At 39.9% G+C, this 121,896-nt stretch overlaps 2 protein-coding genes across 3 annotated transcripts; one reads left to right on the forward strand and one right to left on the reverse strand.

Annotated features, from left to right (window-relative positions):
• The first annotated feature begins 49,205 nt into the window (after nucleotides 1–49,205).
• MRPS18A (mitochondrial ribosomal protein S18A) lies at nucleotides 49,206–84,317 on the forward strand. Of its 2 annotated transcripts, XM_089529663.1 has the most exons (6): nucleotides 49,206–49,334; nucleotides 53,223–53,254; nucleotides 59,811–59,915; nucleotides 70,608–70,731; nucleotides 72,231–72,303; nucleotides 83,938–84,317. In XM_089529663.1, the coding sequence occupies exons 1-6, from the start codon at nucleotides 49,232–49,234 to the stop codon at nucleotides 84,080–84,082; spliced, it is 582 nt and encodes a 193-aa protein (XP_089385789.1). In that variant the 5' UTR covers nucleotides 49,206–49,231; the 3' UTR covers nucleotides 84,083–84,317. The 2 variants fall into 2 exon arrangements, with proteins under 2 accessions (XP_089385789.1, XP_089385790.1); XM_089529664.1 differs by lacking the exon at nucleotides 59,811–59,915.
• Nucleotides 84,318–85,481: 1,164 nt separating this feature from the next.
• RSPH9 (radial spoke head component 9) lies at nucleotides 85,482–114,753 on the reverse strand. The gene is made up of 5 exons (XM_089529665.1): nucleotides 114,436–114,753; nucleotides 113,260–113,419; nucleotides 109,435–109,564; nucleotides 107,803–107,949; nucleotides 85,482–86,538 (listed from the first exon to the last, which is right to left on the reverse strand). Exons 1-5 carry the CDS (start codon nucleotides 114,660–114,662, stop codon nucleotides 86,378–86,380), a joined length of 825 nt encoding a protein of 274 aa, XP_089385791.1. The 5' UTR covers nucleotides 114,663–114,753; the 3' UTR covers nucleotides 85,482–86,377.
• Nucleotides 114,754–121,896: the final 7,143 nt, after the last annotated feature.

Consider the following 121,896-nt stretch of genomic DNA (forward strand, 5'->3'; position numbering starts at 1 on the left):
TGGAATTCATTCAAATTCTAACAAAAATCAGCCACCAAATAGGGAAAGCAAAACAATGAGCCACAGACTACAAATCTTTAAAATATATTCCAGTCCCCAAGAAAAGAGAAGCCAGGGATTGTAATAATATTGGACTATTGCAATGCTCAAGAGTTTACAAGTCATTTACCATATTTCGATTGAGAAATGCCAGATGTCCAAATTGGGTTCCAACAAGGAAGAGGCACTAATGATCATATTGTAAACATATATTGGATAATGGAACACACCAAAACATTTCAGAAAAAGATCACCCTATGTTTTATAAATTATAGCTGTATACATGCTAAAAAAAATATATGGTTCACTGTAAAAGAAATGGGTTTGCCATGACATCTGATTGTTCTAATTCATAACTTTTATTTTGCATAAAAGGCCACTGTCAATATACTATACGGAGAATCAGGATAGTTTCCCATTGGTAAGTGTGTCAGATAAGGCTGCATTTTATCTCTGTATCTCTTTAATTTAAATGCAGAACACATCATATGGAAAGCAGGATTAAACTCAGGGAAAGCAGGCATGAAAGCTGAGGGACTGAATATTTTAAAAAATGAGATATGTAGCTGACAACATATTACTTGCAGAAAATAACAAACACTTGGAATGATTACTGATGAAAGAAAAAAGTGGAAAAGCAGGATTATAGTTGAATATTAAGAAGACACAAATAATGACTACAGTTGATTTACATAACTTTATAGTGGCTAACAAAAACCCACTTTAAAGTGAGTAATGAAATAGTTAAAGATTTCCTATACCATGGCTCAGTTATTAATTAAAATGGATACTGCAGTCAGCAAATCAGAAGACTAAAACTTGGACAGGGAGCCATGAAAGAACTAGATAAAATCCTCAAGTGTAAAGGCATATCATTAAATACTAAAGTCAGAATCATCCAAGCCATAGTTTTTTTGATTTCTATGTATGGCTGTGAATGCTGGACCAAAAGAAAATCAACTTGTTTGAAATGTGCTGCTGGGGAAAAGTTTTATGGATACCTTGGATGGCTAAAAATACAGTGTGCCCATGTTTTACACGGGTGCAGCATACGTGGCTTTCTGCATGCGCTGAAAGCCACGCTGGAAAAGCTTCTTGCACGCCCTGGAAGAAGTAATGGGGGGCATACCTGTGGCGTGCGCACGCCACCGCACCATCACACGCCACAGGCGCAAGCCCCATTATTTCTAATGGGGCTCTAGCACACGTGGAATTCCCCTTACATGGAGGGATCCGGAATGGATCCCCGTATAAGGGGAGGGCGCACTGTACAAACAAATTGGTCTTAGAGCAAAGGGAGCTCTCATTAGAAGTGAAGATGACTAAACTAAGGCTGTCCAACTTTGAACATATCATGAGACAACATGACTCACTGGAAAAGAAGATAATACTTAATATAGTAGAAGGCAGTAGGACAAAAGGAAGACTGCACTACAGGTGGATTGGTTCAATGAAGAAAGCCATGGCTTTGAGTCTGTGAGACATGAGCAGGGCAACTGATGGCCAAGGATCCTGGAGGCCTCATTCATGGCGTTGCCCTGTCAAAGTTGATTTGATGACAAATAATAACAAATGCTCTGCTCGTGTATTTGTAAATGACTGTTATTACAAAGATGCCATACATCTCCAGATATATGTCATTCAAAAGGAATTAAACCTTGTGTTGCTACTGCTAGACATCTGGCACTTGGGGAGATGGTAGAACAGAACACTACACTCCAGCTTCTTTTCAGAATTATTAATGAGCAGTTGCTGTCTCAACATTAAGACTTTTCATCTGAGGCATAGAATCATAGAGATGGAAGAGACCCCAAGGGCCATCCAGTCTAACTCCCTGCCATGCAGGAAGACAGAATCAAAGCACCCCCAACAGATGGCCATCCAGCCTCTGTTTAAAAGCTGCAGAAGGACCCAAGCATCCAAGCATTTCCCAGCAAGGGCTCCAGGAGTCCACACAAGAATACCATACTGCCTTTCTGCTTCTGTGCTGCTGGACCTTCCACCTGTACTGTTCAGTTACCTAGCAACATTTCAGACTCCAGTGACGTGTGTGTATCTCCCCATGGGATCAGTCCCAGGCAGCCTGCTCAGTGGGAGCCTTGAGTGTGCAACTCCTGGAGGTATCTCCCTTTGCCAAATGGTGCTTCGATGCCCTCCAGGAGTTGCAGACACAATGGGTAGACTGACCTAGAAGATGGACAGTCCCTTCAGGTGCCTCTGTCCACCAGCCATTGGTGGCAAGGAGGCCTTCCTGGTCTACCTCTGCTGGACCATTGGGGTGACACCAACCCTAGTGCTCCCTGTTCATATCATGACCACTGAGATTCTAAACACACATAAACACAAACACACATACATACACCATGTCCAGAGCAGTGTTTCAAGAGCTTCTTGCTCTTTATGGAATGGAACTAGAGGCAATCAATCTGTGAATCTAGGACTGCATCAGAATGGAGAAATGAGCTGTACACCATCTCTGTGGCATGATCCAAGGCCAGTCTGTGGGTCAAGGCAATCCTTTAATACAGAGCTAAAATGTGTTTATTTTCGACAGGATGGCTCAGCCAACATGTTTTCTCGTGTCTGAGGAACAGAAGTGCAACAAATCATTCAAAGTAAATACATCACTGTTGATTCATTTAGCGTAACTGATGCTGAACACAGAACTAGTGTTTCCTTGGTGCACCATCAACTTTAGAAACTGAAGGATTTGATTTTCAGACCAAAGATTTTATATTACATTCTTTAATGAGGAGTAAAAGCAGAGCCCTGAGCAGCATGAGTGATATGCTCTCCCAGCAACATATGTTACTGAGCACAAAGAAAAGCCTTTTCATTTTGTGTTTGGGCTTTATTCCAACTGTAATGAGTTGCAATACACAAGCCTGGAGGAGACGATTTCACAGATTATACTTGGCAGATCTATGCCTGATAGGAGGTCAAAACACAACACAGTCATCCCCAGTACATCTTGGAAAGATTGTGACCATTTGCCCTTGCAGCAAGTGCCCTTTAGACTCCAAGTCAGTGACTGAGCTTGACATCATCTCTCTACATCTACAATTGGCAGATAGGATTTGGGTGAGTCCTGGAGCAGCTGTGGTCTTATGCAGTGTTTATCTGCTGGACTCGCTCTCTGTTTCCTTATGTCATGTGAGAAAACTACATATTTACACCAGTCTATTCAGTAAGGTCAACTCTATGGACATTAAGTGGCCTGTGGTAAGCAATTACATTTTGTGGTAAAGGAACATGCTTCTTCCAAGACATTAGGGTAACTTGTTAAAAATTCCTCGCCACTCGCCATGAAATAAATATGGTGATCTGACTTATTAAACATTGGATTCATTTCATTTTAGGAACCTCCCAGTTGTCAGCTTTCTCCAGCAAACACGTGGCTTTTCTGGGTTGCCAGCATATTGACATGGTGTCATGCCTGTTATATACAAGCCAGGCTTAATAGTAAATTGCAACAGCTTCCAAGTAGTTTGGTTCTAAGCCAAACATACTAACAGAATTTACATGTAGGAACAGCAACTGTCAAATGACAACCAGCAGCTATAATATTCGTAGTCAGTCTTGATGGTAGTTACTTCTACTACAACCTGTTTCATTCCCACTTTTACTGCACCCATTAGTGGTGAATCTTCACACTGTCTGTTTTAATTTAATGGAACACTGGGTACTGTGAGACTTCCTTGCATTTCCATTGCCACTGTTGCAGAATGTTGCCACTGAACATAGGGTAAGGTGGTTGTGCAAATGATTCATTATGCATGTAACTGATAAATGGCCGACCTGTGAAAATCAAGTTTTTAAAATGTTCCAAGTATTCATCTTGTGTCATAAATCAGATATCTGTTTGATCATAAAACAGAGCAAGTGAACCTGTATGCTACAATAATATATAACACAAAATTAGGAAATATAATGGTATTATTATATCCAACATTTACTCTGAGAGTGATATGAAAGGGGCATAATAATAATAATAATAATAATAATAATAATAATAGGAGCAATTATTGGATACTTTGTTGTTGCTTCTGTTGTTGTTTTTAAATGCCATCAATTTTACTTCATCTTATGGTGACCCTCTGAATAAAATACTTCCAAGTCACCCTATCAAAAACAGACCTTCTCAGACTACTCCAGGAAAAATCCATAAACTATAGATGGGATAAAATCGAAGGCATTAGCGTAATATACAAACAGAGAAGATATATGTTAAATTCAATAGATAAGGCCAAAGACTTTTATGAAAGAATAAAGACAGAAGAAAAGGAAAACAGCAAACAAAAAGTTAACGATAATGCAGGGACACCATTGGTTTAAAGGAATAATAAGTTAACACTTTAGATAAAAATAGTAAATTACTACCATGACAATAAAGATCGTTTCATGGAACATAAAAGGATTAAATTTAAAAGAAAAAAGGAAACAAGTATTTCAATGTTTAACAAAAGAAAATTTTGATATTGTTTGCTTGCAAGAAACCAAGATAAGAGAAAGGGACTATAATCTCTGAAATGATACGAGAATAGGGAAGGTTTATTGTTCAAACTGTATGAAAGCAAAAAGGGGTGTGGTAACCTATATAAATAAGAAATTTCAATCGAAATTAATCTATAAAGATTCAGAAGGCCGAATCTTAATTACAGAGGTCATAATAGAAGGGGAAAGAATATTAATAGTTAATATTTATGCACCTCTGGAAAAGAAAGATACTTTTTTCAATACTTTGAATAAAGAATTGTGTGAAATAAATAAAAACAACATTATTATAGCTGGTGACTTTAATGGGGTTATCAAACCAATTAGAGATAGAAAATCAACAAAAAAAAATTGGGATAAATCAGAGGAAAATTCCAAGATGTGCTAAAGAATTAATGGAAGAACAGGACCTGATCGATGTATGGCCCAAGCTATATGGGGAAAAGAAGGGTTTTACTTTTTTTTCAACCTGTCGCCAGTCGTACTCAAGAATTGATATGTTTTGGGTCTCAAGAGGTTTGGTTACGAGAACAAAAAAAATGGAGATTGCTCCTAGAACTTTATCCGATCATAATGCCATAGAATTATATTTACAAGGTCAGTTCAGAAAAGATTATGAATGGAAACTAAATGAGACTTTATTGACAGATGAAATCTTTGTTAAAAGAATGAGAAAAGAGTTGATGTTATTCTTTGAAGAAAATGATACAGGTGAGATGCCAATGAAAACTATATGGGAGGCTAGCAAGGCTACTATGAGAGGCCTTCTGATTCAGAGAGCTTGTGAAATTAAAAAAGAAAAACAAAAGAGAGAAAAATTAATATTAGAGGAAATTAAAAAGTATGAGGATAAATTAATATCCAACCCTTCAAATAAGAGCTTATCAAGAAAAATTAAATTTTTACAACATCAGTTAAAAGCAGAGATTGCAGAAGAAATAGCTTTTGAATTGAGGAAAATGAAACAAAGACAATTTGAACACGCTAATAAAATAGGCAGATGGTTAGCAATGAAAATAAAGAGAGACAAAAAAACAGAACAATAGATGAAATTAGATATAAAGAATAACTGGTCCACAATCAAGAGTCAATCCAAAAAGCATTTTATGAATACTATCAAGAACTATACATGGAGGAAGAGAGCTCACAGGACTTAATATTAGAAATGAACAAATACTTAGATGGAAAGAAAATAGAAACAATAACAAAAGATCAAAGGAATAAGCTTAATGCAATTATAAGCAAAGAAGAGATTACGGATGCTATTAAAAGACTTAAAGAAGGAAAGTCACCTGGACCAGATGGCTATACGGCTAGGTATTATAAAATATTCTTAGAAGAACTACTAGATCCTTTATATAAATTATTAAACTCCATTGTCGATCATGGGTTACCACCATCATGGGAGAACGCGACAATCGTATTACTGCCAAAGGAAGGCAAAGATAAAACGTCTGTGAAAAACTATAGACCAATATCTCTCCTAAACACAGACTATAAAATATATACGATGATTTTAGCGGAGAGGTTTAAAAAGATTCTTGATGATATCATTAAGAAAGATCAGAATGGTTTTCTCCCAGGAAGACAGATAAAAACGAACATTAGAATTCTGATTAACATTCTGGAACACTATAATCATAACAGACAAAAAAAAACTTGCATTGCTTTTCGTCGACGCCGAAAAGGCGTTCGACAATATAAAATGGATCTTTATGTGCGAAATATTAAAAAGAATGAAGGTTGGAAATTTTTTATCAATAATATTAAACAAATATATAAGCAGCAATCTGCCCAAATAAAAATAAATGGGAGTAAATCCACTACTTTTAAGATAAAGGTACTAGACAGGGGTGTCCCCTGTCACCCCTTCTTTTTATAAATACGATAGAGGTATTGATGAACTCTATAAGGGATAATGATAAGATCAAAGGTAGTGGAATAAAGGGAAAGGAAAGAAAAGTATTGGCATTCGCAGATGACTTAGTAGCAATTTTGGAAGACCCGCTTAAAGGTTTAAACCACCTGATGTGCGAATTTAAAGAATTTGGAAAATATGCTGGGTTTAAGATAAATAAGGAAAAGACTCAACTGGTAATAAAAAACATTGGGGAAAAAGAAGGGGAAAAACTAAGTCAAAAATCAGGATGTGCAATTACAAAGAAAGTCAAGTATTTGGGGATCTGGATGACAAACAACAATAATAATTTGCTTGAAAATAACTATGAAGAGAAATAGAAAGAAATTCAGAAGGAGCTAGTGAAAGGGAACACCATGCATCTGTCAATTCTCGGGAGAATTGCACTTGTAAAAATGTCTATCCTCCCAAATCTCTTGTTTTTGTTTTGCAATTTACCCTTTATTATGAAGGAAGAGCTGATACAGAGAATGAACAGGGCTTTAAAAAAGTTTATATGGAAGGGAGGAAAGCCAAGAGTTAAATGGGAAATGCTGAAAGACTCTAGAGAGAAGGGTGGTTACGCAATGCCAGATATCAAATTATATATGTGGGCGGGGAAACTTAATTGGATACAAGAATGGATTAAGTTAGAGGATACAGAATTGTTGAACCTAGAAGGAGAGGGACTAAAGATGGGTTGGCACGCATATTTATTATATAAAGATCTAGTTTCCTACAAGGACTTTAAAAACCACTACATAAGGAGAACCCTGTTTCCAACTTGGGTAAAAATAAGAGATAAGTTTTATAATAAACTACCTTTATGGACGTCAATACAAGAAGCTTTTTTCAGCCATAGAAAGAAGGGAACAAAATGGCTAACATACAAAGATTTGGTAAATATTGGTTCAAAAGGGATATTAACAATGAGAGAAAGAAAAGAGCTAAGTAAACAAGGATACCCACTTAACTGGATAGAATACTTTCAAATCAAATCTAAATTCAAAGATGATATAAAGAAGAGAGGGATTGAAATAATAAATGAACTCAATGATATATGGTGGAAACCACAAAGAAAAAAGATAGCAAAATTCTACAAGATATTACTAATGAGAGATCTTGAAAAGGAGACAATAAAAGAAAATATGGTAAGATGGGCACGGGATATAGGACATCCAATCCCATATGAAGAATGGCTGAAGGCCTGGGACAAGACAAATAAATTCACCGCCTCACAGTCTCTAAAAGAAAATCATCTCAAAATATCCAATAGATGGTATTTCACACCAGCTAAAATAAAAAATATATTTAAAATACCTAACTTAAAATGTTGGAGATGTGGGGAGAAGGAGGGCACGACGTGGCATATGTGGTGGTCTTGTAAAAAAGTCAAGAAATTTTGGTTTAAGGTTCATTCTGTGATACAAACAGCATTTTCTTTTCAATTTAACATGTCTCCAGAGTTCTATTTACTGAATATGTTGCCAAAGATGGAAAAAAAGATGGAAAAAAAATATTGGAGAACTTTCTTATATTTAGTTACTGCTGCAAAACTTGTGATAGCACAAAATTGGAAGAGCAGTAACCCACTACAAATAGAAGAATGTATGATAAAGACACAAGAAATGAAGGAAATGGACAGATGGACAAAATTGCTAAATAATAGATCTGAATTGGAATTAAATGATGAGTGGTTACCAATAGCACAGACATGGGGAAAGGTATTTGATATAAAGAAAGATATTTTGATATAAATTTGATGTATGTGAAATGAGGTAAAAATGTGTGTACATTTTTTTCTTTTTATTCAGAAAAAGTTGTTTTTGTTAAATTGATTCTAACAAGTATAAAAAAATTGAGAATGTAAATAAGATTAAGATGTGAAATGAGCAAATCGAAATAAAAAAAATATTTAAAAAAAACAAAAAAAACAAAAACAGACCTTCTCACGTCTCGCAGACTCAGAGCTGTGGCTTCCTTGATTGATTTTATCAATCTGGAATGCACTCTTCCTCTTTTTCCTACTGCCTTCTACCTTCCCCATAATTATTGTTTTTTCTAGTGAGTCATGTCTTCAAAGTATGACAGCCTCAGTTTAGTCATCTTGGCTTCAAGGGAGAGTTTAGGCTTGATTTGTTCTAGGGCCCATTTATTGGCCCTTTTAGAAGTTCACAGAATCCATAGAAGTCTTCTCCAGCACCTCATTTCAAATGGGAAATACTTTGGCATGGACAATCCTCTTTTGTATTCAATGATATATCTTTATAATCTTATCTAGTTCCTTCACAGCAGCCCTTTCAGGTCTTAGTCTTCTGATTTCTTCTCCATTCTGATTAATGAATAAGCCATGGTATGGAAAAACTTGAACTATTGCAATGTCTTCATCAACTACTTTAAAGTTATGTAAATCAAATATGGTCATTATTTTTTTGGTTTTTTCAGTGTTCAACTGTAAAGCTGCCTTTGCACTTTCTTCCTTAACTTTCTTCAGTAGTTGTTTCAGCTCTTTGCTATTTTCTGCTAGTATTATGGCATCATCTACATATCTTAAATTGTTAATGTTCCTTCCTCTAATTTTCACTAGCAGAAAACATAATGGATTTGAAAAAAATTACAGAGGAAGGCGGGCTTGCTGCTGAACATAATGAAAACAAAAATAATGACTATAGAGGACCTGCATAGATTCAATCTAGACAATGAAGAAATTGAAATAGTTGAAGATTTCTGTATGTTGGATCAAATATTGCTCGGAACGGAGACTGCAGTCAAATAATAAGAAAATGACTAGGGATGTGAAGGGCAGCTATGAGCTATGAGAATATCTTAAAGCTGTGAGCCATGAGAATATCCTAAAGAGCAAAGATATCCAATAGAGCACTAAAGTTAGAATTTTCCAAGCCGTGGTATTCCTCATCACTATGTATGGATGTGAGAGCTGGACAGTGAAAAATGTGGATAAAAAGAAAATCAAGTTTTGTTTGTTGTTTTTTGAGATGTCATGCTGGAGAAGAGTGCTGAGGATACTGTGGACAGCTAAAATGCACAATCAAATGGGTCTTTGAACAGATCAAGCCTGAAATATCCCTAGAAGCCAGGATAATCAACCTGAGGCTGTCATACTTTGGCCACATCATGAAAAGGCATGACTCATTAGAAAAGACAATAATGTTGGGAAAGGCTGAGGGTAGTAGAAAGAGAGGAAGATCACATGCCAGATGGCTAGACTCAGTTATGGAGTTCATGGGCATGAATCTACAAGATTTAAGCAGAGCAGTGGAAAACAGCATGTCTTGGAGATGTCTCATCCACAGGGCTGCCATGAGTCAAAGTCAACTCGAGGGCAGTTAACAACAATGACAAATAAAGCACAAGCTGATTTTCTTTTTAAAATTCATTGGAATGCAAACAATATATGTTTGCAATATGATCCCTAGTGGCTCTTCCTTTCTTGAACCCAGCTTGGATATCCAACATTTTTTGCTCCATATATGATAAAAGTCATTGTTTTAGAATTTTGAGCAACACTTTCCTTGTATGGGAAATTAATGCAATGATCCTGTGGTTACTGCAATCCCTGCTGTCCCCTTTCTTGAGGAATGGAATGTATATTGAGTGTTCCCAGTCTGTGGGCCATGGTTTTGTTTCCCATATTTGTTGACAGATTTTAGCAGCTTCCACATCACTTTCTAAAACCGGAAGTTCATCTTTATATGGTTCTTCCTCAAATGAATCTGTTATCCTTTCCTCTCTTTTAAATAAATATGTGTTTTTAACTTTTGTGTGTTTTTGTGTTAATTTTATACTGCTTTAATCAGATGATTGTTATTATTTTTAAATTTTAATAGTAAAGTCTTTTAAAATGGGTTTATCTTGTGAACTGCCTTGGGTCCACTTCTGAGAGAAAAGAGGCATAGAAATGAAATAAATAAATAAATAAACCAATTTTATATATTTCTTCCATATATTGTTTCCATCATCTTTTTATTTTTACTTGGTCATGTAATATGTTCCCCTGCTTGTCACAATACAGAGAATTCACACCCTTGATTTAAATTTCCCTTTGTCTTCTCAGATTTTGTAGAAGAGGTCTCTTGTTCTTCCTTTTTTTGTTGTCAAATTCTATTTTTCAACATTGATTATTATAGTAGTTCTCCTTGTCCCTGCATACATGTTGTTGAACAGTTGCATTAATGGTTCTGGCTCTATTTCTGTCACCTTTTACTTTTGTTTCTATCTGTCCTTAACTGCTTGAAGAGTTTCATCTATCATCCATCAAGGCTTCTCCTTTGTTTTGGCTACAGATGGTATCTTTTTGTATTCCTCCTTTACAATGTCCCTGGCTTCAGACCAGAGTTCTTCTGGCTCAATAAGGCTTAATAGTATGTGTGTGTGTGTGTGTGTGTGTGTGTGTGTATATATATTTCACATTATCTTGAAATTCTATGGGGATGTTCTTCAGGTTGTATTTCACCATGGTGGTTGGTTTAATGTTCTTCTTTAGTTTTACTCTAATTGTTTATATTAGTAGTAGTACTTGTCATGATAAATCTTTCAGCATTGCATGCCATAAAACACAAATTCTGCTGTGTTACAGCCAGGACTGCATGTCTTCAGGTATACTGTTTTATATTTCTATTCTGATTTTTGTTGGTGTCCCAGCAACCCAGCCAGGAATATCTAACAGATGAAAGCGAGAAAGAGGACAGAGTCAATGTTAGTGAATTAAATGAAGGGAAACCTCTTAAGCAATTTAAACTACAAAAGGCAAGCAATCAAAATAAAACTTTGGCCAGGTTCCATGTATGACTTTTTGCCACTTTTAAGAGTGTTATGATCAAGCAACAATGCTCTTGCTACACACCCTGTTCAGAAAATGGCACCTCCTGTACTTCAGCGCCCCCTGTCCTGTTATGTCATCCAGGATTGATTCAGCAGGAGAAAGTACAAACGGATGAATCATGGATGTCTTGTGCAACATGACAACTTATTCTGAAAATGATTCAGAACTAAGGCTTAGGAATTAATGCTCATGAAAACCACTATACACTCCTAGTGACATCTTACTTTCCTCTGAACATAATGGACCCAGAGCTTGTTTATTTTACAGATTTTGTGGGTTTTTAAAATGGAAATATAACAGAAATTGGTATGGTTCTTCTGTAGTCTGAGTAACACATCATTCTTTGTGTTTCCAGCCAGGCATTCATTAGGTTAGGAAATTCCAGTAATGATCACTTACAGCAGAATATTTGCCAGGTCATTACTACATACTGAATTCATCATGTTAGTGAACTACTACAGTGTCTTCTGTCTTCTCTAATGACATTGCCACACTAGCTACTTTCTCACAGCAATCACATCATTTAAAAAACCATACTGGTTTCAGAGCAGCCATTATCACATGTCTTCACAGTTGTGCAACTGGGGCTGTTGCTGCCATCTCATTCTTTTCCTCTCTCCTCTACTCCCTGCCCCATGCCCTACCCAGCATGCCTTTTGAGTTTCTTTATTTTGTTTTTATTTATTTTATTTTTTTCATGTAATTCCAGAACTCTACTACTGCAATTTAAGTGTGTGTGTTTTTTTAATTAAAAAGGAAATAAATAAAGGGAATCTGGCTGCTTCAGAATAGCAAGGGGGCAGAGGGGCAGGAGGAGACATGGACACCATGTGACTGCCAATATCACAACTGCCCTGGCAGTAACATTTTGTATTGGAGAACTGATGTAATTGTGAAGTCACTGATGGGTTTCCCTGTCAATGAAAAAGGACGCCCTACCCATGCTTCGGGGACACAGCAGCTATGGGTCAGAGGCAGCATCAGATAAGTATCACCAAAGGCACGTTTTTCCCAGGTCTAACTGTGGTTTAAAAGCCAAGTGTAATAATCTCCTAACATATAATCAAGATGCAGCCAAAAATATCCACATCTATGTATATAAGGAACTATGCACTTATTGTAAAGGTAGGATTCTTGTGAATTTTTTGAGGCAAAGCCAAAAGAAAGAAAAAAAAAGAAAATGACCATGCTATATTCCCTTCATTCTATATTTTCTCTCCCTATCCCCTTTCTTTGTAGTACATAGTTATAGCACTATGATTCCACTTTAACTGCCAAGATGGCATCATATGAAATCCTGGGATTTGCAGCTTAGGGAGCAGTATCACATAGATCCAAAACACACAGCAGAAATAATCCAGTTTGAGACTGCTTTAATACCCTGGTTCAATGCTAGGGAATTCTGGGAACTGCAGTTTTGTGAGACATTTAGCTTTCTCTGTCAGAGACCTCTGCTGACACTAAAAATTACAATTCCCTGAATTCCCTACACTGAGCCAGGGCAGTTAAAGCAGTCTCAAACTGGATTATTTCTGCAGTGTGGTTTGGACCCTTAATATGCATTTAGAATTCTTCACCAGAGGACTCTAAAGCCTTACCAAGCTACAAACCCCACGACTGCACAGGATACAACCATGACAGTTAAAGTAGAATCATAGTGCTATAAATGTATAGCATGAAAGGATCCCTGATTTCCAGGCAATATGTATGCAGGGCCTTTTAACATGCTGACATCTCCAAATGAAAAGATCTTAAACTGGCAATGGGATTAACTGTGACTTTCCAATAGATATGTGTCTTCCCACAAAGCTACACTCTGACCAGTTTGACCCTTCCAGAGAGTAATCATGAATAGAGAGAACCATACCACAGCAATTTGGTGTTTGTATGGCATGATCATATGAGGTCAACACAAAAGCCACATCCTGGCATTTAGCTTTTTAGTGATTCTGGTGGGATTTCTGCTTACATCATCACATGTATCCTTATGTTGTTTATGGGGAAGAAAACCAATACAGTTGTGACATCAGACCAATGCCAATCTATTGAACTATATCAATGGCTAAAAGAACAAAGTGCTGATCTGGCCTAAATCTTTCTATTGCATAAACCCCCATAAGTCCCTGCACAAATTATGCACCACATCTGAGCATCTGCATGTGTTTGGCCACATATTAAAAGCCCACTTGGTAGCAATTTTCCAAAATGTGAATTCCTCCCACATGACTGTACTAGTGATAATGTGCAAAATCCCCACACATTAAAGCCCTTGGTATAGTGGTAAAATGTGAAATGCAGGCACTCATTATGGCACTTCCCATAGGCAGCTAGTTTTAGTGGTTTTCTAAGACAAGTTCTAGCAGTTTTCATCTCTACAAGATGCAAGTCCCTCTTGCCTTTTCTTTTCTTTTCTCTCTCTCTCTCTCTTTCTTTATTGTTAACCAAATATGGCTTGTTTGTTTGCTCAAAACCAAGTGACCTCAAAATACTTTAGATTTCAACAAGTACAGCTTATAGCAATCTATTGCTGCTATGAAAATCCACACACACACACTACCATACAAAGGTGGAGTTGTTTCTTTATTTCCAGTTCCTTATTTGTGTGAAATTTTCAAACACAGTTTAAACATGCAACTGTATTGGGACATTCACCTAAACCACACATCATGTGTTGTGGGACAATCCCCAAATCATACATCTCTAGAACCAAGAGAGAGTTCTCTATCATGTCCCATCAACACCCATCAGCCCTAAGCAATATGTAGGTACAAGGTATTGCCATGTCAGCCCAAGCCACAAATATAGATGTAGGAAAAAGTAAAGAACTGCTTCTTTAGAACCCCCTCACAGGGGGTTCTAAAATCAGGAGATGATCTTCTATCAGCTGGTATCAACAAACCAAAGAGCTGTGTATATCCAAGCCAATAATGGAAAAGAAGGTGAAAAAGAATAAAGAACTGCTTCTCTACATCCCTCAGGAAGCTGTGGACTACCTCAAGTCATGAGTCTATAAAACCAAGAGAGGGTCTTCTGTAAGATGGCATTGACACGTACCTGGCCCAGAGTTCTGTGTTTATGCAGGGTGCTGCCAAGTGTGTAGAAATCTGCATCCATACCTAAAGCTTTGAGTTGAGTAGATGTCTATGGCAACTCATAGAGCATTTATGGTGACCCACAGCTTTGGGGGGATGTAGGGAAGCACTTGAGTATTTAAGTTGCATTTTGAGGTTCCATGGGGGAAAAGGAACTGGGAATAAGCAACCAATTTCAGGCTCATCTTTTTCATGACAATTCCAATAATCTCGCAGGGACAGGGAGATTTGATAACATCATCATTACTAATCGAAAAGCCTCCATGATTCCAATGACATCAGGGGTTAACCCGAACAGAAAGTGGACAAAATCCACAAAAGTGGGTTGGTTTTCACACAACGTAAGGGTTAATTAGCATTAACGCACATTAACCTGAACAGAAAGTAGACAAAACATGCTCCTTTTTACTTTCGGAAAATCCCGAAAGTAAAAAGGACGGGCTTTATCAATTTTCCATTTGCATTAATGTCACGTTATTGCTTGTTAACCTCAACGTGTCTGAAAATCACTTTTGTCGGTTTTTTCCAGATTTTTAAATCCCATTTCTGCACAGGATCAGTCCCGTGTGATAGACTCCAATGTGAAGCAAATTCAGTTCTGGATAGGTCTCAGTGGGAGCTTTTGTGGCCTCTTGCAAACCTTAACAATTTAAAAATAGTGCAGATAAATCAAAAGATGACAACCAACATGATGCAGAAGTTAGAGTGATATAGGTATATGTATATGCATACACAAATGCATTAAAGGAACAGTATAATTCATTCAAGAGAAAAGAGCTGGCATGGAGAACAGTAAACTTGCACACATACAGACAGTTTAAATGTGTAAAAATCATAGATAAGGCAAGAATGGAAAATGAGTGAAAATATATGTTAATTTTTTAAAAAATTTAACTTTCGACTAGCAGGAGAAATCCCAAAGAGAGCTGCAGAATCTCCTTCAAGGAAGTCTGAAAAGCCCTTGCCTTATTCAGTGCACGATACAGATATTAAAGCAACTTTCCCAGTGTTAATATCCAGTTGTTCTTTCTTGAAACAAAGGCATCGTTTTCCCCTCTGCTTAGCAATCCATTCATCTCTCACCAAGACAAGCCCACCCTAGTGTTTTCCTTATTAATCAAATAGTCCTGTTTATCATGAAAGTTGACAGAAAGAAGGTGTGATCTCTCAAATTTTTTTGGTGCAGCCTGAGCTCCATATTGCAGGGCTAGCTAGGTTATAGAACTCTGGTCTCGCAGCTATTAAACTCCAGGGTACCCAGGCCCTCTTGATTTACAGAGGCCCTAGGGAGGAGGTTAGAAAGGCAAGCTGTCTACAGGGAGCTATTTTCACTACATCTGCCCTTCTCAAGCAACTGGCTCAAGTATGCCTCTGGCAAATTGCCCTCCAGCTTCAGAAAAAAATCTTCCCCTTGGGGTTGCTCCTAATTGGTGGTTTCCTCCCAGCTTAACTAGATTGCTTCATCTTGTTCCCTCACTTGTGTTTTATAGGCTTGGTTTTTATGGGTCCTTGTGGGGGTTGGCCATACTCTGTCTCTTCCACAGACTGAGACGTGGAGGTAAGGAGTGAAACAGTCCACAGTTGGAAGTTTTGTTTGACACTTAAATTGGTCTACCCATACATGGCAACATCATAAACCCAACTGTAGAGAAGAGATCCAAGAAGAAATCACTGGCTCAGTTATCTCAGATCTGTCATGTGCAAATTGGTGGAAAACATTACTAAATGGAAGCTTATTTTTAAAATGTAGCAAAGAGTGAACTTGCTGAAGAAAAATCAGCATAGCTTCATCAAATGGAAGGCCTACCTCAATCAGAGTTTGTAAAACTTACCTTTTTTGGACTACAACTCTTATGACAAAGCTAGCAGGAATTCTGGGAGTTATCATCCCCAGAAAAGTAAATTTTACAAGCTCTGATCTCACAGATATTTTACAATTCTTTGAGTATATCAATATATACATGGACAAGAAGCATCTGTGTATATGCATCTTCAAGTTACCAGTCAACTTATGGCAACCCCATGAATTTCATAGGGTTTCCTTAGGTAAGGAATACTCAGTTATGGTTTTGCCAGTTCCTTCCTCTGAAATATAGTCTATTACAGCACCTTGGATTTGTTGGCAGTCTCCCAACAAAGTACTAAACAGGGCTGATCCTGCTTAGCTTTCAAATCAGATGGGATCTGGTGCTTTTAGGATATTTAGGCTCCAAAGGAGTATCTAGTAGACATTATACAGTATACTTAAACTTCCCAAAGGCATTTGATAGCATCCTTCATCAAAATTTCCCAATTAAATTTTAAAGTCCTTATACAAGCTGTCAGGTCCCCTTACCAATCTTCAGGCAAAGGGTTTTTTTAAAAAATTCATTAAGTATTTGAGTAATTTACTGCTTTGGAGAAAGGGATTTTTTTAACTAAACATATCAGTGCTTCACATTTTTATTGATATGTTTTTGATAAATTGCAATTTCCATATATGTGTGAATGTAATGGTAATAGTTGTAACATAAACAATTAACAGATTTAAAATTATACTTTAAATTACAATGTTATCACACAGCCTAATATATTTATATGTACAGTCAGCTCTCCGTATCTACAGATTCAACCATCCATGGTTTGAAAAAAATTGTGTGTGTGTGTGTGTGTGTGTGTGTGTGTGTGTGTGTAAAGGTAGTCCCTTAACATGAATGTCTAGTCATAACCAACTGTAGGGGGAGGTGCTCATCTCTGCTTCAAAGCCAAAGAGCCAGCATTATCCGAGGACTGCTCTGATAGCCATGTGGTCAGCGTGACTGCACCGAATGCTGTTACCTTCCCACTGAAGTGGTACCTGTTTATCTACTTGCATTTGCATGCTTTTGAACTACTAGGTTGGCAGAATCTGGGACTAATGATGGGAGCTCACCCCATCATGCAGCATCCGGATCTTGAACTACCAACCTTCTGATCATCAGAATTGGTGTCTTAACCACTAAGCCTTATATAAAATGGCAAAATCAAGGTTTGCTTTTAGATAGATAGATAGATAGATAGGTAGATAGATAGATAGATTCCAAAGAGCAAGCCTTGATTTTGCCATTTTATATAAGAGACATCATTTTACTACACCATTGTATTTAATGAAACTTGAGTACTCACAGAGTTTGGTATCCATGGATGATCCTGGAACCAAACCCTAGATGATGCTAGGGGCCCACTTTACATAGTTTCACATGGTTAAAGTGAAAATTTGGTAACATGATGTTTTTAAAGAAAATTTTAAAAATATCTTATTTAAAAAGTAAAAAAATTAATTAAAAAAAATTCAAATTTAATAAATTTTTAAGCCTGAGGCTACTCCTTTCTCCTCCCACTGAATCTCGCCCCATTCGCCCCATCTCTTCAGCATTTTAAAGGGATGCAGACCAATGCCACAGCCCATTTCTTCCAAAAGATAGATCTTTGGGGAGCAGTATTGCCACCCCCACTTAGGGTATCACCTGGTGCATCCCACGCCTCCAAGTGACACCATGGGCCAGAATACTCTGAGCTGCTCCTGGAGTATTCTGACCCATGTGAACCCAGCCTTAGTTTCTTCCACAGAGGTGGATACATGATCAAAACACTCAGCAGCACTCTGGTAAGAAAGTTATGAAGGGGAGTAGATTGGGCTTCTGTTAGTTCCAAACTTTTTCCAGGAATGTCCTCAGTCCTCACACTCTTCCAGAAGTCTGAGGCAGCTAAATCACTCACTCAGCATGAGGCAAGCATGTAGGCACAAGGCGGACAGTAGCTAATCTGAATTCCTGGTTAACCAGAACTCACTAGAAGCACTGGATGAACTCTGTGGTCTCAGCTTCAGTGGCAGTCTCCCTGGAAGCAATCTGTGGCATGAAGGCAGAGCTGCAGCCTCACACGTACACAGATCGGGAACCTTTCCATGGTTCACACAGCCCATGTTTTTCTAGGAACTGCATAGCAGTGCTACTGTACACTATTGTTTATGTAGTATTTCCACTGTCTCCTCAAACCAGAGCTTATAAAAGTTACTTTTTGGACCATGTCCCCCAGAGTTTTCCAGCCAGCATGGCAAATGATCATGCAGGCTAGAGGATTCTGGGAGTTCTATTATGAAAAAAGTAATTTATCCAACCTCTGCTTTGAACCAAGCAAATCAATATGCTGCCATGTTTTACTTTTTTGTATTGTTTTGTGCCTGTATTTCTGACTTATGGCAACCCTAAGGGGGTTTTCTTGGCAAGATTAGTTTAGAGGGGTTTTGACTTTGCCTTCTTCTGTGGCTGAGAGAGTGTGACTTGCCCAAAGCCACCCACTAGGTTTCCATGGCTGAGCGGGAATTCGAACCCTGAGTCATGGTCCAACACTCATGGAATAGGACTCTGGGAGACAAAGGCCTGTTACAGACAGCCAAAATAAAGCTGCTTCGAGTCACACTGGAGGTATAGTGTTTCAATGATGCATGCGTCCTAAGAGTCCAGAAGCCACACCAAAGCCACACTCCAGTCCTTAGGGCTGGAGCGTGGCTTTGGTGCAACTTCTGGACTCTTAGGACGCATGCATCATTGAAACACCATACCTCCACTGTGACTCGAAGCAGCTTTATTTTGGCTGTCTGTAACAGGCCAAAGGTTTGAACCCCTGGATTCAAATCCCTGCTCAGGCCAAACAGGAAAGGAGGACGAATAGCCTTATATGTCAGGGATGCTTACACCAGTGAACAGATCCAGGATATCAGGTGGAGAGAATCAACATGAGGATAATGGAGCCGATGGAAGAATAGGGGAATTTCAGCACAGAATAAGTAAAGAAATAGTACAGGAATATCTGATTAATCTAAAGGAATAGAAATCTCCAGGACCAGATGAACTACATCCATGGGTATTAAAAGAACCGGCAAATGTAATATCGGAGGCATTGACAATAATCTTTGAGAACTCCTGGAGAACAGGAGAAGTCCCCGCAGACTGGAGGAAGGCAAACGTTGTCCCCATCTTCAAAAGGGGGGGGAGAGGATCCCAACAATTATCGTCCAGTTAGTCTGACATCTATACCAGGAAAGATTCTAGAGCAGAGCATTGAACAGAGAGTCTGTGAACATCTAGAAAGCAATGTCATTATCACAAAAAGTCAACACGGGTTTCAGAGAAAGAAGTCATGCCAGACAAATTTAATCTCTTTCTTTGAGACCTTACTGAATTCAAGATATACTATGTCCACAGTATTCCCTTCATCTACCAAGCTGGTAATTTTATCAAAGAAAGAGAGTAGATTTGTCTGGCATGACTTGTTTCTCTGAAACCCATGTTGACTTTTTGCGATTATGGAATTGCCTTCTAAATGTTCACAGACTCTCTGTTCAATGCTCTGCTTCAATTAACTGGACGATAATTGTTGGGATCTTCTTTTTTCCCCTTTTTGAAGCTGGGGACAATGTTTGCCCTCCTCCAGTCTGCTGGGACTTCTCCTGTTCTCCAGGAGTTCTCAAAGATTATTGTCAATGCCTCCGATATTACATTTGCCAGTTCTTTTAATACCCTTGGATGTAGTTCATCTGGTCCTGGAGACGCAGGCCCGTTACAGACTGCCGAGAAGTGGCGGTCTGCCACCGCCACCGGTTGCAGCATCCGGGAACCGCAGCAGCCAAACGGCACGGTTCCTGGACGCTGCAGAGAAGGAGCATGAAAATTGTGCTCCTTCCTGGGCCCTGGAAGAGACGCCGCGAGGCGCTAGTCATGCACTCGCAGCGTCACTTCCGGGGTGCAACGTGCAGACGCAGAGTGTCCGCTACGTCAACATGGCGGCAGCCGTGTGGAACGGCCACCGCCATTTGTTACGGACTCAGTCCGTGGTAGGGTTAGGGGCATCTGGAAGAGACACCCCTTTCTAACCCTAGCACGGACTGAGTCCGTCCTAGGGTGCCCATGTGTAATGGGCCTTAAATTCATTTAGTTTAACAAAGTATTCCTGTACTATCTCATTACTTATTATGTGCTGAAATTACCCTATTCTGTCCTCTGCTCCATTATCCTCAGGTTGAGCACCCTTTGCCTTTTCTGAGAAGACTGAGGCAAATAAGGTGTTGAGTACTTCCGCCTTTTCTCTGTTCCCTGTTAGCATTTTGTCATCTTCTCCACGCAGTGGCCCTACCATTTCCTTCTTCTTCCTTTTGCTGCGGACATATCCAAAAAAGCCCTTTTTATTCTTTTTAGCCTCTCTAGCAAGCCTGAGTTCATTCTGTGCTTTAACTTTTCTGACTTTACCCCTACACATGCCTGCTATTTCTTTGAATTCCTTTTTTTGTGATTTCCCCCTTTTTCCATTTCTTGTACATGTTCCGTTTCAAACTTAGCTCAATTGAAAGTTCCTTAGTCATCCATCCTGGTTTCTTGAGACACCTCCCATTTTTCTTTCTCACTGGAACTGTTTGAAATTGTGCCTTCAGTATCTCCCTTTTGAGAAACTCCCATCCATCTTGAACTCCCTTCTCTTTTAGTATTTCTGAAAACGGGATCACCCTCAATACTTCTCTAAGATTACTGAAATCTGCTCTCCTAAAGTCTAGAATGCGTGTCTGACTATGTCTGGCTTCTCCTTTCCACTGTATAAGAAACTCTAGGAGAACATGGTCACTTCCACTTAATGATCCCACCACTTGTACCCCATTAACCAAGTCATCCTTGTTGGTTCGGATCAGATCTAAAATAGCTAACCCCCTTGTTGCCTCTTCCACCTTTTAGACAATGAAATTGTCTTCGAGGCAAGTGAGGAATTTCAAAAATAGCCTAAGGTTTAAGTGGTTTTCTAAGAAGGAACAAGGAAAAACAATACAGATAAATGCATTTGGTTCCAAGCAATCAGGTGATCCCAGAAGGAAATGGGATGTGAAATTCAGAGAGTAATTTAAGGATGCTCTTTGCTTGAATTTGCAAAATCTGCATGTCAATGTTTAAACTTAAAGAAAAATGCAAATAAGCATAGAGATCTGTGGCAATTTGACCATGTCCTCAGCAGGAATCAAAAGAATGCAGTATTTGCCCTGCTTCATCTGCAAGACACTTTGGAATGGCAGTCTTGTGGGTTGTTTATTGGGGTCCCACTCATCTTCACCTCATTACCATGTTTTCATTTGGGATGCATTTCCTAAAAGGAGATGTTACCCTAAGATTTAGCCCCCGTTCACCTCTCCCTATTTGATATAAAATTAATAAAGTTTGCCTGTGTGGCCTGGATTTGGCCCTACTGTGGACGCCTGACCTGTGTGCACATGGCAAACCCAGTTAGAGCTAGCCAGAGTCTAGAAGCACTGACTTTGATGAAATCATTGGAATTTCTAGCAGATCCTATTATGTTTGGAGAGGGTGAAGGGATCATGGCTAAGATATAGGACTAGAAGCAGATAGTCCAACAAAAGACTGAAGAGCCGGTGGACTAAACCCTTTTGTCTAAGGTATTTACATCAATCATCCATTGCATTCAATCTGGTTTTGGACCACTCTTATCTGTCCTGAGAAACCATCTAGAGCAATTTAATCTATTCTACTTTGGGTTTCTCCCCCCCCCCCACTCCCCCCACTATCTTGAGGGTATATATACAGCCAGCAAACCAGCTATTTTTCGGTCTTGGCTTGGTAGCAGGCACACACTCTGTTGGTTTACTAAGTTCAGCCCCTCAATACACCAGCTAACCCCCAGTTCTGTAGTGACTATTGAGTTCTCTCTTTTCATTCCAGACTCTCCTTGATTGGAAGCAAGATCCTAGCAGGCAAGTATTACCCTTAGCAAAGCCTCACATCTATTCATCACTCCCACCTTGTTTCGTAGCGTGTGTGTGTGTGTGTGTGTGTGTATGCATGAAAGTGTGTGTGTGTGTTTGCATTTCACTTATTCCCCTTAATAAAATATAAAAACCTGTTGAAAAGCCTCTGGAGTTCCATGTGATTTCAGACCTGGCACAGCTGGGCTGTATCCTGAGGTTGCTGTTGCCCCAATCAAATTATATGCCTCTGCTTTGAGCTAAATACCAAATTGCCCCTAAAACCACAGCAGCCACGGGTGTCCTTCCTGGACCCCAGCAGTTTGGGTAACAGAGAGCCAGCATGCTGTAATGGATTGACTGATGGACTATGGAGACCAGTTATGAATCCCCGCTCAGCCATGGAAAGCCACTGGGTAACTTTGGGCAAATCACATATCCTCAGCCTCATCGGAAATCAAAGGCAGCCCCCCTCTGAACATGTGTCAAGATAACCTCATGATAGATTCATTTTAGGGTTGCCGTAACTCAAAAATGACTTGAAGGCACACACAACCACAACAACAATTTCCTAAAAATGGAAATAAGGAAGATTTGTCTGCAGGGGGTTATGGGTAGATTAATGCAAAAACCAGATTGCTGCCACACTGCAGAATTAATGCAGTTTGACACCACTCTATTGTTGAGGTTCAGTGCAATGGAATCCTGGAATTTTCTGTGGCCCCAGAGTTCTCTGACAGAGAAAGCTAAATATCTTACAAAACTACAAATCCTAGAATTCCATAGCATTGAGACACGGCAGTTAAAAGGATATCAAACTGCATCAGTTCTGCAGTATAAAGCAGACTGTGACTAAAGGTGGCACCCTTCACACAATTTGCCATTATGTGAATGCTTGAGGAGTAGAGGGAATAGACATTAAACCATGGACCCAGTCCAAGTGTTTCACATGCACCTGGCATTCACTCTGGGAGAACACCTCCCAGTGACATCATAGGTACTTTCCTCTCAGTCCAGAGAAGGAAAATGCTCTGATCAGGAGTGGACTGATCTGAATTGGGCCCATCACAGAGTGAAAAGTTAAAAGTCCTCTTTTACTCATTGTAATCTCAATCCACTTTATGAGGCCTCTAGTTCTTCTGTTTTGATTTATTATAAATACAGCTGCTGACTGCATGCACAGTGTCAGCCCCCGTTTGACCTAGAGCATGAAGAAGTTACTTTTTAGAGATGGCAATGCCTAGAATTTCCCAGCCAGCATTTCACTATGCTGCAAGAGAATTATGCGAGTTGTAATCCAAAGAGTAACTTTTCCATACTCTAGTTTGACATACTGTTATATATCCCATCTTAACTGTCATGGCAACCTCCTGTGCAGTTCGGGGTTTGTATTTTAGTTCTTTGGCTGAGAATTCTAAACACCCCTGCCAAAACTGCAGATCCCAGGATTCCATATATTGTTGCCATGGCAGTTAAAGTGGAATAACAGTACTATAATATAATATTAAAATATAATAAAAGCACTATAACAGTATAGTGTGATAAGCTCCTTAGTGATAGTAGAGGAGGCCCCAGCAAATCAAAGACTTTTCCATGTTCCTGGTGTGTATGTACATCAGTTCTTGTGCTTTGGGTAAGAGTGTGTGTGTGTGTGTGTGTGTGTGTGTGTGTGTGTAATTGTAGTGTATATGTCTGTGTTTCTGTTTCTAATAGGCTCTTTGTTTAACCAGAGGAGAGGAAAAGGAAATCCGCATGTAATGAATCTGTTTATTTTATGGTGCTCCCCTGGAGAGGGACAGGGGAGCAAAAGTTATGCAAAGCTCTGGCGGTGGTGGCGGCTGCTGGGAAGAACATGTCTGGTTTTCATTTCTATTAGTAAGTGGAAGTGGCCACATAAGGCAAGACCTTGTAAACTCCCTGCTGGGAAAGTAGCCCACTTGTGTGGACCTGTCAGACTTCATTTGGGCCCTGAATCCTGAGCAAGTCAGTCTTCTTGTTTGGAGTAATCTTTGCGTTGCTCTCTAGTGTGATTTGGATCTCTTCCTATTCAAGGCTGCTCTTGCCTTCCATATGTTCTAAGGATGCTGTAACAACTGACATTCAAGCAAAAATGAAGCCATGAACTATTATTAAGCAACTGGTCAGCTGCGCATGGGCAAAGAAAGCCAAATCTATGGGAGAGGAAGGAAACTTTCGATATATGTGCCTGGCTGCATGAATGGTAAAAGATGCATTGTCACTGGCAAACTCTCTTGAGAATGCAGGACCCAGTATCTACATGTCAACCAGCAACTGCCCAGGGCCTTTCAAAAGAAAACCTTGCCCAGTAACATGTAAAATGGAAGCGCAAGGTGGGATTTAAAGCATGAAGGCCAAACCTTTGCATGTGTCATTTTTCATCCCCTGCAGTCTCTATAGAGACAACTGAATACAAGCAACACTTGATGAAATTCCTTCTTTTACATAATCATTAAATGTATAGAAGCTGTCTCCAGTTGTCAGTCTGGCAGTATTACATAACCTCCAGTTCTGAAAGTAGGGATAGAGTGGCTGCATGGAGTGACTTGATATTTAAGTTACGATTTTGCTTTTTGTGTCTGCTTGTGCCTCATTCCCAAATCATCTACGGTAGTTTATAAATTCTACGAACAACTAAACTGGCTCTGCTTTTATTGCTAGCAGTGTGGTCTATTGGTATTGTTGGTGGGAGTTCTACAACTGTTTGGGAGTCCTAATTGTATCTGGACTGGGGAACTGGTTGTTTTTAGATGGTTAAACAAATTTTAACCCCCTTTTTTGTTGTTGTTGACTACCTTAAGCTTTCTGGAGGAAAGGAGTAAAACATTTTGAACAGACAAAAATAAACAGATGGGAATATGAAGTAAATGTAATAACTTCCTCTTTTTCATGTTCCAGGTATGTACATATTAAGTGAAATTAAGGTCTGCAAACTTCACCATCTTATTTAGCAAGACAAGTATCCTGTCTGCACTGGCAAAGCCCAAAGTATCCTGGCCCCAGAGCCTTCCTGATTCTTCCCCATTGCAAAGGCCCTCCATTGCAACACTGGATGTCTGATCAAACATGTGTCCTCCTGAGCCACCAGCACATCTGCCTCCACCATGGGTCACTTTCCTCTGAGGTCAGAATGAGGCATTCAGCCTCAATAACAGGCTGGGCACCTTGTTCTAACCTCCAAGCGAGCGACTGAAGGCAGCAGCAGATACACAAGGTGACAGAGGGATTCATTTCAAACAGCCACTCAGCATCAAAACAGAGGGTTCTGGATTTTCCAGGAAGATCTGGAGCAAAGAGTGATGCATTTAAATCCACATTAAGCATGTTATACCCTGGTACTGGTACTGAACAGGCTTGCTGTTGTCTGGTCTGTTCGCACCAGAACCAGGGTTTGGGCCATGCATCATCCAATCTCCCTCGCAGGAGCAGGGGGAAACATTTTATTTGGCCGGTGCAGATATTTATTTGGCCTTGGTTCCTGCCACAGCTCATAAGTAAAAGTCACTATTGAGGCATAATTTTACTAACTGTCCAAGCAATCTTTCCAAGCAAAGTGCTGTTACCTTTTAGCACTGGTAAGGTTGGTTATAGGATGCCATGAAAAGGTAGCAGCATCTGGACCCTCCTGGAAGTTACAGCAATGTGCTCTCTCCAAAGCTACAAGTTGCCATAAATTAATTTTCTCCCAGTTAGTGGAAAGCACAAGGGATATCTGCTGAAGTAAAAATGGGATGTCCTGCCCAAAGCAGGTAGACCTGCCCTAAGAATTCTGTGTCCTCTTTTGTTCCATGAGAAAAGTTATCTTGTACATAATGCTAAGCCAGCATTTTCTCCAATATACTCATATGTAAAAGCTGATGACCTGAAAGGAAGTTTGTAGGTGGGCACCAGGTGGGAGGGTTAATCCATATAAAGATCTAAAATGAAAGGAATTTCTGATTAGATAATATTTTCCTATTGAATTATTTAAGAAGAAAATCAGTCTGATACAGTTAGGATCTATGCTTGAAAACAGGCCTGAGGCTATAATTTAAATAATGACTAGGGCTTACTTCTAAGTAAGTGGGCATTAGACTTAGATAAAACAATTTGTTTCCATTATTTATTAAATGTTTAAGAAGTAATATGTTGCCATTACTTTGCACAATCTTACAATGAGGATGGAGAAAGTTTGGCCAATGGATTGCATATGGTCTTCCAAGAACAATGTTGCAATCTCACAGCACCCTCAATTTAAAATAAAATAAAATAAAATTCAGGTGGAGTATAGAAAAAGTGCATGTTGCCTTCCAAAGTCCCTTGGGACCAACACAGCCCCCCCCCCCCCAGCCTCAGGCAGTAATATCCCAGTTTCTCTCTCCTCCCCTTTCTCCCTTCGTCCTAGTTTAGTTCATCTGCTGCAAACATAGGTCAAATGGGGAAAGTAGATTTAACTCACCAGGGGAAGAGGAAAAGAGTGGCTAGGATTTCATCCTTCCCTGTAGGCAAATGCAATGGCAAACAGCTGCAGCATCTCCTAGCTTCTGTGTTTGTCCCCCATTAATAAAGTGTGCCATCCTGACCACACTCTAATGTTGCTTGGCCTCATGTGTTCCAGTTTTCATCGGTGAAATAATGGAGAGTATGCTACCAGTATTTACAAAATAGCTAGTTGTATTACTTATTACTTTGGGAGGTTAGTTTATGTTCTGTTTTGTGTTTGGAAAAGCCCTTAGAATTGATAAGACAACAGCATTTAAAAACAGGTTTGGTAGATTCTAAAACAAGCAACAGTCCATAGTAAAACCACCTCTTTTGGGATGCCGAGATTCAGGGCAGACAAAATACATTTTGAGATTTTAGTATATATGTTAAGTTAGGCCCGATACAGACAGGCTCTTTGTGGCATGGCAGCGGTGATACTAGGGTTAGGGACCACGCGGCAACCGCACAGTCCCTAACCCTAGTACGGAGTGGCGGCATAACAATGTCGGTGTCCTGTGTACATGGGTGCTGCCATTGTGACGTAAGTGCTGCGCGGCATCCACAGAGCGCTTACATCGTGAGTGCACCATTGACGCACTCATGATGTCCGCCCTGTGGCGCAAAAAAACCCTTTTTTTCCGGATTCTTTTTATTCCAGAGGGAAGCCACATGGTTTTCTTCTATGGAAATAATCTCAAGGGACATAGACACAGGGAAGATTTTAAAACATCTGCTAAGATATTCAATGGAATATTTATCTCCTTCCATTATCACCTTCTAATATTCTAACAACAGGACACTGCTTTTATTCTTAGGCCAAAAATATTCTGGAAAGTCAACTGATCTGGAGTAAAATAATGTTTGGGTTTTTTAAAAAACAAAAACTGGAAACTAACAATTAGTCTCTCAGTTTTTCATGTACAAGATAGTGCTAGACTTTAAAAACTGCTGGAACAGGAAGTACAAAGAGAGCCAATGTAGTGTAGTGGTTTGAGCATTGGACTACAACGTTGGGGACCAGGATTCAGATCCCTGCTCAGCCATGGAAACCCACTGGGTGACTTTTGGCAAATCACCCTCTCTCAGCCTTCTTGTTCACAGGGGGCCTCAGCAAACCTCCTCTGAACAAATCTTGCCAAGAAATCCCCATTATAGGTTTGTCTTAGGGTTGCCATAGATCAGAAATGACTTGAAGGCACACAACAACAGGAGGTACAAGCTTCTTGCAACATTTTATATTCAGGGGAGCTACCACCATGCAGCAGTTAAGAGACAAAGCTATGATCTGCAAGCCCTCAATTCAAATATCACCTATGTGACAAACTGACTAAGTGGCCTCAGGCAAGCTATGCCATCTAAACCTCACTCACATACCAGTCTGTAATATGAATGTAATACTGAACTGTCACTGGGCTGTTCCCCACACTGAGAGACAGACTTGAAAAACTATGTTTTTCATCTCTGGAGAAGACACCAAGGCAGATGTGGCTCAATGACACCAAAATAGAGTCCATGACTCTGTGGGATCTAAATAGGTTTCATTTTCTGGCTCCCTAAAACTATTCAACACTGAGGAAATCTGCCCCTTTTCGTTCTCCCACTATCTGTCTCTGAAAGCCTTCATCTCTGCCTTTGTGAAGTCATAGGGAAGACATGCTTCTAGAGGTGTAAAATTACTGGAAATCTGATGCTCTGGGAAAGAACTAGGGGGAATGTTTTTTTCCAGAAAAAAATGGAAATTTGGGGGGAAATTGAAAAATGCAATATTGGCACTCTTTACAGATTGAAAATCACTTTGGTACTTTAGGTACATAAAATAAATTATGTTAAATTTGGTCTGGCATAAAAAGTATCATCTCTGATAACCTTGTGCAAGTCAAATGCTCACAGCCTCAGAGGTTGGCAATGGCAAAACCCCTTAAAGAAACTTGCCAAGAAACCCCCATGATAGGGTTGCCTTGGGGTTGCCAAAATCAGAAATGACTTGAAGGCATACAGTAACAACAGTTTACCCAAAATTTAATTATCAAGTTAACTTTGGCCCGTTACAGACGGGCTTAAAAGTACACGCAGAGCGCGTACTAGGGTTAAGAGGGGGTGGTGCTTCCGCACTGCCCTAACCCTAGCGTGCGCTCCGTGCGCACAAAATGGGGGCGGCTGTTCCACACGGCCGCCACCATCGATACATGACGACCGCACCGCCTCCAAACGAGGCGGTGCGGTTGTGACGTATTGGGGTTGCGGCAGGGCACCTAGGGCGCCCTTTCCGAGACCCCGGAAGGAGCTCCGTTTCGGAGCTCCTTCCTGGTTTGGTCCGCTGGGCGCAGCCTTTAGACGGCTGTGCCCAGGGGACCAAAGGAGAAAGGGGCCAAACGGCCCCTTTCTCCTTCTCCCTGCCGCCGTGGGGTGTCCTTGGGGCTTGAAGCCCCAAGGACACCCCTTTCCAGGCTGCGGGGAAGGGGCCTTTTGCTGCTTCCCCACAGCCCGGAAAGCGGCGGATCGGGGCTTCAGCGGCTGCCGCTCTAGCCGCTGAGGCCCCGATCCGGCGGGGAAAGGTGCACCTACAGGCCGCCCCTAAGGGGTGGTCTGTAACGCGCCCTTGTTTGTTTCATGAACCTGCAAAGTCCTGAACTGTAAAGAACACTTGAACTATATTGAATATCTTTGTTTTTGCCCATTGAGAAGCAAGCAAAAAAAATCCCATTAAAACAGAGAAAACAATCAACATTCATAAAACAAAGAAAAATATATTGTCTCCATTAATTCTCCATTGTGTCAAACAGGCATAACATACCCATAAAAAGAAATGAGGAAAGAAAACCAATCCCAGGAACTGAAATGATCTGAGACTGTACACAGCCTTACATAAAAGTCTATCTCTTAAAACAGTTTTTAGATATATTTTTGGGGATGTAAATATGAGCACCATGTCTTAAACATTTTAGTCATTCTAGAAAAAAATATTCCATAATTCATTTTTCTAGTTTTTCAAGGGAATGAGAGGCTGTGGAAAAAGCCAAGGAAAAACTCAGGGCCAAATCCCTGCTTCTACTACGGACTGTCTTCACAACGCAAGGCCAGGTCTATACCAAATCTGCATCGTACCAGCCTCAAATCATTTTAAAACAACTAACATTTTGCTCCATATTTTGCATGAAAATGGAGAGTGCTCCGTAGCGACACTGGGTAACTGTCCACGCACAAACCTACACTGTCTCCCACTAGTGTAAGTCACTCCTTCTGGAGTAACAACGATGGGCCCAGCCATGTGACCAACACCGGGTACCTCTGATCCCAGAAGGAGCAACTCACACCAGCGGCAGTGGTGACAAGGAACAGCAGGGATGTGTGAATGGACAGCCAGCTGGCCTCACTAGGAAGTGCAGAGGTAACAGGAGGGAATCTGGGGCAACTACAGGGTTCGAATACTCCAGTAGCAGCCAGAGTATTCTGGCCAGAATAAATGAGCCCATAGATTCTGGCCTTTAAACTCTAGATAGCCATGGTCATCTGGGGAATCCTTTACAAATTGTTTACCAAAAAAATCAATAAAGTATGTAACACTTTTTTAATAAACTACTTTATATACTCATGTATAAGTCTGGAAATTTTAGTCAAAAAAATGAGCCAAAAAACCTCTTCCCTTACTCAGGGGAACCGTTCCAGATGCCCCCGCGTAAGATAAAAAACGTGGATGCTCAAGCCCCATTCAAATGAATGGGGCTCGTGTCCACGGCGGTGTGGCAGTGGCGTGCGGGGCACATGCCATGGAAGCATGCACCATTGTTTTCTTCCGGCTCGTGGCTCCCTTTCTTCTGGTGCAGCTTCCAGTGTATGCTGGAAGCCACATAAAACGCGCCCGCATATAATGCGCGTGCACTGTATTGTACTTTAACTCTTGTAAAAAAAATGGAACCATTGCAAGAAGATTATCACATGACGTCCCATGACACTGCGCTCATCCCATCCTTCTCCCGTCAATGAAGTCAAATGGTCCTGTCACTTTTTTCATTAATAGTAGTTTCCCATTAATGAAATGTAACAGGACCTTTCCACTTCATTGACAGGAGAAAGCAGGATAAGTGCAACGTCGTGGGATGTCATATGATAATCAACACACAATTGTGCGATAAGGACAAGGCATCCCACTTCCCTCCTGTTTTTCTTCCTCTGTGTGATAATCTCCCAAGGCACCAAAGTTAGGCACTGATAGACTACTTACAGTACTGAGGACTATTTGCAAAAGTTTCCATAGCTCCTCTACTGTCATCCTGCTTTTTTGCCTGTCCTGGGCCTATTCTGGTATTAGGAATGCCTATGGACCAAGAAACGTTCAGAATGGGCTTTTTCTCCTCCTAAGATGGTTTTCATCTAGCTATTAATAATACAAACAGTAAAGGGAAACACAATAAAGCCCAATACTTTGGAGAAAAGCCCAAACTCTCAAGGCATTTTCTTTACAACCACTTTGTTTCTGTTTTTGCTTACATGAGCACAAAAAATTGACTGGGCAAATGTCTAAATCTTACACATATGTTCATGCCTCCATTTAATCAGCCATGTGTAAATATAAATAAAACTCATTGTACTAATAAACTATGACTGCTGCGTATCTCTCCAGCTACGTAAGCATCAGCGTCATGCTAACAGCTCCCCATGGTGGTTGTTTTTCTAACCTGATACCTTTTAAGAACTTTCCCAAGCATGTTCCTCTCTGCTATGGTCAATGAACTTGGTGAGATGGGGGATGGAGACATAACAAAGAAACAATTTTAAGCTACTTCATTTAAGATACTGAAGCACACAGGTTTACTTCAGTTCACAAAGTACATTTGTTCCTGGGCATTACTACTTTAGCATAAAATTTGGTACCAGAAGTACAAATAGCATGAAAAGAATAAGAATAGGTTCCGGCACCATGGCAAGAAGAGCAGTTCAATCATGTTTCAACAAAGTTTTTATCAAAAATTGACAATAACTATGTATGAAATTAAGCAACTAGGTCAGGTATGCCTTGCATAAATAAACAAAAACATTTTGAACATTCTAGAGACTATTTGAAAGCTTTTTCCAAAATACATCCAAGGATGACTTTTCCATCACCAGCCTCCACTTTTCTTATGATTTCCAGTGGCCAGAGTTATAGATCTATGCCTCTTTAGCATGCTAGAGGGAGCTGGTGAGGAAAGCTTATATATATATTTCCCTTTCTTCTCTGTTTTGTTATTCATGCATGCTCAGTAAAGAATTCAGGCAGCTACTGTTCACCTTGCAGACATATATACAACAGGATCAGTGAGAGTAGAATCTCATTCTTTATCAGTTTAATCTTTATTGCAATGCTTACTGCAGATATATTGCTGCAATACAATACCGAAACTCTGGAGTTTATCACTCAAGCCCCATTCTCGCTGTGATCATGTTAGGAAAAGGAACCAAAAACACATTGGTTTAGGAGCATTTTGTATTACTTGTCTCTGCAATAGCATAACTGGGCCCCCTCTCTCTCGTCCATATTCCTCCTTAACCCCAACTTTCTTCCCTGTGCCCCACTCAGTGTGTCTTTGGGAGTTTTTAAAATATTTACTTTGTTTTGTTTTAACACAGTTCCAGAGGTATGCTGATACAATTTTTTTAAGGAAAAAGAAAAAAAATTAAAGTTTTTTTTTTAAAGAAAAGCAACATACTCTGAAATGGGAGAGGGCGGAGTGGAGACACTGACCTCACATGACTGCCCAATACCAGAACTGCCATGCGAGGAACTTACCACACCTGAGGACTAATGCTACAACAGCACATTTGGAAGCTTTTTGACGAGTTTTCCTGACAATGACAAGCTGTATTTTAACAAAGCTATGAGGGTAAGGCAGCAACGAGACCGAAACTGAATCTTGTGCAACAAGTATCAACAAAAGTGCTATTTTTCAACTTTAATGATGGTTTAAAAGCCCTATGTGATAAAGTCCTCTGTGTTTTTCCAGCCTTCCATCACCATCTTCCCAGTGCTGATGCTGCTTAAAAAAAAAGCCATGTCAAGAGAGAAGGAAAAGAGAGACCAGACAGATGTAAACAGTTTTGTAAAAAACAAGCTGTCAGAAACTTTTTTACCTGACGTATGCCTCTACACTCACCACTAGCTTCCAGCAACCTACAACCGATGTTCTCAGTCCTACCTATGCTTTTCATTTCTACGCTCTGCCATTCTGATTATAGGCAATTACACATATGGTTCTCTCTTATGCTTTCACTCATATTCAGCCTATGCTATCACTATTTAAGAACCATACACATACATGCAGAGCAATTCACTCTAGTCTTGAAAGCCCAATAAACAGGCCTGTTGACTTAACTGTGATGTCTATAGCAGATCTATTCCTTGATTCAGATCATGTTTGTTATAATGTGTTAATATTCCATCCCAGGCTTTCTGCTGTGTGTCTGGAAAGGCTAGAACAGTTGGAGCAGTTGACCTATGGCCTTGGATGGGGAAGAAACTGCAGGACAATAAAGTCTGCATCATTTAAAAGCCTTTATTCTTTCTTCTAAGAATTCCAAACAAAGCACAAATCATACATTCTATGCAGAATCTACAGGCATTTTGAGTTCATTGCAGAAGTCATGGTGCTTTGCATTTTTTAAGATTATTGCAGCTTTTTCCCATTCTGGGCACAGGCTGAGACCCGGCTTGGACCGTGTCGTATCACACAGCTCTGTGCCCAGATCATTACCATCTCGTAATACATTTATGCAGAGACTAGCCATGGAGGGAATTGTTGAGTTCACAGGTAGGATGATGGGGAGGGAAGGAAATCTGGTATATTTTAGGCATAACTGGATGTGGGAATGGGAACAATCAATACAAGGCATGGAATTTATTAATAGAATAGCCTAAGATTTATCACAACTATTGGCCCATCTGGAGGAGCCCAGAGATATCCACCATTACCTTCACTATTGTTATTCCTTTTTCCAAATCTAATTATTTATGAGCCTGGTGCAAGAAAAAAGTTTAAACTATTTTTCCTTCATCCATTTACTTACATACACAAACAATGTTTGCTTGTCTCACTCCCAATATCTACATATGAAAAGCAGAATATCTTGAGAAAAACCAGTCTTTTTCTTTTGTTTTGTTTTTTCTCTAAATGGTCTGGAGTAATTTGGCTTTGCTCTCACATCCCCAGTTACTAAAAATATTGAGAGGTCTTTCTAAGGTTGGTCTCCTTTGGAGGGAAAATTATGTTTATTTATAATAAAAGTACAGTATGTATGAAGAGTCATAAATGAAAAGTATTTATATGTGCAAGTAGTGCAGACCTCACAAAAACATCATAATTTCCTGTCTATGGGATTAATCCCACGATCATTCTGGTGTCTCGGATACAGATTTATTTTATTCCTTCTGCTTATGCTAAATCCCTCAAGTGATCACTTCACAATGAGCATAAGTTGTGTCATAATGCGGCCAGTAATTCTGTATACTTGCCCCTCTCACAGGGACGTAGCCAGGGTTTTAGAAAGGGGGGGGGGGGGGTCCAGACTAAGTGCCACCATTATAATGGGGCTTGGGCACAGCAGCATGCACCATTCATTTTTCTAATGGAAGGGGGGGTCCTGACCCCAAGAACCCCCCCCTTGGCTACGTCCCTGCCTCTCAGAGCACTTCCACGCAGCGCAAATGTGCCAGGAGTGGTGTTGCTGTGCTTCCTGCTTTTTTATTTAAAGATCCAAAAATGGTCTATTGGGTTACACACAAACCATGGGCTCCACTTTACCCTTCCTATTCCAAAGATTAAAAAGATAATCATTACAGTTACAGTGCTAAAGTGGTTAACTGTAATGGTATTATTCCTATATATTCTTATTTTCTATATTTTACACACACATACACACATTGTGTGTGTGAGTTGAGACATTAGAAGAGACTGTCTAGGGGGGGGAGGGATAGGGGTTTCTTAGAATTTTAACTGTATCTTGTTTTATTGTTGTAATCCGCTTGGATTCCAAGTGATTAAGCGGAATATAAATAATAATAATAATTATTATTATTATTATTATTACATGTGGAACAGTCACGGAACAAACGACAGTCGTACCTCCAGACTTGTCAAAAGTCTTGACATTTGGTGAGAATTCTAACTGTACTAATCAGGTTTTTCTTTTGTTTTTCCCAAGAAAACATACATATGACATTCTTCCTGTCCCTTTTATTTTCTTCTGAAATCCCAGTAGTAGCTGCAACCCATTGCAGGGAATCCTTTCTTTTTTTCCCTGTCATAGCAGTTTCTATTATTATTATTATTATTATTATTATTAATTTATATCTTGCATTTCTCCCAATATAGAGACTCAAGGTGGCTAAAAACAAATGTAAAGCAGTACACATTTAAAACAATTCAAAATGATTTCAAAAAGTATAAATATAAAATATAAAAAACAATTTAAAAGTTAAAAACGTTACATATTTAAAATTTTAAAATGTATTTAAAACTGCATACAAATACAGGCCAAGATAAATATAACACATCTGTATCCACTGTCTCAATTCTTCCCACTATCTTTTTAGGTATTTCCATCAATGATGTTTCAAGAGAGGGTGTAATTTTTGCCATGCAAGTTTCTCATTTTCTTGCATTTCCTCATTAAATTACCAGTTACTAAACTTAATATTTCTGTCCCTCACTTTTTGTTGTTGTTCTTGTTGTTAGACCTATTGTGCTACAGAGGTATAGCCTTACATCACCTTACAGTTATGTTTGTACAAAAAAAAATTAAAATTAGAAGGAATATGAAAGACTGGGAATATCGATACTGGAGGAGGATCATAGAATCATAGAATCATAGCATCCAGTCCAACCTCCTACCATGCAGGAACTCTCAATCAAAGCATCACCGACAGATGGCCATCCAGCCTCTGTTTAAAGACCTCTAAGGAAGGAGACTCCACTACACTACAAGGGAGTTTGTTCCACTGTCAAATAGCCCTTACTGTCAGGAAGTTCCTCCGAATGTTGAGGTGGAATCTCTTTTCCTGGAGCTTGCATCCACTGCTCTGGGTCCTAGTCTCTGGAGCAGCAGAAAACAAACTTGCTCCCTCCTCAATATGACATCCCTTCAAGTATTTAAACAGGGCTATCATATCACCTCTTAACCTTCTCTTCTCCAGGCTAAACATCCCCAGCTCCCAAAGTCGTTCCTCATAGGGAATGGTTTACAGACTCTTCATTTTAGTCGCCACCTTTGGACACGCTCCAGTTTCTCAACATCCTTTTCAAATTGTGGTGCCCAGAACTGGACACAATATTCCAGGTGGGGCCTGACCAAAGCAGAATACAGTGGCACTATTACTTCCCTTGATCTATGTACAGTGCTGTGTTCTATGCGCAGCACAGTGTAAATCTACAGCGCTATATAAATAAAGTTAAATAAAAAAATTGATCTAGACACTATATTTCTATTGATGCAGCCTAGAATCGCATTGGACTTTTTAGCTGCCACATGACACTGAGTGTACATTGAGTTCATAGAAGGACTGAAGATTGGGGATAACACAATGTACAACAATAAACAAAGGGGAAAACTTGTCATATTTAGGACACAACATGATGCTGGTATGGAAACAGCTGTTACAAACTGCTAAAATGCATAAAATCCTGAAATGTCTTGACATTTACTGCAACTTTTTTTTTCCCTGTTTGGGACAGAACCATATTTTTCAAACATGTGCAGTAGCCTGATAATGACACATGCATGAAATATCTAATCACGGTTTACTAACAATACAACAACACAATAAGTTTTGTATGCTGAATGTGACTGTGTTTTTGTTTCACATTTATTTCACTGTTAAAACACGATTGCCCAACTGTGCAGAACTATAAATTGCTACAGCGCTATGCTTTCGTTATCTTCCAATAGTGCGATTGTTGTGGAATTGGCCCTAGTATGGTAATCTATTTAGTCCCTATGTAGGTGGAGATCACATTAGGAGGAAATAAACTGCAGACTGAATGTTTAAGCTTCCTTATCCGCACACAGTAGCTCCTATCTGGATTGAGCCCCTTAACTCCTTCTTGTGAGCCAAAAGGAAAATTTAGCTATGCTGTGCTATGGATTTAACAGATCATGTAGTTTAACCCTTAGGCCCTTGTATGACAGGGGACAAAGTCACCTAGCCTAGACAAGGTGTTCCATAATCTAGATACAACCCCACAAGAAGCCTGCCACAACCCTTTCAGGTACTTCCCTTTCAGATATGCCTGAACTATTGATAGGATACATAGAAGAATCTGTCCAGGAGATCTTAGTAAGGGAAAAAGTTAATAGGGAAAGAGACTACCCTTTGGATATCTTGGTGCTAAACTATTTAAAGTTTTCTATGTAACAATTCCACTTTGAACTATGCCAAGAAATGGACCAGAAACCAATGAGGCTGTTCAAGTAATGGAATCGCATGGCCCTGTACACTGCTGCTGTCAGCACTGTGGTTGCAGTATTCTAGATGAGCCAAGATGTCAAGATTCTTTTGAGCAAGCCCCGAAGACAGTTTGCAACAGTCAACTGGTTTGACTCTAGCTAAGGCAGGTATGGTCATGTTTTATCTCTCCAGAAATGGACATGTTGGTGCATCAGCATAAACTGCACAAAGACTCTCCTAGATATATCCATGACTTGAGCTTCTAGGGGCAAAGCAAGATCCAGTAGTCTCCCCAGTCTGCTGCAAACCTACATTTTTAAGGACAGTGCTACCCAACTATCCATAGATTGGCTTCCTCTTCACATGCTAACTGTTCTATTTCAGTCTTGTCTGGATTAAACTTCAGTGTATTATCCCCCAACCACTCCATATCAAACATTTGAATTTTTTCATGATGAAGCAGAAAATCAATGCCTTAAGAATCAGGTAGGGCAGAATTGAACAAGAGTTGGACCAAAGTACAGAGAAGAAAATTGAGCTGATACAGCTCCCTAAGCTTTGGAGCCAATTACAAATGTTATGGGTGGGGCAGAGGTGTAACCAAGGTCTGGGGTAGAAGATGTCTATCCCCCTCTAACTACCAGTTTTCTCAATCATTTTTTCATGAAAACTTTTCTTGGAGAATAAATCCATCTCGCCGAAATACATGCTATTCAAGTGGGAAAGAACCAAAGAGTCTGCATTTCATAGCGCATTCCACCTCTTGCAGGCCACAGGTCTCTGAGTAATGGAAATGTCTTCATCTCAGTATCAACAAACATTCATTGGGAAATGTGTAATGGGAACAAAGGGTACACACATTGATTAGAAATGAAGTAAACTGATTTGGATGACATAACTGTCAACATGAACCTTCACCTAAAAATCCTAACCCAACCAGCTTGAATCTTTGTTGAAATCTCACGTCCACCCAGTAAGATTTTATGAGATCAAAAACATCAATATTTTTCTTCTCATTTTCTCTTTATTCAGTGCTTTACCCTTCCAGAGGTCACCAAAAAGTCACCGGCTCTTGCCAATTTAGAAGGATCCAAATAACACTGGGGAATTAACCTGGATCTTTTCCAAACTGGCAATAACAAGGAACTGCCTGAAAAAGTTGGATCAAACTGCTTACAACTGACAAAGAGGAAACTTGGAGAAAGCATCTGCAAAAAGACGTCTAATCAGGGAAGATACCAATTAATAGTGCAACTACTGTTGTACAGTGATTTCAGAAAATGGAAAGGTCTGGGGACCTAATTGGCATATTTTTGTTATTGTACTTGCTTGAGTAGTGCCAGGCCCATTATTCAGCATGCCAAATAAGAAGGGTATTTTTGAAATAATAATAAATAAAATATTAATTCTTCCTATAGGCTTGAAAGGGAAGAGGAAAAAAGTAACAGTCAGGGCAGAATCAGCAAAGGAAAAAAGAAAGAATATTGGTTTTACTGGAATGTACACAGACCTCACACAAGGCATAAAGAACTGGACAGACTGGACAGAAGATTAAAACCAGAGTAGTCATAAGAGGATTCTGCTGAAGATCATCATGGTGGCATTCCATCATTTGTCTCTGTGTTGTGAAGTTTCCCACAGTTAAGTTCTGGAACTAAATTAAAACTGGAACAAGAATAATTCTTTTTGCAGAGTTTTGCCATGCTGATGAAGCCTCTAAAGACTTCAGATTGTATTAGACAGTGAAATTTGAGCCTTATTCTCTGCCTTTCATGCAGATCCTGAAGCTGATTCTGATCCTTCTTAAGAAACATATACCGTATTCTGAAATTAAGCCTGAAGTAGGGAACTAAGCACTAGAACTATATAGAGAAACACACATTTCAAACTGAGCAGGCTGGCATTACTTAGGACAATGGCAGAATTGCACTCGTCTCCCACCCTCATTGTTACAGACTGTTTTCTAGAAAACATATAATATCCAAGCTAGCATCGTCAAGCTGCTACTTGTTAAGCAGGGGGGGGGGGGTCAGAAAAGGACAGGTTTGTCTCTTGTGCTGCGTTGGGCCAAGGATGAGGCATAACCTCAGATAAAACCCCTGGGTTTCTCTTGGTCAGGGAAGAAGCTGATTAGAGCAGCTGCAGGGTTTGCCTAGAGCTTCTTCATCCATGAGTGGGGGAAGAATGTCTTCTTCACAGAGTTTCTTACAGAACCTAATTTATTTGGGCCCCATTCACACTATGAAAACAACCCAGTGCAATTTGCAGGGGGACTATTGAAAAACCCACTTAACCCAGTATATCCAATACTAGGGTTTTTTCTTCCATCTTTTTTAAACAGCTGCAACAATCCATATCTTCGTTAGTGTGAGTATCATGCTGAATTGTTCCCAGAAATGTAGGCGCCTCCATTTTAAACCCAAACAGTGGAAAGTGTGAATGGCGACAGAGTTTAAATGCCACTAAGAGATTCGATAACGTAAAATGCAGTGGGAATACTGATTCAGGATTGCATCAGCACGGAGATCTGATCCCATTGGGACAAAAATGTAACTGTGAATGCCCCCTTGGAGTATTATTTTAATCAATTTTGATAAGGGGGGCTATTAAAGAGCCAAAGGTTTGTTTAGAGAGGGGAAGGCTGAAGGAGACAGTATTTGACTTTAAAAGACTATGAATGCTGCCAAAGGAAGGGGTTATAAGACAGTAAATGGATGGAAATGAAGTGGGTGCCAGAAACTAGTATAATTTTTTTCTAGCAGCTCCTATAGTGTTTTTTCAAAAATGGAAAGACCTACACTATTTAAATTTGGGCTGTTGGTATGAAAAGTTGTGGTCTCTTGCTGTCATGGAAAAACTGACACAACAGGTTCACGACTCCAGAAATGAACTTTATTACAAATTGTTCGCCCTTGATTTATTTTATTAATAGAAATAAAGTTATGTAGATCTGCCTGGTTATCAGGTTGGTCTTTGGAATAACATCTTAAATTGGGCCCCATTTGCATGGGCCAAATAAACCAGTCTCCCTCCAACCTCTTGGCAGAGAGTCGGGAGGGCGCAGGGCCCAATCCCCAAATCTGACATGAACAGAACAGATTACATCTGGCCTGTTCAGTACTAAAATTAGGATATATTCCCCTGTTTTCTCTGGATCTTCCTGGAAGATCCAGAGCCCTCCATTCCAATGCTGTGAAGCTGTTTAAAATGCTTCTCTCTCTACAGTCTGATGTGGCTGCAGCTACCAAACATCACTCACACTGAGGTCAGAACAAGGCCCTCAGCCATGTGACCACTCTCATTCTGGCCTCAGACTGAGTGACGCACCTCCACCATGCCAGGTGGCAAAATGGGACATATATGCAACAGCCACCCAACATCAAAACAGAGAGACTGAGGTAATAGAGGGAGACTAGGGCAGTGCTGGGGCCACAGTATTCCAAGATGCCCCCGGAGTCTCCTGGCCAGTGTAGACTTGAAGGCTAGGAAAAGCCTGTATATGGGGTTATCCCATGTTAAGGAATGCTGACAGCCTGTATACTTTATTTTGTTCCATTTAATCTTTTTCACTTCCTTCAATATGAAAATTAAAAAGTAATATCTTACATATATAGGAAAGTCTCTTGATGATGTTTCCTATTTAGAAATATAATATTTACCTATCTTATATTTAACTTAAGTACAGTATGCCCTTGTTTATCTAGCACATGGGGTTCTTAACCTGGAGTCCATGGAAAATTGTGTTTTAGCCTTATTTCACTGAGGAACATGTCCATGCTTCTCATCTGTTTCTCAAATGGGTCCATAAGCCTAAAACAGCATATCAAAAACACAAATAATTTTAAAGTTAAAATGGAGACCAGCTTAATAACATTAAACTTGCACTATCATATAGTGCAACAAATATTTTACCCTGATCCCACCCCTCATAACTATGTAAATGTGCATATGTACCTAAGATTTGAAACTTGCACTCTAGGAAAATAGATTGTAATCCATGAAGACTCATTTTCAAATGAATCTGTTAGTCTTCAAAGTACCATAAGACTTCTTTTCTTTTTAATACTTTTTAATAATGAAACACTTATAAGACCTGCCACTCTGAAAACTGTGAATTGGTTTAACAACATCAGAAACACAACCAAAGTGAAAAATATGGAGGTGCACTTCATATAGTCATTCACCCATTTGTTGTTGTGTGCACCCAAGTAATTTTCGACTTATGGCAACCCTAAGGCAAACCTGCAATGGGTTTTTCATGGCAAGTTTCTTCAGAGGGAGTTTGCCACTGCCATCCCCTGAGGCTGAGAGAGTGTTAATTTCCCAAGATCACCCAATGGGATTCAATGGCAGAGCAAGCATTTGAACCCTGAATTCCAGTGTTGTAGTCCAATGCTCAAACCATTACACCGCACAAAACACAGCCAAAGTGAAAAATATGGAGGTGTACTTCATAGAAATATTCATCCATAAATTAATATTTTATAAAAAAAATATTTTGAGTGAAATTTTTGAGTGAAAGGAAATGAAATCATTTAGCAGTATTACTTTATTTATTTTACCTTTCTCAGCTTCATGCAGTGATTCCCAAATTTTAGTCTTCCAAGTTTTTTTGGACTTCAACTCCCAGAACCCCTAGCCAGCCTGGCTAACAGTCTGGGAATTCTGGGAGCTGAAGTCCAAAACATCTGGAAGACCAAAGTATGGGAAGTACTGTTCCTTTTAACACGTCAATCACAAAATGAAAGGAAGGATAACATGCTAGCAGCTGAGGAAAGAAATTGCTTGATTTCCACTTTTATTATTTTAAAGTGTTGATTTTCATAACCTTATTCTTTAAACCTGGGCTTACTTTTTCTTCATCAAATACATGTTGTAGAAGAATGAATCATTTTAAAATCTAATGTTGTTACAAAATACATTTCAATTAATTTCCCCACTGGAGTTGCCTTGTTTACACTTGGCCTGGACGAAACCTAATAAAATTATGACTTGGTCGTTTCACTATGAAAAATAACCACATCCACTGGGAGAATCAAGAAATGTTGGAAATATAAACATGTTGTTTTCAAGTGAGTTATCTACTTTTCCACTGTGGGGCTTGTTCGGTTTTTTCCCCTACTCAATGTGCCACACTTCTCTGTTCAAATTTCCCACTATTTTTTCTCATTGTAGGCTTTTTAAACACTCTCCTAAAGCAAAATGGAAGCTAAACTCCTTGTTAGATATTCTAAATGTAGGATCATTTTCATCAGACAGAAAGGATACACAAAAACATGATACTGGGAAGTGCTTGTGTAAAAAAAATGCTCCCTGGAAAATTATGAACTTATCTTTGTCATTTTACTCTTCCAAGTGCCATTGTAGTGAATCAAATTTATCCCAGTAAATTGTTTAAGAATTGGGGTGCATGCAGCCCCTCTCCCAAGGCTTTTCATGTATCCTCCCCAAGACCTGAAACTCCTTGGACTGTCCCTCTTCTGCTCACTAAAAAGAGGATGAATGGTCTCTCCTAGAAATCTCAAAGGAGTTTATCAGACAAGGTAAATTATAAGTATAATCCAATGGCAATCTGAATGCAATCATGGGGTTTAACATTATTGTGTGATAGACTACCACATGCAATTTTGGGCAATGGGAAGTCAGTCCGAACGCAATCATGGGGTTTCACATTATTGCATGATAGATTACCACATGCAATTTCGGGCAATGGCAAGCTATTTTCGGGCAATGGGGAGTCAGTTCGAATGCAATCCAAATTCACATAAATTTGCTGAACTAGCAACTTTATGTGAATGCGTTCTGGCCCCACTTTCTTTTCATTCGAAATTAAGAGAAATTCCTCACATGTGATAAACTCAAAAGAATAGCTATTCATGCTTTAGATAGGTTGCAACACACAACACCTCAGCAATTTACTATTTAAAAACCTCAGTTTTTCAAAACCAGAAGAGGACTACCATCCATTTCGCCTTTTGTTTTCTTTGTTTTCCATTTTTTTTTCACACTGTGGTAGTCCATACAGCCTCCGGAGGGTTCCAGGACAAAAAAACAAAAACAAAAAACTAACCTCTGGACCCACTGCAATTGCCTACCCCAGTGTTCATTCATAAACTACACGAGCCTTTTTTCAATCCAGAGATCTCCAGATGTGTTGGACTGTACATCTCATCACCTCCAGCCAGTGGTTCCAGTCGCTTGCTGGCTCAACATGTTGGAAGGGCAGCAAGCTGAGAAGGCTGACCTACCAGTTTTATAACTGGAAAAATCATGGATCAAACCATTATATTTCTCCTGTAGGCATCTAAGAGTACCGTAATGAATAGTTATGACGTCAAAAATAGAGTAGTTACCTGGCAGCCCACTTCCTTTTTATTTCCAAAGTTTTCCAAATTGGAGAACTGTTTGATAATACTAGCAGATAATACTTGAAAGGAAAAGAAAATGTCCCACAGGGCGTGCTAACCTGAGCAGGCTGACCTAACATCCAGTGTTTTTCCGGCTCTCTTCTTTAATTAGGAATTGTCTGAAAAGCTACTAGTTCAACACTCTCAGATCCGATGGAGGGACCTGCCAGGGATACACATGCCATTCATTACCACTGGCCAAGCATGGGAAAGGGTGGGTAAGAAAAGTTGGGTTCTGTAATTGGAAGCAAACACCCTTAATATGAAACACAGAGCCAGTCAGTTTCGATGTCCAGAATGAGAATGGCACAACTTGCCTTTTACATTTGTAATCCACTGTGCCAGACTTCATGGGACCATGTTTCTTCTATTATTTTTGTTGGCCATTTTAGAATTCTCAAAACAAAATCACAATTATACAAACATACGTAAATAATATATATGCTTTTAAATGTCTGACCGTGGAATATTACCAAATTGGCCCGATATGGTTATTGCCTTGTTAATAACACAAAGCAGATATTTTGTCAGCTTTGTGCAGTTGGCATGGAACTACTGCCGAAGGACCAATCAAAAAGCAAAAGTCACAAAAAGCAGAATGAAATACTGCAATTGATCTGATTTTTATTTCTCTTGTTTAATGAGTGGCAATTTCTAATCATTTTAAATGCTACTTTAAAGGACATTTTCATTTTTTAATAGATTCATTTTTTCATGTTTTTACCCATGGTTTTAAAATAATACTGTTACTTCATTCTTTTTAACTTTTGTAAAATAAAATTTTAACCTAATCTTGCTTTAAATTACTATAAACTGCCTTGGATCTCATTGCATAAGAAAATAGAATATAAATTCAATAGGCATTTTGACTGTGAATTTTCAGTGTTTATGACAGAAAGGTAACAGAAAGTAATGGGAAAGTAGCAAAGAGGGCAACAAGTAATATAAGAAGTAACCTTTTACCACCATCATAATTAATAGCAGCATTTCACAGTTTAAACACCTTAAGGAGCAACAGAAGAAATTAAGTTTTAAAAGTAACTTTTCAAACTCTGCTTTTCTCATAATCTAGAATTATTGATACTCAGTTGCTTCACCAGTTTCTTTAAGGTTTTCCCCCTTTTCATTGTAGTTTACTCAAAAAAGTAGAAGACATCATTTTTTTCACAATAGAAAACAAATTCATCAGGGACAGAGAGAGAAAATCAACAGTCTCTTCAGCAATAATTCATTATGCTTTTAATGTACCTTTTTCAGTCAAAAGCACTTGAAAACAAAGGCAATTTCTTGCATATTGAATTAGAGATCAAACTTCTCCACATTTATTTTTCCCAAAATCATAAAGAGAGAACTTGTTTTGATAATGCCTTTAAAATATTCTGATACTTAAGAAGCAAACACTTTTTTTACTTCTTGCAATACAGAAGTAGTATCTAAAATAATCACCAGTTAGTTTTTAATAAAAAGGTTCGAGAAACTTTTTTAAAAATCATTGGTTTTTCTAAGTTTAGAATGGTGAAAAAATATCACTACTATAATAAGCTCACAAAATATATGACGGGCTTCTTCCCAAATTGGCATACAGCTTGTAGCCTTAAGTCTGAATTATTTACACTTGATAGTCATGACAGAAAATGCTCCCTGATCAGATTAGTAAAGTAAAAAATGAAAAAGAAATGTTCTGGCTGTCCTCTGGTTTTGATTTCCTATGAGAACAGTTAATTTGCATTAAATTAGATGGTATAATCCATATTTAGGAGTAAAATGTGACAAATAAATAGAGAAATTATGCTGCATAGAGTAGATTAAGGCGTAACCAGTTGTGTATGATTGCCACAAGGCACCATCAAATCAAGCCAATGGGTGGGTCATACATTGGATCAAATCATGGTTATCTACTTCAAAGTAACTGGTGCAATATACATCAGCGATAATATACAAGTTTGCTCAAGAATATGGAACATATATGACCATATAATATACTGTATATCTGATTGAAACATGAAGCTCTTTCAGCCCACCAGAATCAAACTCTTTGTGTTGTAAGAATCTTTTAAAGATGTTTCTAGTCTTCATGGTTTCAGACACAACCTGAAAATGCAAAAGAACTATTTTCCTCTCAAGTTAGTGAGTTAAAAGCAAATGAAAAAATTGACTGGGGTGGAGACTAAGAGGCTGGATGGTAAAAAGTAATAGGACTAGACAATGAAATTGTACCCAGATATCTGAAGGTCCTTTATGTGCACATAAATATTCCTGACCTTCAAGTCAATTTAATATTTAGATTAGTTTTGCTTTCCCAGAAATGCCATGGGATATCCAGTACAGTTGGCCCTCCACATTTGCGGCTTTCAGTTTTGTGGCTTTGATTATTCACAAATTTAATTACTGTATATACTCATGTATAAGTCTAGAAATTTAGGTGAAAAAATTAACCCCAAAAACCTGAGTTGACTTATCCACGGGTCAATGTAAGTACTATATCTTAACTCTTAAATAAAAGAAGGAACCATCCCCTGGTGAAAAGCAAGAGTATAATCTGTCTTGGAAGCACTGATCCCCTCTACTCTCTCAACCATCCAACCTTAAGTGTAAGCACAAAGAGCTATGTCTGCTGGAATTTAAGTTCTTTGGCAGTGTTTTCTTTGCTGCATCCTTTAGATCATTTGCTATATGCCCCTAAATTTCACCCTCGACTTATCCATGGGTCATAGAAAAATCCATAATTTCAGTCCCAAAATTTGCCCTCGACTTATACATGAGGTCGACTTATAGTCGAGTATATACAGTACTATGTTCTCTCTAGGAAAATCCTGATCTTCCAGCGTAACTCTGTGGTCAATATCTACCATCTGTGCTGGAAGACCTAGAGATTCTTAGAGAGAACACATTCTGGCTGCCCTTGGAAACTGTTTGGAAACTGCAGTGGGTGCAAGATGCGGCAGCCTGTTGATACAGCTGCGCTGGCTACCTGTCTGTTTCTGGGATGAATTCACGGTGCTGGTTTTGACTTTTAAAGTCCTATATGGCTTGTATCTCCCTATACAAGCCAGCCCAGGCACTAAGATGAGCAGAAGAGGGCTTTCTCCCAGTCCCACTACCTTCACAAATGCGGTTTGGTGAAGACTCAGGAGAGAGCCTTCTCCGTGGCTGCTCCCAGACTGTGGAACTCCCTGCCACCAGAGGTCAGGTCGGTCCCCTCCCTGCTCTCTTTCCACCGACAGCCAAAGACATTTTTTTTTAGCCAGGCGTTTGGAGGGTGAATTTTCTTTGAATAATGTGGCGTGCTGTTTTATTGTTTTGATGGTTTTTACTGTTTTTACCTATGCTGTTTTTAAGCTATGTTTTTTTAAGGCTGGTGGTATTTAATTATTTTTTTAACTTTGTGATCTTTGTAGCTTTGTCTTTTTATGATATTGTAACCCGCCTTGAATTTTATTTGTGCTGGTTTTAACTGTGTTTTAACCTATGTTTTAATATTAATAATGTTTAATAAAAAGTTTTTAACTTCTGTAAATTAACGTTTTTACTTCTGTCATTTTTTTATTATTATTTGGTCATTTTTAAATTGTTGTAACCCGCCTTGAATTCCTTTGTGGGAGGAAGACCATCCTGTTCAGAGAAGCGTTCCCAGGCATTGCATGATTGTCACTTGCTATTTGATGTTCTTTTGTTGCCTGTTTTATTGAATCATTTCCTGTATTGCTATGTATTTTATATGTATTATCCTATTATTTCTTAGATTGTACGCCATAGGCAGGTTTACTCTTTTATATTTATTGTTTTATGTACAGCGCTGTGCAAATTTACAGCGCTATATAAATAAATAAATAAATAAATAAATAAATAATAAGGCGGGATATAAATCCTTGAAATAAATAAATCTTTTCAAGGACCCATTTGTTTGCCTTTTTGGCTGTCCACAGTATCCTCAGCACTCTTTTCCAGCACCACATCTCAAATAACTTGATTTTCTTTTTATTTGCTTTCTTCACTGCCCAATTTGCACAGGGTGATGGCAAATACAAGGGCTTGGATTATTTTGACTGTAATGCTCAATTGTATATCTTTACACTTTAGGATCCTGTCTAGTTTTTTCATAGTTGGCCTTTCAATCCCAGTCTTCTAATTGCAGTCTGCAATCTCTGTTCTGATCAGTGTCTGATCCAAGGTATGGGAACTTTTTCAACTATTTTGATTTCCTCATTGGAGTTTATCCCATGCAGAAACTGGGGGTTAAACTAGAAAAAACCGCAAAAGTGGGTTGGTTTTCACACATCATTGTTAAAATTGTGCTAACCTGAAAGGAAAGTGGACAGAAAGTTGACAAAAGCCACTCCTTTTTACTCTCAGTAAATCCCCAAAGTAAAAAGGAGTGGCTTTTGTTTACATTCCATTCAGGTCAACACAAATTTAACAGCAAAGTGTGTGAAAATCAACCTGCTTTTGCAGTTTTTTTCTAGCTTTTAAATCCCATTTCTTTACAGGATTTCCCCTGTGTGATAAACTCTATTTTTAGTATGCAAATGGATCTTGCAGCACCTTTGAGACCAACTAAAAAACAGAAGTTGGTAGCATAAGCCTTCATAGCCTCGAGCCTGCTTCCTCAGATGCATTTGGACACTCAAAGTAGGCTGAAGCCTAGAAAGTTCATCCTACCAACTTCTCTCTTTCAGGTAATCTCAAAGGTGCAGCAAGATCCCTTTGCATACTGATTTTCCCAACTAAAATGGCTACGTCTTCCGTGGGACCAGCCATCCTCCTTTCCCAAGGCACGCCCTACATTTCAACCCTCTTGTTTTGGAAGAATTCCAAAACATTCTCCATTTTGAGCATGACAAAGGGCTAAAACACACCGTAGAAAAAATCCAGTTTGAGACCACTTTAACTGCCTTGGCTCAATGCTAAGGAATTCTGGGAACCGTAGTTTTGCGAGGCATTCGGCCGAGAGCGCTCTGGTGCCAGATTAAACTACAACAAAAAGCGAAGGGTAGGTTGGTGGAAAGAAGATACTGTAGAAGAAACTGATGGGATAGAAAGATTAAGGAATAAGTGGCATGGACGGGAAGTGAATTATGGATGATTGCTGTAGACTTTTATGTTTTATGTTTGTTGTGTGTAAAGGGTTCAATAAAAATTAATAATAAACTACAATTCCCAGGTTTCCCTAGCACTAAGCCAGGGCAGTTAAAGCGGTCTCAAACTGGATTATTTCTGCAGTCTTGTTTTGGCCCTCGGAAACATGAACTCGTGTTATTATATGGGTGTTTCCAGCTTTTATTTGGCCATGCCCCACGTTTCCTTGAAGGCCCTACATTTTGCAGTGCCTTGTCCATCTTTGCAGTAAGGGCATGTGTGGTCATAGCCCTGCATGTCTTTGAATTCACTGTTTTAGGTTGAGATTATGTAGTTCTTCCTTGGTCATTATTAGTTTTGCTTTCTTTGGCTGCATCCACACTGGAGAAATAACCCTGTTTGGCACCGCTTTAACGCGGTGCCAGAGGGCCCACAACAAGCTCCAACTCCCAGAATTCCATAGCCTTGAGCCAGAAAAGCGTTAAAGCGGTGCCAAACAGGGTTATTTCTCCAGTGTGGATGCAGCCTTTATGTCCCTCATTAAGGCTGCCTTTACACTTCCCTCCTTGACCTCCCTGATTAACTGCATAGTGTTTCCTCACACAAATCTGCCCGGATACCAAAAATGGCCCCCGCGCGCTCCTCCGCCAATAGAAAAACAGGATGGAGTTCGGGTCAACCAATAGGAGCGGAGAAAGGGGGAGCGCCGGGTAGGGAACGACAAAATGGCGGCTGCCAGGTCTCTGTTCTTCTCTGGCTGGAGGCAGTTGGTGTCAGGCTTGTTTGGGGGCGGCTGGGCCAGGATCCCCTCCCGCGGGCTCCGGCAGGGTGAGTGCCGCTTCCCTTCCTTCTTTAGGAGCTTAAAAAGCAACGACGGCGGCTCAGGGCGAGGAAGGGCAGGCGAGGGTCTTCCAGTGGTTCTCAACCTTTGGGCCTGCAGATGTTTTGGACTTCAATTCCCAGAAGCCCCAGCCAGTATGCTCATCGTTCAGGAATTCTGGGAGTTGAAGTCTCAAAGAATCCAGAAGGTCAAAGATTGAGAACCACTTAAAAGGAAGGAAGGTAGGTTGAGGTGGTGACCTGTTTGGTTGGGATGGCTGCAGAAATAACCCAGATTGACACCACTTTAACTCCCCTGGCCCCATGCTATGGAATTATGGGACCTGCAGCTTGTGGTGGCTCCAGAAGTCTGATAGAGAGAGCTACATGTCTTGCAGGACTACAGTTCCCAGAATTCCAGAACATTGAGCCAGGGCAGTTAAAGTGGTCTCAAACTGGGTTTTTTCTGCAGTGTTTTTTACGTGGTGGGGCTGGTTGTGTCCTTGTTTCTTGCCAAGCAGAGATTTCATTACAAGTCACACTCTCTCAGCCTCAGAGGATGGCAAAGGCCAGTCCTCCGTTGAAGAGACTTGCCAGGGAGACCCCATGATAGGAAAAGTGAGCAGATGTCCTAACTGCAAAGGAGGACAAACCACAGAAGAATGTAGGACATTCCAGAGAACATGTAGGGCATGACATAATGCAAGCTAAATATACTCATATAAGTGTAAATTCAGCATCTTAGTCATGATCAGAATGGAGGACATGGAGGTTGAAATGTCCTGGGAAAGGAGGGTGCCTGGTCACTGGCCTGGGAGATGACTTGAAGGCACATAACAACAACTGGACTTTGTTTGCCTATAAAAGGAACAACGTTAGAGCAGAGCAAGGCTCCCTGTGCATTGTAACCCTAAATATATCTTCTACTCTACTCAGAAGTCAGCCCAGTTGCACTCAGTGGGAGTTGCTCCTCAGGTATTGTCCTTAGAATTGTAGCTCTGTTTTAATGTCCTGTTGCAAGGTTATTAATTTAGGATTTTTTCCCCAGACCCTCAAAATCTTTACTGCTAAAAACCCATCCTACATACCTCGTTTTTATTCCAAACATAACAAGCCTAAATACTCTGAAGGTACCGGATTCCCCCTGATCTTGGACACTAAACAGGGTTAGCTCTGGTTAGTACTTGGATGGGAGACTGCCAAGGTATACCAGATGGCATAGGCTATACTTCAGAGGAAGGAATTGGCAAAATGACCTCTATATGAAATTTATGGGGTTGCCATGAGTTGACAGGAAACTGGCAGGCACACCACCCCCATCCCCCAAAAGTACCACTAGGTGAGCCTCACATTTCATGTGGTTTCAACAGGAGTACAATTCCACATACTTTCAGCTGGAGTACCATTCCACCTACTTACATTTTTTCCTGTCCTTTTTTCTCTGTGTCTCTAGAAGATGAGAGAAAGTGAATAATCTGAGTCCTCTCTGGACATCTGTCCTGACCTTTCCCAATAATCCATGTAGTTAACCAGGTTAAGGAAGGAAGGAAGACAAAACTCACATTATAAAAGTAGTTGCTAGTAGAAAGGCAGGTACAAATGGCTCAAACTCTGTTTATTATGAAAACAGTGAAGCAGAATAAACAGCATAACTATTTTTCACTGCTTCTTCTCAAGAAACTGGTGTGTTGCACTAAGCAACCCTAAGTGTACATAGAAAGTCTCAAACTGGTAACACAGGCGCGTTACAGACAGGCCAATGAGACACCGTCGTTACGCATGAGGGGTGGCACTTCCTGATGCGCCTTGCCCCTCGCGCATAATGAGTATGTCAAAATGGCGGCGGCGCCGCATACAGATGGGCGCTGCCATTTTCATGTCGCAGACGCGCAGCATCTGGACATTGCATGCTGGAAGTGGTGCCGCGAGTGCACGCCTTGCGGCGCCACTTCTGGGGCGCAGGAAGAAGCGCCATTTTGGTGCTTCTTTCTTGCTGCGCCTGGGAACCGCGTGGTTTGGCTGCTGCAGTTCCCGGACGTAGCAACCGGCAGTGACGCGAGACTGCTTGTTTGGGGCGGTCTGTAAAGCACCACAGATTAGCAAAAAGGGCAGGTTGGATGTGGGACAAGACCAAGTGTTGTCTTATGTCTGGAGCAAAGCATTGAAATGTTACTTTTGTTTTACTACAACTCCCAGAATAACCACTAGGACCCAGCCATTTGGGCAGTTGTCTAAAATATAATTTTCCCAAGCTTTATTCTGCAGTGTAAAATATGTGAGGAAGGGTATAAATTACTATGGCCCCTTGTTTTGTGGCAACAAGGCAAGTGGAAGAGACTGGAAGGAAAAACCTGTGTTTGTTTTGGAGTTCTTGGGTTTGTTATTTGTTTCATTTTAGTTTGGGTTGATTTTTTGTTTTGTTTGTTTGTTTGTTTGTTTGTTTGGATGATAGGCAACCCCAATAGGTCAATATACCTAAGAACTCTATATGTATGGCGTAAAGGCGACAGTTTTCCCAATAATTTGTCCCAGTTCCAAAACTATAGATCTTTGGAACATTGAGACACTGTGCCTGTGCCAAAAACTTGCATAACAAACAACTGGTGATCATTTGCCTACTGCTGCTTATTAAATATTTTTATATGCATTTCAGTTAGGGTTTACACAAATAAAAACATAAGGTTTCCACAAAGAATAAAACAGACAAAATGTAAATACAAAATGGTTGAAGTCAACAAAATCATAGGATCAGTATACAATAGTATGATTATATTTACATCTCAAAGTCTTGAGAGTATGAAATACGGGGAAGTAATTCTTACTGTTGCTTTTCTGACTGGTGCCAAAAAAGCAACACGGTAATTACTGGGTGAAACTTTCTAAGATCATAGAATTATAGAGTTGGAAAAGACCTCAAGGGCCATCCAGTCCAACCCCCTGCCATGCAGGAACACAGAATCAAAGCACCCCTGACAGATGGCCATCCAGCCTCTGTTTAAAAGCTTCCAAAGAAGGAGACTCCACTACACTCCGAGGGAGTGTCTTCCACTGTCGAACAGTCCTTACTTTCAGGAAGTTCCTCCTAATGTTGAGGTGGAATCTCTTTTTCTGCAGTTTGCATCCATTCTTCCGGGTCCTAGTCTCTGGAGCTGCAGAAAACAAGATTGCTCCATCCTCAATCTGACACCCCTTCAAATACTTAAACAGGGCTGTCATATCACCTCTTAACTGTTTCTTCTCCAGGCTAAGCGTTACCAACTCACTAAGTCTTTCCTCAAAGGGCATAGTTTCCAGAACCTTCACCATTTTAGTCACCTTCCTTTCAGCTGGGACATGAACAATGAAGTGGCCCTAATTCTAGTAATATATCGGACCACTATTCAAATCAGTAGTACTGAAAACACCTGAAAAGTCTAGGACAGGCATGACCAAAGTATGGCCCTGTCTGCAATCCCCAAACTCTGCCAGACCACCTTTTTGTGGCAAAAAAGAAGTGGTGGATGGCCTTTCTCAGGCCTCAATAACTGAAGTGTACACAAGAATACAAAACGAAGTGGCGGTGTTGACACTTCCATTTCCTAGCCTGATTGTCATGTCCAGTTTATGATGGGTATGAGCAGTCTTCAGAGCTTTTTGCAGACGTACCAAAGTGGGCCTCTGAGGTCCAAAACACTGCAGAAATAACCTAGTGTGTGAATAATCTTTATAAATAATTTTTGATCAAAGTGTTGTTGTTGTTTTCCAAATTACACCAGTTTTAATTAGGACTCCTCCATGTTTCTTATGGGCACATTTTCTTTACTGAACAAAAGTGCACACAATTGGACGTATATCCCACTTTTCTCCCACAATGGGATTCAAATATTTAACTTGCTGTTATTTTCTTTTTATCTACAGTTGTAGAAATTACGGAAGGGAACACAACTGTTGTAAGTATATCTGTTATCCTTTCTGAATGGCAAATCCTTGTGTTTGTAAAACAGCAAATTTGTTTGCATGGACAAATGTGAATGAATAATCTTGAGTGAATAAACAATGTAAATTAAGGTTTCTTATTTTGTGTTACAATGATTTTTCTAAGAGATTGCAGAGATGACCTTTACATTCTCCTCTTGAACATCTGTTATTTCCCAGTTGCTTCCATTTCAGGCCCTTGCTGCCTCACTGGAAGAAATGTGTGAGAGGGCAGGGATGCCTACAGTTTTAGAACAGTTATACATAGTTGAAGGAAGGCTTTTGGAACAGTAGAGAAGCTGGTGTGGGAAAGAACCACATCTCAGTGACACCATTACCTAGAAGTATTACGAGGCAAGCTTTTGGAATATATTCATTTGCTGATGTGTTTAAGAGCTTTTGTTTTTGTGCAGAATTGAAATGAGCTGCCTCTCGTCTAGGTTTTTGATACTTTTGAGGGCATGTGAGGAGAATGCAACAGCATCATGCTTTAATGTTAACCAGATATACAGGGCCTTGCAGAGGTATTCCCTTCTCCCCCAATGTGACATTTCCACATTTTGTTGTTTTATAATCTGAAATTAAAATAGATATAATTTACATTGTTACTATTTGATTTATAGAAGATACCCAATACAATGAATATGCAAAAAATGTTTTACTGTAAATAAAAACAAACAGTCTTTTCTGTTGAATCATCTGCAAGGCACTCTTAACAATGTAATGAAGTAATGAATAAAAGCATGTGTTTAATATGACATGGAATTAAAATTTCTAATCATGAAAACGGTATACTGTGCTGTGGTACTGACACTTTGCTAAATCATTTGCTTATAAAATATAAGGTAAAAGCAAGGATTGAGTATGGGAGTAGCCATATCAAAACAGCTCTAAGGTAACAACATACTTGTCCTCTGGCTACATCTCCTATTTTGCTCTAATATTCTTGTTCTTCCACTGTTCTCATCCCAGCTCTCTTTTTTTTTCTTTGCCATGCATGATATCCATGCACTTATATTGAATGGATGTCTATACAGTATATTACTTTGCTCCTTCACCCACATACATTTATTACCTGATTGGTGTTCAAAGAGTTTCTTCTGTAAAAGGCAGTGTTTGGTTGCTTTTAATTCAAAATTACCATGAATTTCTTCCACTTTAAAAAATTCTTCCTTAAAATGCTATCTGAGAAATTTGTTGGGACAAGGTGCAAAAGTTCAATAAAATTTAGTCCCAGGAAAACAATAAAATGGGATTTAATGTGGCTACATTCCATTTCACTGCTTTCTTGAGGGTAAGCTATACTTATATTGTGATCTTGATCATATTAAATATAAAATACTAATATGGAAACTTGATGTTGTTGTTGCATTTACATGGAAAATGTGGCAATTACAAAAACCATGAAGCTATGAGAGTGTTTTCAACGGTAACTTCCTGTTTGTGGAACAAACTCCTTCCCCAGACTAGCCTTCCAGGTGCTTATCTTTCACACATCCCTTTTATTTTCCCAGGCCTTCTAGACACTTGCAGATCCCAGTCTCGTTTTCCATTAGTGGTGGTTTTGGTTTTGTCTGGTTTGGTTTGGTTTGGTTTGGTGTGAGTGGGAGACCATATAAATTCCATAAATAAATACATAAATTAGTCGGTAGAGAATGTCATCATAAAAAAGAATGACAATGAATAAAATGTTAATAAGTCACTTTTTAAAAAAAATCTCGATAAGCTATGGGCAGAAATTCCAAGTACCTTGAGTCTGTAAGATAGGGTGACATTTACTGCATCCACTGTACCCAAACTTGGCGATGTTGGCTGGGAATGGTGGAAGTTGTGCTCCAACATATCTGGTAGGCACCAAAATGAGGAGCTCTTGTATAGATTATTTCCTGTTATATGGAACTAAAAAATTTCCCTATCTGAGCTATACTTTGGCGAGGGGGTATAGAAAATATTTATGATTATTATGTTAATATTATTTAAAATGCTGACATCATTCCAGGATATACGGAGGTTCTCTGAAGGAAGGGTGTTCTCTGATAGAAAACAGACCAGAGTCCTACAGAATTAAAAAAAAAAAGCATACAGTGCATTGGAGTCAGAATTATCCCTGCTTAAAATGCCAGGTTCTCTGCACACAAGGGTAGATTGAGAGAAGACAAGGCAAAGCACTCCAGAAATGAAGGTGCTCTGATACTTGTGTTATATTTGAGTTGGTTTTTATTCAATTTTGAGGCACTCCCAAGTTAAATTTCCAAGGCTACTACAATATAGTATAGTAAATGATAGATTCTTGTAATTCAGTATTTCATAGTAAAGATATTAAGATATTAATGACATACAAAAGGGCAATATAATGTGGAGATAATTCTCTAAAATTTCCATCTGTGGTTTGGTGGATGAATGTACCCACAGGAAAAAGAATATTCTGTGATCTTGAGGATGTAGCACAGATGAAATCAAATATGTTTTATAAATGAGGTCAGTCACTTTGATTTTATTTTGCTCCTGATTTATAAGTGCAATTTGAAGATGTTTGTCAGAACACTTTGCTTTTCTCATTGGCATCATGAATGTCTGGTGGAAAAGTAAATAAAGCCAAAATATTGTGAGGAAGGTACATTTACCTCCATGTAGCACTTTCTGGAGTTCTGTGAAGAAATTTGTGGTGAGGGCATGGACATTAGCTTTGATCTTCTGGGCTTTTCTAGAGTAACTCATATTACATTTTGAGTAGTGAAATAAAACATTTTGCTCTCTGAACTGTTAGGTTTTTGAGCCAGATAACTTTAATATACATTTTAATAGGTTTCTTGTGTACTAATAACCATGTTAAATCAGTTTGGGGTACTTGGAAACTAGCTGTATTAATTCCAGAGTAATAACTTGTGTTACATTAATAGATACAGGTTTTAACATCTGTGAAACAGAGACCCCATACAGACAGGCCAAAATAAAGCTGCTTCAGGTCACTTTGGAGGTATGCTCTTTAAATGATGCATGCATCTTAAGAGTCCGGAAGCCACACCAAAGCCACAATCCAGTCCTACGGACTGGAGCGCAGCTTTGGTGCAGCTTCCAGACTCTTAGGACACATGCATCATTTAAACAGCATACCTCCAAAGTGACTCGAAGCAGCTTTATTTTGGCAGTCTGTATGGGGCCAGATAATACTTTTTACTTCATCTTTTGAGTAAATCATTTCAAGATAGCCATCCTCCTACATAAGACTAGATTTTTAAAAGCTGGTCCCTCAGTTTTGGTCCCTCAATAATGGAGAGGTAGAACAAGTTAATGACAGCAGTTATATTTATCAGGGGCAAGAGGATGCTGTCCAGCCATGTTGTAGAAAATTATATTTTTATTTTATTTTTTATGAGAATAGATGTGTTTTGAGCTATACAGTTGCCTTTTGGTATGTTATGCAGATGATGGAGCAAACTTGTTCTCAGCTACTGCTAAAGGGAAGGACTAGAACCATTTGGTGGAAGTTGAGGGAATCCAATCCTGTTTAATTTTAAAATACTTCCTAACAGTATGAGCCGATTGAAAGTGGAATTGACTGTCTCAAGAGGATGTAGCCTCTTTTTTTTTTAAATATATTTAAGCTGCATCTGGACAACCATCTGTGAGAGATATTGTAGTTACAAGGTAACTGCACTGGTAGTGAATTGGAGTAAACAACTTCCAAGATATCTTTCAACTTCATTTAGAAGAGAAGAAGCATGGGAAAAGAATTATTCTCTTTCTGGAAAGAGTTGCAAAATAACTGCCCTTGGTAAATAGCTTCACACAAAACATTGTTGGACACTTAAAAAAAAACAACTAGTAACCATTCAGATATCATTTTTGCCACGTGTCAGCATAACTCTCTGGGATGTTTATACAAAATGAACCTGGTATCTTTCAACTATTAAAAAATATTGCAAGTGTAATGATATTATATGAAACATATAATTAAATCCTAAAGCACTTTTGACTAAATAAAAATGACTTTTCCCTTGTCATACCTATGGGAACAGGCAAGAAAAAAGAGTATATATTGCTTGTGTTCTTTATTGGTAAGAGTGCCAAATGATATGAACATAGTATTTATCATATAAGAATACCACAAATTGGGAGTATAAGCATAATATTTTCAAACTAGAAGTCCAGTTTTCACCATTTGGTAGCTGTAGGCTCTCATTCCATGTTTTTTTCATAGTCCTGTTAATTGAAACTCTTAGGTAAAGTATGCACTGTACCACTCACAGTTCACCAGTATGGTCCACTAATGTACTTTTAGGACATGCAGTCCTCTGCAAACAATGTATTCTGAATTCCTCAATCATAAATACACCATCCATCAACTCACTGTAAATAATCCTGTCTTTAGTACCCAATATGTCCTTTCTTCTTGTTGCAAGTTTAGCACACGCCCCACTTTTTTGTAGCCTCCCCCTCAGTTTCTTGCCCCCAGTGTAACAGTGGGGATGGCTGTTGATTCTCATATCCTAGAGATTTGATTTCTTGACTCTGGGGTTGTCTGTGTGGCATTAAATGAATGTGGCAGAAAAACTGGCTATGCATGATTTTTTTTTTTGGGGGGGGGGGAGGGCTACCTAAATTAACAGCCCTTCATGAACTGCCTACTGGTGGCCAATTTCCATAATGTTCACAGTTTACACTAAGGCAGACTTTTTAAGTTGGAATCTTGTTGTGGTGCTACACTAGCATAAAAATAGCTGTGCAGCTATTTAAGCATGTTCCAGTGGTGGTGAACCTGTGGCACGTGTGCCAGAAGTGGCACGCATATCCTTCTCTGTGGGCACACACTCTGTCACCCCAGCACAGAGTTCGCCAGAGTTCATTACTAGAAAGCCAGAGAAACGTGGCACTTTGTGATAAATAAATGGGTTTTGGGTTGCAGTTTGGGCACTCAGTCTGTAAAAGGTTCACCATCACTGTTTAGAGGTGCTTAATTGCAGTCCTTATTGTAATGTGTATTGCCTAGTGGCAGACCTAAAGGCCTTGACACCATTGCACAACATTATACAACTGTGGGATCCAGTGTAACAATGCTGACGTATAGCTGTGTTGTGCTAAATAGTGTTAGAAGCCTCACAAGATAGTAATAAGGCCTTCTTGTCCCCGTCCCTCCCATCATTCTTGCATTATTAGTGGATAGTCATGTAACAATAAAAGTATGACTTTAACCTTTACAAAAGTAGTCATTATTTGTAATGTGCATAACCTTTCCAGGTTTGTGGCCGTCAAGCCCACTGCATCTAGTTTTGAGTTTCCTACAGTTTGGGTAAGCAACTAGAGGCCTTCAAGATGTTGTTGGACTGTAATTTCCAGCATTCCTCACTATTAAGTAGTCTAGCTTGTTTTATGAGAGTTGCCTGACAACATCAGCAAGTTGACCACCCCTAGTTCTTAACTGAAGATTGAGAAAATTATGTTGTTACGATTGTGTCAAGTGGGATAGAACTGGATTTTTTTTCTTAAAAAAAAGTTTGCAGGTCTCCTTAAAGAGAAAGAATATAGAAGCTGAATGTCAGGAAATGCTTTTTCTTGTCAAATACGGTAGGAGATTGAAATGTGCTTCCCAAGGGAATTGCTATGAACTTCACTGCGTTAAGACTCTTTAAATACAAATTTGAACTAGGCTTTGGAAAGGTATGTTTCAGGCAACTATCCTAGTTATTATAGATACTACTGCAGTGATAACAAATGGGAGAAGCATCACTTTGCTATAGCTGTTAATAAAAGAAGACAGCTTCATGCTTCTGCAACATGTGAATCCAAGTTCACTGATGTCTTCAATGTGGCAATCTTAAATCATGCCTTGTTATTAATGTTATAGCTATCTGTACATTTTTTTTCACCAGGGTGAATTAGAGCCCTCCTTGTCAGCAGTTGACTTCTTCACTGCATTTGCAAATCACAGGAAGCCATAATATTTTGTTGAATTCTGATTTTTGATGTTTGAGCTCATCCCTGCTAACATGCCAGGTTAACCATCCTCAACTCACAATCTGAAACCATGGTGTGTTGCTGGATTAGAAATTGGCTTATTTAAGCCATGGCTTGCTGTGCCATCTGAACCTATAACCGTGGCATGTCTCTGGCCTGCTTCCTTAACTGCTCATTCTGAAGTAGGAGCTACTGTAACTAAATGGGCTGGAGAGAAACAAAACAGAGATGGGGGAAACAGGCCATAATTTATTTGAACATTTGCCATGGAATTCATGGCATAAGAAATATATTTTACAAAAACTATATCTTATTCTGGTATGCAAACCTTTTAATATTTCTGAAACTGATGGCACATGTAAGAATCCTGATGCTGTTTGAAACTGAGCTATGAATTTTGTATTCAAGTATCTTCTCTGCTGTATTCTAAGTAGCAGCTGAGGCTAGCTGCTCTTTTCCTGAGATTTTACACATTTGAGTTTACATGTTGGAAATCCAGCAACAGTCTGAAGCATATCAAAAAGTATGAATTCTAGATCTCTGCCCACACTAATCAGGCTGTGCTCTGTTTCCTAGATTGAAGGCAAAGTTCTGGAAGTTGTGGAAGCTCCAACTCCTCCAAATCCTTCTGGGCAATGTCCTATCTGTCGCTGGAATCTGAAGCATAAATATAATTATGAAGTGAGTTTTTATTCTGAGATCTACTTCTCAAAAACAATGTGTGAGATTAAATGGCAACCTATATTGAATACTCAGAGTATGAACCTAGGTGGTAGCTACCACATTTCACTACCTGTGTTCTTAATTCCTTTTGTATCCTTCTGCTTCTTAGGACAGTGAACTTAGATTATACTGTTGCTGAATCATTCCCATAACTGCACACATGGTACTGCTAGCTAATGTCACCTAGATAATAATCAGATTTATAGAACATAAAGTAAAGATGGTTGTTAGTAAGTAAATGAATGTGTGTGTAGCCTACATCAATCTTCCAGATGGTTGTTTTGTTTTGCAGTTGTTGGCTGTTCCCTGTGATGATTTGGGCTTTGCTAACACTCATCTACAGACTTATATGCACACACCAGTTTGTGCAATCAGAGGCATATGCAGGTTCCATATTATCACATGGAAACAAAGCAGTGACCACAATTAACATTTGCTCAGGCTTTCAGTTGGAAGAATTATAATATCTTGCATTTGTCATGATCTTCTATTTTGCACTAGATGTATAAATCTCATGGAGTTCACACTCATAGTGGTAACTTCTGACCTTTTTTCTTCTGGAAAGCTCATTGAGGTACATCAAAATATTGTTAAATACATGAGGCAGCTGGCATTTGATTTGAGTTGGGTGATGTGTAGTGAGCCCTACCATTGAATACTGTATACATCCCCTGTTGAACTATAGAATAAGTACACATTTGATTGATAAACGAATTAACATATGAAATATTAGTTTATACTGGTTTTATGTTAATGCACAGAAGATATAGTCTTCAGTTAAATGTGACATATGATAGAAAAGGGATGGAGAAGGAAAATTAGCAATTAAGATATCAGTTCTTATATATACCCACCAATGCTGGAGACAGTTCTGGATGAGAAAGAGGGGAAAAAAGAGTAGCTCTTCTAAGAGTAGTTTTCTAAGATTTCAGTGCCTCTAGGAGCATGAATTTGTGATAACTCTCTACAAGTGAGATGGGTTTCAAAAAAATCCAAAGAGCAATGTGAAAAAGAAAGAAAAGTTTAAAGGAATGGACAATAATTAGTGACCCTTGAAAATTAAATTTTAAGAAAAGGTCTCCAGTCAGCAATTCTTCTGAAAGTGCTTAATATGAGCAAGCAAGAATTGAATTCTTCTTAATTCTTTTCACAAAGGTTATTCAAAGTCTGGGAGAAAAGAAGTGGGGGAAAAATACCCTGCTAGAAATGGAAAGGAAGGGAACCAGACAAGGACACATTAAAGATAAGGAAACCAAAGCTGCAGAATAAGTTAATGTCAATGGGATTAATAGGCTACAGATACAAATGCATCTGGTGGAAAAGAAGTAGCTTGTGAGATGGCAGGCTCACAAATTAAGAGAAAGGGAAAACAAGAAAAATAAGGAGCTGAAAAGGAGCTTTAAATAATTTAGTGATGACGATTGTGTGAATGAGTTTTCAAGAAAGTAGGTAAGGAAATACTTGAGACATGGAGTTAATTTGCAAGTCTGGATCATATGTGGCCAAGCAGATTTGCTAAGATACTGATTTACTAACTTGTTTTTAAGAACACTTGAAGTGAAGATACTTCTCTGAAAATAATGGCAAATGCCAAATGTTTTGAAAGTAGTGATGATGTTCCATATAGTATATGTTTAGGCCAAGCTCCATATGGCATGGCTTAACCTCATTTGTATCTTTAAAACAAACTGCTAATAGAAACTGCCTGAAGATTAGCTTCAGACCAGCAATCTTTGTGAAACCCGTGGCAGTAAATGGGTATAAAACTTTCTTTCCCATAGTCCCAGTTGTGGAGCAGTTGCTATTTGCAATATGGAAAATATATGCAGCATTAAAACCATCATTATAAGTGGACCTTATTTTCCTGTAGGTTAATAGAGGTTCAAATCAATAATGGTGTGGCAGTTCTGGTGTAACAGAGTGTGTAACACTGGTGATAACAATTGGTGTTCTAGTGAAACAGAAGAATTATATGATCAAAGTGATGATGCCAATACAATGGACCCTCTGTATCAGTAGACTGGCAGTCTGTGAATTTGACTGCCCACAAAGCTTCTAGCCCCATTTTATTCAATGGCATCACTGAATAATATGGGGGCTTGAGTGTCTGTGGTTTTTGCCATTCGTCACAGGACCAAACCTCCCACAGATGGGAAGCCTCCACTGTAATTTAGTGATATTAAAGTTGTTAGATGGCATCACTCATTCCATTTGAAGAATTTTAGAGGTGGTGGTGGAGGTGCTGGTGGTTACTATTTATTTATCTATCTATTTATTTATTTTTAACCTGCCTTTTTCCCAGATCAGCCTGAATCCAGAGAAAACGAAAGTACTTGTGATAGGTTCTCCTGGCCCAGGGATGGCAGTGTTTCCACCTGTCCTGAACGGGATCACGCTTCCTGTGAAGGACTCAGTATGCAGTCTGGGGGTGCTCCTTGACTCGTCGCTCCACCTAACATCTCAGGTGGATGCAACGGTCAGGAACACCTGTTATCAGCTTCGGCTCATACGCCAGCTGCGTCCCTACCTGGGCCGGGGGGACCTTGAAACAATAGTACATGCTCTGGTAACCTCTCGTTTGGATTTCTGCAATGCGCTCTACATGGGGCAACCCTTGTACCATACCCGGAAGCTGCAATTGGTGCAGAATATGGCAGCAAGACTGGTCACTGGCACATCCAGGGCCAGTCACATAACACCGGTCCTTAAAGACCTTCATTGGCTGCCTATTCGCTTCCGGGCGCAATACAAGGTGTTGGTTATCACCTATAAAGCCCTAAATGGCTTGGGCCCAGGGTACTTAGAGGACCGCCTCTCCCCATACAATCCGCCCCGCACACTCAGATCTGCCGGGAAGCATTTATTGAAGGTTCCAGAGGTCAGATTGGCTACCACCACCCAGAGGGCCTTCTCCAGCTCGGCCCCAAAACTCTGGAACTCGCTTCCCGACGAGCTCCGCTCGGCCACCTCCTTAGACCGCTTCAGGAAGGGTTTGAAAACACACCTTTTCGAGCAGGCATACCCTGACTCCTGACTCCTGTGATGCTCCCCTTCTCCTCCAGACAGCATTGTTGAGCTGTCTTGTGTTTTGGTTTTTATTGCTATTGATGTTATTGTTGCTTATGAGATGATGTAGATGTTTTTAATGTTTGATGTTGCTTTATTGTTGTGAATTGCACTTGTTGTTAACCGCTTTAGAAAAGCGGTATATAAATAAAAATTTTATTTTATTTTATTTTATTTAGATCAGGACTAAATATTTTACTGTTGAAACCCACCCAGATTCTCTGTGATAGGGCAGGCCAGAAATAAATCTTTATTATTATTATTTCTAACAACATATTTTTTAAAAATATGTAAGATGGAGAGTGCTAAGGATACTTTAGAAAATGCTGCAAAGGAGAAAGTCCAATACTATGAGAACTTAAAGGATATAATAAGGAAACAATTTGAGATAGAAAATGTTTATTTTTATGGATTTGTTTGTGGGGCAAGGGGGAAGTGGCCAAGTTGCAACTTTGCTATTTTGGACCACATTGGAATAATAGCAAGGAGAGCAATATATCTTGCAGAGATGTTCTCAGGGAGAACTTTGCAATATTGTGAAGCAATGTTAAGAGTACCATATATACTCAACTATAAATCGACCTCATGTATAAGTCGAGGGCAAGTTTCAGGGCCAAAAATAAGGATTTTGCTATGACCCGTGGATAGGTCAAGGGTAAAATTTAGAGGTACATAGCAAAGGATCTAAAGGATGAAGCATAGCAAAACAATGTCAAAGAACATACAGAAGTCCAGCAAACATAACTCTTTGTGTTTACTACTCTGAAGGCTGGGTGAATGAGAGAGTAGAAGGGGTCGGTGCTTCACATATTATACTCCTGATTTTCACCAGGGGATGGTTCCTTCTTTTAAATAAGAGTTAAGATACACTACTTACATTGACCCGTGGATAAGTCGACTCAGGTTTTTGGGGTCCATTTTGTGACCTAAATTTCTAGACTTATACATGAGTCTATACAGTATTTGAAAATGGGTAAGATCGCCCAGGGATATACATGCCTGCCATTTTTAACTATTATAGTTGTCATATTGTCATTCATTATTGTAATAAAGTGTTGCACTTGATGTACATAATGGGACAGTGGAAATAATCTCATAATGATTACCACCCTGTAGTTTGCTAATAACAGCATGGCGATAAGCAGGAGTCATGCAGCAGTCATGTAACATCTGACCTAAAATATATCACAGATGGGCCGCATGAGACCTGGTCAATCTCAAAAATCTTTCTACCAGCTATACTTATGAAGGTGGTGGAACAGATAGAAGCACCCCACCCACCCACCCCCCGCAACAGATCTCAAATCATGGGCTGGTTCATAAGGGAAAATACTGTCTTTCAAATAATCTATACCTGAGCTGTATAAGGCATGATAGGTCAAAACCAGCCCTTTGAATTGTGCCCAAAAATGAAACAGCAGTCAGTGAAACTGTTGCAATAAGGGTGTGATCTTTGTAGCTAGTTCCAGTTAGCAATCTGGCTGCAGATCTTTGAACCAATTGAAATTTCTAAACAGTCTTCAAAGACAGCACATGACAGTAATCCAGTGGGATGTAACTAAGGCATGCGTCACCATAGCCAGATCTGACGTCTTGAGGATCAGGCACAGCTGGCGCACAAGCTTTAACTGTGCAAATGCACTCCTAGCCACTACTGAAACCTGGGCTTCTAGGCTTTAGAGTAGACTCCAGGAGCGCACCCAACCTGCGAACCTGTGTCTTCAGAGGGAGTGCAACCCCATTCAGCACACAATGAATACATATTTCCTGATCTCTCTTTCGACTGACCAGGAACACAACCGTCTCGTGTGGATTAAGTTTCATTTTGTTTGCCTTCATCTGTGCATTACTAATGACAGGCACCAGTTTTGAACCTTGCCTTGTAGTGGACAGGTTTAATAGGATGCCACATACCGATGGAACCAAACCCCAAAACTCCAGCAAACCTCTCCCAATAGCTTCATGTATATGTTACATAGTATGAAGGACAGAACTGAACCCTTAGAGACCCCTTGGCCAGCAACCAAGGGGCCAAATAAGAGTTACCCATCACCACTCTCTGGGTTTGACTCTCCAGGAAGGAATGAAGCCACTGAAAAACAGTGCCCTCAAATCCCATCACAGCAAGGAGACCCAGAAGTATGCCATGGTTGATGGTATTGAAAGCTACCAATCGGTCCAGCACAACCAACTGGGACACACTTTTCCCTTTAGCTCCTGGCATAGGTTATCCATCAAGCTGACCAAAACTATCTCTGTTCCATACATAACCAAGCCTGAGTTCAGATTGAAACAGATGTGGATAATCCATTTCATCCAGAAACTCCTGGAATTCAGAGGATCCATTGATAAACTATCATTGCATATACTTGTAGTGGAAAGTGTGTGATCCTCCAAATAGTGTTGAATTGCAGCTGCCAGCAGCCATACCCAACATGGTGAATGGAAATAGATCAAGGTGTTACAGTCCAATAATTTCAAGAGGCCACATGTTTACCTATGTACATGAGAGAAATCTGGGTCTTCTGATCCTTTATGAATATCATTATCATTTAGAAGAACATAATGTTAAATAGACAGATAATTTAGAAGCTAAGTACATAAACATTACTGCTAAAGCAGATGCCCTGATACTGTAGGCCACACTGAATTCCACAGAAATTCTTTACCTCCCGCTAGTTGACAGACTACTGAGGTATAAATAAAGGGAAGTGTCCTAAGGAAAGCCATTATTTTTTGTGAAGCTAAGTCGGCTGTCAGACAATAATTGACCATCTCTATAAAACAAAAGACATCTGGCATCTTTGCTGGTTTCCCCAACAATTGTAGAACCACTGTCATTCTTTCAACTTTTTTGTATCAATTTGTTGTATTTAAAAACTGAATAACACTTACTGAATTAGATGGATGTGTTACAGCATGTTTGATAAGCACTGTTACAGTGCCTGAATTAGGAAGTCCTTGGCTTGAATTTACCCTCTGATATAAATGTGACCTTTGTGAAGTGACTTTTTCAACCAGCTGGTTCTGATCCTAATACAGGCATATACATTTACAGAATTGTTGTAAAGATACAAGTAGATAAATACAATTTGAAGACCTGTATAAATGCCACTTACTTTTTAAAAATCCCTTTAACTTACTAATTTAAGTTACTTAAATTACAAATTTAATTATTACAAATAAAAATGATTTGATGATGGCTTCACAGGAAAAGTGGTTTAGAATGTAGAATCCTTGGACATCAAGAGTCTTTTAAATTAATGGCTCAGTATCCAAGAAGAGTGCCTGGACAAGCAGCAGATCTTATCTAAGCCTAAATGTGTGATGGGGCTTAAATACCCTAAAGGCACCAAATCCCATCTGATCTTGGAAGCTAAGCAAGGCCAGTCCTGGTTAGTACTTAGATGGGAGACCACCAACAAATAACAGGTATTGAAGGCTATATTTCAGAGGAAGAAATTGTCAAAACAGCCTCTGAGTATTCCTTGCCTAAGAAATCCTTATGAAATTCATGGGGTCACCATAAGTCAACCTGAAGACACATATAAACATGTTGTATGTGATAAGATAAGAGTGTTTTGACTGTAAAAACAGATACTGACAAACTGATGGCTTTTTAATCAAATTGTCAATTTCCCAGGTAGCCATAGATACTTTGTTCTGCCAACAATTTCAGCTCTCCTCTAATTCCAGTGAATGTGCTATCTACAATGGGTTTTGTTTACTCAGCAGAAGAAATCAAATACCCTGTGGAGGTGAAAGCAAAACATGTTTCCTTTTCTCTTATTTAGAACATGATTAGTCTGATCAGGGAGTAAATGTCATCTCACTTTGGCAGCAAAGAGCAGAGACAGAACTATAGCCTTTGCTTATTAGCCCTGAATTAATTCAGTCCAAGTTGTTTTCATCAGATCCTTCAGATTACAGGGGTGGGAATCTGTGTTCAGCCTCTCCCAGGAGCTGTCCTGTGATTAAAGCAAATCTGTGGTTGCAGTCTTGGCTGTGCACTAGCACACAATGTTAATTTCATGGAACATGACGGCAGTATGCAAATCTGCCAGATTACTCGCACTCTCCTTTAACCCTTCTAGATTCTTTGTTTCTCCAGTGCCCCAAAACCTGACTGTTTCTCTGCACTATCCCAGGGGCTGACATCAGTCTGTACAAGGATAATGGGAGAGTCCCTCTCTTCTTACCCCTGGGATCTTTTTGAGGTTGCTGTAACCTTTTGTTAGCAAGCAACACTCAGAAGCCAAATGGCTTGGAGCATACAACATGCAGGGCTGAAATGGGTGGGACCTAATAGATTTGTTTTGAAAAGACTTTTACAAATGGGAAGTAGATTGGTTGCTGTGTTTATTTGGTTTGACAGAATTTAGAAATGAGCACTACAGTGAAGCTGCCAATTCTTTATCTCCATCACATTCTACTTCTTCTCGAAAAGGTCACACTAGTTCTGTGGCAGTTTAGAAAGTAGCAGGTACATTAGATCAGGACCTTTGACTATTAGAAGATTTTCCAGAGTGTTCCTGTAGTACATATTGATCAGTCCTGAAGCATTTGCCTCAGAGGTACTACATACTGAATTGTTCTTTATTTCCCTTCATGAAAATGAGTAAACTTTGCATGTGGTTGTCAGGAATTTGTTTTATTCATACCACCTAATAAAATAATAGTCATATAGTCATACAATTACTAATTAGTTGGCTCTTTTAGGATTAAACTTTAATTTCAAAGTAAGCTTTGTCAATGAATTGCCAAACCACTTCATGGTGAAACAATAGTTTTCAAACAGAGATAAGTATGACATTAAAGCATGGACAAGCACAGGTAGCTGTATACCCATATGAGAGCTGCAGTTTGGCTGTGGAAGTTGTCCTTCATTTTAAGAGAAGCCAGAGGATATCTTACAAGCCAGAGGATATCTTGAAGGGGGCTTCCACTCAATCAATATTAGTGTGCCCTGGAGTATTCCCATCTCTGCCTGGTGAGCCCTACTGTTGACATGAATGGTGTATGGCCTCTTACACTAATACAAACTTCTGCTGCTGGGTTCAAAGTTTCATCTGCCCGTACTGCAGAAGCATCACTGTTTACAAAAGCCATGGAATGAATTAAAACTAAATATTGCATTGGCTACCAAGCCATTCTGAGCATGAAAGTGCCAATTTTAATCATTCAACCTACACTGTTTAGACCCCAGCTCCTTAAAGATTATATTTTCCCAAGCAAGTCTGCCTTTCAGGTATGCTTTCATATTGCACTACTTTCTGAGGTGAAGCAAGTGGGAACCAAAGATAAGGTCATTTCAGTGGTGGAGCTTTAACTGTGGCATTTTGTTTCCCTGAGAAGCCTCACTTGGTCCACAGCTTGGAAGGTTGCATTTTAAAAGTAATATTGAAGGTAAAGTTAATGTTGGTCATTGATAACAAGAGTATTAAACTCATAGCTATTGAGGATACAATTTTAGATGGTTTGTCATTGCATTACACATTTTTAAACCTACTTTTCTGTTCCCTTTTGGGGGGAGAATCCTTAAAAAGTGGGGGGTTCTCAAAATGCTTCTGAAGCTTTTAGTCTTGCTAACCCTTGCACACACATTTGCACACCTACGCAGAATAACAATGCTGTGTGTTGTGAATTTATTTACAAAGGGGTCATCATTATGCGCTATTATTCAACAAAATGTCAATGTTACAGGTAACGTTACTTTCAATTTGTTGTTTCCATGATTTGGCCCAGCTTTATTTCATAAAACTGTTCTGGCTTCTCAGACCTTTACGTCATTTTAATTGATTTTAATTATTTTAATTCTGCCGTGGCTGCATGTTCGGCTCATTCTTATTCAATTGTTTTGCTTTTATTGATAGTGATTTTGAATCTAAATTACATGGAGAGTTTTTGAATTAAAAAGTAGGGTTAAAATAAATTTTGAATTAATTAGATTTGGATAACATGAAGTCACCCAACCTTGGATAATAGTTTTGAGCCAGATGCAACACTTCATGGTTTCAAAAGTCAACATAAAATCATGTACATATTAAGGATTGTTATTCCTTCATTAAAAGTTACTTGAAAAAGCAATTCTAAATCAAGGAGACACTTGTTGAATTTCAAGTCACTTGGTGAGTTCAGCAAATGGAGAAATCAGGTATCAAATCTGTATAACATTCTGTGCTTTCACAGTATCACCACTAGGAAGTTCCCTATCTCAAGTTCAGCTTCTTACCATTCTTTAAAATGCACAGTGCACAATGCAGTACAGAGGAAAAACAGGTTAACTTAGTGAACATTTTACAAAACACTAGACAGAACAGATTGTGATTCACATCACAAGCTAGTACAGTTCAAGCATAATACATATAAAATCTGTTCTGTAATCCAAGATGCTCAAATGCCAGTTCATTTGAGGTACTTCAGGACAGTTTCATACTGTCCATGTCAGCTGCCCAGTTATCATTGGACTAACTTATTCAGCTATTTTCAGTTCAAAATTAACTGCTTATGTGAGTGGTCAGTGTGTTCCACTCCAGTGCTGCTCAATCGTAAGTCAACCCAAACTGTACCTGCATTTGCAGGAATGTATCTGCCATGTTCATATTGAATGTACTTATGTGCCATATGGGAATAATTCATGTGGAAACTGTTGCCAGGCCTCTGCAGTAATGTGTAAACTGACTGTGATAACATCTTTAGTCTCCCATTAGCATAACCTTTTAAATAGTCTTCCACTAATTACATTCTAATTATACCTGCGGTCAACTAGCCTTGTAGTGATTGTCAACATGGAGGATGACCTTCAGATGTAGTTTGATCCAGAAGTGCTAGTCAGCATGGCCATCAGAGGTTTTCTGGGTGTTTAAACCCTATAACATTTAGAGCTTTCCTGATTAAGAATGAGTGATCTCTAGAGCAATGGTATTTGTACACCATTTTGCCCTTATAATATTGATTTCTGACATAAGGTAGCATTATTGTACCTCTTATATCTTTGAAGAGGTTATCCCCACACACACCAATACCCCATATCAGTCTTCTGGAGCCCAAGATTTACTGCTGTCCTTTCTTTTTGGCTTCTCTTTTTAATTAAAAACAAAAGGCAAGAAGAATATACAGCAGAACAGGTGTAAGCGTTGTGTCAAATGCTGAAGAGAACCCAAACTTTTATGTTACAGGATGGAAACTAGTGTACACTTGATGTGCAGGCATCATCAAATTTCATAATTTCCATGTTGAAGATTGCCTTGTTTTATTTAAATAATACAGTTAGGGTTGGGGATCTTGCTCTTAGCAAGAAATGGACCACTTTATCACCTGAAGTGACTGTCCCCCTTTTCCCTGAGTGTCATCCTCTGCATTCCTAGGCAGACTAGAGGGAGTGGTTTTACATCCAGAAGGTGGAGTAAACAGATCTTAAAACACCTTTGTGACACCTGAGAATGTTGTAGAAGCTGTTTGTGCTGGCACTCTAGAATTGTCCTGCTTCTGCTTTTCAGGAGCGTCTATACAGATAGGTATTGCAAGATTACTTAATTGGTCAGTCTCTGATTTTTGCATTTGTCTTTCACTTTGCTTCCTAAGGATGTCTTACTGCTGAGTCAGTTCATACGCTCTGATGGAGGGATGCTGCCACGGAGGATCACAGGCCTTTGTTTAGTAGAGCATAAGAAGATTGCAGTCTGTGTACAAATGGCTCATCGAGCAGGTAAGTACTTCTGTTTGGGAGCTATCCCTTTTCCATTGTATGGTTTCTTTAGGCAGAAATAAATAGCACACAAGAAGTGAGATGCCAGGGATCGCTAGGACATAGCTACCCCCAAAAGTCATCTTCTGAAGTATACAGTTATTCTTAACCAGTTATTTCTGCCATTGCCGAGTTTCATTTCTGTGGCAATAGAAAGTTAAGCTTCAAGGAGTATCATCTTCTAATTAATTAACAACTCTTAACTTACCAGATAATTATTTCTGTCCTGCATTGTATATAAACAATCCATATTTTAGGTCAGGAAGTGGCTTAACATCGCAGAATACATACCAGAGATCCTGTTAATGACCCAGGAGTAACAAAGCAAATGAGTGACAAAAGAGACAGAAGTATCCCCTCTTCCTTTTTGCTCTGTGTGTTCTTTACCCTTAATATTAAGAACACTTCCTTATCATGTCTCTCCAGTAAACAATTCAGAAAGCCATTGAGAAATAAAAACATAGGTTTCTGTACTAGAATATGGTCAGGAATTGGATGTATTTCTAAATAAGGTACTAGGGATTTCTAATCAATAATATTTTGTGCATACAGGGAGTCTAAGAAGTCTATTGAGCTCATACTTCAATGATATTTTGAGGTTTTACATTTTGGACCAAGTTTGTCACCCTTTTGATTTTAGAGATATGTTAAAATAAATGTGATAGGTTTCTGTGAAATGCTTAAAAATGTATGAGATCTGACTGAGCCTTTCTTTAGCTGTACATAATTAACATCACCTGATTTAGGATTGTGCCATTCTATTTTGTTGTGTGGAGGGAGACTTCAAGTCACCTGTCAATTTATGGCTGTCCCATGAATTTCATAGGATTTCTTAGACAAACTATACTCAGAGGGTTTTGTCAGTTCCGTCCTCTGAAATATAGCCCACAATATCTAGTATTTGTTGGTGGTCTCCCATCCAAGTACTAACCAGGGCTGACACTGTTTAGCTTCCAAGATCAGACAGGCTTTGGTGCCTTTGGAGTATTTAGGCCTCTATGTGTTGTGGTGGTGGTAGTGAGACTAGCCCAAAACGTTCCTTGGCAAAAGAAAAGCAGCCTGATGTGTGCAGATCTTCTCTTCACATATTGAAGATTTCACTTCATTTCTAGGGTAGTTTTTGTTGTTGTGTGCTTTCAAATTGTTTCTGACTTATCGCTACCCTATCACAGGGTTTTCTTGGCAAGATTTGTTCAGAGAAAGTTTGCCATTGCCTTCCCCTGAGGCTGACAGTGTATGACTTGCCTAAAGACACGCTGTGGGTTTCATGGCCAAGCTGGGAATCAAATCCTGGTCTCCAGATTCATAGTCCTACACTCAAACCACTACACTATGCTGGCTGCTCATTATATTTTGAATTCAGAATCCTAGTTAAGTGCTTAGGCTACAGTCATATGCATACTTTGTATCTATATTCCTGCTTGTTCCTTATTTATATCTGAAGCTTTTCTCTTTTTCAGGTTTGCTGCCAAATCATAGGCCTAACCTTCCAGAAGGTTTTGTTCCAAAAAACAAGAAACCAATTCTCAACAGGTCAGTAGTCATCTGTTTTAAAGGGAAAACATCCCCTCCATACAGGAGTCAGATCTTGTAATACTGTATTTCGGGGGGGGGGGGGGGGGGGGGATGGGACAGGCCCCTGTAGAACAGAAGTACTGAAGTGTAAGCAATTTTTGTGTCTTCTTGATAATCTCTCTATACGTAATCAGTGTGATTTACAATCCTCTTGAATTTGTTAAAAAGGAAGAGTGGGATTACCAGTTCTTGGCCATTGCAGGCCTAGTTGAGATGAACTAGGACTGGAAAATGAGGTGTCTAGGAACTAGGGAGGACAAGGACAGGACTTAAGAAATGGACAAGGGGTATGTTATCTACACTTTTAATTTGTTTCCCACAAACCATATTTTATACAAATGACCTGGCTTATGTTAACTTTGTGTGTGAAGTAGCACCTTCTTTGTCTTCTTGCACTCTCCACCCCTCCCCACCCACCTCGCTGCTTTATTTTACCACACATTATGAACTTGGAGGAGGATGAGTGTAGTTTCAGAAAAAGTGGCACAGTGGCAAACAGTCACTGCAGTGTACCTTACTGGGGTGATGTGAGCCAAGAAATAGACAGGCTGGCTAGGTATTAGCAGTGGGTGGTGGAAGGGACAGGAAGGAGGAACTCATTAGATTTGTTGCCCCCTTTGTCCTGTGCCTGTTCCCCTTTTGTCTACCATTTGTAGTTCACTCGCAGTTTGCCCTTCCCCTGTGGCACTCTTCCTTCTCCATCCTGCCCTCCCTCATTGCTGAGCAGCCCTTGCCCCTTAATGCGGGAAATGTAAACCCCCTGTTGCCTCTTTTGCTTTGCTCTGTGTTAAGAGGTGCTAATCCTCTATTTATGACCTCTCCTTCTGTTTCCATGGGGATGTCAAAGCAGTTTATGAAGTTCATATTAGCAAGCTGTGGGGTTACTAAAGGCCACAGACACTGAGCTTGGGAAGGCAAAAGCTCCAGGTTTCAGCCTAAGATTCCTATTTTCAGCATGGGTGTAGGCCTCCATAGTCAATTTCCCGAGCACGTTGTCCTAGTCCATTACTTTTCTCTGATGATCACCTCATGGGAAGAAGTTGGATTTTGTATGGAAGAACATTCTAAATTTGACACAGATTTAAAACATGGATAGAAGGATTCCTACTGTTAAAATATGGGATACAGCAATAATGAGGAACTACCTTTTTACATACACTCTAGAGAAAATCCCATATTTGCAAATAATTTTCTTTAAAATTAACATTTATCATTTTTGGAATGATAAATATAATTTACTAGCTATAAGCATTTTTAGAGTATTTGTAAATAAATAAAAAGAATCCTGCCATTCTACAGTTTTGATGTTCCAAGTACAAGACTTCGAACCTATATAACTGAGCATAGTGTAGGAGGTCACCATGCACTAGGCTCAGCCATATACCACCATCATCACCCAGACTTAATGCAGAGAAGCCTCTGAAGCCTCGCTGCATGACCATTCACTCTTTTGTGTGGGGTAGGCAGGATCACAGAAATGTTTAGCTACATTGATTGACTGATGGAACCCAAATGATGTTCATCAGTGGCTTATCTTCATCCTGGAGACAAGTCACTAGCAGGGTGCCAGAGAGTTTTGTCCTGGGCTCAGTGTTATTCAACATCTTTATAAATGACTTGGATGGTGGAACAGAGAGCATGTTTATCAGATCTACAGATGACACCAAATTAAATGGGGTAGCAAATACCCCAGAGAACATCAAAATTCAAAAGAACCTTAATAGATCAGAGAGCTAGGCCAAAACTAGCAAAATGAATTTCAACAGGGAGAAATGTAAGGTACTACATTTAGGCAGGAAAAATATGGAATATACAGATAGAGGATAGGTGACACTTGGCTTGACAACAGTACATGTGACAGGGATCTAGGAGTGTTAGTAGACCATAAGCTGAACTTGAGTCAGCAGTGTGATGTGACAGTCAATATGATTCTGCCCCCAAAAAGTAGGGAAATGTGCATATGTACAGTCACCCCTCTGTATCCACGGACTTTTTAGCCACCGATTCAACCATTCACAGCTTGAAAATATTCAAAAATAATATGAATTCCAAAAGAAATCTTGTTTTTGCCATTTTATATAAGCAACGCCATTTTACTATGCTGTTGTATTTAAAGGGATTTGAGTATCTACAGATTTTGGTATTCACAGCAGGTCCTGGAACCAAAGCCTAGTGGAAACAAAGGACCCACTGTGTATGTCCCTAATTGGATGCCAGTCCAATTTTGTATCTCTTAAGTTTCATGCAGTGATTTACTGATTCTAAGGTGACTCATTTGTTCCAAAATAAATAGATGAAGGCAGAAAGTGAGATAATCTACACATACCTTAGGGTTTTAATCCAAGTAACTTTAACAAACTTTTTATGGGACCTTAATAGGCAGAGATATCCCCTCTGGCATCATATCTACAACAAAATCAGCTTGTTATCCCATCTTCTAGCTTTCTTTTGCTTCTTCAGCTAAAGAGTAAGCCAAGTGGGCTGAAGGGTGGGAAAGGATGGAAGGGTTGTCAATAATTGAAAAAAGCCAGGAAACTATGATGAGACAAGGCCAGAAAAGAACAAGAAGTGGTATTTGCATGTGGTGAAGGCTGTCATAGTGGGAAGGTTTAGGAAAGGTAAGTGTGGGGGGGGCGGGGGTACAGTGGAGCTTGTTAAAGCATTATTAGTAATGCGGCTCCAGTTTATCAGGGCATTGTCTCTGTCGGCTGGAGGTAGAAAGCTCTACATTTTTGGAGTTGTGCCATGTTCAACCACTACAGCAGCATGGAAGATTTTGGCTATTTGCCTACCCCCACCTGTGCCTCCCACGTTGATTTCTGAAAGATCTAGTGATGCAGAGGACAGGAGGCTTTTTAACCACTTCCTTTCTGCAGCTCCAAGATGTTAGGTCATGACATTCTGTCCAAACTGCCATGTCCCATACTCTTCAGAGCAGCATCAAAAGAGGCAACTGTGTTGAACACACAGGCCCCGAGTATGAAAATTCTGATTTTCACTTCTGCCATGGTTTTTGTTCAAGTACTCTTTCAATATTTATCATTCTCACCTTTAAGGCTGTAACATTGCCTCTGTAGCATTGTAAAAATCAAAAGTGATAGAGTCCTATGACAGTCTGGGAGGCTTTGGTTTTGAGTAAGAGTTAAGTGACTGCATTCTTGACATGAAATGAATACATTGTCTTATATAGTGAACCAAATAGTTGACATTCCAGAATCTTTAATGTATAATATTAACATCAGGATTTCTCTCATCCTCTTGGTTATTTAATCCGACATTCCTGCCTTTTGGCAACTGGATTTTGAAGTGCCGTATCCTAGCAGTTGAGGACTAAGATAGATTATATAAGGCAATTAAGTGATGAGAAATAAACTAAAATCTTCATGAAAGAAACCAGGTCACCTGTGAAAGCAGTAGTAACAGGCTCCTGATTTTGCTGATAGGTAGTAAGCCTTTGCAGCTGTTAGCATGGCTTTTTTAAAAAGACTTTTTCATTTGGCTTCCCATCTAAACAAAAATATGAAAGAAGGAAAACTGAATTAATCTTACTAGGCTCTTGATTTGCATCTACTTTTCTCCTACTCCCTACACAAGTGGTTCTCCCTTGCATGCTCAGCCTGCTCTTTATAATAAAAATGCTCTAGGTGTACAACAGGCTCCATAGGCTTCCTGAAATTAGCAAATTCTATGTCTGCAGTGCCATGTTTAGGCTACTGAATAGTCTCCCAAGCAGAATATCAGACCAGCACCTTTGTAGTACAGTGCAGAGAGCTCACCCCACAGAGTTCTACTGGTTGAACCTTAATTAGGTTGCCTTTGCACCAAAAGAGGAAGGCTGCCCTTGTTACTAGTAAAAATATGTTTAATATTTTAAGTATGTTCCTTAACATAGCAATGGCAGGTACATTTCTATACCGCTTATCAGTGAACTAGCACTCCCTAAGCGGTTTACAATGTGTAAGCCAGTTGCCCTCAACAAGATGGGTAATCATTTTAGCGACCTATGGAAGGATGCAAGGCTGAATGGACCCTGAAGCCCTGCCTAGAATCAAACTCACAGCCTTGTGGCTGTGAATGGCTACAGTACCAGCATTTAACCACTGCACTACCAGGACTCCTTGGTTAAAATAGTCCTTCAAATCACCTGTTGACTATGATCACACCTATATTGAATCAAACAGACCCAGGACATTGCTTTTCAAAGAAAAGCATAATCTTGTATTATTATTTTTGGTGTTTATGTACTGCCCTATAACAAAGTTGTCTTGGTGGGTCCATATCAACAAGCGAGAAAAGGGTTCCTGCTCTAATTCCTTTTGCAATGAATGTAGAAGACATCAAGAATTTGCTCAACTAAGTTCAGGAAATTGTTGTCTGAAAAAGTTACAAAATGTATCTTTAATGCATGTACCTTTTGTAAAAGAAACGTGAAATGCCACTTGGAGAATGTCTGAACTGAGAACAGACATCTCTCCATCAGTGTTATGTGTCCTGCATAATACAAACATCCCAAACGTGAAATCATGCTTCCCTTTGATGGGGTAGAAACAAGATTTCTGCCCTGCAGTTCTCATGGAATAAAAGGACACTTCGGGAATAAAATGTATGACTTCATGGGAACTTTTGATTCACCTGTAACTGTTAAAAGTTTTGCCTTAATCTGAAGGCCACTCTCTGTGCCTGTTCCCTGTAAGAATTCCTCTCATTGTTCTGCTAAGCAGAGAGATAAGTAACCCATTGAGCTATCTTTGGCTTGGTGCCCTGACTTGGCAAAGGTTTAAAGTTCTCTGAAGGGCATTTCCTTCTTAATATGAAGAAGTCTAAATTTTAGTGATTGGGACATATTATGCAAACAACATCAGTTTGCAAGTTCATAGATCAGCTTGGAACTTGAGAAGTGGTCATGGATGAGAGTTGACAGGAGATGACTTTCCTAAACTCTTGGTGGAGTTTCAGATGCTGTTTGGATTTTACATTGGAGCAATAGAAGTGTATCTTGGAACATTTGGAACAAAAAGAATGGAGTTTTTTACTAGTCCTGTTTCTTGACCACTTCCTCCCTCAGATGTTTTTTTACAAAAACCGAGGTATAGGAAACTAAGTGTGGGTTTGATATGCTTTCATAAAACATTAATTTCTACATCAAATAGTTGTACAATTTTTTAAAAAACAAATGGATATCAATATATTACAATAATTTATTTATTTTTTTAAAAAAACTAAGCCATTAAAATGGCTTTCCATGTGGTCTGCCTTGCTTCAGCTAAACTAGTTTTAACATGACAATAATATTACAAATCTCATTGAGCCATTCAAAAATGTCTTGGCTGCCTTTTCTCCCCCACCACTTGTACCAGAATGAATTTAGCAAGCATTAGTAAACTTCACACATATATCATGGTCTTAAGTTTGGACATTATGTCTGAGCAGCCCTATCAGTATTACAGCCAGATTGTAACTTAAATCTAGAATTCCGGTTACTCAGCCTTACCACTGCTCATTTAGTTTACTTATTTAGTGCATTTTTGTTCCTCTCCCTCCTCCCTCCTCCCTCCTCTAAGGAGCTCAGCATGGATAAGTATTATTTTCTTCTGTCTTCACAATAATCATGTGGGATTAGCCAAGTTTAAACATATTGACTGGCCCAAGGTGTACCATGAGCAACACGATGATTTGGAGGCTAGTTCCTCACCTCTTAGTCCAACATTTTAACAACACATTAGCCGTCTATGTTTTATATATGCATTAAAGTGAATCCTATTGTTGTTTGCTGATGGGATGGTAAATTGAACATACCTCAAAACGGTTGAGGTCTGTATCATGTAGATGTATTTATACTTTCTCCAGCTGCATCACTGAAAGAGTAGGAAGCAGTTTGCAAATGTGCAAGAGGTGACTAACAGAAAAAAAAATCTTCAGTACTGTCCCTGCATGAGGAAGTCAACTAGTATTCTCATTAGTAATACTTAGACACCAGGATAAGACTTTCAGCTGTCCTTCACTTTTCTTATTTTCTTATTAAGCTTTATAGCTTGCTGTTAACAGTCTGTTATTTTGTTTTGATGTCATTTTGGTTGATTTACTTTAGCTGCTATTGCCAGTGCTGCCACCTTTCCTGCAATCAGTAGAGGAAAGCTTCATTATGGGAAACAAAACAAAGTAGTTGGTCTTAAAACTCCAAAGCTTTGAACAGACTCTGCATTGGCCGTAATCCATTGTATTTCAGAAATGAAGATGTATGGAACTACTGTATCTTGCAATGTACATCAAGTGTCCTACTGATGGGTTTTATGGAATTGTGACATTATAGGACAAGGAACTATTTTTTGCACATAAAGACATGGGAAGAACGCTTTCCTTCACAGAAAGTGGTTTTCCCTAAAAGGAAGACGAAGTTAGGCAGGGAAGAGGTGGTCAGTACAAGAGGTACTGTCCCACTGGCCTTCCAGGCAATGGCTTGCTTTCTTCCCTGCCAAACCATCAAAGTTAAAAAGCAGTAAATAGGGGTTATTGTTCTTTAGTTTTGGACAAAGCAAGTATTAGAGGTAGTAAAAGTAAAGTATGCTCCAAAAAGGGCGAGTGTCCAAATGTCTGTTTCATTTAACAGCAAAAAGCCCCAGCTTGATTGTTGGACACAAAGGAAGCTAAAATAATGGATCAGAGAGTTGGATTAATCTGCTTCAGACAAATAATAAAAAAAAGTTAAGACTTGGCCTTTACTAAATCCCCTTTACTCCTCAGACTTGGAGTGTTGCCCCCAAAGGCCCTAATTGAAAATGGAAGGTCAGCTCATGCCACTGACTTCTAAACATGCATGCGTGCTACTCCTGCTCTATACTTCCAGTGAGATCATTTGTTATCACAGGAACCTCTCTCAATTTTTCCCTTCTCCCATTGAATACCTATAAAATTTATTTAGAATGTTGTGATGCACTGCAATGGGTCTGCTTCCAATGATGCTGCAAATAGGGAGTTTCTCCATTAAATTTTATTTCTAAATGGCTTTTCAGCCTCCAGATAACACAGGTTTGCCCTCCATGATAATTTCCCAATAAAACATGTCCAGAAAGTGGACCATCCTTCCTAGAGTAAGCCCCTCACCACTCTTCTGTTTTTCTTCATAGAATGAAACATGGTTTCATTCCTATTATTAGCCTGAGCAAAAATGAATCTTTACAGATGCGTAGGGAACACTTAGTCTGTCCAACCTGTACCAGAAGTGGCTTGCATACAAGTGAACCCATCGTATCCTTACTGCTGTGGACCTAGGACAGAGCTACTGCTGAGCTTCACTTGGGAGGCAGCTTTGTTTCTATAGGCGTGGAGGCAGTCTGATTTTTCACTTCGTTCAAAGGGCTCTTTGGGATACTCCGTTGTGAAAAGTGCTGGATTAATGTGAGGTTTTCATATGTTCCATAACTGTTTGGTGCTGCTGAGATTTCATTACCATTTTACAGGCCCCAAATGTGTAGTAGGCACTTCACTGACCAAATAAATTATGTAAGGCTGTGCCCAAAGCACTTAACATCTAAATTTGCACATAGTGCAACAAAGAAGGGCTGATCAAAACATAGGGATGGAAAGAGAATATTGGGGTCATAAGACCATGTTATTGCTCACCAGAGAAGCATGCAGTCAGCCCTTTTGAATTAAAAAAAGAGAAAGCAGCAGCCCAGTTTGTTCCAAACATAGGCCTGTTACAGACTGCCAAAATAAAGCTGCTTCGGGTCTCTTTGGAGGTATGCTGTTTAAATGATGCATGCATCCTAAGAATCTGGAAGCTGCACCAAAGCTGCACTCCAGTGCTTAGGAATGGAGTATGGCTTTGGCGCGACCTCTGGACTCTTAGGACCCATGCATCATTTAAATAGCATGCCTCCAAAGAGACCTGAAGCAGCTTTATTTTGGCAGTCTGTAACAGGCCATAGATTAAGCCAAGAATTAGTGGCTTTGTTTTAAGAGCATGGATTTTCTTTAAAACCTAAATAGGAAGCTAGCCATTTCCCTCTCTCTTCTTAATTTTCTTGCATTGTGATGCAGTAGTACTGTACTTGCCTTTTCTCTCCACTAACATGGTGGTAGACACACACCCTCAGACATTAAAAGGTACTGTACCACACTGATACAATAAAATGCAATATAATGGCAATGTCAAGATTAAGAATTTTAAAAATCAAAAATATTGTCACTTGCTATTGCAGTTCATCAAAACAGTTTAAAGCCATGTTGAATTCAAAGAATGTGTTTTTTAAAAACAAATGTTTTGCATTATTTGCTGTTATATTCTCCAGCTGCTACCTTTTTCACTAAAATAATGAATCCAATATCCAATTATCTTTTTGGAGTTAACAGTTGGAAGGCAAGCTTCGGTATTTATTTCCTTGTTTGGCTATCCTAGCACTGTTTTGATGATCTTCAAAACTGTTAAGCATTCATTGGGGGAAAAATCCCTTGGAAATGAAATGTTTTAACTGATCTAAATCTGATATCTAAACATGGGTTGTAAAAAAAATTAAGATATACCAGTACTTTCATAGAGCATACCACTGAAAGCCTGTGCAAGGAATTTACCAGTCAGGCTATCTCTTACACTTGATCCCTTTCTTTCAGATATTGAAGCTTACGTTATGTGTTTTTATTAAAGAACAATTTGCCAAATGATCTTTCCCTTTTCTTCTCATCGTAATATGACCCTCAAAGTGTGGTGATGATTTTCTTCCCAAAGAGTTTTTTTTTTCAATGTGCTGTTTTAAGATTATGTTGACATCTTCAATCTAAACATAAGCCACTCAATTACATGAAGACCTCTATTCCTTTCCCTGATGAACGAGATTCCTTAAAGCACAACACTAAATTTTGCACTTGAGGGTAGTGCTTTAATCCTTGCACTTGACATAAATTAAAATGTTGTCCTAAAGTTAGAATCTAAAACATGCAGACCTCTGTTCCAAAGAAGCCTAGGTGCAACCTAGAAGCAAGATATTTCACCTGAAACGAAGACCTTTCTGTCCCACTAATAAGGGCAAGCACTTTGTCCCCTTACTGTGTGACAACAAATGTCAATGATATCTCTATTTGATCTGTGCAGGAAGCCCGCAGTCTTGGTTTCATTTTTTTTTCCCATCGTGTATCCCCCAAATTCAGCCTATAGCCAAGGCATGTAAATTGTTTCTTTATAATATTGCTAAAATCCTACCATTTCTTTTGGCGTGCACTGCCAAGATTCTGGTCCATGCTTCAGTAATCTCGTGACTGGATTTTTGTAACCTCCTTCTGGTGGGGCTTCTTGCTCTTTCTCACCTCCGTCCTTTAATTTCTGACCAGATTCAGCTGCACACATCAATATGTCTGCTCAATACTATGACCATATTTCTACTTTATTGTCATCCCTCCATTGTCTCCCCCTCCCTTTCCATATTCGTTACAAACTGCTGCTGAGGACTTTTAAAGCCCTACATGGTCTGGCCTCTTTGTATTTATTCAAGCTTTTTCCCCCTTTCCTTGAAACTGTGGTGCACACACGGGTAACCTCCCAGCTTGATTTCTGTTATGCACTCTACATGGGGCTATCCTTGTGCTTGGTCTGGAAACTTCAATTAGTGCAGAATATGGCAGCCAGATTGGCCTCTGGTACAACTAGAAGAGACCATACAACACTGATCTTAAGATTATGGAATGGCCTGCCGGATGAGATCCATCATATTACCACCCTAAACAGCTTTTAAAAAGCTGTTAAGACGGATCTCTTCCGGCAGGCCTTTCCTGAATAGATACCCACCCACCAAAGGAATTTCCAACCTATTAATAATAATAATAATAATAATAATAATAATAATTTGTTTTATTTATATACCGCTATTCCAAATATCATAGCGGTGAACAGCAAGTAAGCTAATTAGCAAGTGATACTGATCTCTGCTGTAATCCATTATTTGTGTTATTATTTATTATTTTAAGTTTTTAAGTTGTTAACTGTTTAATGTATTTTAAGGGGGGTAGGAAATATGAAAAGTATATTTTAATGCTGTAAGCCACCCAGGTTGCGTTGTGCAAAGGGGTGGGACAAAAATAAATTTTGTTATTAATAATAATAATAATAATAATAATAATAATAATAATGTTTTATTTATATACCGCTATTCCAAAGATCATAGCGGTGAACAGCAAGTAAGCTAATTAGCAAGTAAGCTAATTTGCCCCCAATAGTTAATATTATCACACTCCTCCATTCTGGGAATCAAGGACTGTTGTCTCAGCCAAGGATTTTCTCTTCTCCAGCCCAGATCCGCCCCTTTTCACTGGCCGCTCCTCACTCCTGGAACCTCCTTCCCTCCCAAACACTGTTCATCACCTCTTTACCCAGCTTTAAAACTGAGTTAAAGACAATACTGTTTAGGGAAGCATTCCTTGACATCACATTATTGTTATTCAATGTCTATTTTAATTTGTTGTTTGCTATATTTTATTGTTTAAATGTTAATATGTATTATGTTTAATTATTTTTGTAGTATGTATGCCATAGGCAGGTTTATTTTATTGTATTCTATTTTTAACTGATTGTCTGTACAGTGCTGTGTAAATTTACAGTGCTTTATAAAGCATTATGATGATGATAGAACCATGTAGCATCAAATAAGTTTCCTGTGTGGGAATAAATATTGGAGGTCCAATTTTGCTCATTCTGTAGGCACGTTATTTTGAACATCCCAGAGTCCTGATCTCTGATTACATATATGGTCACTCCAATCTTTAAGCTCCTGAATAGCTCTGAAGATTTAAATGAGCTTTGTTATTAACTAAGGATTTTGTTAAATCAATACTTATGAAATGCCAGCAGCCAGAATCTTTGTTTTGAAGATTCTGTTTCCAACACCAGCAAATCCAAACAGAATCTTAGAGTCTCTAATAGTCATGTGTGAAAATAAATGCTACTGCCAAATTCTTATTCTGAAGTCAAAAGAAAACTTAACGTTTTTTGAAAAAAAGAAAATAGACTTGATTCCTTTGGAGACTCTCAGATGAATGTATCCTTTATGTAATTGTCTCGAGTCTGCAGTTTAAGACTTTGCATGGATCTTGGTGTCTTCCCAAAAAGATGAAATAAGAGGAATACATTTGAAGCTGGTCTGTGATACAGTAGAAATAATCTGACACTCCAGTATATCCAGTCAAGAATCAGAACTTGCCAGAACCTTAAGTCTGTACCGGATATTAAATAATGAAATGGAGAACAGAGAGTATGATTCAGAAAGACTACACAACCCAAGCTTTCCTTTCACAATACCACCTGAAAGGTGCAGTAAGTTACACTGAGCCTTTCCAAGTACTGATGAATAAAGCAGACTGACTACGTGCAGCTTCAGTGGGCAACATCTGAGGTAGCTGAAGCGCAACTCACTTGTCATGGGTTTCTTTTCATTGTATTTCATTAGAATATTTTTTAAAGGAGATTGTCATACAAAGTACCTTAGTCCTTACTTCTATATTAACAAAACTCATCTCTTGTATATTATTCAGCCTTGTCCCTTGTTTTGCAACTCTTTTACCAGTTGTCAGTTTCACTCACGCCTGCTTTTTTGCTTTTCTTCACAGGTACCTTACCCGGTATTCTATCAACTCTGTCAAGCCCATCTACAACAAAGGGCGAAAGTGGTGCAAGGTTCCCATGCCTATATCACATCCCATTCTCAGAGACAATGTTAATTATGGATCAAAGGCTCTTCGTTTTAACCACTAAAGTAAAAATGGAGCTGTGTTTGCACTAAGTTGCAACTTTCAGACCAGCATGGCCTGTTCCAGAATTTATCCACTGTTTCAGTAATTTTTATGTTCTTTACAGTCTAAAAGAGGCAAAGGATGTTTTGGTTTGTTGCTGGAAGCATACAGGAATTACCTATTAGTGAAGGTACAGTTTACTGATAGCTTCATAATAATTTATTTTGTACTTAAATCCAATAAACTCTTGCAATAAACTCATATGTCTCATGATGTTTTAGCTCTTTTGTTAGCCTATATGTTTGGGACCCTTTAGTCACTAGCAGTTAAGCAGAATTTGTCTTCATAGTAAAGTTTACTTAGATGGTGGCAGACACTGGTATGTGCAGCTGCAGTGTTTGGTAATGGGAGGCTGGCACTTAAACAGAAAGCAAAAACCATTGCTTAGGAAAATCATGTGTATTTATGTTCCAACACAAGAGGAATACCATAGCCAGGTAGTACTCTGCCAGATGTAATATGACTTCCTGATCAGATCAAAAACCTATCATATCCAGCATTCTCTGGATGATGCAGAGGAGCAATCCACTGTCTGTTGGTGGACTGTTCCTCTGAATATCCAAGAATGGCTAGTCAGAGTTGGCCAACCAGAAGTCCACAAATACAATGTAAATGTGTGTAACAGCACCCTCCTGTCTATATTCATCAGCAAATAATATAACCAGGGCTAGCCTGAAGAAAGAGAGCCCTCCCTCCATGATAACTGTCATCCTTTGGCCTGCGAGGGAGTGAACAGGCAGGCCCAGCTCCACCAGGGCTAGCCTGAAGAAGAAGAGCCCTCCCTCCAATCCATCTGCCTTGGACCAGGCCTCAGAGGGAGAGAATAACTACTGGACCTCATCCCCTTTCCCACCACCATTCCCTTCTCCTTTTGTGTTGTGTCTTTTAGATTGTAAGCCTGAGGGCAGGGAACCATGTAATTAAAAATAATAATTGTAAGCTGCTGTGATAGCCTTTAGGGCTGAAGGGCATGTGTAAATTTACAGCACTTCATAAATAAAGGTTAATAATAATAATAATAATAATAATAATAATAATAATAATAATGGGTGGGGTATAAATACAATAAATAAATAAATAATACACAGAGGCACTGCAAGGTGAACAGTGGGCAGAATTATGGGAAGAAAATGAAACATTTATGAAGCTATTTCAGATATCAATTTTGACATATTTAAATCTATTGAGAAAGGGTACAGAGTTGTTTAGAACCTTCATGATTTGTATCACTAGTATTTGGTACCACTGTTTGAAGCAGCCACCAACAGTCTTGAAGTTTATATGTAACAAAAATCCTCCAGCTCTACCAGTACAGCGGAATCCTGCCGTATCCAGAACCCTTGATGAATAGTCAAAAAAGATATTTGCTAAATAGTATTTTATTTGCAGTATTTTTATCCCATTTTTCATACAGTTACATCTCAAAGTGGCTCATATCAACAAAAGCAAAACAAAGCCATCAGATTTACAAACAAAAGATACACCCAGGCAGAAGAGGAAGATCAGAACAGAGTGGCAAGCTATATAATCAGGTATATGCAGTCTGGGCCAGGCTGTTGTTTCTATGTTGGTGATGTGGCCTGAATAAAAATAGTTGGTGGATTTAATTCCTTTGAGTATTGGACATGGCCAGAGCATTATTTCCCCTTTCTACTGTAATTCAGGGGCTACAGAAAGTTAGAGCAGCACATTCTTTCTAGCAGGGAGGAAGATATGAAAGGAAATAGGCTTTAAACCCTGTGACAGAGAAAGGAAACCTAACATGGCACTTAACCTCAGCAAATGGAAGGAAAAATATTTTCCTCAGTTACTTTTTAGACTGGAAGTTCCTCTGTGTTTCAAAAATACCTTGTCTGGCAATGACAGCAGTAACATACCTTTGAATAGATAGGATTCACTTGCCCTGAAACAACTATCTAAAAGGGCCCTATGCATTCCTATTTTTATATTCAAATAATCTTTCAGAATGACAGTTTATGGGACAACTTTGAAATGTGCAATAAGCCCAGTACACCCTACACTTTTAAGACACAACACATTTGTTGTTGAACTACAGAGTGGGAGAGCCTAATTTCATTCCAAAAATGAACAAATCTGGCCATTTATCAGAGGTGTTCTCTAGATGTAAAACATCTTAAATATGCCTCAACTTAGATGCAGAAAGAAAGCACATTGAATTAGTAAACAAAAGTATATACTTGGGTTTAAGTACAAGATTAGTATATAACACTCCTTAATTTTCCAGTCTGTATAATCCTCACAACATGAAAGGCAAATCTATGTTCTTCTCTCCATTGCCAAAATAGATATAACCATGCTGTTTCGTATTGGGAACATGGTAGAATGTAAGCCCAAGCCATAGGAGACTTCGTAGTACGATCACTCTGCCTCCTCTCTCCACTTGGATACTCCAGGACCCTGCAAAGGAATTGACTTAATTACTACAGACATCTAAAACACAAGTAGGATCAGATGCACTGGCGGATCAAAACAGAAAATGATTCAAATGAACTTGAGTGCTTCCCCCATTCATGTTCTGTAGTCTTAAGTAGGCACTAAACAGAACTCTAAACTTCCCCCTCAAAACACCTCCACTAAATGCTTGTTGGCCTTGCTGCCTGTTTGTCAGCTCCAGGGTCTGAGGCTGCAGCTATACAGAGAGCTAGTGATTGCTAACCAAGGGCCGAAACAGACGGCCCTGCTCCTATTTGGAGAGGAAAAGAGTCGGCCTTTGCTGCTAGAGCTTGTTTTTCGCCGGCTCTGGGGTGTGTGGCAACTAAACACCATGCTGCCAAGCCAGCTAGGAGCCGGCTTTACTGGGCCGTCTGTTTCAGCCTCAAGTCTCTGACTCACTAGTGTGATGTACAGTGTAAAATATTTTTTAAAAGATACAGTAAGACAACAGATAATTCAGCAGATCAGTGGCAGCACTAAATAAATCAAATGAAATAAAAGATCAATTAATTTTTTTCCCTTAAAGCTGCAGGTTTTTTTACACTGAAAATACAATTCTGACAGCAAAACCTGTATACCTGCAGAAGCAATATGGGCACGGATATGTGGCTTGTGAAGTGAAAAGTGATGAATACAAACCCTTTCCACTTCACCCAAAGCCTGGCACTATCCTCTCCATCTACCCTTCAGCTTTTATGTGTTAAAACGCACATACACACCACACTATTACTCAACACAACAACCTTCCTCTGACTTCTAAAAAAAATCTGCTCATTTCTAGCAATGACCCTGCCAGGGTGTAGTAGTCTCCCATTTTGTGACTTGTTTCTTTTAGTTCTGTGAACAACATCCTCCACTGATGGAGGCCATATCTACTTCTGTTTGCAATGGAGTGAGACAGGGAGTTATTTTCCCTTCCCATAAGGCAAAGCTGTATGTGGGCTGGATGTCATGCTAATGTGTTTTGAACTGAGACCTGAGAGACTATTATCCTGAGGCTAAAATGTATTTGGGGCAAACACTGACCGATTATTTCTATAAGTTCCCAGAAGGGAATCTGGACAACAGACATAGTTAAGAAAAAGAAAGCAGAAAAACAAATGACAGAGAAATTTGCCAGAGCTTCCAACCCAGAAGCCGTTTACTGAATTAATTTTCCTTGGAGTCAAATTCAGCTCCACCTTTGGAGGAAGTGTGCATTGGGGCAGTAAAGGGATTAGTTTCAATGTTAATTATGCTTTGGTGCTGCTAAGAAGGTTAAGAGGCAATGTGAAAATGAACTTTCTACAAGAACAGGCTGCTCAATGGGCTACTGAGTATTTTTGTTCTTGAACTGACAGCCTGAGAAACATGGGAGTGAAGAAAGCAGGAGTATTAAAATGGATTTGATTTAGCTAAGGTCAGAGAAGACCTTAAATATCAATTTACTGGTGTTATTTTCACCAAATGCTGTAATGAAGGGAAAAACTCACAGATGAAATTACTCACATCTGTAGATTTCTATAGACATCTGAGCTAATTCCAAGAAGCTTCCTAGAGTTGTTAGTCTCCCGGCAAATACTTAATCCTATGTACATTTCATATCAAAACAAATATCCAGGAAGCTAAACTGACTACAAGAATGTTGAAATGCAATGTATGGCTACATAAACTATACCAAGAGCTTAAACCTGGCTTTTGGATAATTATGTGAGATACTCAATACAGCAGCTGTGGGCAATGATACTCTCCTTTCCTTGATGAGGATCAAGCTGCTGCATCCTCTCCAACAGGACTCTATCCAGCAATCTGTGTCCCCACCCCCCAACTGATTTCTCTTAGGACATCCTCTGGGACTGCTTCTCTTTAAACAGCAATCTTAAGGTAACATCTATTCCAAGAAAACCATTTTCTCCATACACTGCCATTTCAGTTTCAGTCAATGCAGTGTTTCACATAACAAAGGTGGAGGCTAAATTTAGGAAGATTTAGGCCAGGTTTCCTACTTAGCAGAAAGCTGCATTTCTGTAAATTTTACACATACCAAACAGATCAAATTTAAGGTTCATATTCACAGAGCAAGGCAACTAGCCTCACTCTCCATAGGGCCTTTTGAAATGTTGGCTTCCATAACAATGCTTTCCTGGTTGACTGTCATCAGAGTTGGAGTACCCTAATCTGTAGCCTCATATTTCCTGAGATGTCAAGGCTAAAACCTGAGACTAGGATCTGGGTCCTTGTGATGACATAAAGAGGAGATGGGAAAAGATTGTATGGTGAGCCAGAACTAGTACAAAATCAGCTGACTGTGGAAATGAATGAAAATGAATTGGTTTATTTCTGTCGCAGACCAGCACAGTTGGAATGGACATGATGGAAGTCAGGTTAAATAGGCCTTGAATTTGGAGAAAACCCACCTAACAAAGTAATAAGTCATCCCAGATCCAGAGAGTAGAGAGCATTTTTTGGCAAGTCAGCAGGTGGCACAATATATCCAATAGCTGAGAAGCTGCTACCATTCCTCCTATGTGCATTTTCCAAGGCCTACAGCACACGTAACAAGTGGAGGGTTTTTCCAGGCCCTATGCTGCTCTTAGATAGGCTTGCCAAATCCGGGAACTGGTGGGACTATCATACGTTCTGGGAGGTGGGCACGGTCCCATCCCACTCTCCCTCAGTTCCTGGGACAGGCAAGGCCTTCTCCAGAGGCGGAGGAACGTCCTCCGCCTCTGGGAAGGGCTTGCCGCCAAGCTGGGCTCGGCGCTTTAGCCTGGGCCACCCCTTGGAGGCGGCGGCGCGCTCCGTGCTTTGGCCTGGACCTCCCCGCAGCTGGAGGAGGCCCAGGCCGAAGCCCCAAGCATTGCGCAGACTCCGCCAGCCCCAGGGAGGCCTTGGAGGAGGCAGCGCGCTTGGCACTTCGGCCTGGGCCTCCCCGCAGCTGAAGGAGGCCCAGGCCGAAGCACCAGCCTTGGGGAGGCCTTGGAGGCGGCGGTGCACTCCGCGCTTCGGCCTGGGCTTCCCCACGGCTGAAGGAGGCCCAGGCCGAAGCGCCAAGCGTTGTGCAGCCTCCTGGGCCTCCCCGGGGCTGGCAGAGGCCAAGGAGGCAGCACAACGCTCGGCGCTTCGGCTTGGGCCTCCCCACATTTTTCATTTTTTATTATTTTTATTATTTTTATTTTTATTTTTATTTTTATTTTAGTTAGTTAGTTATTTTGTCCCAGTTTGGTGGCAGCCAATTATGGCAACTCTACTCTTAGAGTTTGAAGAAAGTTCACCACCACCACCCTTTGAACAGTTTTTTTTCAGTGCCTGTGCCACTGCTGACAGACTGTACAACAAGAAAGCTCAAAAGTCATGATGCTCATGCTCCACTTTCTGCCTTGCTCCAAATGTCACAATGAACCTATCCACATAATCTTATCATCTCACAGTCCAGTCTGCTCCCCTAATTCTTGGGCTTTTGGTGCCGTGATGTTGCACAAGTGCAACACACATACTAACAACTTTGCACTAAGCCAAAAACCTTAGTACCAGTTGAGAAGCCACCTCATATATAAATTTTCTCCTCTTGAGATAAGTCCCCCTGCCTGGAAATCTGAAGAAGCCCAACAGTTCCCTGTTACTTCAGCCAGCTCCCTGAGACATGGCAATCTTATTCAGAACTGAGTGATTGCAAAAACAAAACAAGCACTTGGAGTGAAATGAAATTCTTCAGTTAATCACAATGCTGCTTTTTGCTACTGAAGACACTGCAATCTGGACTGCTGTCTGTTATTTTATTTGATTGTTTTTTATTATTATTTTAAGATGATTTCTAACAGAATATTTGCAAGCTGTTGTAAGGCCTCTATTTAGAAAATTACTATTTAAAAATACAGCTCCTTAAGTACTTTGAAATTGTTAGAAAAATCCACAGAAAAATTAAAATGATGTTCAATTAGAGACAAGAAAATTTCATGTGGTTCTACTGGGGCTGCGTAGAAGGCAAACTCATATTCTAGAATATGAACAGCATTACTAAGTAATGTTCCCTAACATGTCTTGTTTCTATAATAAATTATCAGAAGGCCCTGATCTAAATAATTTTAGCCATGACTGGCAATGCAATCATATGAATGCTTATGCAGAAGCAAACCCCACTGCGTCCTAATGAGTCTTGAGACAAACTACTTATTCAAAATCAGTGTCAATTGTGGATGTTTGCTTCTGCATCAAACTTACACAGCCATAGGATTTGTACTACAAATCTAACTGAAGCTCCATAGCTTTCAAAGACTTTCAGACAGATTACTTTAGCTCGTTAATGCTCAGTGTTAATGTCTCTTGAAAAACCCTTAACCACAAGAGCTATTATTTAAGAGATCATGTCCAATGTTCTCAATAGGTAAGAAGGACACTTCCTGCCTCAGTATCCTAGTCAGTATCCTAGTCAGTACAAATAGCAACTACTACACCCACATACCTAACCTCAAAAACCAGAGACAATTATCAGTGTGGTGGTACGTATTCTAGAATTCTCAACTGTGAATGCCTTCCCCTTGGAGGCCCAATTGGCTCCAACATTCATTTCATTCAGGCAGCAAGTTAAAACTTGGCCATTCATCAAAGCCTTTGGGCCACATTAATTCATCCCAAATGCTGTTGTACATAGTTTTGAAACCTTATACATCTTTTAAATCTTTTTTAACGCATTATGATGTTTAATATGTTTTAACTTACTTAAATTATGTTATTGTTTTAAACTGTTCAACTTGTTTCAGTGCTATTTGTATGCTGGCCTCGGTTCTTTTGATATAGGGTGAGGTATATATATTTTAATAAGCAGTAACAACATTTTTTTAGCAACAGTGAAGAAGAAATTCATTAAGGATCAGAGACTGGGCGTACAGCACATTTACAAGAAATGATCTGTAATTTTTGAAATAATAAAAAAGATCATTTGCTTTTTAAGCTGCACCCACCAGAGCTTGCTAAGTCAAATGTTGTCTGGGCTGAAGGGAAAAATGTGTGTCAGGATTCCAGGAGGGAAAGGAGGGAGCTGCTATGTGGGAGGAAAGAGCCTGGGAAAAGTATCCTTTGGAAGATGATCTGGAGCTCCCCATTTCCCCTCTGGAGCAGACTGCAACCTCCATCCTGCCAAAGATGGGTGGGAATGCTGAGGAGGTTCCTAACAATATTCCAAACAAGATATTGCTCTGAACATTTCTCTGCTCCATGAACCATTCACTCTAAGATGGCCTCAGGCCAGGATGGCTAGGAACCTAGGTCTGCATTTTAACCATCTTTGCTTCTGCTTTCTCTCCAGTCTGCTACTTCACTCTACCATTCAGCCATACCTCATCATCCCCCATGTCTGTCTGAGCTCTGGCTTGAAACCTCAACTACAGACAGGGAATAGAGATTATTGAATTTTGTTGCTAACTGTTGTCAAGTTGACTTCAACATACTATCTGTAAAATGAGAGGTTCTTAAAACAACTGGCCAACAGGCTGCTGATCCACTTCAAATCCACTCTTCCATAACACTGCTGCTTTGAATGTATTTCAAAGCTTATTGTTTGGTGGGAGGCGGGAGGGTAGCTCTCAAAGTAACATGTTGTTGGATAAAAGTGGCCTGTCCCAAAAGGTCAACTTAGGGTAATAAGAACAATGGCACTTACGTTAGGTTTTAAAACCTAGAGAAGTAGCAAAATTTCACTATGTAGCATTCAGAATGCACAGAATAGCCTGCGCTTGGAACCACACATACATTTTCTGCTCTTCATTTTCCTGCTGTACAAACTGCAACAGAACTATCTGCTTCACTTCTATGGCTATGTACATACAGCTCCATAAAGATTTCAACTACTACTATTTTCCCCTACAGCATTAAACACTGTCGCTGACCCACAGCCCTTTGTAAGGTGTGCAAGAGTTTTGGTAGGGATGTTGCTATTATTTACCACTAAGTACAAAATATATGCAATTCGAATATTGCAGAGTGTTCCTGAACCTCTAGTTTGCTTGCTAGAAAAGCATTCTCCAAGTACTTCTTGTTTTGTTACAACTACATGCTACATCCCTACCAAAGCTGTACATGCCACTGCCTTACTTAGTTGGAGCAAATAGTAATTGGCTTCATCAGTAGTGACCAAGGGCTTTATCACAAGGGGTTTTTTGCAGCTCTGATCTGACGTGACTGCAGGTCCAACGATGCAAATTCATGCAATAATGTGATGTATTATCACACGTGATTGCTTTCTATGGGGGGTTGTTCCATGGAGCTTCCGCAGTGAATCCAGAGTGACTCCTCATTTTGGTGAATTTGGTAGCAAGTGAATTCACAGAAGTTGCTTCCAAGCTCACTTGGATTTTACTCCGAATTAGTCTGGTGTGGAATGCAACTTTGCTTCCATCCTGGTACACCCCCCAAAACCTCCAAGGTCCCACATTTCCCATGATGCTGCACTGTAGTTTTGCCCTATTTGCTTCCGGTGCTTGGAAGGGTACGTTTAGATGTAGATGACAGGGATGAAGGGAATGAAACAGGAGGCTGGAGGGAGAGATGGGAGCAAAGGAGCGGGCCACTGGAGGCTGGGGTTGAGGCTCCAATTCCCAGAATTCCATTGCCTTGAGCCAAGGACCCCACCACAAACAAACAAGCATTTAGAGATAGGTGACACATTCGGATGAAGCAGAGGGTATGTAGGGATAGGTGACATTCCCTTTTATTCACGTGAGGCTAGCATTCACGTGAAACTGGAAAGGGATGGAGGGAATGAAACGATGGGTAGATTTAGATCTAGATGACAGGGAGGAGGGAAGGAAAAGGAGGGTAGATTTAAATGTAGATGACAGGGTTGGAGGAATGAAACAGAGGATAGATTTAGATGAAGATGACAGGGGTGAAGGGAATGAAACAAGAGGCTGGAGGGAGAGATGGGAGCAAAGGAGGGGGCCATTGGAAGATGGGGCGGAGGCTCCAACTCCCAGAATTCCATAGTCTCAAGCCAAGGGCTCCACAACAAACACTAACTCCCAGAATTCCATAGCCTCAAGATGGGAGCAAAGGAGGGGGACATCGGAGGCTGAGGGGAGAGATGACAGGAACAATTCATGTGAGGATTGCATTCACATGAAAGTGGAACTAGGAAATGGCCCCCTTCTTCCCCCCGGAAGTGCTTCGAATTGGGGCTCCTGTTTCACGTGTGATAAGGCTCCAAGTCCAGTGCTACCCTTCCAGTCACTGTAATGGGGAGTGCTGGGTGCTGAGGAACATGTGTCTTCTGTTTATTCCCCTGGCATTATCAGGATGGGTGACAGGAGTTGAGATGTGGCTGCACTTCCCTAGCCAAGCAGACAGTAACCCCTTATTGTTTATCATGAAAGATAAAAAAGACAGGGAAATCATACGGCCATCACATTATAATATGCATTATCAGTGAAGACTGGTGGCTGGCACATGCCAAATTTGCCACATTCACTAAAAGCATACATACTAGCAGTGTTGGAGAAAAAACATAGTTTCTCAGAATGATCACTGAGATTTTATTCCCAAACATTTGTTGCAACAATATACTAGCTGTGAAGTGTAGTCCTGAGTGGTTTCTGCTGGGCAATAAGCTGGATCTAATTTTGTCTCTTCCAGAAACCACAAATGTTTTAAATCTCATAGTATACACCCACAATGAATCCTGGGAATTGCAGTTTTGTGAGTGTTTTATCATTAATAAACAAGTCTTGGAAGTGTTACCTACTGAGATTTGTCAGACTTGAGAAAATTCATACTAAAAAGCTGAAGTATGTAGCATTAGTTCTGTTCACACCCACCCTCTTTACTTTTGAAAAACCTTCTTAAAAGTAAAAGCATGAAGCAGCCCAGAACATGAAAGAGCTAGACAGGCTCCTCAAGTCACTGTGGATTCTTTATAGCTTGTTTTTGTTTTGTTTTTAGTATGTGTTTCCTAAGCACACAGTTTCTAACTCAGCTGCTGGCTGCTACAGAAACAAATTTTGAACATGCTAGAAATCATAGTAATCTCAATCTGAAAAGTTTCTGGGTTAATATGTCACCTTCCTGGGTTCATGAAAGCCTACTGATCACACATAATACATCAAAGGAGTCTTTTGCTTGTTTTTTGTTGGTTTTTCAGGCTATGTGGCCATGTTCCAGAAAAGTTTCTTCCTTCCTTAGGAAGAAACTTTTCTGGAACATGGCCACATAGCCCGAAAAACCCACAAAAAAACTATGGATGCCAGCCATGAAAGCCTTCGACAGTCTTTTGCTTCATAAAATCATAGAGTTGGAAGAGACCACAAGGGTCATCCAGTCTAATCCCCTGCCATACAGGAAATCACAATCAAAGCATCCCCAACAGATGGCCATCCAGCCTCTGCTTAAAGACCTTCAAAGAAGAAAACTATACCACACTCCAAGGGAACAAGTTCCACTGTCTAACAGCTCTTACTGTCAGGAAGTTCCTCCTAATGTTTAAGTGGAATCGCTTTTCCTTTAGCTTGCATCCATTGCTCTGAGACATATTCTCTGGAGCTGCAGTAAACAAGCTTGCTCAATCCTCAACATGACATCCTTTCAAATATTTAAAGAGAGCTATCATGTCATCTCGTAACCCTCTTTTCTCCAGGTTCTCCCTAGGTCTTTCCTCATAAGGCATAGTTTCCAGACCATTCACCATTTTGGTGGCCCTCCTTTGGATATGCTCCAGCTTGTCCACATTCTTTGTGAATTGTGGTGCCCAGAACGGGATATAGTATTCTAGGTGAGGCCTAAACAAAGCAGAATAGAGTGGCACTATTTCTTTCCTTGATCTAGATACTATACTTCTATTAATGCAGCCTAGAGTCACAATAATAATAATAATAATAATAATAATAGGATGTATTTATATGCCGCCCAATCACTGGGAATCCGGGTGGCTTACAACAGAGGGGATAATAGACGGTTCCCTGCCCTCAGGCTTACAATCTAAAAAGACACGACACAAAAAGAGAAGGGAATGGTGAGGGGAGGAGGGGATCAGGTCCAGCATTCTTCTCTCCCTCTGAGGCCTGGACCAAGGCAGATGGACTGGAGGGAGGGCTCTTCTTCTTCAGGCTAGCCCTGATGGAGCTGGGCCTGCCTGGTCAACTCCCTCATAGACCCAAAGATGACAGTTATGGAGGGAGGAGTCTCTTCTTCAGGCTAGCCCTGATGGAGCTGGGTCTGCCTGGTCAATTCCCTAGCAGGCCGGAGGATGGCAGTTATGGAGGGAGGAGTCTCTTCTTCCAGGCTAGCCCTGATGGAGCTGGGCCTGCTTGGTCAACTCTCTCATAGGCCGGAAGGTGACAGTTATGGAGGGAGGCGTCTCTTATTCCAGGCTACCCTTGATGGAGCTGGGTCTGCCTGGTCAACTCCCTCATAGACCAGAAGATGACAGTTATGGAGGGAGGAGTCTCTTCTTCCAGGCTAGCCCTGATGGCCTTTTAGTTTCCGCATCACACTGCTGACTCATGTTCTAGGACTTCTAGATCCCTTTCACACATAAGCTAGGTGTCCCCCATCCTATATCTATGCATTTCATTTTTCATTTTTACCATAAGTGCAGTACCTTACATTTCTCTGTGTTGAAATTCATCTTGTTAGCTTTGGTCCAGCTTTCTAATCTATTAAGGTCATTTTGAATTTTGTTCCTCTCCTCTGGGGTATTAGCTGCTCCCCTTAATTTGGCGTTACCCGCAAATTTAATAAGCATGCCAACTACTCTTTCATCCAAGTCATTGATAAAGATGTTGAATAGCACTGGGCCCAGGATAAAACCATGTGGCACCCCTCTGGTCACTTCTCTCCAAGATGAAGAGGAGCCAGTCTACCAATTACAAATCCATTTAATAGTTGCCTTGTCTAACCCACATTTTACTAGCTTGTTTGCAAGAATATCATGGGGAACCTTGTCAAAGACTTTACTGAAATCAAGATATGCAATATCTACAGCATTCCTTTCTTCTACCAAGCTGGTCATTTTATCAAAAAAAGAGAGCAGATTAATCTGACATGAACTGTTCCTCTGTTGACTTTTTGTGATTATGGTGTTGCTTTCAAAATGATCACAGACTGAGACTAATTGACTAATGTCAGACTAATTGGGTGATAATTGTTAGCATCCTCATTTTTCCCTTTTTGAAGATGGGGATGTTTGCCCTCCTCCAATCTGTTGGGACTTCTCCTGTTCTCCAAGGGTTCCCGATGGCTCCAATATTACATTTGCCAGTTCTTTTAAAACCCTTGGATGTAGTTCACCTGGTCCTGGAGACTTAAATTCATTTAGATTAAGCAGGTATTCCTCTACTACCTCTTTACTTATTCTGTGCTGTCTTTCCCCTATTGTGTCCTCTGCTCCATTTTCTTCAAGCTGAGCACCCTTTTCCTTTTGAGGCAAAGAAGGTGTTGAGTAGTTCTGCCTTTTCTCTATCCCCTGTTAGCATTTTGCCATCTTCTCCACACAGTGGCCCTACCATTTCCCTCCTCTTTCTTTTGCTACGGACATACCCACAAAGCTGTTTTTATTGTTCTTAATTTCTCTAGCAAGTCTGAGCTCATTCTGTGCTTTTGCTTTTCTGACTTTACCCCTAGATGTGATAGCTATTTGTCTGAATTTCTCTTTGGTGAGTTACCTTTTTTCCATTTCTTATACATGTTCCATTTAAAACTTAGATCCATAGAAAATTCTTTAGACATCCATCCTGGTTTCTTGAGAAACCTCCCATTTTTCTTCCTCATTGGAACTGTTTTAATTTGTGCCTTCAGTCTCTCCCTTTTGAGAAACTCCCATCTGTCTTGAACTCCCTTCTCTTTTAGTATACCTGACCATGGGATTACCCCCAGTATTTCCCTAAGTTTACTGAAATCAGCTTTCCTAAAGTCTAGAATGAGAGTCTGACTATGCCTGACTTCTCCTTTCTACTGTATAACAAACTCCAGGAGAATATGATCATTCCCACCTAAGAATCCACTACTTGTACCCCATTTACCAGGTCAGTCCTTGATGTACTCCTGCCTACCAAAATACTGTCTCCCTCCCCCACATAACTCAATTTAAAGCCCTTCTGATCAACTTTTTGAGACTACTGGCAAAAATGTATTATTCCTTATTCCAGGTGAGATTGGACTTCCTTTAAATGTTACTGCAAGATTCCCAACTCAAGCGGCTTTTTCAAGATTTTGTCACTGAATAAATGTGACCTCATTTAAGATTCTCAAAATGGTAAACAAAAAGAGAAACAATTGCTTTGTTCCTTTTCCAGTTTTTAGATTTTCCCTTCCTTTCACAATGGCAGCTGTTCTAGGAAAAAGAAACAAGAAGCCCACTGGCATTTTGGCTTTTTTTCCGTAATAAAGTTAGACTATATGCCTTATTAGAAGAAATTAGTCACCTCATTAAACGAAATAGCACTGTTCTTAAGAAACAGTGATTAGAAATTGTATTCATGTTTGGAAAAATACTGGGCCAAACAGAAATATCTGACATAGCCCTTTGAAGAAGGGCTCTTCTAGAACACGGCCTCACAGCCTGAAAAACCCACAAAAAACTAAGGGTGCCAGCCATGAAAGCCTTCGACTTCATATTATGCTACGGCTCTGACCTATGTTCCGCATAGTAGCAGTAGTAGTAGTAGTAGTTATTTTTTTATTTCTTAGCCACCTCTCCCCAAGGCTTGAGGCAGGGCACAACCTAGATTAAAATACAATATATAACTGATGACATGAAACCATTTAAGCACATGGGCTAAAACTCATAAACACAGGCTTAAGATGACCATTACACATGAAAATCATCCAGACATAAAATTAAAAATATATTAATTTAAAATTTACAATTTAAAACCAACGGGGTAGGCCTTCCAAAAGAGACATGCCTTCAATACTGTTTTACATTCTGACAGCTTGTTCAGCTGTTGAATCTCTCCCAGCAGTCATTTCATAGTCTAGGGGAGGCCGATGAAAAAGTAATCTAGATGACAGTTGCCAATCTAGTTCTGGCTGGTTGAAGTAAATGTCCCCCAGAGGAACTGAGTTTACAGGAGGAGGCAATCCTGTAGGTAACCTGGACCCAAACCATGTAGGGCAGTGGTGGCGAACCTATGGCATGAGTGCCAGAAGTGGCACTCAGAGCCCTCTCTGTGGGCACACACGCCATCACCTTAGCACAGAGTTCGCCAGAGTTTGTTACTAGAAAGTCAGAGGGACATGGCACTTTGCGATAAATAAGTGGGTTTTGGGTTGCAGTTTGGGCACTCAGTCTCTAAAACGTTTGCCATCACTGATGTAGCGCTTTAAAGGTAATAACCAACATTTGGAAACTAACTTTGCCTAGATACTTTGCCTGGAAACTAAGTGCTAGTTAGTGGAGTGATTGGTATGATATGCTCACTCCTAGCTGTAGCAGCTATCAGTCTGGCTGCTGTATTTTTAACTAAATGAAGTTTCCGAACTTGGTACAAAGGTAGCCCAATGTATAGTGCATTGCAAAAGTCCAGCTTGAGTTTAGCAGCACATGCACTACCATCTTTAGGTCTTCCAATTCTAGGAAGGGATGCAGTTACTTCCTGGCCACTATCCAATCCCTTTTCCATCAAAGGAAGATCTTTTTCTTCCTCTAAACATGCATCTGCAAAATTCTGCCCTTTCTTTACAAACCTTGAAAACTGTGCTACTGTCATTCCCCACTCGCTTTTTCAACATACTATGGCCTTGTTTAGAAATAATGGAGAACCACAATCTGAGAACTCGCTAATTAATTTGGTACCAGTTTTGGGTTTATGTGCTTCCCTGTGTCTCCTCTGTTGTGCATGAAGATTAATACAAGCTATTCCTTCTAATGTTAAACAAATTACCACTCCAGATTTATGGAACTAATATATGTAAGCCATAGTTAGTGAAAATAAGCCAACATCAAGCCATATTTTCATTCTCTATCTCATTCCCAAAACACAATTTGAGCACACCAGTTACCCAAGTTTGGACATTATGGAATTTGTGATTAGCTTAAAATCAGGGGGGAGCTTCCTTTTGATCCACAGAAGAGAAGGACAAAAAAGGAAGAACACAAAACCCTGAAGCTTGCTGTAGCTCTTGCAAGGGAAAATGACATTTTCACATTGAAAGGCATGGATGCAATTGGACAAATTCAGCTTTTATTGAAAAAAATAGTTTAAAAAAACAGCAATTCTAGTAGGAACAAGTAGCCACATAGGAGAAACACACAGAGATTAGTTCCAGAATTACAAGGACCAACAATGAAATGTGATGTGATGTGACAAGAGTGCTGGGGCAGAAGCACCTTAATTGGCCACACTCCAGAAAAACCTGTGGGGGTGCAAAACTACAAAAGGGCAATTATTCCCCAAACTAATAATCCAATGTACTCAGCAGGGGAGAAGGATGTGGACTGAAAACGTTATTCTACAACAAGGGAAAAGAGATGCCCTAGGTCAAAGTGGGTGGGCCTTTAATGGGAATTTAATTATAGCTTATCCGGTTTGTATGATTTACATAAACTTGACTTCAGTCTCTCTTTTCTCACCATCAAAAGTCTAAAATGGAAGGACATAGTGTTCTGGCAGCCATTCTCCTTCCAAAATTTATAGAGCTGTATCACTAAGATGTCTCCTTTCATTTCCTCTGAGTCATATCACAGCACAAAATCATTATGTTTTCATTATTTCAGATCTATAGCATTGTTTACTCATAGTACATTTAGTCTTACAACAATTCTGATGATTATCCTTTAGTTTTGGATAGAATATGGAAATTAAGATCATCCATGGCCACAATGAGCCCATGGCTGAAGTGGGATGTAACACATCTTCCACACTTAAGTCCCACAAACCTATAAAGTCACACTATAAAATTATAGTCCTCCATGTATTCTTCTCTAACCTACTTTTCAGTTTAACAGTGATTAATCGACTACAATAAAAAATATTAAGAGCAAATAATAAATTGTCTCCCAAATGCAGCCAGACACAAATCAAGTTGCAAATATACTTGTTATAAACTAAAATTAACAGAATCATAGAATAATACCATTGGATGAGGCCCCATAGTTCACTGAATCCAAACCCTGCCCCACCCAATGCAGGAAATCCATGTAGAGCATCCCCAGCAGGTAGCTGTCCTGATTCTTACTGAATACATCCAAGAAGAAGACCCTATCACCTGTCTAGGTAATCAGTTCCATTGTCAAACTGTCTTACTGTCAAGAAGGTCCTTGCAATGCTGAATCAAAATCTATCTGCCTGTAACCTAAAATCTTCAGACCTAGTTCTACCCTCTGAGACAGCAAAGAACAAGCTTGCACTCTTTATGCCAGTGCTTGAGGTAGTTAAAGACTATAATCATTCCATCCTTTAAACTTGTCTTCATCAAACTAAACATGCCCAAATCCTTCAACCTCTCCTCATATGTTTTGGTCTCCATACCTCTTATCATGCTCATTGCCCTTCTCTGAACTCGCTCTAACTTATCTATATCCTTTTTAAACTGAGATGCCCAGAACTGAATGCAGAATATAGTGGGACTATTACTTCCCTTGTCTTGGAAACTACAGTTCTGTTAATGCCTTCTTTGTTGCAGCATCACACCACTGGGTCATGTTGAACTTATGATCAATAATCCCAAGGTATTTACATGTACTGCTGCTAAACCAAGTATCCCCCAGCCTATAAGTGTGCATTTGGTTTTTTGTGGCCTAAAGAAATATTTTTGCATTTGTCTCTGTTGAATTTTATTCTAACCATTTCAGCCCCATATTCTAGTTTATCAAGATTATAACACAAATACTGGGGGGGAGGGGCATGCACTATGTGCTAAGTTGTATATTGCATGGAGAAAGGTTTTTATGCCTTTAATTTTTAGGGGGAAATCTTAAAATACAGTCACTAAAATGCATGTCCCTGACCTCATTTGCTCTGGTTAGTAACTGCACAAACAAAATATTCTGCAGCTTCAGAAATGATGAACCGTCTCCTTTAGGAAGACCAGCCAAAATTTCAGAATAAATATGGCCTCTGAAGTTCTTCAGTGTTTGAACCCCCACCCCAAAATAATATAATAGTCTATTATACCCAGAAGAAAACACATGAAATATAAGCACTGGGTATTGTGGGTGGCCAGAAAATCAAAAGCAATAATTGTAATTGGCACTGATCATGTTACCATGTCCCAAAAAGGATCTGTTCCAGAGAAAACGTCACATCTTGAAGGAACACCCTATGATCAATGTAGAAGTAGCAGCACCAGAACCTAAACTGTCAATAGAGACACACATTCTTGGCATGAGAAGGCCTAGTGTGTGGCCTTTGATAAGGCAAATCATGAGAGACCTTGACTTGAACACAACCAGGATGATGGTACTAAGAAATCTGCTGAAAAGGCCAACATGCTTTCCTGAAAAATTGTGTGAACTCTAGCAGGGCTGACAGTCTCCTCTCCATAGCCACAGTTCAAGAGGTCAACATATACCACACACAGTCTGATTTCTCTGTCCTCACCTCACTAAAGACTCCAAATCTTTCTCAGATTACTTTATTAGGGTTTCTGCTCTTCTCTCCCTGCTACAAAGACTGACACCACAGTGTCCCCTACTGGAAAATAACTGGTACAGCTGCCCAAGGGTTTAGGTAGTATTACAAGAAGCACAAGCTGTAAGGCACAGGCAAAACAAAAGTCCAATTACCTGCTACCTTGGCTGCTGACCAGATGAATTTAGCCATAGTCTAGGGAGTCATTTCTCCTCCAGAAATGAGCAGCTACTTCAGCAACTCATTGTACTATGTTACTAATGCTGCCTGTTGGGATTTTATACTCTTTTCAAGGGCTACACTATTACTACATTTTTCAATGTGCAGCTGTCTTTTTCCATTGAGAAAGAGACTAGAGAGACATCACTAGACTCTCCCCCACTTCTCCCTCCATCGACACCCCTGTCTTAACAGCATCATTTTCTCTCCAACACCACTAGTTCCCCTTTATCCATTATAAGCTTTTTAGTTGAGTAAAGCAGCTTTGAAAGGTCTTGTCCCCATGTGGCTCTTGGCAGGCTGAGAAGGATAGTGCCCTGGCTCACAGCTTTCACGGAGCTCTGGAGGTGCTGCTTAGTGTTAAGCTATGAAAGGAGAGGGCTCAGGTCACATCTGTGAAACGTTAGCAGAAAAGGGAGGCTGGGTGAAAGTAGGTGGCCAGCACAGGGCAGCACTTTGTTGGGTTTTGCAAGGCCACCTGGGAGATAGGCAGCCATTTGTCTTAGACCCACCTCCACCCTGATAACAGGCTGCCTTGCAGTCTGCATATACTGGCTCGGGGTCGTAAATACTTTCTGCAGACTCAGGCTTTCTTGAATAGCTGGAGACAGAACCCAATGGAGGATTAATCACTTGGGGAGGTGGCTTTAAAAGGGAATTAATTAGCTGTGCTAATGCTTGGAGATAAAGCAGGTTCACATCTCTTAGCCTCAATCCTCCCAGCACTCAGGACTTGTGTACTGCTTATGAAAGCATCAGTAGAAGGTTTCGTGTGACTATTCAGAGAAAGCTCACCAAATGGCTCTACCAAAGGCTGCACAGAAAAAGTTCAGTTTTGCAAAGGAAGTTCAGTGTTGGACAATCCCCATTTGGCTGTTCTCAGGATCATGGAGGAAAACATGAAAAGGCCAACAGGCAATACCTGGGAATGTGACGCAATGAGCATAATCCTCAGTGACTTTGGGAAACAGCTGGAAGTGAGAACTTTTTTTGTGAAATATTTTTGTTCCATACAGTAGATGTACTTTGCTCCAGTGTCAATATAGTTACAGTGTGTTGTATATATCTGTACTGTACATCTGAGCAAGGACCAAAATGTGCAAGGACCAATTATTCATTATTAAGTAACATATGTAAAAATCATATGCAATTCAATGCAACTACCCTGTTGTTGCTGTGTGCCTTCAAGTCATTTCTGACTTATGGCAACCCTAAAGTGACCCTGTCATGGAGTATTCCTGGGAGTTTTCTTCAGAAGTTATTTGCCATTGCCACTCTCTGGGGCTGAGAGTGTGACTTGTCCTAGGTCACCCAGTGGGTTTATATGGCTGAGCCAAGGTTCGAACCATGGTCTCCAGAATCAGAGTCCAACACTCAAACACTATACCACTACTCTAAAGATAAAAGTAAAGGTTTTCCCTTGACATGATTCTCTAGTTGTAACCAACTGCAGGGGCAGTGTTCATCTCCATTACTAAGCCAAGGGAGCCAGCATTGTCCAAAGATGGCTCCAGTGGTCATGTGGCCAGCATGACTACACTGAACGCTGTGACTTTCCCACCAAAGTGGTACCTATTTATGTACTTGCATGCTTTCAAACTGCTAGGTTAGCAGAAGCTGGGACTAGTGACAGGCGATCACTCCGTCACATGGCACTTGGGCCTCGAACTGCCAACCTTCCGAACTTACAATCATCAGAATCAGCATCTTAACCTCTAAGCCACCGCGTCCCTACCACTACTACTGCATCCCTACTATTACTACTACACCACTACACTACTATTAACTTAATATTGAAATTACTGCAATATAAATCTAAACATAACCTGTGCCTTGAGATTAAATAAACAAATCTGGCTGCAGACAAACCCCATGTCAGTATTTTGTATGGAATAGAAATTGTGCCATACAGTGAAGAATGATGCTTGATTATGATCTGTCTTATATCATTTTATACAAAATAGAATACAAATTCAATAATCAAATACGTTTATATACAGTTGTCCCCGCAAGCGTTCAATAATGATGGAAGTTTCTTCTTCCCATACAGGATTAAGAAACATCTGGATTGTTTTGCTAATTTAATGATATCTGCATTGAGAGAGACAAATAACTACAAATCTGAGTACCATTACACTTATCACTGCACAAATATCCTCCTTTCTCACACCTTCTCAAAGTCTGTGTAGTTGCTCAAATCCACTTTATGACAGAAATCCCTTGGAAGCTGTATAGATTTATAGCACTCTGTAACAAGCCAAACTGCTCCAGGTGCTATTGCTACTTTCTGGCACAGAAGCTGGAAAGCTCATGCACATTTTTCAGACTTTATTCTTTAGTCTGCTATTCCTGGTCTTTGAGTCTCTCCTGGCTGAAAGCCCTTCTTCTGTAGCTTCCATGTAGGTGGCCTATGTCATAGCACCATGGTACTTGATAGAAAGGGAGCCTGTCACATGCTGCTCTGCTCATGAAGTAAAGATGACAAATGAGTGATTCTGAAAAACAAATCAGCTTTGGTACAATCCCTAACACTGTCCAGAAAGGCCAATGAAAAAAAACCAAAAAAACTTAATGACTTAACCATTTTTTGTTTGGTGCCTCTTTAACAGATAAGAGCTGACAACTTTAACTCTCATACTATTTTATGTAAAAAAAATCAATTAAGGTTCCTGGGTCTAATCTACTACAGATTCAGAACAGTAAAAATCACCATCAAGAATGGAAAAGGTTATTTCACCATGTTTTGGGCATGCTTATAAACTTCCCAAATTCAATGTAGGAAAGAGGAATTTAGATGATGAATATATGAAAGGTACACATTCGTTTAAAAAAAAAGTATAACTGACAAATGAGATTCTAGCCTAAATTCCACAGACTCATAATTTCAACCTCTTAAAATTTGTATAAAATAAATCTTATCAAATATGCTTAAAGAGGGAACAGGAAGAGCAGCATTTATGAGAAAACAATGGCTTTTCATTGCACCTAGGAACTAAGAATGTCATATCCCATAATAAATGTACCAACACATTCCTTCATTCTCAAGACTGTTCCATTCTATCCTGCCAAAGTAACAAATTGCTGACCATGCAGCTGAGTGCAATAGTTTATCCAAAAAAAGTTGAACCTAACCTCTCAAGACATAAGGTTAGAGTTAACAAGACACCATTTAGATAAGAGAAAGCAATATTGAGGATAGAAAGGGGCAGCAAAAGGCTTCAAACCCTATAAAAGTTCTTCTATCATCAGCAATCTTATCTCACCCAGCAGGGTACTGGCTGCTGCAACTCCTTTCTAATTAGGAGGAAACAGTGAGTTCAAACAGACAAGGGTGCTGACACAAGAAGCAGACAAAGCTGTCCAGTGAAAGGATGTGACAGCCCCAGTATGGCTTTTGTTTACTTTAAAATTCATAGGACTAGAAACCTTGTATTTTTCAGATGATGGATTATTATGAAAACTGGCCTAGCATTTAGCTTTAACACACACTTTTTCTGCTTGATGTCATCGATCTGATTTTACTGGATGCTGGTTTTTGCACTCTTTAAGGAAGAAAAATTACATTTTATTTATTTATTTATTTATTTATTCATTTATTTATAATTAACATTCTGCCTTTTCCCCAAAGCTTGGACTCAAAGCAGCTGGTTTTGTTTTCGCATACGGAAGTTTATTTCAGTTGTTCTGTTTGAGAATTATTGTCATGAAAGATGGGTTGTACATCTTTCTAGTAAACAAGTACATACACATAAATAGAGAGGGAATTACAAGCAGGATGTCAAAACTCAGTTCAATCAGAAATATGCCAGGTAGCCTCAGGTATGTCACTGTCATCCTCAGCTTCCTTCCCACATTCAAAAATAGGAAGATAAGAATAATAGCATGGACCTATCTTTCTGGGTTGTTCCAAGAACTGAAATACTGGACAGAACCTGGTTGGTCCTCTATGCCAATATAACTATGCTGCTATAAGTGGTGGTGGCAGGAGGGAAAAGGCCACAGGCACACAGTGCAACAGAAGCCACAGCCAATATCCCAGATTAGATGTATCACATAACTTGAACATGAATAATTACCATACATTGTTCATCCAACCTCCACTTCAAAACCTACATTTTTTAGACTGCAGCCCCACCCACAGTCATTTCCTGGCCACTGGAGAGAAACATCCTACAGTTTTTCTATAATGCAGCAATGACATCATCCTTGGGATCTTTGGAGGACCTGAGGAGGTTCTGGAGGATGCCTATCACTACACATCCAACTACAGGAAAATAGCAGGATGTTTCTTTGGCACTCCCCCAGCCCCTGCCCCACCCCACTCTCCACAAGCTAGAAAATGGTTGAGTTGGGGGGCTGCAGCAGAGAGATGTTTTAAGTTATGGGAAGGGATTTTGGTCATTGTGTGGTATGCACAAAATTCCAGTCTCCACAACAATAAAAAAGCCATGATTATGTAAATTGGACATACACCATCATAATTTCCTATCACGATGTCAGCCCACAATGGAGAAATAGGCTGCTCAGATTGCATGCTACTGCACTACACTAGAAAAAGTACAACTGCTACCACACTGAACTAATAGGATTCTAGCTAATACATATAATGCTTTGAACATTAACAAATACACTGTATAAAAGCTAAGGGGTTTTTTGTTACAACAATAACACAGTGAAAAGAAACCATCTCTGCTAACAGAGGCAAGAAAGATCTACAACACTAATTTTCCATGTATAGACTTTATCACATGAGGCTATAAAAGCAGAATTTTGACAAGATAAAGGTGATTCTGACTAGTACTTATCACACAATGGCATGTCTATCCTGCTGCTGTCTTGCATTCCATTTGGTACTGTAGTGCACCTTTTCACTGACAGGCAAAATCTGTCATTATTATTATTATTATTAACCTTTATTTATAAAGCACTGTAAATTTACACAGCGCTGTACATACAATTATATGGTTCCCTGCCCTCAGGCTTACAATCTAAAATAGGCTCTCAATAGGCTCTCAATCTCTTGTTTCTTTACATCCTTCATGCAATAGGTCCCGTCCACTGCAGTTTCACTTCTCAGGCAGTCATGTGTTGTAAGTGGGGGTAATTCTGCTCCTTTCCCCCTCTCTACAATCACAGCTGCCAACAACTTCCCAAAGCCAGCTGCTGTGTGCTCATCACACATCAGCCAGCCTCAGGAGATGGTTGGCAGCCGCAAACATGGGACTGGTGTGGAAATGTGCATGCAACAGCCTCACCCTTCAGGAGATGGGCAGAGCAGTGATCGCAGCTACCAGCATGTGTTTGGCAATGTGGAAAGCAGAATACGTGATCATGGATTGCTAAAGTACTATCGTAGAGAAAAATATGATTAAAAATTATGCCAAATCCGTATGCTTCCATTCTTGAACTAACACAACTATGGCGAGACAGCAGGCTAGTCTGATAAAATCCTGTGACGCCACTTCTGACTTACCTTTAGGAATATCATGTTCAAGAGAATCCAAGAAGTCAATGGCTGGATCCAAGTCAGCTTTCTCCAAGAGAGTTTTGTTCTTCAATTTTTCAGGCTCAGTGAAGTGGAAATAAGAGCTTAACTTTTTGCCCTCTGTCAGCGATAAACCTGTTGCATGAATAAAAACAAACAAACATTGGCACTATTGAAGAAACTGTTTTGAGAAGAACATGGCCACTTTTCATGACTCACTATCTAATGTACTTATAAAATATTTAACTACTGATGGCACTAAACAAGTTCACACAGTTAGAAAACCTCTAGAAATTGGTCATCTTGTGCTGTTTGGGGACATTATCAGCAATTCCACATAAGCACCCCAATATGAACTGGTGGCTGTTGCAATCTTGCTGAGGTTTACAACAAAAGAAGTATCCTTCAAGCTAACACTGCAACTAAAAGCACTGCAGGATCATGAGATAAAGCCCAAAGATAACTCCAAAAGAAAACTATTTCTAATAATAAGCCATGTTCTGGATCACACACTTCTCCCTTTTCCAAGTTCATCCAAATGAAACAAATATGAATATTCTACTGAGCCTATGATAGCAGATGTACAAGCATTCTCATGAGTGGGTATCACCATAACTGAGGGCCTCCAGTTCTTTTATACTTTAATTTACAAATGCAGGATTGTTAAATATATTGCCATAACATAGGCAGTACCTAGGCTGGCCAGTATGCTTCAAGTCAGCATGTGAGTGAGGAGAAAGGGCAGAAAAGTGGACTTTTTCCTTATTTTATTATGGTTTGGGGCTCTATCGATAATTTCTCTCTGTTCCCTACAACAGTACCTAGGTCAACCGTGTGTGAGGAAAAATGCTTTCTTCTTTATGTCCCTCCCTCCCTCTCTCTTTTTGTATGGATGATAGCCACTGCCACTGAGATTGTAGAAAAGGGTTAAAAGTATTGGGCTGCTGCAATAAAAACAAAGAAGGGAAGAATCTACACTCCTTTCAAGTACGAGGGTCAACTACTATACTAGTGATCATTGCTGAATAAGAGGAAAGATGTAGGAGGAAAGATTGGCCTCCCTCTATCCCCATGAGATCTCTGAACAAACAACAAAATGGTGTTTCTCTGAATCCAGTTCTCTAGATTCCAAACTGATAATATGGCAGCATTGGGCCAGGCATAAGCTGGGAAACTCTGAAGTTGAATTATGAAACAGTTTAATTGATTTAACACTTAGCAAGCTCATATTTACCCTGAAGAAGGACGAACTGGAAGGATATAAAGAAGTCCTATACTGTATACTGGCAATTTTATTTGCATTATGTCTATAAAAATTCAATCAGCAGAAGCAAATTTCACACTATCTGTCTTGAAACCAGAACACAGGCAAGAACATTTCCAAATGGGCACTTTCCACACATTGTACCTCCTTCTGTACAGACACATCATTTTTATATCTGCCATATGAAAAAGAAGACAAGTTGTGTTGGCTGAGTCTGAATGCAGAACAAGCATGTCCCAGATGTACAGAAGCTCACATATGGGTTGGTTTTACCAAACCAAACTTGGAAGACGTTATCGGCCATGGTTACTTATGTACTGAAAAACAGAAATTCTCTATGTTCTCATAGCAATTACCTTCAAAGTTCCTGTTTTCATGCACAGGACCAAGTGGTGACTTTACATATGCTCCTCGTGGAACAATACCCACTGCTTTATCTATCTGATGTACTGTAGCTACAAGACGGATCTCCTCTTTGAGCAAGGACTTTATTTAAAAAAAACAAAAAACAAGTATTAAGACATAGATGCCTTAGATTCATAAACTGGAATAGGACATAGAACAGAATCAAATTTCTGCGACTTCAGAGGTATGAAAATACTCATATACTAACAATCATTCAGCATTATTATTATTATTATTATTATTATTATTATTATTAATGTTTATTTACATAGTGCCATAAATTTGCATGGCACTTTACAGGCATAATCAAAACAGCATATAACCTGTCAATAGTGTACAATCTAAAAGTCATAAAATATAAACTATACAAAATTAAGAAAGTTAGGCAGTTAAAATACAAACTGTAAAAACAACTAATCCATACAGGTATAATCAAATATAAAATTATAAAACAATATTAAAATACAGTTCCAAATGCTGTAGGGAACAAGTCTTTAATTCGGATTTAAAACTAGCAAGAGAAGAGATAGTCTGCAGATGTTCAGGGAGGCAGTTCCAGGAGTACATGCAGCAAGTGAAAAAAGATGAAGCCAAGCCAAGGAAGAAGAAACCCTTGGATGGGTAAGAAGCCTTGAGCTCCTGGACTGCAAATCTCAAACAGGATGGTGAGATGAAACAAGGACTGACAGATAAGGGGGAGCTAGGTTGTGTAAAGCTTTAAACATTAAAAGAGAAGACGCTTGTACTGAATCATAAAAGGAATGGGTAGCCAGTGAAAAGATGCCAAAAGTGGGGTGACATGATCAAAGCAATGAGCTAAAAAGATAATGTTAGCAGCAAAATGTTGAATGGAAATCAGAGGACTAAGGTGGGACAATGGGATCTCCGTCAAAAAAAGATTGCAGTAGTCAAGTTGGGAGATAACTAAGGCATGAACTACAGTTTTAGCGGAAGAAGCTGATAGAAAAAAATCTAATTTTAGCAATATTATAAAGGGGGAAAAGCATCATGACCAGGCTACAGCCTGAATCTGCGGAGCAAAGGACAAAGAATAAAAAATAGAACAATAGCAGAACAATAAGTATGCCAACTCTATTCCGAAAAATTACTTTTCTTTCAATGAGCCTGGAACTCAGAATTACATTCATATGTTTGAAATATTTTGGGGGAAATAGTGGTGTGGTTTAGTTCCTGTTTAAAATATCTTGCCTTAATCTATTAAAAATAAAGCTGAAAAAAATCAGATAATAAAATTATGAAAAAAATTGCTAAGAAACTAATTTCCACAAACAAGCAGGAAAATATATTCTGATTAAACCTTGATTAAAGATGAGTGAAAATTATTGGTTTTCCACAGAGTACTTGTGAAATCAGGCTCTGTTTGTTGAAATGTTTTCGGATAATGTGTTTCCATTATTATTGCTGTATATATGACCTGAGGATAGAGAAGACATGTTTCCATATTGCATTTTTGCTACAGCAAAAACTAAGCAAAGCTATTTTTAGTTCCAACTGTTATTCTTGAGATCTACATATGCTCCTACTGTTTTATAAATAATTTCATCCATTTTCATATGCAATAAGAAATATGAGCCAGTTTTAATCCTGTTTTTAAAAATCAAATCTTGGTGGTGGGGAGAGAAAATTGTTCAGTGTGACCCAGCAAATCCAGGGATGAAGATGAGATTAAAATTCCAGGCAATAATCTATTCATCAGTGTATGTGGATTCTCAATACCTCAATATTTGGTTGTAGTCAATAATACCATGACATATGAACATAATTATTACTGATGCCATAAGAAACAGGGTTCAGGAATACCAATTTCTTTTTCTTCTTTCGATCTTTGCTGAACACCCACTTCTTCCAAGATCCTTCCTTAAATACCACAAACTCACTTATTTTGTGCTGTTTGAGAAGAGCTGACCTTTCCCAACTCATATCTTAGCTAAGTTTTGGTCAAATCCAGGGCAGTCCAAAGTATCCTGGCATCACAGCTACCTCAACCTCCCCCCATTACCTTGTCCTCAGCTCCTGCAAAAATGCAGCTACTTATATGGGTGTCCCAATGAGCCACCTGGGACATCCGCCACTACTGCAGGTCACTCACTTCTGAGGCCAGATGAAAGCACCCAACCTTGATCACACGGCTGGGTGCCTTGTTCTGATCTCAGTGTGAATGACCCATAATGGCATCAGGCAGCTCAGCAGGATGCCCATGCACACAGCTACTGCAGTGCAGGAACAGGGGACTCTGGATCTTCCTGGAAGATCCAGAGTAAAAAGGTAAATTTTAAAAAACTATTTTAAAAGTGTTATCCCCCAGTTCTGGTGTGGAACGTACTGAACGTCATCCAGACTACTTGTAGAAAAAATGGGATTTTGATGGGTCATCCAAATAGAAGAATGCCTCCATTCTGGAGGCACATTGGTTAAGTGCCTGTATTGCAGCCACTCACTCAAAAACCACAAGGTTGTGAGTTCAATACAGCCAGGGGCTCCGGGTCGACTCAGCCTGGGATCCTTTTGTAGGTTGCTAAAATGAGTGCCCAGCTTGTTGGGGGCAATTAGCTTACACTTAGTACATCAGTAAGCAGTATAGCTTGGTATTGCTATTAATTGTAAACCCAATGAGCACGAGCCACTTCTAGCTATACAACACCTAAAATATTATTGTTATTTATTTGTTGTATTTACAAATTCCAATCCATTTGCAAAGGATTAGAGAGGGAAAATGATTTCTTGGCACATTACATATATGTATGGATTACCACCACAGTTGCATGTGCAGCAGAAGAATTCTCCTCAGAAAAGTTTCTTAACTTATGGGAACTGACTTTCAGGTAAGCAGAATACATTGCTTTGACTCCTTAAGATTTACAGGACAGCTAGTTCATAGACCTATACAGCTATTTCATAGCCTTTAAAAACTTATGGTCAGTGCCAGAATTTGCTTCTTTCTGTATCCAATTGCACTTTGATTCTACCAACCATGTTATATAATACAGTATGTTTAAATACCAGGGCTTTAAAATTCTACTCATCCATGTATCTGAAGAAGTGAATTGAAATCCATGAAAGCTTGTGCTAAATCAGTTAAAGATTCCACAAGATTCCTTCATCCCAGTCAATTAGACCAAAATTTCTGGAATCCCAGATTTCAAGTCATGGTTGTTGCATCACTGCGAAACAAACAACACATCTGAATATTCTGTACAAAACAGCTGCCAATATAACAAGCCATCAGAAGCACTTGTGGAACTCATTCCAAATTAAGACATAATAAACTTTCAGCTGTAGAAAATTAAACATAGTGAATCAACTGATGTTATCCCAAGCAGTTCACGTGTGGGGCAAATGAAGCCTGGCAGGTATCTATTGAAAAGACCACCTGGAAATCCAATGCACTCTTTACAACCTGGAAGGATACAAATATAACGTAAACAAAAGCAACAAAGGAAAGCAGTACAATTGGCCCTTAATATCCGCAGGGATCCATTCCAAACTGTCTAGATAAGAAAAAACACAGGACCTCAAGTCGCGTTGTCCCCAATGTCTGTGTGGCCACTAGAATGGCCATGTGCACGCACCTCCATTGAAAACAACAGGGTTTGCTGTCTGCAGATGCTCAGATCCACAGATGGCAAGACCCTCCCCTGTACAAAAGAAGAAAAGTTGATTTCTTTAAAAACACACACACACACACAAACACAAGTCACGAAAATACATTGTGAGCAATTAAGTGAAGAGATGAAGGACTGTCCCAGTGTACTTACTCCAGCTTCCTCTTCATATGGCCTTTCAGCATCTTCTTTCTTCTCAGGTTGTTCATATTCATAGGATGGGTCCCCTTGGAAACGTCCTTTTAGCGCTGCAGTCGTTGCAACCATTTCCTCAGTAGGAGGGGGCAGAAGGCTCCAGTCAACACAGTTTAAGCTGTCAACAAACCAAACAAACAAAAGATTTTATTGATGGGAAAGAACAGGAACTTATGAGATCTGCCGAATTTCTCATAGAAATGATCGATGAAGTTGGTGAGAAGAAGACAGACTCCACAGCATGCAAAGCTGAAAAACTACCAATTTCTTGACCACAAAGCTCTGAAGCCATTCCATGGAGTCCATGGACTGCAGCTAAAGAGTCCTTTAGCTCTATAGGATTTATTTACTTATTTACATATATACAGGATGACCAGATGTCCTAGTCCAAAATAGGGGGGGAGAAAAACAAATATATCACTAAGTACAAATGCTAATGGATAAAGAGTGTGAACAGGGTGGCCAGATGTCCTAACTGCAAAGGAGGACAACTTAGGCACTGCAAACTGTAGTAGGCCATTCAACCAAAATGGAGGACGTGATAAAAGCCAGAAACACTCATATAAACTCAGACTCAAAAAAGGAGGACATTTTGGAATCCCTCCTGGACAGAAGGCTGAAAGGTAAGATATGCCCTGGAAAAGAAGGATGTCTGGTCACCCTGCATATAAATACAAATCCATGCTTCTTAGTCCTCCTCGAAATGGAGGGCACTTTGGAATCCCTCCTGGACAGAAGGCTGAAACGGAGGACACGTCCTGGAAAAGGAGGACGTCTAGTCTCTCTCGCTATAAATATAAATGCATGCTTCTTAGTCCTGCCCAAAATGGAGGATGCTTTGGAATCCCTCCTGGACTGAAGGCTGGCATGGAGGACATGTCCTGGAAAAGGAGGACGCCTGGTTTCTCTCAATATAAGTATCAATTCAGGCTTGTTGGTCCTGCTCAAAATGGAGGACGCTTTGGAATCCCTCCTGGACAGAAGGCTGGCATGGAGGATACACGTCCTGGCGACCAGACGTCCTCCTTTTCCAGGACGTGTCCTCCATGCCAGCCTTCTGTCCAGGAGGGATTCCAAAGTGTCCTCCATGTCTGTAAGGGCTCCTTGGCCGCCTCCCTCCAGGCTTTGGCCCACCTATAGAGGCGGCTCCTGGCTCCAGCCCTGTCCGGCCCCAGGCCCTCGGCGATGTAGTAGGCGCCGCGGATGCCTTGCAGGCGGCCCCAGAGGCGGACCTGCTCGAAGCGGTAGTCCCGGCGCACCAGCAGCAGCGAGGTCCGCAAGGCCGCCCTCTTCTCGGGGCTGAGGCAGACGCCGCTGCCGGCCACCAGGTCCAAGGCGTAAGGCAGCGTCTCGGCGTCCATGGCGGCCGAGGCAGGCAGGCAGGCTTCGGTCGCAGGCCTCGCTAGGCCGCGTCCCGTCGCCAGGCAACCGTCGCCATGGCGCCCCTGGGCCTTGGGACTGAGAGTTCCTGCATGGCAGGGATGGGGCTGGGCTGCATGGCCCTCGGATTCTGGGGCTCTATGGAAGAAGAAGAAGAAGAAGAAGAAGAAGAAGAAGAAGAAGAAGAAGAAGAAGAAGAAGAAGAAGAATGGCCCAGTTTTGGTCAAAAAAGAAAAAAGGGGGGAAAGCAGCATACAAAAATCACCTCAGCCATGGGTCCAAACCTTTGTAATCCTGGGATTTGCAGTTTAATAATAATAATAATAATAATAATAATTAATATATACCCTGCCTCCCCAATTAGATCCAGGCGGCTGACAACATTAAGAGAGAGCATTATGATACAATAACATTGTCATTCCCAGTCACAGAGCTCTTGTGCCTCAAACCAGACTACAAAGAGTTTCCACAGGAGTGGAATACTAATAATAATGATATTTATTTTATTCCCCGCAGCTTACAAATTGTTAATTAGACATTTCCCTGCCCTCAGGCTTGCAATCTAAAGAGCTACATTTGTGTCGTGTGAAAAGGCCCAACAAGTGGCAGTGCTGGTTTGAATTCATTTGTTGTTTATTATTATTATTATTATTATTATTATTATTATGTTTATCCTGCTCTTTTCCCACAACAGGGACTCAGAGCGGCTTCACAACATTAAAAAAAGTACAATTAAAAACATAGGAAAAAAGCACATTAAAAAGCAATTAAATCATTACCGTATTAAAACAAGATAGTTATTAAAAGAATAAAAAGTGTCCTCTCAGGTAAAAACATGGTGTTGTGTGAAAACCCCTATTTTCCCCTGTGTTCTCACATGTGAACCACCAAATTCACAGAGATGCACCTCGATCTGAATTTCTGCAGTTCCATAGTGTGAATAACAAACCCAGAATGCATGAGTGAAGTGATTCACATTGTCGTGCTAAAATATGGCATGTGAATGACCCCATGTTTGCTTAATTGGCAGGCGACAGGAAGTGAGATTGAAAGGGGGACTCTGTATGCCACCCTCCCCTTTTACATTGGGTACTACCTTCCCTCTCTCCCACCCAGTTGAATGGTGCATGACATAGCCCTTTGAATTCATGGGCTACCAGGAAGGTCATGGTAATGTTGTTGATAACTGCCCTTGACCCGTGGTAACCCTGTGGATAAGACATCTGCAAGACCCCCTGTCCTCCACTGCTGTGCTCAGGTCCTGCAAATTCATGCCTGTGACCTCCCTGATTGAGTCTAGCCGTCTGGCATGCGGTCTGCTTCTCTTTCACGTGTGTGTTGTGTGCCTTCAAGTCATTTCTGACTTACGGCAACCCTAAAGTGAACCTATTATGGGATTTTCTTGCCAAGTTCATTCACAGGGGGTTCACCATCACCATCCCCTGAGGCTGAGAGAGCATGCCAGGGTCACCCAGTGGACTTTCATGGTCAAGCAGGGAATCAAACCCTGGTCTCCAGAGTTGTAGTCCAACACACAAACCACTACACCACACTGGCTCTTTCTCCTACCCTCCACCTTTCCTAGCATTATTGTCTTTTTCTAGTGACCTGTGCATTCTCATTATGTGGCCAAAATACGATAGCCTCAGTTTGAGCATCTTGGCTTCCAAGGAATTTTCAGGCTTTATTTGCAGTAGTTTTTAAAAAAAATCAGTGTTGGGGGATTTAGTACTTATCCAAAGAGAAGCATGTCACTGGAAATAATTTATTCAGTAGCATGACTGGGGGTGAGGAACAAGGACCAGTATAGGAAACAACTTTTCACATCTCCCATAAAATTTGCTTACCCTCATTAGTTCTGTGTAATTGCAACACATACAGACACTTCCATGGTTAGCCATAGGGCCTGCACCTGTTGGGTGGGAAGATGAGCACCCAGGTTTTGAAGCACCTCGCAAAATAAAATGAGCCATTTTCTTCCTTCAGCACAGTCTGGAGAGCTGGAGAAAGCTTAACAATTCCCTGTCACTCCAGCTGGCACCCTGATGCCTGGCAACCCTATAGGTAAATAAATAAACTACCCAAAATCAAATAATTTCTCCATGGAGAAAATGGTTTGCGGAGGATTAAACAGTCTCCCCTTTAATTTAAACCAATTGTATGATCTACATTGCTAACCCTTTCCAACATCAATATTGCTATGGTCTTACAAAACATCCATATATTATGGCTATAAAAGATTTTTTTGCCAAAAACAACCTTTCTGTTAACTTTAATTCTGTTTTGTGGCCTCTAGCTCACAAACTGTACAAGCATGATGCTTGAGGTTTTAATTGTCCTGTCAAAGGGAAGGGCTAAGACTATGTTGTATCCATACACTGTGTTGGGACAGCTTTGCTTAATGATGGTGTAGGTTTGGCAGGTTCAGTCACTATGAATGAGCCAAAGGACATGGATGTCCCTCTGAATATGAAATGCACCTGCAGGGTATTTTGTCTGTAAGTATAGTCAGCCCGTGGTATGCGCTGGGATTTGGTTCCAGAACCCACCATGGATACCAAAATCAGTAGATGTCCAAGTCCCATTAAATACAGTGGTGTAATAAAATGGTGTCCCTTATATAAAATGGCAAAACCAAGGCTTGCTTTTTGGAATTTTTAAAAAATATATTTTGAAGCCGTGGATGATGGAATCAATGGATAATCCATGGATACAGTGGGCCAACTACATATGCACATGGGTATAAGAAATGTTACAGAGTTCCAAGGGGCAAAGAGCTTTGGAGATGGGTTCCCTACCTGGTCTCTTGCAGAATGATGCAGAAGGAGCAGCTTTACTGCCTGTTCAAAGCAAGGATGCAAATCTTCAGCCTACAGGCCAAATCTGGCACATGGAGGTTTTCCAACTGGTTCCTCCCAAGCCACATCCCTCCTTCCAAATCTTATTTCCAGTCCCAGAAACCTGCTTTTACTGTCAATATCATTGGTTGGATATAAGGTTCCCACTCATTCCCACTATTACAGAAAGCCTTTCTCTGACACTGAAAGAGATGTTCCTGCTGTTATCTCTTATCAGTTACTGGAGATAACCATACAGATCCCCAGGTGTGCCACATGGAAACATTGGATGGCACATGAAAAGGTAGCTCCTACAAGTGTAAGCTGAGTCTCATATTGCACTACTCACTTGGAATGAAAAACAGTGCCAAAATGACTCTCAGCCCAAATGGGGCTGCTAGACTTCCTTATTGAGTTGAGTTGTGTACTATTCTGATTTGATTCACTTTGTTTCAGAGTCTAGCTGAGTTCTACAGAGTAACCCAGACACAGACAGGGAGAGATGAACAAATCCTGAGTGTTACTCACATGGAGGTGCTGAGAGTCGCAGGGTAGTGCAAGGGTCACACTGAAGTGCAGCCAAGCAACAGAGCCCAGGAAACAGCTCTGCAGAATACAGCCATATGCTCCCCACACTTGCTATAGTGTCCTGCCTTTTGGGGATGCCAATTAGAATAAATTGAGGCTGTAAATTTTATTAGATGAACACCTATCCAGTATGAACTGGCCTGGGACCCCGGATTATATGATCAGGGTCAGCTAATCAATCTCAGGTGCTAATGAGTTTTCCACTCTCCAGCGCAAGCAGGATTCAAAGCAGATGTCAGAGTTGAAAGCTCATTATTCCATAAGCAGTTTTATAAGCCACTCAAGCTCCACTTCCCACCCATCTTGGCTGGACATTATTAAAACAAAACAAAGCCAAAAAATTGGGGGTGGGGATCAGTTTCTGAAGACAAATTCTTCTAGATTCAATAAAGCTCAGTGAGGTAAATGAACTCTGCTGGCTTTCTCCTGACCCCCAATTACTAAACACTGATAACGATCAGAAAGTAAGTGGCTGGTATTATTTAACAAAACGGAAGGTCAGATGCCCTTCCTTTCATCAAGGTCAGAGGTTACCATCACTGTCATTAAAGAGTATGGAAGTGATCTTTCCTGTGGATCAGGCTCCTCTCACACTCCACCCCATGTCACACACTCAAATAACGGTCTTGGAGGGAAGTTTTCAGGCTCTTACCTCTTCCACTACAACAATGACCTCCTTCTCCACAACCACGCACACTCACCCAACTGTTTTAAAATTAAATTGTGATCCTTTGGCTCTTTGAAGGCTAAGAGAGTAGGAAATACTTGAGTACTGTAGGATGCAAAACTCTGGCAAACTGAAAAGGGACATTCCGATCAGTCTCTCCTTTAAAGAGACTGAGGTCCAAAAGACACTGCAGAAATAATCTAGTGTGAGACTGCTTTAACTGCCCTGGCTCAATGCTAGGGAATTCTGGGAACTGTACTTTTGTGAGACATTTAGCTTTCTTCATTAGAGAGGTCTGGTGCCACAATAAATTACAGTTTGTATAATTCCCAGCACTGAGCCAGGGCAGTGAAAGCAGTCTCAAGATGCATTATTTCTGTATTGTGTTTTGGATGTATAATATCCAGCATAAGGAACAATATTTTTCCTCATACTGTGTATGAGAAGCTCAGTACTTACAAATTGCAACAGAGAGTGGGAGAAATACTCTTTTTTTCACTGTACTTTCCCCATACTTCTAACTAAGCAGCTGGCAGTCATAGTCCAAAAAGATAATTTTTCCAAACTCTGGAAGAACTCTAGCCATGACGCAACAAGCAGCAATTCATCTTCAAGTGCAGAATTAAAGATGCTGCAGAGATGGTATCTCAGTAGTCACAAAATATTACCTGAAGCAGAGCCTGGAAAAGTTACATTTTGGACTACAAGTCCCATGTGGGCTGCAGGGAGGGGCAGTCTAGGAGCTGCAATTAAAAAAAAATTCTCCCAAATCTTTTATTTGAGGGCACATAATAAGGCAAACTTGCAGAAGCAAAAGTGGTAAAAAAAATGTGTTTGAGAATTCCACTTATGCCACTTTGACTTCCGTTGTAGAAAGCAAGCTGGGTAGAAATTCATTCCCTAAAAATGCAGGGGTGATCCTGCACAAGGGAGCAGATTCAGGTATACAATGCAAGTTCTCTTCTTTGCTTGTTCTCTCTGCCTTTCTCTCTTTCCTGGTTTGATCTGATTGAACAAGCTATGACTATTGTTAACAAAAGGCCTGGTACAGACCGGCACGTTGCGGCAATATTACAGCTTGATAGGGCTGGGCGCCTAGCCCTAGTGACATCACAGGTGCGCACACCCATCCACGCTGCGTACAGACGCCTCTCAGCAGAAGCAGCGTCATAGGGCTGTGTCGCAGCCTTATGACGCCACAAAAAAGGAGCTGCCTAGAGTGTACCAGGCCAAAGTTGTCTTTATGCTACAGTAGAGCAACTACTGAAGAAGGTCAAAGAAAAAGTGCAAAGGCAGGCTTACTGTTGAAGATAAAGTAAACAAAAATAATGACCACAGAGAATCTTCACAAGGACATAAAAATAGTAAAAGACTTCCTATACTTTGGATCAAACATTGATCAGAATGTGGACAGTAGTCAAGAAATCAGAAGACTAAGAATGGGGAGGGCAAATATAAAAGAACTAGAAAAGCTCTCAAAGAACAAAGATATACAACTAAGCACAAAAGTTAGAATCATACAAGCAATTGCATTCCCCATTACTATGTATGGATGTGAGAGCTGGACAGTTAAGAAAATAGACAAAAAGAGAATAAATTCCTTTGAGATGTGGTGCTGGAGAAGAGCACTGAGGATACCGTGGACAGCAAAAAGAACAAATAAATGGGACCTAGAGCAGATGGCGCCTGAAATTTTCCTGGAGGCAAAGATGACCAAACTGAGGTTGTCATACCTTAGCCATATCACAAGAAGGCATGAATCATTAGAAAAAAATAATGTTAAGGAAGGTGGAGGGAAGTAGAAAGAGCAGAAGACCACATGCGAGTTGGATGAACTCAATTAAGAAGGTTATAGATATGAATCTGCAAGAACTTAGAGCCTCAACAGACTGGCATCAAAGGCCGGCATCGGAGAAAAGTGGGGATGTGGGCTCCGACTCTGCCTCCATGCCGGTGTGACACCATGCACCCCCCACATGGCAGGCAGCATCATGTCCAGATGACGGAGTGCCAAAGGAGCACCGAAAAGCCATGGCACTGGCGGATATGGCGCCCTTTCCTCTTTTTGCACTCCTTTTTTGTGCCATGGAAAGGCCAGATCAGGACCACAGCATGTAGTTGCTGCGGCCCCGATCTGGTGCTGAAAGGGGTGGCTACAAGCCACCCCCAGAATAATAGTTTAGGATAGAGAGTCTTGGAGATGTCTCATTCACAGGGCTGCCATGAGTCGAGATAGACCCAAGGGTGGTTAACAACAAAAAAAAGTCACAATTTTGTACAAAACTGTACAAAAAAAGTCACAAACCAGTTTCAAAGAATGGTATAGCGACAACTCTGATTTGTTTAAATAATAGTTTGCCTTATTCAGACATTACTGAGAAAAAGGCAGTTAACACACAAGAAGGTATGTGTTTGCTCCCTATACAGTTACTGCTAATGGTTATCTAAATTCATACAGTATTTCTAATACACCAGGTAGCGTACACAATAGTATTTCAGATGCCTTCATAGCTTTTAATTGTGATACACACACACACACACTAATTCCCCTCTTCCTCCCTCCTGCCTCCCCTGCAAACAAACATATTTCTGGCTCTTCCACTAGAAACAAGCTGTTGGAGGCAAGTAGAAAATCACCACAGAACATGAGGTGAAAAGCTGTTTCAGTGATACTTGCCATTTCCCTTTCTTCAGTAACAAAGCATTTAATAATACTTTTATGTTTTTGATCTGTGGCGCTTTGTTCTTTGGCTACCTGACAATGTGCTAGGAACAAACAGTTTGTTTTATTAGCAACTAATCCTAGGAGTTACATCAAAGAAGGAGAAATGGATGCTAACTGTACAGTTACTAGTGTGTACAAGATAAAGCAGAGTTCAGCAAATGAGGCAGAAGACTGTTTAACTCCCTGGTATAAACCTAAGCACTCACAGTTACTTCTTAAAAATTCCAACTCTTAGAATCCGCAGCCACCTTAGTCATGGCGAGCAGATTCTGAGAACTGTAGTCAAAAAAGTAACTTTTTTGAGTTCTGTTTCTTCCACATCCTATTAACCACTGGTTTTTCTCACACCTTTCACTAGGACATTTCAAGCAAGATAGCATTAAAGGAAAATGTGCATA

Source organism: Sceloporus occidentalis, unplaced genomic scaffold (assembly GCF_023333645.1).
Source record: "Sceloporus occidentalis isolate IW3139 unplaced genomic scaffold, rSceOcc1.0.p SCAF_6, whole genome shotgun sequence".
NCBI lineage: Eukaryota > Metazoa > Chordata > Lepidosauria > Squamata > Phrynosomatidae > Sceloporus > Sceloporus occidentalis.

Bases quoted from the DNA above. Each gene is read 5' to 3' on its own strand.
- MRPS18A (XM_089529663.1), top strand. From the start codon at position 49,232: ATGGCGGCTGCCAGGTCTCTGTTCTTCTCTGGCTGGAGGCAGTTGGTG. The intron at 53,255-59,810 runs GTAAGTATATCT...TCTGTTTCCTAG, and splicing joins CGGAAGGGAACACAACTGTT to ATTGAAGGCAAAGTTCTGGA. The intron at 59,916-70,607 runs GTGAGTTTTTAT...TTGCTTCCTAAG, and splicing joins AGCATAAATATAATTATGAA to GATGTCTTACTGCTGAGTCA.
- RSPH9 (XM_089529665.1), bottom strand. From the start codon at position 114,662: ATGGACGCCGAGACGCTGCCTTACGCCTTGGACCTGGTGGCCGGCAGC. The intron at 107,950-109,434 runs GTAATTGCTATG...TTCATGCAACAG, and splicing joins TGAAAACAGGAACTTTGAAG to GTTTATCGCTGACAGAGGGC. The intron at 86,539-107,802 runs GTAAGTCAGAAG...ATTCCTTTGCAG, and splicing joins TGAACATGATATTCCTAAAG to GGTCCTGGAGTATCCAAGTG.